Consider the following 116219-nt stretch of genomic DNA (forward strand, 5'->3'; position numbering starts at 1 on the left):
GTGAAAGTCTTCATACTCATAACTGTTAAAGAGTGACTTAACTAATGTGACTTAACTTTTTCTTCTCATCCAGTCTTTCTACTCTTCTTTACTTTCTCTCCTTGTGTCACTCTTTTCCCTTAATTTTGCCTTCTCTCTCTCTTCTCCTTCCTGTCTAATCTTGAATAATAAACAGCACAACATTAGATAGAACAGGTTCCCACTGCTTGGCTCATTTTTGCATCTTACTATTTAGAATAATAAATTGGCAGTAATCATTTCCTTACCTTTCCTCCTCCATCTCCTTCACTCGTCTTCATATCCAGTCTTCCTCCTCTCCTTCCTCTCCACAACAACATTTGTGCTGATGTTGTGGATTCACTTGATATATGCAAGGTTTTGGTTGAGTTTTACACAGCAGTTTTCTCTGTGACTAGGTGAGCATGTGGTTAGTAGTAGATGAGGAGTGGCATGAAGCTGCTAAAACCAGCAGCCAGCCCCCGTGTTGGAGAAAACAAACACAATGCAAGGTGTCTGTGTCTCTTTCTGTATGGTCTGTTTTCAACCTAGAGGCCACCAAAAACAGGGACTGAGGACAGGGATGGTCACCCTGCTACAAGTCTCTGGACTCTGGTGGAGGTTGAAGACTTTTCTTCCAAAAGATATCTCCTCATTCTGTGTTTTGATGATGGTGGTCTAGGTGTGTCATTTTATTGTGTCATTTACGATCACTCAGAACAAACTAAAGAAGAACCAAACTCTAATGATTTTTTTTTTTATGTAATCATTCACCTACATTTTCTGTGAACTTGATTGTGAACTATGAATTGATTTTTCAAAGGCTCTTCTACACTTTTACTTATTTTATTTGAAAAATAAAAAATTGTCTAATTAAACATCAGAACAGAAAATGTGTTTAATTGTGTTATTGTAGAACGTGAAGTCCTCTTCATGTCACTGAATACCCCAAGATATGTTACCAAGGACCTCGGTGTCATTAATTGCCCTGTTTTGACATAGATTTTGTTGAGAAATATTAACTGGATCTCTTACTACAGTGGCCCTGAGAGCTCAGTGCACTGCAACTTAAGAGGACACATGCAAATAGACAAAACACAAACAAATTCAGAAAATATCTTCATCAATTTGACAACATACATGCTGCAAATTCTCACAACACAACGCAAAGAACTCAAACCTGTGGCCAGTGTGGTTAGGACTACGCCTTTATGGTGCACACTCTACCAAATGAGTCACAGGGATGCTCTCCTTATCACTTTTTTGTTGTCCGTTGGAAACACTTCCATTGTGTTATGAATATCTACAGCACATGTTGTCAAATTGATGTGATGTTTACCAAACTTGCTTGTTTTTTGTCTATTTGCATGTGTTTCCTTCCACTGTAACGGTGCGCTGAGCCCTCAGGGCCACCGTATCCTACCACACAACGCTTACCACTGTTATTTGTAACATATACCATATATTTGTAATATTTTCTTATTAAAATCATGTTCAAGCCAAACAATGAAACCACATATTCATGCTAGAAAATACTGCATATTGAATTCAGCTTCCAAAACACTCACTGATTTCAAGCTCTTCACTTTCTAGTTTGCTCTTTACTTGTGATTCATCACTTAGATGGGAGGTCTGGCATCAGAAATGAAAAAAAAAAAAGCAGGATGGTGAATTTATAGCCTGTCATTGAGTGGTAATGGGTAACTCTTCTCTGTCGGAGCACCTCTTTGAGATGCAGGCTGATATTTTTACATGATAATCTTGCCTTGTCCAGCATTGTGGTTACAGGGTGTAATTTGTGTTAATTTGCATGGCGAAATGAAACAATGACATAAAAAGTAAATGTGTTACAACAATATTTAATACAACAGTAATACACCAGACCACTCAGTTTTGAGGAGACAATGGGTCAGGATGCAGACGACAGATGCTGGTCAATCAGCAACACTGTCAAGCTGTTTTAGTATGGAGCGCACACGGACTGCTCCAAGGGTGATTAGGATGTGTGATGAAGCATCTTGGTCATTTCAAGGTAGCCGTGATTATTTGTGCATGCTGTGATCACACATGAGTTTGAAGGGGTTTGCCGCTGATGGACACTCACCCACTGAGATCAATGCTGCACATGACCTGAATGAATTAGACCTCTCTGTTAGGCAATAGCTGCCATGACACTCGATATGCGCTAAAATAGACAGTGATGCACTGTTTAGACTGAGTTGTAAATGGTTCTTTGCGGAGAGTGGTCACATATAACACCAAACAATTTCAGTCTAAAACCAGCTAAGTGCTACATGTAGTGCAGTTTTTTCCTGGTGAAGTAGTTTTTGTTCTTATCTCACTGTGTTATGGTCTCTTTCAAAATAAAACATTTCAACATTAAACAATGCTGAAATGTACCTGAAACACTGCCAGTCTCTCCCCACAACCAGAGTTGAACTTTTATGCACTGACAGTCAGAAATGACAAGTACAATTCAAAAACCAACCAGGGAACATATTCATTTTGCAGCTCCAAGCTGTCAAAGCTGTAGACCTGCCTGTAAAATAAGTATGATCAGATCATGAAGATGTAACAGTTAGAGTGATCAGATGTTTAATGTTGCATTGAAAAGACATCGAACCATCACAAATTGCAGCATTTTACCAGGTAAAAATCTGGCAAAGCATTTGGAAAGAATAGATTATAGGAAGGTGGTAGGAAGTGGATCAGTTAGTTCTAACTGATGTGTTGATCTGTTTGTAGCTTTAACTGCTCAAGCACTGCTAGCTTTGCTTGTCCTGACAGCACGCTGCTGACTGCTGGCTATAGTGCACATGTAGCCTCCACTCTCTACTTTGATAACATGCAATTGCTAGAATAGTTTTAAAAAATTGTTCAATTTTTTTTCCCCTCGTTTGTGACATCTTCAGATTCAGTCGAGAGATTGAAACTACAGTGATAGGTGTCAGTTTTATGTAATGTTGCTGGTACGATGTCAGTGTGACTATCAAACAGATCTTGTCAGTGTTACTGAGACAAACAGGCTCCACGCTGAAACTCTAGATGACGTGCTGCTGCTGCTGCTGCTGCTGCGTCTCACAGGCGGCTCCAACCTGTTAACATGGGTGCCAGGTGAGGTAAGAAGTGTGGCATGGGTCCAACTGTATTTCAGATCCATATTTTCTATTTATCTAATTTTTCAGTTTTTTATTTTTACTTTTTACTGTGTTTTTAAAGCTTGTTTTAATATTTATTTATAATGTAAATGGCTTTCAACGGCTTCTGTGTTTGAAAGGTGTTATACAAATAAAGTTGCCTTACCTTTACTTGCCTTGCCTTTAATATCTTAAAATACTAGATTATCGCTTATTAACTTGCTGTAATGTAGCTAAAACATGATGTTTCAACCAAATAGCTTTTTGAAATACAGCTACATTCAGAGTTTTCTGTAAAAGTGTCCCATTAAGTCTGCATTATTCATGTTTTTGGCCGCTCGGGGGGAAACAAGCTGTGACTACGACACTGTTAACTAAAGTTGACATGTTAGTAAACACATGCTGCCGTTTTACATATTCATCACACAAAGACCAATATTAGCATTGACTTGAAGATGTGTTTCTGATCAGCTGATGACTGTAAGTCCCACATTCACTCTCCTTTCAGCTCTTTTTTGGTCTTCAGTAACACCTGAAAGAAATGCACAGCTGCTGAGCACCTAAATGCTCCACTGTGTTCACACTTAAACACCAGACACTAACTAACTGTGTCTGGTGTTTGGTGCTGAGCAGGTCACATACAGTGGGTTTATCACCTGTTTTGCTGAGAGTAGCTGCTGCTGCTGCTGCTGCTGCTGCTGGAAGAAAAAAATGCTGATGAGAGAAGTGAGAGAGAACAAAAACAATATACAAAAACAAAATAATGAGCTGAAAGATGCGTTTCATATTTCATATCACACTTTTTCCAGCTGTTAATAGAAATATTGATTAGTGCAGCTCTATGGAGCTTTGTAGTGTGTTTCAGCTCAATGTTGAACTTCACTGTTTTGGTTCACCCTCACTGCAGCTCAGTGTCATTTTCAGACACAAAAAAGATGATAAAAGCACTGTACACTACATGCTCAGCACCAGCTTTTACTGTATTTTTATCTGCTGCTCTTGTATTTTATCTGCTTTTACTTTGTGCAATAATTCATGTTATGACATGTTTCTGTTTGTATATTTATATTTATACTTTTTTTTTTAAATTTTTATGACTGCACATTGAGCTAGGAGAAACAATTTTGTCCTGCTGTGACCTTCTGTTGTATGGTCTGAATGACAATAAAGTTTGACTTTGACTTTGAACAACAGGCAGACGTAGTTAGAGGTCAGCTGGTGAACGCAGTGGAGCATTTAGCAGCTACAGAGCTGGATATTTCCTCAGGAGTTGGTAGAGACCAAAAACAGAGCTAAAAGAGAGCGAATAGACTGAAATGAATGTTGTAATGTTGCTCTAAACCTGCTGGATGTGTAAATGAGCAACTGCTACTCAACTTTAAAAATGATGACATGTTTCCGCTGCCCCCAAGTGGCCAAAAATCAGTCGCCACAGGTTTAAGTATTTGACATTCAGTTGAAATTACATGAATATTATGTTATTGTGTTGTTGTAATAATTATGACAGATGTGTGGTTCCTCATATCGCTGCGTCAGAGCAGCTGAAATCCCTTCATATGATATCTGAAAGAGGTGCAGACACGCAGGCAGCTGCTGTGTAATAGAGGACATCAGATCCCATTCTGCCGTGTCTGTCGGTTCTCACAGGGACAGGCAGAGCAGTCTCTGTCAAATTACTTTCTCAAGTCGGATTGGAACAAAAGCTCTTTGACTCAGACTTGAAGGTCATAACTGAGGAATTTATTCTGTGTTTCATCACCGCCTGGGACAGAACAGTTACTCCTGTATATTCTAATCTTGCTATGCATCCATGTACAATTTCGGCAAACTTCAAAGGGTTCCTTTGAAAAACAACCCCCCCCCCCCCCCCCCCCCCCCCCCCAACCCCCCCAACTCTACCCTCACCCCCACCTCCATAACAAATTACCATACAAAAGTCTCCCAGCACACTACACTACACTACACTGAATCTCTTCACAGACGGAGCTCCACTGGATGATTGAAGTTGAGCTCTCCTGAATTTCCTCAGCTCGCCTGCGTGATCAAAGTGGATGAAGGCAGGCGGTTAGCAAGACGGGCCCAGAAGTGAAGCTCTGCCTGGGGCTCACTCTGTTCTGTGCATGGGGAAAGACTTCTCTGCCTTGTACCCTTCACTCTGCAGAATATGCAATGTCTACAGTTCACACATCGCATGCCTCTCTCCATCTTACTTTTACTGGTTGCTGCGCTCAGTATGGCTGAACTTTTATTAGTGTTTTATTGTTGCCCACACAGGCAGATTATATAGTGTATGCTTCTATAATAAGAGTTTAAAATGCAGAAAGCGGCAGTAAGATGCCCCCTCCTGTCTCACTGTGGTTCAGCAGTGGCCCCTCTGAGACGATGTAATGTGACTGTAACATTTTATAGAGTCTGGTACATTCTGCAATGATGCAAAACATCGTGTTAGCCTCTTATTTGCAGTTACTTACTGGATGACCTTCACCAACTAAATTGGCCTAAGTCAAGTGTCTTTTTTCATGCTGCTTTACGCGAAAGTACGTGGACACAGAGATGAGGAGATGCAAAAAATGGCAATTGTTTGGGGGAAAAAGGGTCCCCCATGGAACCTAATATTGGCAAATTTGAAACCCCTGAAACCTCCTTTAAATACACTACACAGTGCATTGCTTTGCTGTGTTAGCAATAGGGACGGGCAAATATATATATATATATATATCCTTCTCCTGTAATTTTCTATATTAAAATACATTTCCCATATTCATCCCTTGATTCTCAAAGTAGAATTTTACATGTAGCATGCAGCAATAAACAAGCACTGTACAGCCACACACACACACACACACACACAGTTATTAACCATTAGAGAATAGGAAAGTTTTGAGTTTGCTTTTAAATGTGAAAACAGTTGTGTTGGAGCTCAGGTCATTAGGCAGCTTGTTCCAGCGAGCTGTACCACAGCAAGTGAAAGCACCCTCACCAGACTTGGATCTAATTCTGGGTACAGCTTGAAGACCACTGTCTGCTGACCTGAGAGGCCTGATCGCGTTATAATAAGTGAGCAAGTCAGAGATGTAATTAGGAGCCAAACCATTAAGTGCTTTATGGACTATTAGAAGGATTTTGAAGGTGAGCTGTATTGCACTGGGAGCCGTGTACATTTCCTGAACGTGTAAGGACTCTGGTTGTTGCATTTTGAATGAGCTGGAGCCGTTCCACTGAATGTTTGGATAATCCTGCAAATAGAGCGTTACAGCAGTCTAACCTGCTGGAAATGAATGCATGGACCATTTTCTGAGAGTCAATTTGAGAAATGAATGAACTAAGATTTGATTTTGAAGATTTGAATACTGGTAATGGCACTTTCAAAATTGAGATCCGTATCCAAAATAAGGCAAAAGTTTCTGTCACTTGGTCACTGTATTGCAGAGACAAGGATTCCAAGTGTGAACAAATTTTTTGTGTCTGACTTCTGGGACCAACTATGACTATCTCAGTCTTGTCCCTATTCAGCTGTAAAAGTACACCCAGCAATTAATATCATTGATACAATTTACTAATGTGTTAACAGAAGTGAGATCATCAGGAGAAAATTGAAATGTACAGTATTTACTGTTGGCATATGAATGGTAAGATATATTATTATTCCTTTTTGACGGTACCAGGCAGGGGCATGTGTAGGTTAAAGAGCAGTGTCCCAAGCACTGACCCTTGTGGAACCCCAGGGAAAAACATGAAAGCTCCTGTCCTGTAAGTAGGATGGGAACCAGACACAAACAGGACCTGTTAAGGCCACTGAATCACAGAGGCTTTGAATTAAAATGTCATGATCAACGGTGTCAAAGGCAGCAGTGAGTAATCATAAAACCAAACTTTTCTGAAAGTCACTGGTGATAAGGTCACTGAAATATTGTGAGTTGAGAGATAGCCTATGTACCTGGTTGTTTGTAGGCAATTTTTTTTTTTGCTTAGAAAAGGAAGATTGGAAATTGGGCTATAATTATTAATTACAGATGGATCTAGGTTGTTTTTCTTCAACAGAGGTGAGATTACAGCACGCTTGAGAGACGCAGGGTAATTGCCAGTCTGCAGGGAGCTATTAATAATAGTTTCTATGTCATTAATGAAGCAATGAAAGACAGAGTTGAGCAGTTTAGTAAGGATGGAATCTAGACGTTAGGTGGTGAATTACTTCCTTCACATCCAGGATGTAGAAATGTAGGACTGTCTGGTAAATTGCTGTTTTATAGATCTCAAAGTCAACTTGTAGTTGACTGCCTCTCCAGGTGCTTTTTGGTGGTCAATGATTTGAAATTAGAGAAATTGTTCACCATGGCATCACATGACGGCAAAGTGGGTTATATATTCTAATTCATTAATAAATGTAACAGCTCTATTAGCATTAATGTAACTTGTAAATGAATCAATGACACATTTTACATCCAAACATACAATAGTGATCTGAAACTGCACCATGTAGAATGGCTGTTATTGTAATACCAACCCACCAACAAAAATGTCCGACTCTTTGTGTGGCTGGACCCAGTGACATACAGTTTGAAATAAAATGATTCTAATAAACTGATGAATTGTCCTGTATCAGAGTTATTACTGTCATCAGCAGGATTACTGTTGAAACATGAAGAGGCCCTTCTGCCAAACTGATGGCACATAGTTGGAAGAACACCAGATGAAAAGTGCATCAGATGGAAAGTATGACATCTTAAGAAACAGGCTTCACTTTCATACTGAGTTATATGAGAAAATCAATACTATTCTCAATGGGGCAATTAACCTAGCTTAGCATAAAGACTGAAAGCAGGGGCAAGTTGCTGCACGCCAGGAAGGCACTGTCATTTATATGCTTTTGTATACATAACATACCAAGAATATATAACGTGTTTCTTCTTAAACTTTCCAATTGCTGGTAGAAATATTTTGAACCTTTGAACAGAGCAAAGCTAACAGTTTCCAAGACTGTTTCCAGTCTTTACGCTAAGCTAAGCTAATCATCTCCTGGTTTTAGTTCCACACTCAGACGGGACATTGATCTCCTCACCTAACTCCTGTACAGTCTAAAAAAGAGACAAACACAAACAACAGACAGATGAATCAATTAATAATATGTTAAAAATGTACAGATGTACAGTCTAAAGAAGAGACAACAACAGCAAACAATTCACAATACAATACAATTAGCTAGAAATGTTTAGCCAGCACGTGACCTTTAAATAGTTTGGTATTCTCAACCTTTTCTTTTGATGTGTGGTATTGTTTTTCTGTAACTTTTGAAATTGACTCGGTTATGAAAAAAACAGAATGAAGCATTGAAAAAGAAAGCTTATCTTTTATCATTTTCACCCTCTGCCATCACCGCAGGCAGCCACCGAACCATCAGCCAGACACACCAGTCGTAACATCGTAGCTGGTTTGATCCAGACAGTTTGTCTGGAGCCGAACGCCATATAGTGTTTGCTAATGTGTCGGCACTGGAGCCAGAGATTTGTCAGGGATAGATGAAAACTTTCTCTACAGATCTCATCATTTAAAAAATAAGTTGACCAATAAAGCACAGGCTCTAAAACTGAGTTTGGGGAATTGTTTTGCACCATCTGAAAAAAAACACAGTTGCCCCTTTACTGCTCCCAGTGAAAAACATGGTATAAAACAAACCCTGCAGTAACAGTTCCTGGAAAAACTCATATCTGCGCCAAGTACTACAAGATGTAAGTTTTGCCAAGTAAAAACTGCTGGCTGTAGACAGCTTGAGTCTCAGTTGAATTATAGATGTAGCAGTGGATTCCCCTTACCCAGGACTAGTGCTCTGCTCCAATCGAAACATCAGTGATGGAGAGTGACATGTCGACAGGCCAATTATGTGACTGGCTAGCTGTCATCAACAGCAATATCTCTGCGCTCATCTCAGAGTCGGAGACTTCAGAGAGCCAAACATGCAGTGACAGGAGACCACACAAATTCAAGGCTCTTAGAAAATAATAATGCAGTTGAAAAGGCATATTCAATGAGCTGTGAAGTACAGATGCTCATCGACAATGCAACGCCACAACTGTGTGTGGGGGGGTTTCTGTGTGTGTGTGTGTGTGTGTGTCCAGAACTAAAAGAGAGAGAATGATGGTGCTGTAATCAGGCTAGGTCCCTGGAGGGCAGAAAACAGTGCTGACAGCAAGTTGGTACCCATCTTCAGAGCTGGATTTCTGGGCCACATTCCCTCTGCCTGGCTTTTAAAAAAATAGCAGGGGGGGCAGAGGATGTGGAAGCACAGAGGGGAGACAAAAAAAATGACCCTGGCAGAGAAAATAAGGCACTGACAGTAGCACAAAAGGCTGGACTGTCTATCAGACAAAATCACACAGCCTAACTGACACAGTGCAGCTCCTGGTCTCGGATGATGTGTGTGGGGATGATAGTGGCCATTACTCACAGAGCAGTAATTACAGAAACAGTAAAGTTGAGGAAAAGGGTTTGAAGTTGGACAAGCTGTAAAAACTTAACTTTACTCCTTTTTAAGGTTGATTATTATTCATTGTCACCACTGTCACAAGCTAAACACTACGGGATCACACCAGCCGCGTACCCATACTGAGCAGTAACAATACATCATCACATGACAACAACACCCATGGGTCTGACCACACCCACCTTCAAACTCTTCATTTTGATCTCAATTGCACACCTGGGCAGTTTTGTTGTAAAGCTATTGGGCCGATGAAATCTGTCCACACACAGACAGACAAACACCACTTTGTGTGTCTGTGTGTGTGTGTGTGTGTGTGTTCTCAAACCACCTCTGTGGCTGTTCTTGCTGCAGCAGCTGTCTCCAGACCACAGTTTGCCATGATGACACTCACACTCACAAGGTGAAAACAATACTGGTCTCATGCTGACTGACATGGTGACTGATAATAATCCTCAATAGACATTTAGTTGCTGAACAATGAAAAAACTGCAGGGGAACAGTATCTACAAACAAAACAGGTCTCATTTCTTCTTCAGCTTTTTGGTTGAGCTAACAAGCTACTTTAATAAATCAATATGTAATTAAATACAGCTAGCTTCTCAATAGCTAATCTGAATCCAGAGTGCAGTCACTGCAGTTTGCTTTGTACTTCTATTTTCTAGTTCTTGCAAACTGCACATGCAAATGTGTGCAGTTCCCCCGCAAATTGCACGTTTCTATGGCACAATATATTTATATGTCAAAATTAATGTGCAAGTAATGTGGTCCTTGGTCATGGACTTGTAATGAAATGTGTTGACCTTGCACCTTCATTAATCCTTGCTCTTGTATCTCTAGTTAAGAAGACCTTTCATTGTGTGAGTCGTTACATGAGTCGTGTTGTGATTGGGTGTTAAGCTGCCTGGGGAGGGATCTCAAGACTGCACTGTAAATGGGCGGAAAACTCAGGAGGATCTTCAACAAAAACCACATCCCTGTGCACTTCAAGCCCAGTAACACTGAGGCAGAGGCTTGTCCACCCTGAGGACAAAACATCCAGACATAAGCAGAGCAATGTAGCGTACGCAGTTCAGTGGAGTGAGGAATGTACAGATATGTACACTGGGGAAACAAAACAACTGCTTTGCATTCGCATGGCACAACACAGGAGAGCCAACTCCTCAGGTCAGGACTCAGGAGTCCACCTACATCTGCAGGACAAGGGACACTCGTTTGAGTGAGTCCAGAGGACTGAAAGAGAACATCTACGTCAAACTGGAACCATCATGAAACAGAGGAGGTGGTCTACAACACCACTTATCAGCCTCTTGCATTACAGTCTTGAGATCCCTCCCCACCTGTCAGTCTGAACTGAAGAAGCCTTCTGGATGAGATGTGAAACAACTTTGAGAACATCAAGCAAGTCGTGTAACACTTAGAAACATTGCTTTTGTAATGTTGTAAATGAATTCTTAATGAAGACCTACTTTATCTTCCCTACTCTGGTTCAATGAAGAGTTCTTTATAAAGAACCTTGGATAGCTGTGAAAGAACAATTGACAGAGATATGTTGACTGCTTTTATATGCTGAATGTTTATATATGTATGTTAACCAGGAAGTCACAAGAAGTTGGAAATGAAAAGAAGGAATGTGAGACTCATTGGTGTCGAATGAACTTCCACTTCCAACCTGCTGGATGTTCCCAGGGAAATATACTGTTAACACTCGACTTGTATTTATTCTCTGAATAGATAAAAGGATACATTGCCATATAGTCAAAAATGGAACACGACAGTGAATTAAAAATTAACAGAGGATACATTTTTATTACTGGGAATTGGACGCCCTTGAGCAACACACAGTAAGGCCCAACTGCTCCAACAACAGCACTGAGGCTGCACTGGGTACAAGGCAGATCTAGGCATGGGCAGTTTACTAGTCTGCTTCATACTGATCAATAAACCCAGAGCTCACACTGGAGAACATACTGTACAGGAGGATTCTGCAGGCTGCCTCTGTAATGAGGACTTTTATTAAAGCCTGATGCTCATTGTCATATAAATGAAACAGCTGACTGTCACCTCTTTGTGATCCTGTGGTTCATTCGCTCACACAGCTGTGTACAAATCATAGAGAGATATGAGGGATCAGGTTTCTTATTTGACGTGTATTTTTTTGTCAATACGAATCAAACCAGGAGATGTCATAACAGGAAAAAACCCTGGAACTGGCTGCTTCTCCTGCTGTGAAAAAGCTCTATTGTGTTGTTCAGACCAAAAGTTGAGTGAAGTTGAATAAAAACAGTAATTAAATAAAAATACAGTATTATAATAATTATAAGATATTATAATAAGGAACAGTATCAGTGTATCAGTGTAGGCCCACATCCGGTTGAGGGCACCAAAATAATGTCAAGACTATAACAGTGTATTTATAAAGCTTCTTTTTCACCTAGGTTTAGGTTTAATCATGTCAATCCTCCTTTGGGATTTATGTAATTTGTTCAACTTCATTTTAGAAAGACCAACAATCACCTAATTTAATCCATAACATGTCTCTTTCAATTTAAATAAATGAAATGGTGGCAGTGGGCTCCCTTTTACTAAATATAGGTTTTCACAACACACAGGCTCTCTCCATCTCTCTCCGGATTGTACCATCGCAGGGATGAATTTTAACTTGTGCGATGAAAGCCGGAGATGAATACTTCATCTCTGACCCACATAATGGCGATATATCAGGCTCGGTAAGGCAGCGGAGCCCTGTCGTGCCACAAGCCCGCTCCTCCGCTGTGCGCTCCCGGTGAGGCGGGAGCTTTGTAGCAGCGGCGCGCCTCGCCTCCCCATCTTCCTCCGCCTGGATCCGATCCCCCTCCGCTCTCCATCGCTCCCTTCCAGAGAGAGGAGGAGAGGAAGGAGGAAGGAGAAGCGGCGAACACCGAGAGAGAGAGAGGGAGAGAGAGGGGCGACGGAAACGGGAAAAGTAAGTGAGCCCGAGAGGGGACATTACCGGGGGATGTACGGCTCTCTGTAGTCACTTGAGCGGTTCACACGACTCCTGGCTCAGCTGAAAAGTAATGGTAGTACTTCAGCCGGCGGTATTTCGTTACTCGTTACATGCGGCTACACGGTGACGAGGAAACGTCGAGAAAGTTGATGTTTTCTACTCTAACTTAAGCTAGTTGACGAGACGGACGGACAGTTAAGCTAGCTTTTCTAATGAGGTTACTGCAGGCTAATGTTTGAACTATTTTCAGAGAAGGTGGCACTTTGTTTTGCCTGATGGCTCAGCAGTGTCTTCACTAAAACATTACACTGAGCCCTGTCGCTGCTATGAGGCCAGAGGAGGTGTTACACAATGGAAATGTTGCTCCACTTCTTGGCTTTGTATTTTAACACAGATAATTCATGTGAAGATAAACAACAATATGGTGTTGTCTGAATGGGTCCTCCTGTTCCGAACTGCATGGTGGTAAATATTTCAGAGTGATGGAGTAAAATACTCCATATGAATATTAGCTATAATATATAGAGATTACCACAAAGTGCCAGTGAGTAACACACACCACAGCTACCCCTTTATTAGGTCCTCCTCTCTAAAACTAATGCAGCCCCCTCCTGAAGGATCTAATATTTAGTTTAAGCTTCGTCCTCAGCTGAGTTCAAGTCCCTGTTTGAGTATGACTGGCTTGTTTACAGCATTTTGTCAAAGTACAATAGGTTTTTTAAGTCCTTCTTCAGCCCATGGAACAGTGATTGATGATGATGGATCTATTGTTACAGTCCGCTTGACAGGGAATATAAAGACCATCCAGGCCTTATCTGAAAGGTCACTTACTCAATATTCACCACACTTGTCCGTCTTCAGTCTGTCTAGGTTCAGGCTGAGCACAGCTGTACAGGAGGAAGATTGACATTTCTTTCTCCTCCCTTCCCCCTCTGGGAGATTCTCTCTCACTTCTACATTTCACACTTTTCTCAAAAGTTGGAAGTTCTCAACCTTACCTTACAATAAAAGTACTTTAGTGATCCCCATCACTAACACCGGGAGAGAAACATGGACCCCAATCTTTGCTCAGTCAACTGTTTAAATGTAACAATGGTTGTATTACTGATATTTGGTAAAGTTAGCGAACAATTTATGCAGAATTTGGGCAGCAAAGTGCAGTTTTATATTTTAAAGTTGTATGAATCAGTTCTTGGTAGCAAGGCATGAACTGCAAAACAAGGTGACACAGTTGGTTGTTAATGGCTAATATGTTAGCCAAAGTTGCCTACTTATACATGCACCAGTCAAATAGCAGTTCTACATTTATTCAGAGTTGTGTTTCTGGACACCTGATGAATATAAGTCTGATGTTCACTCTGCTCTTCACTTACTAATGGCTGTTTAGCTTCTAGATGTTTGACCTACTTAAGTTAGCTAGTTGCTAACTTTGTTGTTTAGTGCTGTGTGCAGGTAGCAAACAATGGCTTAATATGTCTTTCATTATTTTATTTAGTTAACTATCTAACTTGCTGAAAACTGCTGCTAAAAACAAAAATGAGCACCAGTGCAATACCTTAGCTCCTGTGCCATTGCAAATGTATACTTCAATGTACACTTATACTTTATACTTAAATGTATACCTTATAAAACCATTTCTTTCAGTCTGATCCAAGAGAGTAAGTAAATAATAAAACATCTGAGGAAAGGCAGCTTTACTGTGCCAACCTAAATTGAGTCTGTGAGAGAACAACATTAAAATTGCAGACCACCGATCCAAAACAATGAGCTAAAAAAGCTCTGTAGAGCTGCTGCGTAGGGTGATAATTCTCTGCTGTCTTCTTGAATTCACAGGTAACTGAATCCCAGAGCAGGGTCTCCCACCCGGGACTCCAATCTGAAGGTACAGTAGTGTCATTAATTTTCTTCTAGACGACAGTCCTCATCTCCTCACCTCCTCTCCACATGCTTTCCTTTCCACTCCCCCCTCCTCATCTCTACTTCCTGCCCTCATCCTTTCTCATCCCAGCGAGCATTGATTACTTCCTTCCACACACACTGATAAATACCATTTTAGTCAAATGCTATGCACAGTTTGCAGCGGTCATGTTAAATCAGTGTGGTTCAATGCTGGCCTCAGTGTAATAGTGACCTGCTCATTTTCTTGCAAGACAAACGGGGGATGGAGCTCCTTCCTGTCAAAGTTTGGAGGAAGTTTGAAACTTATGCAGCGTGTGTCTGTCAGTCAGTGCTGCTGGGATGATGGGCCATCTCTCTCTCTGACAAGGCGACTGACATTTTAAGATTTTGAACTGACAGCAGTGCTGCAAAGTAACAGCTTGATTGACGACTGGTGGCACATGCTTTGTATTGTTTCGTCCTGGTACAAAACAGTGACTAACTAACTGAGGTGTACTGGTTACATAGCATCTTGTGGGCCTGCAATAACAATATACCAGATAAATAACATGGAAAAAATTACCATGTAAATTCAAGCACATTTTAATTCCACCTCTTCAACCTAGTTCACAATAACAGATTTGTTCTCACAAACACAAATACATGGCAGTCTACTTTCCTTCAACCATAAATGAAACAGATCACTGTTTGTTGTGCATGGATAAACTATAGATTACATCTTTAGTGTCATCTTATTGTCCAACACGAAGCATATATCCACGTATATGAATTAGGGCTGGGTGATATGACTTCGAGTTAACATCACAATTAATTCAAACTTTTACCTCCATTATGATTAATAAATGACTTCTTTGTTGCTCGTCTGTCTCTTGTTTTTTGAACCATGTGCTCGTCATATTCTGCAATGTGATTGTTTTTCAAGGCGTTAAACAGGAATGTGGTGTTACCTTTGGTCACTATACATGTTGCATTCACCACTGTCTGGTAGTCATCACTGATAAGAGATGAGGAGGCGAGGTGGGTGTCTACGTCATCGTTTCCAAGAGTTGCAACCCAAGAGTTCTCTATCTAAATCGGGTCCAGCAGCGTTTCCAGAAGTCTCTGTTTTATGGGCTCTGTGTAGTGTGGACAGCAGGTCTAAACATGGCAAAACTGATGTAGCCTGAGGCTCAGTATTTGTGGTTGCGTGATCCATATCTCTAGCTTCACTTTGAATGAACGCAGACTAACGTTAGTTGGACGGGGTGGAGGCATGTACCTGAACATGAGGTATCTTTTTTTTAAGGGGACAGTTCATGAACAAAAAACAAAGGTATTAATGAGCGAGATTAAGTTGGTGTCAGTTTTGATACTTTTTTGGTTAACTGAAAATTTATTTTTTTTGCCAAATGAGCCACTGACATAAGCTGCTCTCACTCTGCAGTGGGTTGTAAGCCTACTTAATTCTTCAGTAAATTGAGAGAAACAAACAAAATGTATTTAAAACATAAAGACCCACACACCTGCAAAATGTTGCCCCCCCTCCAAAATAATCAGTGCTGAAAAAACTGGCCCATGATTCAACGCAACTCCTGACCCCTGCTTCATAGTTAGCGGCTCTAAATAGTAGAGTAATTATTCTGCAACAATATGTGATGATAATTGGTTCAGATAATTCATTGTCAAGATTTCTAGTTTTTCTATCAGGGGCTGATTTTCTTGTTTGTACAGAGAGCTGAAGTGAAGGGTTGGAGCCTCTCCGCAGCTCATCATCACTGCATGGTTTAGAAATTTTTGGTTTGCTCAGCAGGTCCAAAATTAGGTCTGGCTAGATCAGCTATAACTAATAACAAAAAACAGAACAAACTTTAATTTCTAAATGCTTGTTAGCATGCAGTGCAGGAGCTAGTGATGTACTGGGGCCTGCAATGTTTGTGTTTATCCTGTCGCTTAACAATGCGAATGTTTTCATACCAGACTGAAGGGTACTGTGTCTGTCGGACGGGTAGATAAAAGCAGCCAGCCTGCTGCGTTAAAGGCCCAGAATATACTGTCCAGACCCCCTGCTGTCTTATGATCCACACACAGAGCAGGGAACCACACATTCTGTGTATTCTAAGGATTCCTACGCCCATATCCCCGTCTCCTAACCTTAAACTAACTCTTTTATAGACCAGAAGGCCGGGAGATAAATGCCCTCACTATGCGCAAATGCTTTCGCTCTGAAAGTCAACCACTCAAATCTTAAAAGGGTAGGAGTACAGGAAACACACACTCACACACATAAAAGCATGGTGCAATGAGGGAACCGTTAGGGAGTTAATTCCAATTCTGCTGACAGTAGATAGGTCGTACCATTTTCTCTCTCTATCACATAGTAATTACTTATAAGGCCACAGGGATTATGATGTCCCCAACTCCCCTCTGTAATAGAGCGCGTGCTCCATATAACCCTTCAGTTTTGTTACCCAGTCTCTATCACCCCCCTCATTAAGCTGTCCCTCCCTCTCATTATCCCCTCCATGTAATATCCTCCATCCATTAATGTAGCCCACTTCTCCCACTCCTCACCACCTCTCCTCCATCTTTCCTGCCTATCCTTACACTTCTTCCTCCTCTGCTCTTTTCTCCTCTCAAGCCTTCACAGCACTGCCACACTGGATCAGCTCACTCTAATTTGACTCCTACACAGCAGTCGGTGAAAGGGAGCAGAACCACTATGCCCTGAATATATAAGTATTCGAGCAGGGGAGGCAAGGGGGGTGTGCTCCAGGGATTCACTACAGTACATTGAAAATTGAATATACATTGTTCTTATGCAATCTGGCATGTTCAGTGGTGCAGGCATGTCATGTTCGTGCATACATCAAGCTTCATTTTCTCAGCTCTGCTAATGTTTGCTTTTTCCTAAGCGCCTGTATCTATTTCCGTCTCGTCTCCATGGCTCCTGGTGCAGCAACATGCAAAATGTAACCACGGCTTCTGATGAGCTTTTCTGTGGCTTCAACTGCTCCCAACTCTCAGATGAGAACTCAGATGAGACGTTTGTGCATCTGTGCATCAAAGAGCAAGTGTGTGTGTGTGTTGTGTAAATATGTGTAGGTGTAAGCGTTTTTCAGAAGGTGGTTAAACTTTAACCTTAATCCGGTGATCATCACGAGGGACTCCGAAAGAAAGAAAAACCTGTTCTTGATACATGTTGGTATCATACACACTGCAGCACAATCGGCACAATGAGATTCTCCACTGACCTTTGAGACTAAAGTCTGGAAAACAAAACAACAAACAGGAACTGCTGGTTTAGGTTAGTTGGGGAGTTCACTCAGATTTCACAAAAAATAAATAAATATTGTCAGTGTCCAATACTTGACTGCATATTTGCTGGAGCTTTCAATATCATCTCACGGTCTTCCTCAGTGTATTTTAACCAGTTGTCTGTGAGATCTGACTCGTCATTATATAAGCTAAGTATGAGATTTTTTCTTCTTATCTTTCTGCGGCCATCCATTGACTTCGGACCTCTTCTCAGTGGATGCTTTGAACTGTTTGTTTCCACTGTTCATTCAGGCTCTTGTGCAGGAACCTTGTTGTTTCACTGATGTAGAGCTCTCCTCAGTGCACATGATGTCATGATGATGTAATGCACAATGCCAGTCTTCCTCTCATGGGGGTCCTATCTTGAGGACGAACCTGCAGAAATCTTAAGATCTTGAATGGTTTGTGTTTAGTGTTGTGATTTGCAGATTCAGGCCAGTTGCTCTGACAGTGCAGTCATGTAAACATATGTCACTCAGATGTTTCTATAGGTGCCCATGTTTGTTCTGGTTCTAAACTGGGGCTGGATTATCATCATCCCTGTCTATTGGCCCACACTACAACACCCTCTCCCTGTCGTCATCCTCACTGACAACATTTTCTGCTCTGTGTGGGAGTGTCCTCCCAGCGGCTTTCCCATGAACACAGGCATCTGTGGCACCTCACTATCTTCTTCCTGTTTGTTGTGTTCTCAAGCGTCAACTATTTCTGCGGAGGGAACTAAACATAGTTCAACCAAACACATTTACACTGACAGTGGAAGCACAAGCTCCAAACATAACAAAATACTGTAAAAGTTGAATGTTGACCAGGAACCTTAAAAAAGTACCAGCTAACAGGATATGTGTGGGGTGGTGGCTGCACGTTGGCTCTGTCACATGGCTGATCCTCGGTCTTTAGAGGCCCCTGGTTGGTCTTCCATCAGTATTCTGCTGAGAATGTCATCAAATCATGAGGATTTAATGAAGATGAATAAAAAGTCAAATTAATGGGGCAGTTGCCTGTAGATATTACTTCAAATTTTTTTTTTTTAAACTACATTACAGAACAGAAACGTCCTCAATGAAAACTGGACTGAATGATTGAGAAGTTAATAACAGCCTTTATTTTAGTAGAATTTGGTGATTATGTCTCAGCTTTACAGGATCTCTTGGAAAAAAGTGGTTAAGAAGTGAAATCCTTGACACAGTCAACATAACTCATTACTCAAGTGAGATGACACAGCAGTAATGTGGCTTGTTTACTTAACATCACCCATTAATTCCTGAGGAGCTGCTGCTCTGCTGTCGCCATCTTGGCAGCATCTGACTTTGGCTACTCCCCAGTTAATCCAAAAATGCAGGGCAAGGACAAGGCAAGGTGTGTGTGGAGGTGAGACTTCGGGACATGCCAGTGTTTGGCAAGTCCACCTGTGACTGAAAGTGGCATGCTCTCAGTACATTTTTACATTTTTATATTATCGGGTTGTCCGTCCGTCCACTAATCCTTCTGTATGTACATACATCCATCTGTCCCATTCTTGTGAACGTGATTTAACACCTTGAGGGAATTTCTGACACATACACTTGGACTCAAGGATGAACTGATTAGAATTTGGTTGTCAAAGGTTAAAGGTTGAGGTAAAACCATAAATCTCAAATTCATACATTCATACACTAATTATGACACAATTGAACTGAAAATGAAGTGATGCCATTTTATATCCAAATGGTCAAAGGTCAACTTCACTATGGCATCATAATGTTCTGCTAAAACACTTCTGGCCATTATTTAGTGCTGTAAGGAAGCTGAGATTGTGACCATATTTCCTGCAGCTTGGCTGGTTGGCGGAGGCGTACAACTGCAAGGCAGCACTTCTAGTTCTGACAAAAATGTCCCCAACACTGACATTTTCCCTAACCATTAGTATAAAGATATTTATATCTTTTCTGACCTGTTTAAAGTTTAAATTGCATAACAATTTTACAATGTTGTGTTTTTTTTAGCATGTGATAATCCAAAAAGTACAAAAGCCTTTATTAATTAATGCTACTTTGAGTTCTACTAGGAGTATATCATTACATACGGCACAGTAGCTTCTTATGTTGTTGACTAGGAATTCACCTTAAATGGATTTGTGTTAGCTTTTAAAGTAAGTAAAAGTAAAGTAAAGATAAAAAAGATAAGGTGTATTTCCCAGTGGAACATCTTTTCACAGGCTGAGGAGATGGTCAGTGTGTTGATACAGTGGCATGAAAACCAGAGCATTAGAAAGAAACAGGCGCTCTATTCTTTTCCTCTTTGACACAAGTTGCTACGGTGACAATGTTGTCACTTTTACAGCATCTGTCAGCAGAGCACACAAATGAAAGACACACAAAAACACATAAGGACAAGCCAGAAGGGGGGAAGCGAGTGAGTTGTTTGCCTTTTAAAGGCAGATAAGAGAAACGCCAACTGCTCTGCAACAGCCTCAGCCAACAATCAGCCACAACTGATTTAGTCTCAGCTCTCTCATTATAGGACCTGGACCCTGTGCTGCCAGATTTAGCCTGCTAATTTACTTCATCAGTACCAACACAGACACGGGAACAGCTGGGCTGGAGCGTTTTGCCATTTCAATCTTGTGTAAAATATGTAAATGACAACATTTGTAGTGAGGTGGCCCGCAGCAGCAGCAGCAGAGCTAAAAGAGGCTCTGGTGACAGCAGCAGGTAAAACTGGGGCTTCAGAGTTGTGGCAACATTATTAGTCTGCATTGTTACTTCTCCCAATAGAGTCTTTTTGTCTGTTGTGCGTGATTTATTATAGATAGCACACGGTGTGTTTATGTGTGCACAGTAGAGATAACATTAGCAAAGAGAGCAGCCATTGGCTCCCTGTGCTCTCTGGAGGCTGAGGGATGCCGTCTCTCGCTCTAGCCTATTGATCCTGAGGTCAGCTGAGATCCAGAGGAGAGTCTTGGTTGAGCAACTTTGCACAGCCCACAAACCTTCAGACTTTAGCTTTCTGCCCTGCCCTATTAAGGCAGCACATTCACCTAATCCTGTCTGCACCGTTAGATCAGCTGGAGCTGGGCAGCCAGGTAACCCAGAGCTTCATTTAATCTTGAAACTGACCGGCGGCAGGATGTCTGCAGCCACAGCTGGGAACAAGGTGGTGATTCAGTCGGCTGAGAGGAGCCGAGCTGTAGCTCTGTCAGCCAGAGGCTGAAAGTGTTCACACTGGAATGTTCTGTATGTTCACATGGTGAAGAAGAGCTCCTGTGCTTCGGGCTGCTGCAGCTAAGAGGCTGTCTAAATGTCATGCACTGTGTATTGTAAAGCAGAGAAAACAAGGGCTACTGTCCTGTAAATCCTACCCAATAGCAATCCACAAGTTCCATCTTTAGCGCTCAAATCTCCTTGTTGTGGTGTTGCCGCTCTGCACTTTGCTGAGATCACCTGTCAATAGTACTGTGTGGGTAGTGCTTCTTTTTCTTTGCATTTTTCTTAGAAGTTGTTTGAGCTTCTGCGGGTTTCTTCACTTTGTTAAGCCATGGTAAACCTCACTCTCAGGTCTTCTTCTATTAATTTCAAAGAAGCCAGAAACAAAATGTACCAGTTTCTGAGCTTCAGAAAAGCCCAACCTGACTCTGTCTGTACAGCTGTGGTGCTGCAGCTGAATGACATGACTCCATAACACTGCTTACTTATGGCTTTATCCAGTCATGACGAGACATTTACACAAAGAGATGATGCTCATACAGCATTTGGCACCTTGTACGTTCGAGGGAGCAGAGGGAGAAAATAGTGTTGTGGAAACACTGCAAAGTAACATAAAGGAACAAAAGTGTTTCCTGCTCTGTCACAGGCTGTGTCAGTGATCGATTTGAAAAATCATTTTGCTGTTAAAGCATTAATTAATGAGTGTCTGACTTGAGCATGAGGGACGCTCCTGCTTTTCATAGTGAATTCCCTAATCTGTTCTCATCACTTATTAGGTAGAGTTCTGCTGCTTACGAGGGATGAACCGTATGCAAAAAGAAAATCATTGTGATTATTTTGACAGATATTGTGATGGTGGCCATGTTTTTTGTAGGAATGTTAATTTCTGCTTTTTATTTATACAGAAAAAAATACAATAATGGGATTTCCATTGGGTTGTGTTCCAAAGAAGCATGAGAATATGATTTGTAGGCCAGGGCGTCTCTGTGGCACCACTATGAAGTTGTAGGTATGTTGTGACATATTTGACCTTTTATCAAAAAAAATAGCAGCTTCTGTGTTTTGGTTATTTCACTTGGCCATATTGCAGTTTGGATAGTATTTTGATTCAGAATGAATAATGTCCTTATAGCGCACAAGTATTAGATGTTAAGTTGGGACCCTCATTTGATCATGTTCTGTATGTGAGGAGTTTTGTCAGATATTCATTCATTCATTCATTCATCCATGTCGCAGGCTCAATGAAGAATTGAAAATATAAGGTGGGAGAAAGCTGGTCTGATTATTACTGTGTTTGTAGGATGGTCTGATCTGACATTTTGTGCAAAGATGATATTTCAGTTATAGAGAGATCTTAGTAAGATGAACAAGACACATTAAATCTCTCTTGGTGCATCTTTTACCTCGTCCAGTTCCAGTCGTTGCATTAGTTTGAGGGCGTTCAAGTCAGAGCTGTGAGGTCTGGGGTGGTGTTTAGCTCAGTGGGTAGAGCACCCGCCCCATGTGTTGAAATAGACCTGTATAGAGGCTATAGTCCTCGCTGCAGGCGGCCCTGGTTCGAATCCCGCGCTGAGCGGCCCTATCCTGCGTGTCATCCCCCCCCCCCCCCCCCCCGCCCGCCATTTCCTGTCAGCATTTTAAATTATCATCAACATTTACATAAAGACATGCTTGTGTGAGAGCTGAAGTATACTTCAGGTCTATTTCATCCATCCATTAGCTGTCATTAGTATGCATCATGCTCCATGTAGATATGATATCTACCACCCTTGGTTTATTTCAACCTGGTGCATTTCCCATAAATGTGGCTACAGTGTCTCTCTGGGTCGTGCTAACTCTGACACACTCAACACCTCCATTGTAGAGATTCAGGGAAATAAGGACAGAAGCACAATCCACAGAGTGACAGTAAGGGAGCTAGGTTCACACAAGATACGACATGACATTTAAAAAAAAAGTTTTTAAAAACAAATGTTGACATCTGTGCTGATGTTTAATATAATTCGGTGTGCTCTTATGTTTACAGGTTGCTGTGGGTTGTGACACAAGAATTAGTTTGAGCTATCTGTTGGCGATAATCCTTAATGCACAACAATATTACTATATAATTAATTACTAAATTACAATGTAATTAATGTTTGTATTAAAATCACAGATATGTATAGATATCAGCAGTTCTGTGGTTAGACCTGGGACCCTCAGAGTTTACACGACTTTGCAGTGATTGTGTTATAATAAATTACTTTCATGTTTTTAAAAGTTAACATGTAGACATTGAGAAAAACAAAATTTGGAATTTATTAAAGAGCTACGTTGAGTTCTTTAATAAACAAAGTACTACTATGGTAACTATAATTCAATATTAACTAAGCAGAATCATTCATTGATTCATATTCATCCATACTGCTTATCTGTTTAGGGTTGTGAAGGGCTGGACACCCTGGGCAGGTTACCCGTCTATCGCTGACATATAGAGACAAACAACCATTAATGTGTACATTTGCATCTATGGGCAATTTACAGTCTCCAGTGTGCATTTGGATTGTGAGAGGAAGTACCTGAGGAAACCCATGCAGGCATGAGGGGAACATGCAAACTCCACACAGAAAGGCCCCAGCTGGAGGGCAGGTTCGAACCCTTCTTGCTACAAGGCGACAGTGCTAACCACTGCACCACCATAACCACCATGTAAACAGAACCAGTTTAAGTTTATTCATTTAGTTTAAAGTGAAGCTTTTTCTGGACCCAGAGGTAGAACTCAGAGACACAGAGGCAGAGGAGCAGTGTAACAAAGGCAGTTTATTGTAGACCTACAAGACTGAGACTGGGGCTGAGGTTGCTCTGAGAGCAGGATGGGCAGCAGAGAAGGGAACTGGACTGGTTGGTTGGTTGGTATACACGACGAGGAGCTGGGCGAGGTGGAGTTTCAGTATGTGGGCAAAAATGAACCTGGAGCAAACAGGCAAACAACAGTTAAACTGAAGTCAAAAGCAACACAAGGAGCCATGAACTCAAACTAGGAGGTTAGCTGTAGCATGTTACCACGAGTGAACAGACAGTCTGGCGAGGAGTAGAGTCGGCTGGGGCTTAAATACTGCAGGGGGCTTATTGAGTTGATGACAAGTGGCTGGATGAGCACACAGGCAGCCTCCCTGGTGAGAAAGGGACGTATCCTTGTGATGTTGTAAAAGAGGAATCGACTGCAGTGCTTGCTGAGAAGACAGTTCGCCGTCACTCCCACAGTCCCAGATGGCCCCACCACCAGGTCTCAGTGAGGGGACGCTTTCCCCCGGACGAACAGAAGCTCAGTTTTCTCAGCTTCTGTTAAGCATCCCAGCAAGTTCTCCCAGTGAGCCATCAAACATATTACCAGGACCTCCTGCTCCAAGTGGAATGCAGCCATCGTTCATGTTATTAAATACACCTGGTATTTTGTCAAAATGTCTGCTGTGAAAAAGGTCTAGAATTCGTCACATTAACTAATTAAGAAACAGATGGGGCCTGTGATGGTTGAACATGCCTTAAATCTATAGTCCAACCCAGGGGCTGCATCCTTCAGAGGTGCAACTAGGCTGGCCCATTTAGAACGCTCCTTCAAATGCACGTGAGAAATGCAGCCTTTCCCTCAGCAACGAATGGCTCCAATGGTGGATCCTTCATAGCCCAGCCTAAGATTCATTGCACGCTAGTAAGGAAAGCAAACAACACCAACAGAGAGCTGGAGAATTACAGTTTTTTTCAGCTCAGTTGAACAGCCAACGGCAAGTTTTTGAAAAAAAGCAACACTTTGCGACGCAGCAATAAGGGATGTTGACGTAAGGCAAAAAATCCATTTTGGTTCAGACTATGACGACTACGAATGCGTCCTCTGAAGGATACGGCCCCTGCTTACATAGCAAAGAGGTGAACATGTCAGCAGCTGTTAGTTATATTTACTGAATGGTATTTTCTTTTTTCACAGAGGAAAGTAATGCAACATGTACTGATATGAAAATGTCACAGAGGCCCGTGGTGATAAAAGAGAACTGCTGCGGCTTCACTTTCCTGCGTATCTTTACTCTGCAAAGAGTTTTTGCCACTCCTAAAGTTAAATGGATCGGTATCAATAGTAGGTTGTTGCCATGAATTAGCTGGCTTTTGCTGAACTTTAACCAGATAAGGCTTTTGTTTGAGCCAAAGCAGTAGTGATTGTATCAGACTCAGGGAGGTGGAACTGCTATTGAAGCTCTGGGGCACAAATTCAGCATTGTTAAAACCAGGCCAGTGTGAAAAGCTGTTAGTCTGATAAAGCTCAGACACCTTCTCCTGCATTCTTATACACTTCTACACACACATACACACACACGCATATAGATAAGTGCACACACACTTGCACACACACGTGCACGCACTAACAAATTTTGGCAACTTTGGTGGTGTACTGAAGTCAGCCACAGACTGCAGCACAGATGCGCAATTTGAATACTGCAGACTAATTAAATACAAGTCAATAAATGATCCCTTGCTGAACTGCCTTCACCAAGGGGGGAGGGGGGAGTACAGGAAGGGTCAGTTGTAGAACAGAATAAAGCACACAAGGCATTTTATCTGACCTCTAAATAATGAAAAATAGGTTACCACACTAAAAACAACCAGGTGTAGGAGGTTATTAAAGTATTTTCTCAAACCACAGCCAAACGTGTAACACAGACTTGAAAGGAGGATTAAAGGAGAGATACAGGGAAGGAGGATGGCTTTAAAGAATTCAAAACATACAGCAGGTTAAAGATGGCTGCTGTATATGTAATGCGGTGGTAAAAGCAGATTATGGTCCTTTTCATCCTCAATATTCAAACCTCAGTGTATTGTCGAACACCATAGTGTCCATGAATACTGTTTACTGGCCATTTTAAGGATTTCCACTTGCAGATAATCCTGTAAAAACAAGCTCAAACAAACATGTTAATGCAGATTGGGCACGGGAGCAGTGTAATTTTGGCACTAGTTTTGGCATCAATTTGGGTTTCCACGTACTCAGACCACCTCTTATCACAAACAAAAGTGCAACCAGCAGTTTTTTGTGATGGATTTTGTTGGCAGCATTGCTCTGACAGACCTTTCCACAACACCAAAAAAGCCTTTGATGTGCTGTGTATTTAGTTTTTTGCACCGTCTTTGACAAACATTTTGTATTTAAGTAGTTTATTTTGAAAGAGGTAGTCCAGTGTTTTTTGTGATGCACTTCCATAAAGTTACAGGAGAAGTTATAGAAGTTCACAAGAGACAAAAGAATGGTCAAAACTGAATCAGCAGGGGCCAAGATGTCCTGACTGTTAGTCCCCAAATTACTGGATCCTGCATTTCTCATAGTGCAACACAGTAGGGTCTTTCAGAAGACTTTCTTGTTGTGACAGGGTTGTAAAAATTCATTCATAATCTAATAATTCCTGTCAGTTTAATTTTCCTGTGTAATGATAATGAGACATAGTCTATTTAATAGAATTTAACTAAAAAAAGAAACAAAAAAAAAACAACTGGGATCATGCATTTATAAGGCCATAGAGGGGAAAGATGAACACAGACTGTGTGATCTCTTTTCATGTCAACACTCAACAAAGCAGATGAATGAATTTTTTTCCTAAATCTTTTTAGGATTTTTTTTTTTCTTGTACCTAAACAAGCAACTGTGAACACTGCCTTTTTACAGAATTAGACAGAATATTAACAAACCACTGACAAGAAATTAAACTGAACTCAACTGACTTGCTGTAGCCAAACCTAAACACCATGGACTTACTCTGGGTGCTCAAACACATCAAGGAAAACTGCTGCAGAGGTGATGGTCATTAGGTTTCGTGTCTTTGCCTCAGACAGACGACTTGTCATGGCCTTCATTTTGTTTGTTGTTCTGGTCGGCCCTTGAGTATAGTGTGTCAGGTATCCACAACTGTTTGTTTAGCCTTCCTGTGTACAGCACTGTCTGATATATTGCAAAGTTGTTGTCGTGACTTGCCAATCACCTTCCCTGGAATGGAAACTGTTTTGCAGAGGATGTTTTGCTCTTTACTGTCAAGTTGCTGTACCAAGTTGTTATGTTAAATGATAAGATGCCTTCAAGCAGGCTCCTGTTTGCCATTTCAAGGTAACTCACTGGGTAACACCAAAGCTCCTCATCTTCCTGATTCAGAACAATTGCTGGTTACCTTTCTTAAAGTTCTCATTAAAAGTTAGGGTCTGATCAGAGATTGAGCCCAAGTATTTCAAATGCTGTACTACTTGTTGTACTTGTTTATATCAGAAGCTCTTTTGTTTTGGCCACATTCATTTCCAATTGACTTTGCTGACACCAGTCATGCAGTACAGTGACCTGTCGAAGTAAGCCTCCTTGTGTGTGGCATTATCTTTCTGGAGAAAACCAACAAGAGCCACATCATCAGCCTGTTAGGACAGCGTGACATTAGGCTACTGTTGTCATTTCATTTGTGTAAATGGAAAACAGCACACAGCCTTGTGGTGCCCCAGTATTTAAAACAAGCTTGTCTGAGTAGACTCCATTCATCAAAACCCTCTGAGGGCGGTTAATTAAAAAACGTCTAATCCAGTGAATGAGACCACCATTCACATTCATCTTAAAGTCGTGCTAAAAATGAATCAATTTGTATAGTGTTAAAAATAGAACTAAAATCAATAAGGCTGAAGGCGGAACCCGTGCTCTGCTGCCACACTGGAGACCGGAATTTATTAAAACATTAAACATAATAAAAAAATAATCATTATGATATAAATTCAGTCAATATATAAAATATATATATGATATATAAAATATTCAGTAAATGTGAACCCTGGGGTCTAACCCTAACCCTAACCCCTTCTGTCTGGTAAATAAATGCCCCTGTCTTTCAACTCTACATACCCAGTTTTTTTACTTGCAAAAATGTGTTGATCACACCTACATGCTTTGTAAGTGTTCACCAGTGATTACAGTTGTGCACAGTTTGAGGAAAATACAGGCCCTAAACTGTGTTAAATGCTGCATCAAGTCTTACTTTTCGATTCCATAGTATACTGCAGGTATGGCTCTGAAGACTGGCTGTTCAGGCATCATGTAACTATCTGCACTGGCTGCTGTGGTAATGACCTAGATACATGTATGTATGCTAACTGGTTGTGTAATTTCCCATCAGAACAAAAACAACGAGCTGCTGTCTATGTGGAAAAGTGTCCTCTCAGTCTGTGTCACAGTGCAGGAGTGAGGGACTGAGGAGATTGACACACCGTATTCAGCCATGTTCGATCAGTGATTATCAGCTAACTGCAGTCTGGATGTTAACGTTGCTGTCTTTGTGTTACAGGTGAAGGCTGAGGCTGCTTTCTTGCTTGACCCTTTGGCTCAGTTGAGCATCGTCTGCCTGTTTAGTACGATTCGAGTCCACATGATAAAGTGGGTCTTGGTCTGGTTGGTAGCATGGTCCGTTCATGCTGTAAACGCAACAGACCAACCACAGGATTTTATGATATGTAGAAATATTCATTTAGCATGAATTCATAAGCTTAACTCGTCAGGTCGTGAACCTCTCAGAAATGATCGTATAATTGACCAATAAGCAAAGTATTGATTTATGGTAACCATTGTAACACGTGCTGTACATGCTCCATTTCAGTCAGTTAAAAAGTCTGTGTGAAATTGCACCAGGCTACAACTAAAATCCAACATGGTGTCATTTTTTTCCCTTAGTCCAGACCAAGTGAAGCACACTAACGTGGACACACCTCTTCATTCAACCACTTCATTCATGCTTCAGAACCACTTGTTCACTCATCAGCTGATAGGCTACCTCACCTGAAAAAAAATCGATTCACTAAAGTTTCGCAATTCACGTTTTTTAAAATTACATTTTATTCGCCACGCTGACTCCTGATTCTATATTTATTTTATTATTTACATTGAGTTAGTGTAAAAACAGATAGCAGCTAACAGTTAGCCTAGTAGCTAGCTGGTTAGCCTGATAGCATCAGTGTATGAACCAAAGAGCTGTTTGTTTGAATGGCAGCCAGAGGTCGGCAGTTTCCTGCAAACAGAGAATAAATGTGACCAGTAATGGTTTAACTGTCCATTACCTGCTCTCTGATGTTGTCCGACCGTCTGTGCACCGGAAGCTTCACAACAACTACATCAGCGCATCAGGCCTGAGACGAGCTTGGTGCTTCAGAATAAAAGCACCAGTGGTTCAGCTTTGTTTCATTTCTTTATAATGACATTTTATTTAACTTTATTGTAAAAATACTTTAACTTAAATATAAGAGTACTTTATCTTTATTTGACTTATACATGAGTACTTTATTTAACTTTAATATAAGAGTACTTTATCTAACTTTATAACAGTAATTATTTAATTTTAATACTAGTGCTTTATTTAACTTTATTATCACAGTACTTTACTAACCCTTTCAGATTCTTTCACTTTAGCTAATTCAATCAAATATTTACTAAAGAACATGCATTTGAAAAATGTTATTCATGATACATCTGAAAACAAGACCATGAGAAATTAATGATAGGAGACTATAAATGTGACACTTAATTCAATCTGATTCCATAATGTGAGTCTTTCCTCAGGAAGAGCAATGCTGGATTTCTTCCCTCCAGGTCTGATTAATAAGGGATTAACTCACATGGCAGTGCAGTTGGATCCAGTTAAGTCATCTCAAATATTCCAATTTGTTGTATCAAATGTTATTACTGGCTGGATTTGTGCCTTGGCTTCAGGTTAGCTTTTGCAATCTCGGTATTTGCATATTCATGTGTCTAAGGTCCATGAGCAGAAGAACCAACAGACTGAGTTCAGATTTTCCTCCTCCACTACAACCTGTTTATCATAAATCATTGTCATGCAGGTTGATAAGACATTAATCAGTGATAAGACATGATATGAAATTAACATTAGTTTCATTATCATTTAATGACTAAAGCTTTCTATAGCTATACATTGAAAGAGGGTCAGGCAGCGGCGGGGGGGGGGGGGGGGGGGGGGGTAACAACGCAGCCTAATTAAAAGTTTCAAGTTGGAGGCATGCTGATTGTAAATGACTTTAGATGATGCTGGTGGGCTTACTGTTGATGTCAAGCTGTTCATGCAGTTAATTAAAAAAAAAAACGATGTGGCGAACCAAATCGGTTACAGATTGCAATTAATGCACTCTGTGAGCCGGGCCGGGAGAGACCTATCCTGCCTCGTTAGCAAGTGCACGCCTGCCGGGGTCAGCCGATCGGAGAGCAACTGCTTTTATTTGTTTTTCATCCTTTTTCATAAGCCATTATTAACAGCAAACCAAGCGATAAGCAATCATGTGCAAAAGAAGGAAGAAAAACAAAAAAAAAACAAAAGCTGCGCCTCTTGGGAAGAGCTTAACTGTTGCCTGGCAACCTACCCGTGCACATGAGAATGGGGGAGATTTTATTTTGAAGGACAGTCCTCTCTTTATCTTCAACCTCTGTCCTTTATTCCTCCGTTTGTGAAATGATCAAAGGTATGACAGGTAGATAAAGCGTGGCGGTAAAATGGAGGGAGACTAGGAGAGATGGGGAGAAAAAAGGGGAAGGGGTGAAGGTTTGGAAGGTGGGAGGGCAAGTTCTAAAAAGAAATGAGAAGCTTTAAAGGATAAACCACTTTGTTAAATCACAGCTAGGTAATTTAACAGCAGTCAAATTTTTGCTTAAATCTACACCTTACTTTGGCAGTAATGACACATAAGGTTGTAGTACCGGGTGCGTTTTAGGTGATGTGGTGTGTGATGTAGTCAGAATTAGGTTTGCAGTGCATCGTGGGTTTATTCTGGGTGCTTCCTCCCCCGTACCTCGCTGGAAACTGTACGCAGAGCAGGAGAAGTGGGTTACACGCAGGAAACAGAAAGCTCCTGAGGGATGACATGGGAGAAGAAACAGTGGCGCCCGACATCACAACGACAAGGAAGGAAACTTAAACATGAGAGATGCTGCATCAGTTCAGTCACACTTCACCTGCTGCTCATCTGAGGGGAGCATGGAGGAGGAGGATGTATAGAATCAGTTACACATACACACAGGCTCAGTGAGGTAGTGTTGAAAGGAAAGGTGGGTAAACTGTAACTTGTAGTCAGTGATCGTCATACTGCAAAAGCATGCCACTGTGTGTCACTGCACTGACATGACAGAGCAATCCAGCATGTTCACCAGGCAGTCAGCATTATTCTCTAAGTGAGAGGATAAAAAGTTACATAGCTCTGAGGCTGGATGACTCATTTTAATGAGACACATGTGAACCTGTCAGATTTGTTAAAGGCTCCAGTTAAACGAATCTGGGCAAACAAACGACATTAGAAGTGAGCACTTACATGTAATTGGGTGTGTGTTACACAGAATATTAGCAGTGTCGGCTAAACTTTGTTTGACCCACTGATTCATATTGGACTTTAGTAATGATGATGATGATGATGATGATGGAGATTTACCTCCCACAGTTTATAAATTGTCAGACCTATGAATGAATAAAAACAATACTTTGCATGGGAGTTCAGTTGTATTCCTCTAGATAATCCTCATATTTTACTTGCACCAGATTGATATTTACTGTAATTTGAGTTCTAGTGTTGCTATATTTGTAGGTAGCATTAGTTCTGTAAATCAACTGAAATGTGTTTATGCTCTCATTTGCATTCCTGCCTATGCTATTATTCCATGATGAGAGGTTGCAGAGGAAATATTGAGAGTCTATATAGTATTTAGTGAACGTAGCTGTGTGAGAATCGAAACATTTCCATCCAAGCCTGAATTTTCTGTGGCCTAGTGGTCTAAGATGTGTACTATCCAGTCGCAGCATCTCTGGTTTGATTCTGGCCTTTTTTATTTGTCTTATTTATTGTAGTAGTTATGTAGTATAGAGTATTTTCAACAAAATAGTTGTAGAGAAGCCCCCTCCCTGCAGATCATCACACACATCTTTGTAACGTCACTGTTGTGGAAGGAGTGACGTCCCACTGATCCAGAAACATAAATAGCTCTATATTATAAATTCATGAGGTTATTAGATCAGATCTACATGTGACTAAAAAAGACCTGAGGAAAAGAACTGCTTGTTGACCGGTGGAGAAATGTGCTTCTGTTGTGAACAGCCAGGCGACTGCTCGTACAACACAGACTCAGACTGGTATTGAACCTCAAAATAAAATAAACAGGCGAGTAATCAATCAAAATTCCAATAGTTGGTAAGCAGTTAACTGTGAACAACACTCCTGTTCATCTTTTCAATCAGCAGAGCAACTAGTGACTGTAGTCGTCAGATAAGGCTGCAACTAATGATTATTTTCATTATCAAATAATCTGCCATTTATTTTCTTGATAAATAGGTTAATTGTTTTCGGTTGATTATTATTTCAAACAGAGGAGAGCAGGAGAAGCTGTAACTACATAATATTTGGCAGTTTTGAGTAAAGTCTTATGTAATGGATTCATTAATGACCAAAATATTTTTCTTTCAATTTTTCTTTTAATCAACAAATTTACTAATTTTAAGTTGAAATTTAAAGAGATACACAAGCGTTGTAAACTGTATTTATTTTCTTAGAGGCTACTGCAAATGTTCACCCTCAACAGGAAATGTACACACAGCTCTTCACAGAAGTTCTTAAAATTTGATTCACTTCTTCATGCTCTGCTCTGCTGCTAAATTCATTTTCACCTCATATCTTCTCCAGGGCCCAGCTTGAGGCAGCAAACCATCCCCTGGGAGGAAGAGTTCAGCTCGGTCTTTCACTGAGCTGACACTGGCGCCGCTCACCTCCGCTTTAACTTTCCAATGAAGAACTTCCTCTACACCCTGGGGCCCTGACTCCACATTCTTCCAGCTCCTTTACACCTCCATCGCCTCAGCTAACCTTGATCAATCCACCTCCAGCACTTGCCCAACTCTCTGCCCCCTCTTCCTCCCTCCTCGCTTCCCTCCCCGGTGTGTCTCTCCTGGGACGCTGAGGCCATGGCGGTGCCTTCAGCCCATGAGTTTCACTGGCAGAACCTGGCACGACTTCCCAGCGGCCGTGTCTACCACACTCTGGCTGAGGTGGGGGGGCAGATGTACATGTTGGGCGGCTGCGACACTGCGGGGAGGCCATGCCCCGGCATGGAGCTCTATTCTCCTGAGGTACCAAGCAAATCCAGCTTCATCAGAAACACAATGAAACATCAGATACAGCATGTGTCTGATGTTTCACTTTTTCCCAAGGAGCAGTAGACTGAGCAAGAATGACAGTGCTGTTACAACTGATGTCAGATAATTTGGTTAAAACATTAGTTTATGCAGCAGTTTAAAGACTGGCAAAAATCTGAGCAAGTGCACAGTCACATATACAGTCAAATACACATGATGTGTTCATTTTCCCACTGAAAAGCAGATATATAGCTAGAAGATGAAGCTTATAATTATCTTGGTAAACCAGTAAAAGCACTGTCCTGTAGCTGCTCTGCAATTTCCACCTTACAAGCATGTCATCATTTATTTAAATATAAATTACATTTAAGCCTCTTGAAGAAACTGTCACAAATCCATTTGTTTCCATCCAGTGGAAATAAACTTGCTCTATATGTAAAGTACATCCCAGCACTGAAGAGCTGCACAGAGTAGAAGAAGAAAATCCCCTAAAACATAGAAAAAAAATGTTTCCTGACATTGTTGTATGAAAATTCTAAAAGTTATTGCTAGTATGAAGTATTTACCCTCAATGAAACAACTGTTCTGTCCTGTATGTCATTAGTATTAAGTGTGGCACATGTGAGCGAGGGAATATAACCTTGGTAATATAACCTGACACAGTTTTCTTAACAAAGATGTAACCAGATGTTTTAACAGCTGACCTGTCCTCTGTGGGTTTGGATGTTCCTGCTCTGCCTGAACGCAGCTCCTTGTCCCTGTTTGCAGGGCGACCGGTGGATAAGTTTGACCCCGATGCCCACCCCACGTGCTGGGGCAGCTGTGGCCGTTCTTGGAAAGCAGATCCTGGTAGTGGGAGGAGTGGGAGAGGACCAGAGCCCCCTGAAGGTGGTGGAGATGTACAACACAGAAGAAGGGAGGTGGAGGAAGAGGAACTCTCTACGGGAGGCGCTGATGGGTATATCCATCACTGTGAAGGGTATGGATCACAACTTATTAACTGTCCACACTAAATAATAATAATAAGTTGGTGTGGTGTTGTGTGCAAAGCTGAGAAAAAGGTAGAGCTAATTAAAATGAATGAGCTGTGTGGGATAAATCTCATATTAGTACAAAAGAACTTATCTGTCAAATTAGTGAAAAACTGTTACAGCTACTGCAGCTCCAGACAAAACCTTCTCAGTCATCTTTAAGTAAGGAGATCAGTCTGCTACTCTGTCACAGTATCTCATTATGTGGCTTATTTATCAATTTTCAGTTTCATATGCATAAAAACATCAAACCTAAACATGAACTTTGTTTTGGTTATATCATTTTTCCATAAAGGCAGCAGGTAATGTGTTATATTATTCATCATCAAAGTATGAAATATCATGATATTTTTAGGCTACATTGCAATACAGAATATATATCAAGATATTTTGAAATATCCTCTATAGCACCTCATAAATGTGCGATTTAACCACACCTGCTGCTGCTCCGTGTGATCTACAGATTCCACATCTCGTCTGTTTTTCACTCGTGACGAGCGGCTCCCAGCAAAACTAGACAGGGAAACATCTGTTGATCATCATATTGACATGTTAATAGGAGCATTAAAATAGTCTCCTTTCACTGTAGTTGCTGTAAACATTACATGTTACTGAAATTACATTTAATACACTAATCAGATGAATCACAGAGATAAATAATCTAATCATCATGTAATACACTTCAAATTCAAGCTTTAATTCCTCAGCTTGATTTTGTCTCACAAACACAAACAGCTGTCAGTGACTGAATAAACAAGACAAAACATACTGAGGAAATACGGGTGTGTGTGGTCCCTCTGTGTCTGTACAATGCTGGACCCTTAATGACTGAGTTCAACTTTGAACATACTGTACAAGTACCTCTTGAAACAACACCTCAGTCAATTCATAGTAAACTCAGACGTCTTTGAGGCAGGTTTTCCAGTTTGATTTCAGTGGAGCAGAGTTTGGGCCCTGACACGCAGATTTATTCTCACATTTTGAAATTCATCCAGTGGTCTATATAAAGAAGCGCTCTTCTCTGCAGCCATGGATGAGTTTGTGTTCAGTCCACCGGTGCATTTGTCAGTGTCTGCAGGAACACAGATAGATGTGTATACACACAGACTCATTGGCTGCATATAGGCTTCATCGTGCGACTCTCTCCATCTCCCTGACCAATCTTCGATCCTTGGCCCTTTGCTCGCAGTTTCGTCCCCAAACTCATCCCCAGCAGCTGAGAAAGAGACAAATAGTCTGACAAATATATCGATAGGGCCAGATTAAAATAAATATGGTATTTTTAAATGGGTAGATATTGGATGGATATTGACTAAATTATGCCATTAATATTGACATTTGAAGGATCATTATTTTTCAGATATTAGATGATGAACTTTAGATAATGAGCTTTTCTTCTCCTGAAAATGAATATAACCTGTTGGGAAAACTTTTTTTTCCCCCTTTTGTTATTTATGTAACATCGATGCATCGAGGTAAAAATTTAAATTAAAAGGCTGTGTAATGAAACACATGAAAAATTGATAGAGTAAAAACATAATAAAAATGCAGATTGTTCCCCTGCAGCTCTTTTTCCTCTTCAGTCTGATGATAAATGCTGCGTTTTCTCACCCTCTCACCCACCTCCATTCTTATGCTAGAGGTGTTGTACTAAGGTGCCAGACATGGACTCTGCATTTTTATTCTGCTGCTGCGCCCGCCCTGTGCTCCTCGTGTCTGTCACAGTCTCTTGCCTCGTCACGAGCTAGCTTCTCAGCCAGCTCTGTAGCCTGGCAGATTTTTAGCACTTCATAAAGCGCCAGTGAGGTGTTTCCACCAGCTGGGGTTGAGCTTTCACAGGCTGATTGTTGTTATTGTTGGAGTATTGTTGTGATGATATTTCTCAGAATAAACTGAAATCCATAAGATGCATTTCATGAAAACAGTGGCCTTAGTATGCTGTAAATTGTAAATATGTAAAAGCCCTGTGACAGAAACTCTGTGTGTGTGTGTGTGTGTGTGTGTGTGTGTGTGTGTGTGTGTGTGCAGATGGCCGGGCGCTGGCTGTGGGGGGAATGGGTGCTGACCTGCTCCCTCGCAGCATCCTGCAGCAGTATGACCTTCGAAAGGACGTGTGGGCGCTACTTCCCTCCATGCCGACCCCACGCTACGATGCCAACATTAATCTGCTTGGGAACAAGCTCTACGTGGCAGGTACATTCGCACTAGTGCAGCTGTGTTCAAACTACAATACTTTAACTTTGTGTGTTAAACTATGCAGTTTGTTTTCCTGCAGCTTCAGCTCACACTCTACAAGCAGATTTATACTGTTTGATTTACCTCATCTTTAAGGTGGACGTCAGTGTAAGAGGCCAGTGAAGGCCTTTGAGGTGTATGATGCAGAGGCACGTTCTTGGACTACACTACCCATGATGCCCTGTAAACGGTCATATGGTGGTGTGCTGTGGGACACAGCTGGGAGGCTGTGTCTGCTTGGAGGGCTGCGTCAAGGAGGAGGACACCAGAGCTCCAAGTTCACCAAGAACGTCAACATTTTTGACACTAACCAAGGTACAGAAACATGCTACACACACATACACACACTGTTTAGACATTGTTTTTATAGCTTTCCATTTATTTTATCTCATGAAAATAGTTTTGATATGAAATCTTCTACCTTGTTCATGGAGTCAGAGCAGTGAGAAAATCTGCTTTAATCCATGAATTAGATTAGAATCACATGTACATATGAACACACAACACGTGTCAAAGAGTCGATCAGACCTTTATTTTAAATTAAATATTATATATATATTATTATAGAAAGTTTCTGAAGGAGTTTCCAAATATATCAGGATGAACTGCACAGAAATTTGTACAGAACAATCCAGTGTGAATATTTCACTTTGTGTGAGCAGGACGTAGCTTCAGTGAGGAGCTGGATGATGGACAAATGTCAAGACGACTTGAGGACTTCAAAGCATGTATACATAATGCTGCTGCTTATGTGCAGCTCTGTAAAGTCTGTTGTCTTGTTGTAAAGGAGTAGCTTTACTTGCTTTCTTTCCCAGGGGGAGATGAGAAGATCGATGTCAGTCTCATGGCTGTGCATTAAGTGCAGAGCTGGAGTCAGGACAGGGTTAGCTTAGCTTAGCATGAAGAGTGGAGGCAGGGGTAAATAACTAACCTGGCTTTGTCCAGAATTCAAAAATACTATGACTGAAGTTGCATCTATCTTATCTAGTCTTGTTTAACTCAGACATAAGCACAAATATTAGAAAAAAGAACAAGGTTTAGTAAGTTTTAGGGGGAGTCTCATGCTGGAACTATTTCTTGATGAACAGTTTTTTCATTGGGACATTATGTCTGTGAAGCACTGATTGCCAGATATGGTTGGAACAGAACAGAACAGGATTTGATTTTGGTCTCTGCACAAGCAGAAAGATATCAAATGTGGGAACTTCAACACTGTGACAAGAAGACTGTGGGTAGTATCACACAGTCAGTGGGCCTAGCTGTTGTTCACCAAGACATTTACAGAAAAAAGCTCCAGAATATTATCCCCCTTTATGCACATGCAGATTAAACTAGTGACATTCACAACACTAAATGTGCACTACATTACCCTAATACACATCAAAGTCTCAGGGAGCTCTACATACACATGAAAAGACTGTTGTATAAAGACTTTATGGCCCCTGAGGGGGCTGCATGAAGTCTCACTGCAAGTTTGAAAAGTAAAAAAATCTGGGGGTGTGGAGTTAGAAAGATGTAGCCTCCTCATCTCTGCTCAAAGAAGACAATATCTCCAAAGATACTCTCTAAAAGAAGATGACGCATTACAAGCAGCACCAATGATAGGAAATGGTCTACACTTCCTGTATCTTAAGTGGTTGTGGTTGTGATTGTTCGTTCATGTCAAAACATAACAACAATACAACACTAGATACAGTTTGAATTTGTGTCTGACTTTGCAGCTCGTTTTTATCTGCAGTTTAATATCTGATCAACCCAGAACAAGATCTATCAGTCCAATAATACCCTCTGTTTTCCCTCCAAAAACAGTTACTCGATAATAACAGTAATAGTGTTATTCAGGAAGAAACAAGTTTTATTCCAGTTTTAAGTCATGGTTTCATGTATAAGTTTAAACGTCTGTGATTGGAAAGCGACATCAGCAGCAGTAAAACCAGAAGAGATCTGTTGTGAGATCTCGCAGGAGTGTGTTGCTGAGGCAGAGACAGGTCTTAAAGTAAGTTAATTATCTTCCAATCTGTCCGTCTGAAAAACAGAAAAAATTTATCTCAGTGACTATGGAGAGAAAGAATCAGTCGTAGTCTGTGATCACGTTCACTTCTCCCATTGAAATGAACAGACTCAGACCTGCTGCTTATTGCCTCTCTAAAGGGGCGGGGAGGTGGCAAAACCCATGTGACACAGATACAGGAAATGATTCTGGTGTGTATCCTTTGTCAACCGTCTGATATCTGTGTGGTTCTGCTACACTTTTGATTTTGATTCTTCTCGTAACTGTTCATTGTGAGTCCTATAGCATGAAGTGCTAAGTCAGTACAGTTCTCTTTTAAGCTGTCAGATTCAGAGCTAGCAAGGCAAGCTGTTTCTCCTTTGCCTCCAGTCTTAATGCTAAGCTATGTTAAGTACTTCTCCATAAATGCACACAGACCTGAGATTGATATTGATCTTCTTATCCCACTCTGATCAATCATAAAATGCATATTTCCCTAAAGTCTGAACTATTCCTTCAACATCTTTTAAGTAGTAAAAGACCTGCCTATCAAGACTGAACTCAAAAATGAAAGTCATGATGTTAGAGTTGCTTAATTTGAATCTTGCTTAATTCCCTTGCTTAATTGTAAGAGATTATAATCAGACAACAGATTATGGATTTCCCACACAGACATTTTTGGTATCAGCAAATGTCTCATTGTCTCCTTTTCCACTGACAGCATCCATCTTCATTCTGACTTTACCCAAAGCAGCCGTTAGCATCAACCTCACCCTGAAGACAAATGATTTTTTCTACTCAAACAGGCTCCTGCCTTTTTTAATTCTGTGCACACTCTGTGTCCCACAACACAGCAAGATGACTTATCCTTTTATCCCACAAAGACACCCCGGAGTAACAGGTGAGCAAATTGAGGAGGGACCGGAAGGAGAAATGGGGGAGCAAAAAATCGATAAGTCATTTAAGACATGTGGATATATAGTCACACATCGGCGTCAGTCGGATGAAAGCCAAATAAAGCAGAACAGGGGAATGATAATGTTAATTTATGATAATGTGGGGAAAGTTTGCCTTGTGTGTGTGTATAAGAGAGATAAAGGAAGAAAGAGGGAAAGAAAACACAAACACAAGCATCCACGTGCATTTACTAATGCATGTCCACGTGCGCACGCACACACACACACACACACACACACACACACACACACACACACACACACATATAAATACGGCGAAGGCAGCCGTACGCAGCTTCTCCAATCTAATTTTGGTGGAGATGAGATGGGAGATGAGCTGTGGAGGGAGGGCTGGGGGAAGAGGAGCGCTTTAAATTACAAGATCCAGAAACAGATTGCTTTATTATCCATCTGCAGCAATATCTCTGCACACACACACACACACACGGTCATGCAATCTGCTGTCACAGAGTGATATTCTATTACTGTTCCATTCCATATCGCCAATATTGAGACGCATGACTGTCATGGGGAGTTTCAGTGTTGGTGACAAGCTGCAGCAAGTACAATGGAAAACACAAAGAGTGAAGTTGTGACAGAAAATTAACATGAAAAATGAAAAACCGCGGCTTTAGAAAATTGCTTAAGGGGTCAGTTCACCCAAATTACTGGAAGATATTTTCCTCTTGAGGTGTCGGTTTCTGAGATACCTGCCTCCACCACAATACAACAGAGGTTTCAATGTACTGGACAAACAAAACCAAAACCACTGCATGACTCAGCTCTGTTAGCAGAGTGAGTCCATTTCAACTGCAGCAAGAACCCAGACACTGCAGTGCATTCAGAAAGTGTTCTGAAAATGTTCACTTTGTACATTTTTTTATGTTGCAGCCTTATTCTTAAATCATTATTTGATAGTTTTTCCCTCATCAATCGACACACAGTCTCCCATAATAAGGAGGCAAATATTTTTTGCAAATTTATTAAAAAGCTAAAAAGTTAAAAGTTAAAAAGTACTCAGTACTTAGTCAAAGCACCTTTGGCAGTGATTACAGCCTCGAGTCTACTTGGATGTTAAGCGACAAACTTTCCACATCTGGATTTGGGGACTGCCATTCTTCTCTTCAGGTCCTCTCAAGTTCTGTCAGGGTGGATGGGGAATGTCACATGGTGAAGCTTCAGACCAGTTTGAGGTCCTGAGCTCTCTGGACCAGGTTTTCTCAGAAGATATCTCTGTAATTTGTCTGATCAGTTTTCCCTCAACCCTGACCAGTGTCCATGTCCCTGCACGAAGCTGCCACCACTATGCTTCACTGTTGGGATGATATTGAGCAGGTGATGAGCGGTGTCTGGTTTCCTTCAGACATGACACTTGAGGCCAAACAGTTCAATACTGTTTCCAGAGAGTCTCATTTGTCACAGTCTGAGAGTCCTTTAGGTGCATTTTTGTGAGGCTTCTGTCTGCCTATAAAGCCCAGATCAGTGGAGTGCTGCAGTGATGGTTGTCCTTCTGGAAGTTTCTCCACACTCAACCATTGCTTGCATTTTGACCTGAGGAACCAGGGTCTGAATTTAGTTCCATTGTTCTGGACCTAAAAAAAGGTCCCTGCTCTGGAGGTGGTACTTTTGAATGGCCCAGGAAGTGTTTGGGTTGAATAAAGTGGTTAGATGCAAGCCTCAGAGCTGCTACAATTTATATACAACTTCATTCATATATTATGGAAGCACTGGGTGCCAAAATATGTTTTTTAAATTGAGATTAAAAACTAAAAACATACAAGGTCTTAAAAGTAAGATAGAGAGAGAGAAAAGACAGAAACTTAGTTTTTTTATTTAATTAAGTTCAGTTATGTAGAAAGTTCGCACTAAGTGCACGCCTTTGGTTATTTGTGATCAAAATTCATAATGAAGACTTGCTAACCTTATAGTCACAGTCAGTTTTCTTGATAGAGACCTGATACTTTATGATCGGTAGTTTCCATCTTTACGTCTGATGTCTGCAGTCTTCTTCTCAGACTGCAGCAGCCTCCTCCAGTAAGACGGGACACACTTTGTATTACCTGTGAGACAAGAAGTGGGGCAAAAACGTCCACAGAGAACTCGCTGCAGCTCGGAAAGGTTAATTGCTGAGCACCTGATAATAATTGAAGGGGTGACGGTCGGATGAGTATAAATATTTAACAACTCCTAGATTCTCCTGTCTGGCTGATGTTGAGCTTCTCTGACACACCTGCATTGGGCTGCAAATTAGCTGGACCCATTATACACCACAGCTGAGCTAGTCAGATCCTAAGTGACAGAGCAACAGCCCTAACAACTGCGTTTGTGTTGTTACTCTGTTGTCAGACTAGTTTGCCATCTTCACAGTTTTTCCAGACGCTGTAGAAACAGATACACACAAAAGGGATTTTTTTTAGTTCCTGATTTTAGTTCCTGGGGCTGCTTAGTACCTGGAACAATTTTGTCGAAAAGGGGGCATGTGTTTTAGGTTGGTTTTTTGGGGTTTTTTTGGGGGGATTTGGGTGAACCAACACACAGTTTTAATTCAGTTGCTTTTCTCAACTAGAATAATGAATTCTCCTGCTGTTACTGCATCTAACAGAAACACTCTCGTCAGTCCCTCATGACTGAGCAAGTAGAACTCAGACAACAGTAACAATAACCACAAATGATGCAGTCCTCCTGGGGCCAACTAGTAACAAACATATCCCTGTGTTGTATATTTGGTTCATGTCATGGTTAAGATGATGAAAACTGTCCAAAAAACAAAAATGGACTGGAATGGAACAGAGCAGAATTGAGAATAAAGCAAATGTCGTCTTCTTTTGGCCGTTACTATGGATCAATTCGTAATTCTTACAACGTAATGGTGAGATTCTGTCCCCAGGGGATTGTCTGTGTAGTCAGCGGTGTCTGAGATTTCACACGTGACAGACAGACAGACAGACAGACAGAATCCATCAAAGATGAAGAACCAATCAACATCTTTTTCTAGTTTTAATCATAGGGACAATTACAGAGTAGAGCTGTGGACCAAATTACCAACACAGACTACAAAGCGTGGTCTTCAGAGGATCGTCTCATCTCTTTCATTCTATTGTCACTCCCTCTCTCTGTCTGTATTCCCGCTCTCTGTATTTTCTGCCTCTCCATCGCTTTATTCTCCTCTGCCATCTCCCACCAGAGTAGAATAATGCATGCTGGTGTTTTCCCTGCGTCCCACAAAGAAAATCTTGGCGCAAAGTCTTGTGTAATCCCTCCAAAGCAAATATGAATCAGTCCTGCAGTCACAGCTCAGTCTCAAAGGACTGAACCATAAGTCTGTAGTGTGATGTGTTGACACAACTGCAATTTAAAGAAGAAAATCCAGCCTGTAACACTGTAAGTGCTGTTTAAAAAAGAATGACTACTGTTGGAGCTTGCATTCTGCTTTTACTTTGAAGAAAAAAAACTAAACAGTTGACATCACAACATATTTCCTACGTCTAATATGAAGTAAAATAGAAGAAAGACGATAATGTCAGAATCAAACAGGAGGATTTTAAGTTTGTTTTTTTTTTAAAGATTTTTTTAAGATTCATCATTACTGTCCCAATGTCCAGCAATCATTCACAGACAAATCCATTGCAGTGAAGGAGTAGTTAATAAAAGAGCTTCAGTTGTCATTCTGAACACGTTTCTTTTCTTTGCTCGCTCGTTAAAACATGACTAACAGTCTACAGCCATGCTAGTGGCTCTGTGAGGCTATACAGGCACAGTGGTGCTTTAAGCTAAATGCTAACATCAGCATGTTAATATGCTGACAAGACCAATGCTAACATGGTGAGTTTCATCAGGTATAATGTTAACCATCCTAGCACGCTAACATTTGCTAATTAGCCTAAACGCCAAGGACAGCTAGGGCTGATGGGAATGTCGATGCTGCAAGTTTTTGGACATTTCTGACTGGATGCTGGTGGTAGATGAGAAATCAGAGATTCACCACAGTTATTACAATTTAATTTAAATCTGAACATTTACATAAACACTTACTCATTTGGCAGATACTTTTATCCAACGCAACATCACTAAAGCTTCAGCACAGTAGGAAACCTTAGTGTAGGTGGAAAGTATTACATCTATTTAATCAGTGTAAGGAGATCAGGTAAAGAAGTGCAACAACAAGTAAGTGTTAGTTTGACATGTTAGGGTACTAGAGCTGTTAGGAGAGGAGGCACTCTCTGAAGAGATGTGTTGTCAAGAGATTCTTGAAGATAGACATGAACACCCCTGCTCTGATAGAATTCAGTAGCTTGTTTCATCATCGGGGAATCACAGATGAGAACAGTCTGGACTGAGATTGCCTTGTTTGTTTGTTGCAGAGATGGCAATGCCAGATGACACAGTGGCCAAGAAGGAGCATAAGGCTGTATGACTGAGTTCAAGTTGATGGTTGCAGACCCAGAAGCCACTCTGAAGGCAGTGACTTGAATGTGATTCAGGCAGCCATAGGTAGGCCAGTGTAGATCTGTAAGCAGTGAAGTGACATGTGCCCTTTTGGACTGATCCAAGACCAGGTGGGTTCCCACATTCTGGATCACCTACAAGGGTTTCACTGTGCATGAAGGGGGGTCTGCCAGGTTCAGGTTCAGGTTTACTTTATTTGTACCTGTAGGTAAACTTGATGTGCAGTTAAAACGTGTGCAAGGCATCCATGACACACAGTTTCGGCCACCACAGAAAGCACAGTACAGTCTGATAAAACAAGTCAAACAGTTAAAGCAGTTAAAGTTCTCCTGTGCTGATCAAGATGCTAAAATGTTTCTATTAATTATCAATGAAACATTTAACATACAACATAAAATGTGTAAAATGCATAAAAGTAATAGCTCCAGAAAGTGTTTGTACAAATTGTACAGTTACAGCTTGTTCATTGTGTGATTGCAGCTGGAACAACGCTGTTTTTATCACACGTATTTCTTCAGCTTGGGACAAGGAATCTTTCAACACTACAAATATCATCCTCGTGCTGGCACTAGAGGAAAAATCGGGATCAGACTACTAACTGTCAGGTGGAACTGATGTTTAGCTAGTCAAGCCAACTGAAAAAAAACTAGCTTGCTAATTTATGTGACTCTGTGAGAGTAGAGTTGTAGACTATAGTCGACATATCTGACCTGAGTCTTCATCAAAATGAGTTTCGTAATCATGTAAACTGGGATCCTTTAAATCAGATTTTACAAAATGAAGACAACATATCTAAAATCAAAAATAGTTTAGGTCAGTAATGACAGAATAGATGATTATGCATTAACAAAAACTGGATACTGCGTTCACAGGTAGCACCCCATTCACTCATATGGAAGTTGCTGAGAATACTGAAATGTTGTTTCAGTCCTCTGTGTGTTTGGTGGGAAGGACTAACACAGAGCATGCACAGTGGAGCTGAGCCTGCTGACTTCCTGTTAGCTCCGTGCACACATGATGATTTGGATTATGTAATTTAATAACGCGGCTCCTCTGAACTAACCAAATTTTGTTGGACTGTATGAGTCAAATCAGGGTATTTGTGACACTGAGAAAAATGTAGTGATTGTTTTACAAATTCTCTTTTTGTAATGATTGTGTATGGGAAAAGGTTTCGGCCATTGTGCATTACATGGTCCAGCAATACCCAGTGGTGGGAGAGCTACTTAAACTACCAATTACTTTACACGAGAAGAAGTTGAACTACAGCAAAGCCACACAAGAGAGAAATCTAGTTTGCAAAGAGTGCCCACTTGCCACAGGTCAGACATAAACCAATAAAATAAAATACCCCACTTTTCATAGGCAGCTGCCGGAATGTCAGCTTTGGTTTTGTGTACAGTAACTGCTCAAGTATGGCCATAGAGATTCTTCCTCAGGCCAAGATTCAAGAGGTTTATCCATGATGACGTCGCTGTTTGAGCACTGGTTTTTACACATTCACTACACAAAGGGCAATTGTGTGGTGGTGACTTCCTGACGAATGCATTGCCTGAGCTACCTTCACAGTGGTCGGAGTTGGTCAAAGACGGTTCAGTTACAGAAGAGAAGCAACATTAGGAATAAAAAATAAAAAATCCAATTGATGGCCCAAAATCATTTGTACTTTCACTAGTTAACTACACAAAAGTGGCAGAAAAGTAATTTAGTAGCTTGATAGCCGATTGTTTTTCAATTGGATGGTACTATGGATATTTCCTAGTAATCCAGGTTCTTTACATAATGGTGTAACCCATTTTAGTAAATCATCAGTCTGAAACAACTAAAGGAGTTTACACACTAACTTAGTAATGGATTAAGGTCAGCTGGTGTGACTCAATCCAAGGGAGTGGATGACAGCTTCTTGAAAGGCATTTTAGGAAATACAGGGAAGTAGACACAGATTTGATGAAGTTAAATACCAATTCAGCTATCAGTTTAATTTTTTTTTATACTAGTATATGATACCTGAGATCTTACATAAAGAAAATATAAATATAAATATAAGATAATGAAATATTTATTTAACAAAAGAAGATAAACTTCTAAAGTGGCTGACCAAGAACTGTATCGAAAATGTTGACGTACAGTTTAAAACCTTTATTTAAATCAGTGACATCTGAACAAAGATGATAAAAAGAAGAATATGAATATGAGTAAGGATTTAATGCTTTCGATTAAATGACATTTCAGGTCTCCTTGGGTCTAAGGTTCTAAGTTCAATAATCTTTTCTTAACGACAAAATAACTACTGGAATTTATTGAACCTCACAGAGTGATGAAACACAACAGTGAAATACACAAAGAGGATTTTCCTCTGCAGAGAGAGCGGAGCAGAGTGGATGACCAGCTGTGATATCGACTGTGTTCTCCACACTGTAACTTATCCAGGCTGGGGAGGAAAACACACCACTCTTCATCACACACTGCTGCAGCATGCAGGAAGAATAAACGTCTGGCTACTTATCTTTCCCTCTGCCTCTATTTGTTTCTCTTAACCTCTGTGCCTCTGCCTCTTGTTTAATAAAAAGACTGAAAATAAATGAGGAAGAGGGAGAGAGAAAGAAAGGATGACCATGACAACCATGAGGAAGGTAGGAGGCAGGGAAAGGAAATGGAAAAACGAATATGAGAAATAATAAGAGAAACAGAGAGATCCAGAAAAGAAGGCAGACAAAGATAAAGAGCAAGACATTTTGTACTTTTTCTCTCCTGCTCTATGTTTTTTTTTCTCATTCTTTCACCCTCCCTTGCTCCCTAATGAAGTTATCTTTCTTCCTCTGTCACAACTCTCTCCAGTCTGGGTTTCCTTCAGATAAACAAGACTTGGCAGCAACAAAACCTAAAAGAAAAAAGAAAACTTAAGGAGAATCTGCTGGGGAAAGACAAACATTATTTTGATGGCTATGTTTTCATTTCCTCCACTCTCAAGTACACGTTCTGTCATCTGAAGTGCCTCAGCTTTAAGTGTGAAGGAAATGTCACCTCTGCACTGCTTAAGGTCTGCAGAAAACAGTCTTTATTGTCAGTGTTGTCAGCTAATTAGGGAGATTAAATTAAAACTGTAGCGTCTTCCACACCTGCGGCTCCACTGATTTGTCTTTTACGTTGTTTTGGGATTAAAGTTGCCGACGGCTGCTTCAGTGGTAGATAAGAAAAAAAGCACTTGCTCACCGCTGCACCTGCGTTTAATTCCCAGCTGTGGGTTTGCATCTTTGCAGTAGCAGTGTTCTGGGTGGGAAGCAGTTGAGGGATCATGTATGCATCACTGCAGTAGCAGGCCCTACAGGTTGGTTGGAATATCTGTACGGAGGGGTGAGAGCTATGGGAAGAGTATGAACAACTGTGTGTGTTGTACTTTGTAGGATATTGGTGCTTACACATTCCAACAACCCATCCTGTGGATCGAACAGACTGAACGCTCCAGCAGCACTGATGTGTCATATTGTGGACAAGGGCCACTCTTCCCAGAACTGTTAGCGCTTTAGTACAAGACACCAGACATGGCAACAACACAGCCTCTCTGCAAATTACAGAAACTGAGCATCCACAGAGTCTTCCTTGCCTGTGAACTATCACCAGCAGCTGCAGAATGATGCACATCCCCGTCACAGCAGTAGACCACAGCAATCAGCATGCCACCTAACTTCTCTCCTAATTAACAGATTCATGCATGAAAATAAATAAAACCCAATCTCAAAAAGGTAAAAATATATAATAAAGAAAATCTATAGCAGAAACAGAAAACTGTAAAAATACATTAACATAAGCAAGCAAAGGAAAAGTAGGAAATTTTCAAAATAAAAGTATTCACTAACTAAATACATAGGGTTTTACGGGCATTTATATTGGCCTCTTCTTCTTGATGTAGTGCAACAACCTACACTCCTCTACACATGCAGTCAGGTTCCCAGGTGAACTGTAGCTTGCAGGTACCAAGCTGAATTTTCATGCTTCTGTGCAAACTTCAGACTTCAGAGATCAGCTATCTTAGACCCAAGATGTCATCCTTTCCATGCTAAATAGGAATCGGTCCGAGACACAGAGCCATTAGAAGTGATCCTGTCATCATCAGCGTCAGCATTGGTCTCCCATTAGTCACCAGATCAAATTTTTCATTGAACATCAGTCACGAAAACGATGTACCAGCAGGCTAACGAAGGTATCCTCACTGTTTCTCCCCGGTAGTAGCCTGACTCTAGCCCTCCTGCCGCCTCCCTTTCTGTTTGTTGTCCGTGTTTGTTATAACCTTTGTGTGTCCTTGCCAGGTGTGTGTGTGTGTGTGTGTGTGTGTGTGTGTGTATTTGTCCTGAGTTCAGCTGCCTTACCAGTTTGTGCAGGTCACTCTCTCAAAACAAACTCAGAAGCATCCTGTCCAGCTGAAGTCCAGTGCCACTCAGTTACATTACAAGCTTATGTTCACACTTTTGCTCCGTGTTTCTTCTTCGTCTTCTTCTTCTCTGTAGGAGCCTGGTTGAAGTCGGAGGAGACGGTGGCACTGAAAACAAAGAGAGCTGACTTTGCTGCTGCTTTCCTGCGTGGCCGGATGGTTGTGGCAGGGGGACTTGGTAAGAGAGACGAGCAGTGAACTAAAACATCTGAGGCTCAAACATGTTTGTGCCACATTCGTCTGGTATGATTCAGCAGGTGTTGTGCATGAACATCATCATACTCAGCTGCTGGTAAACAAAACTTGGTAACTCTGTTTTTCATGCACTGCAGCCTTTACATTCTGAACATCCAGTTACTGACTCACCTCCATTGTGCAGCACACCTGCCTTTCCTGAGCACCGCCACACAATCGCCACACACACCACACTGAGCATTTCCAAAGAGGCTGCTCTGCTCTCTGCTGATTTCCAGCAGTAGTTCTGTTAAGCTTCATTTTGTCCGTCTTGTGTTGACTGAAGTCACAGTGAGCCCACGCCGACACGCCATCTTTTCCTCTTCCAGCTCTTTCTCATCTGCACTAGCTCCCAGCTGCATCTCTGCAACATTTTGTCTTTTCAAGTTACATTGGACACACATGGTTAATTACATCACTGAAAACTGCCAAGTGGAAAAATGTCCTCTAGACTCATGAGATGAAACTCTGTGGGTCCATTTCATGAGGCCTATAGAGTTGTAGTGTTGTTGTACTGTTAAGAAGCAGGTGACGGCCTCCATGAAGGAATGAATTCATCAAAAATACCAATGTGTGCAAGCAGAGTTTGGTCAGTTAATGAGTCGTAATGTTGGTTTTAGTAACTTTTCAATGAGTGAACCAGAAACCACACTAGAAAACAAAGAGGAAGTCCAGCAGCATTATCAGACACATGATCTTACAATGAAGGGAAAATTATGCACTTGTATTCAGTGTAGCCGACTGGAGCTGAGGGCTGAGTTCTGACCAGTTCAAGTCTAACCCTCTCTCACTCTTCTGGCTTCAGACGTCCACTGTCACACACACTGTCTCAGTGAATTTCTTTGCTGTATCACACAGCAGCAGGATCGATACGAGTCTCCAAACTGAGACGGGGCTGTGTGCAATTTACACATCAGAGCAACTGTAACCTCTTAGAAATATTTATACATAAAGATGTGGCATTGTGATCTTATCCTAGCTTTATTTATTAATATGCCTTTCACCGCAGCAAACAGGTGACGGTGAAAGCATCAGGAACAAAGTCCAGCACCATCAAAGCTGTGCATTTTTATTTTCAGCAAAACAAGTATCAGTTTCTCTGGAGAATCACAGCCTTTTTCTGGGATGTCAGGTGTGTTGATTTGCCGAGTTTGTTGCTTAAATGCAATCACATTTGCATCGGCATTACTGCAAACCAGTAACTTCAAAATAAGGCGACAGATAGTGAAACACAAATTCAACACAAAAAAAACTAAACTGTTTTTTGAGACTTCAAATGCTTCACAGAGTTTAGGCTTTCCCTCCACTAATTCATTTCACCCATTTCACCCAAATTACCAATAAATATATAATTCAGTGGAAGTGAATGAAATTTAGTTTGTGATACAACATTTAAAAAATGACATTTAACTCGACAGCAACATCTCTTTCCAGAAACAATCAAACTGTTACACTGGACAGTCAGCATCCTCGGAGCTGTTGACAGTGTGGTCTGTGGAAACCATCCCACCTATACCCGAACCACTACCCTCATTGGACAAATCCCAGTTTAACCCCTGGTTGTATTTATATGATTAACTGCACTGAATAACAAGTTTGATGGTTGCATTCATTCTGATGTAAATGTACATCTGAGAGAAATCATGTGAAATTTAAAGAAAAGATTTTCCCCCTGAGAAAACCTCTGCATGCCAGCCAGTACCGTGCCGGGCTGTCACTATTTATTCAAAACGCAAACATTTGCTCAAATATGGGGGAAAAAGTTGTTCAAATTAATAAACAGGTCCTGAGCAGACAATCACAACATCAAAGCATCTGAGAAGCAGTGTGTGGAAGTATTTTGGGTTCTGCACCATAGATGGCAAAGTAACTAACTAAAGATGAGGCTGTTGTGAACTTTATACAAAGCACAACAATTGACAATGAATCTCTGGACTCGCCTCGTAGCTTAACACCCCAGTGAGACAGCAGAGTAACGTCAAGTGTACGACCTTGTCTGACTGCCTGCTGTTCAGCACACTCAGCTTCAGCAGGCTCCTTGCCAGAAACTTGTAAAAATGCTGTCACCAGTAAGACAGCAAGATTTATATGTAAGGATATGCAGAGTGTCTGTGGAGGGGGAGCACATTCAAATTTAATTTAATGAATTGCGTGTTAATATAATATAATGTAATATAGTATTACTGTGTGTGTTTATATGTCCTCCTTCATTCTTCAGGTCATGAGCCCTCAGCTCTGGACACAGTGGAGGCCTTTCATCCTCAGAGGAAGAAGTGGGAGCGGTTGGCTCCCATGACCTTCCCCCGATGCTCCGCCTCCTCCATTGTCATCAGAGACCGCCTCCTGGTGGTGGGAGGGGTCAACCAGGTACAGCAGGGCTCAATTTAACTGCAAAGACTGGATACAATATTTACAGTAACTCAACAGATGAATGAACCAGTCTCCGTGGTGGCAGATGCTCACAGTTAAAACAGCCAGTTCACTTGTTTATTTATACCTTCACCCTGAATGTGCAGTGGCCTCTGCAGCTGCTGAGTGTGATTCCATGTGGAGCCACACACTGCAGTGAGCAGCTTGTGAGCAGGGACGTGTTAAGAGAAGGCTCTTAACAGTCTGTCAACTGACTCACTGCACATCTGTCTGTCAGGATCACACCTACGTTACTCACTGCACATGACAGTGATGGGCAGTTATGTCCTACTTTTCCCAGTAATGAGCAGCATCATGAAATACTGTAACAGTAAATTACATGTGGAATGACTAATAGTAACCTCTGTACTACTCACTTCGTTCACATCAAAGTTAATAGGTATTATACTGTACATACATCCATAGTATTCAAATGTGAGGATGTGTGAGAGAGCGAGAGAAAAACAGAGAGAGAGATGGTCATGGAGGAATAAGCGCACTGTTCACAGCTCTACACTGAAATAAGATTTTATCTGTAAGAAATAGTTAAATATTTTCAGTTGGTTACGAAGCTGTGACGGGACTAATCAGACTGTGGCAGAGCACGTCAGTGGAGGGGGGCGGTCCTTCAGTGTGGCCCAGGACTCATTTGTGTTCACACTGCTAGAAGAACGTGGCCACATGTGGCTCAGACCTCCTCTGAATGTGGTCTGAGCGATCGGATCTCAAATGTGTCATCAATGCATCTTGGGTGCGATCACACTTTAACTTAGAGCAGTCCACTTGTGATCAGATCACCAGGGACAGATGTTAATACCAGGTCTGAACAGGGCCAGTGGGTGAAATGTGTATTTAATATCACATCAAATCCTTCTCCAGCTTTAACTTTGTCTTTTTGTCTTAAATCTCTGAGTTTACATATCGACTCTCCAACTTGTAAATCACTCACAATCAGGCCTCCCCTCTATTGCCTGATGTGCAGGGCTGAGTGTTCGAAAACAATTCTCACTGGAATCAAAACAAATCTGCCTTTTATATCACCATGAATCACAAACAATCTACTGAAAGTATTCAAAAGAAATGTACTGCTGAGTTTTATCCTGTTTATTGCCATCACGTCTGAAGGAACCTGAAAGACCAGAGCAGCTGAACCAGAGACAGCTATGTTAGCTATGTATTAGCTGCTGTAGATTTAGAGATTTAGAGACGCAGTGGGAGCACCAGTACAGATGCTGAGTGATGTGCTGCTGTGGAAGAAGCCATCTGCAAAAGTGTGTTTTAACCACTTAAAAAAAATGACCACAGAAAAAAAGCTCATGTCAATTTAAGTGTACGCTTCATTTTGAATGTTTTCACAGCTTTATCTTGGTGTCAAACAGCTCTTTCCTTAGGAACTACATTTTTTAAGCGCTGAACTACGATATTCCTATGCACAAGTGCAACTACGCTTAAGTTTGTCTGACTCAAACAGCTGTTCTGAGGAGTGTGTGCCATAGTTGTGCTTGTGGGTAGGAATACAGTAGTGCAACAGTTCATAGGCTGTAGTTCCAAAGGAGAGAGCTGTTTGATGGGAAGATAAAGCAGTGAAAATATTCAAAACAAAGCCTACACTTCAACTGATATTAGTTCGGCTCCGTCCACAGCAGCACATCCCTCAGCTTCTGTACCAGTGCTCCTGCTGCTTCTCTAAACTGGGAGCACGCTGATCTGAATCTACTGCAGGTAACACACTGACTATACATAAGTATCTCACATAACCCCACGTCCAGTAACCCAAACTATCACTTTAAGTGAGGGACACTGTACAATATGGTGACCCAACGTAAGATAAGAAGGACACAGTGTCATTGATCCAAAGCACCTGAAAAAAGGCTCAAACACTCTCTGAGCGACAGCATCAGACCAACCTGCTCCACCTGTCGACAGGACACAACACAGCAGCAGCAGAAAGAAGGTTTGTGTCATCAACAGGAAAAACATTCAGGAAATTTAGTTTAGTTTAATGACTACGTTCCCATCAGGAGACCAGGAGTTTGCTTAGTTGCCAAGGAACTGCAGATGTGGTGCTCAGAATAATGAATCAATCTCCTGAGGGAGACTGTGCAATACCGTTGAAATTTCCAGAACAATGAGTAAGTGGACCTTTATTCGAGGTTAGTTTTGTCAGTTGTTTCTGAGGTCAACAATGAACTGTCAAGCTCAACATATGGAAGAAAAGTAGTAGTAGTACTAGTCTCATGGTCGAGTACCTGAAATCCACAAATGTTAAGCCCAGGTCATACATTTTCATTTATTTATGGATGTGGTTTGTTAACATCAGACTTACAGTGATCTCACAACAGCAATCACATGTTGATCTAGTTAATTAGGATGAAGAAAATGTCTTTTCAGGGGCCTTTAATATTCACTGATCATGTGATACAGGGATGTTAAACCTTGAAACATGAGCACAAAGAGAGAAAAAACAAAAATGAACCTGCAACATTAAACATGCAGCACCTCACTTCCCTCACCCACTGGTACTAACATGACTGAACAGCTCCCCCTTGTGGAGATTTGTCAGCCCAGTGAAAGTGATTGAATTTTGAATGAAGTCCTCAGTATCTATTAGACAGTATTTAAAGGTTCCATATTTTACTCTTCTCCAGTGTTTTATTTCTGAAGGGTTGATATCCATAAGATTTCTTTGTGGTTTTGAGAACCAAAAGCATCTCAGTGTAGTTTTGCATTTCCTCTCTCAGGCTTCTCTCTGCAGCTCTAGTAACAACAGGTCCGTGAGCCAAAGCCTCTCTTCTGAGGACTGTGCCTCTCTTCTGATTGGCTGTTCTATTCTTTTATTTGATTGACTGCACAAAACTGACTGAGGCTTTGATACTTTCACAGTATTAATATAGAACCTAGACTTGCTTTATAATCACAAACACATGGAAATTAACCTCATATGGGACCTTTAATATTACTGAGTCATTTATAAAAGGAAAGAAAATGACAGTGTCTAAAAAGATTTTACTTAGTTAATCCTTTGGTTAGGTAAGTTTCTCTGTAAGTTAAGTGGTTATGTTATGTAAAGTGCAGTTATTTACACTGATTTGAATGTGGTCAAATTGTTGACAGGGACCATGTTAAGTATTTCCATATGGTGACTGTCCATCTTTTCTCTCTGTCTCGCCCAGGTTCCCAGCTCAGCCCATGAGATCCTCTATGTAAAAGAAGAGGAGTATCTGTAGCCTGCAGCGACCGACCCAAGATGAACGCAGCAGATCAGAGTCCCCTTCCTCTTCTCTCTACAACCCTAATCAGTCTGTAGTGCAATACGTAGGAAGCAGCAAGAACACTGAGAGAGATGGAGTCCGAGTCCCTGACTTTGTAATGCCATGTAACAGATGACACTGCCCCCTGCTGGGCTGTACTGACACGTAGACCCTCATGGAAGCACACACCTGCACAACGGAGGAGCTGGCTCTTTCTTTATACCAACTTCTGTCTCTTGATACTTTTAGTATGTGACACTTCTGTACGTTGTAGTGCATACTTGGAGAAGAGCATATTTTGTAGCTATTATGTTCAGTAAATGTAAACAGAAAATATACAGAAGACCTATTTTATGGCATATTTGCATTTCATGTTTTGTGTCTTTGTTGTGTGCAGCTTGCTAACAACTGAGCATAGATAGTTTGATTTCCTCATAAGATTTTAATTTAGTTTGATGACATGAAATGCAATATAACATAGCAAAAAAAATCATGAAAAGTTTGCTGGTAAACTGCATTTACACTAAAGCAGTTAACACAGATTTTACCATCAATAATTTCTAATGTAATGCATTGTAGTAATTACACTAAGAATGCTGTACTGTCACTCTTCTGTGCTGTAAAAGTGCACATTTGTGATTATTGTCATAGATCTGTTTTAATACATTGCATATATGAAAAGAAAAGATGCATTAAATGACAGTATGTTTGTTTCAGTGATTACCAGAGTGCTGGTGGGGGCAAAGACGAGGATTGATTGTACTCATTTTTATTCCTGAAGCAATACAGATTTCATTCTTTTTTCGGTGTTTGATTTGTGCAACATATGCTGTGTAGTAAAAACCATCACTTAACATTTCTCTCAGGTTGTGATGTTACAGATCTGTTTTTGTGACTTCCTGTTTGCTGTCATTATAGCCAACTCTTGTCTCTTTGGCTCAGAGGAAGAAGCTGTGGAATATTTTCCTTGCGATTTTATTGTATTCTACGACACAACCAATCTGTGTTCTGCCCTACACCCCATCAGGACATGTAACACTAAGGATATGAGTCGTCATATTCAGTGGAATAAATGGGATCTGTAGTTTGTATTGCGCTTCTTTTGCACTAGATGGCAGTGATTACACACTGAACGGATTCTCTGCAGTCTGAGGTTCTCCACAGTGAAGTACAAACTGACAGCAGGTTATTACATTAGTGGGTATGTGGTCGAATTTACTTTAATTATGTTCGAACAGAAATGACACACTTTCTTAAATGTAGTATGTACATTATGACAAGCGATGCCAAGGCAGGGAAGGAGAAGAAAATAAATTCTGACAATTGAATTTTTGTACTTAAATAAGTAGCTGTAATGCTAACATGAGATCACAACTATCTGTTATCTTAACACCATCACATACAACAGGTGTGATCATGAGGTGAAGAAAACATACCAGACATACGCAAAGCTTATGAGGAGATCATCATGAACAGTAATTTTTTGTGCCTTAAACTGCCTGGAAAATATTCAGTATCCCATTATTGGATCCCAGTATCCAGTATCCCCGTCCAGTTATGTAACCTGAGCTCACAGTACTAAATTAGCCATTAGCATGTAGCTATCTGGTCTGAACGCTGGATTTTCATAAGGTGGTGAGTAACTTTGCACAGAAACAGGTGGAGGAAACACCTGTAAGAGGAGACCGAGTGTTGTTGGTCATTGATCAGTTTTAGATGCGTTTAGAGATTCAGCAGGTAGACTGATGGCAGTGGATGGAAAATGCATCATTTTTATTTAAGAGGGGGAAAAAAAAATCAGGTGTCCAGAGTTTGTTTTCCTGAGCCTCTGCAGCAGGTAATAGATATTAAATCATGTGTTAACACCGTTTGTCATGAGTGAAGCTAACTGCCTGGGTAGTGTCTGCGCTAATATAAGGCATATAGGCTATTTAGTGTCTTCTGTATTTTGATGGTGAACAGCGGGAAGTTTATACATACTAACACAAATAACATTCAGAATGAATGTCCTGCAGACTAACAGCAGGAATTTCATACATGCCAGCCGGTTTTTCTGTATGCTAAGGTTACGTGTGTGAGGGTGAGATCTGTTCTGGATGCACTCAGTTAATTTCTTACCACCTGCAAGATCCAGCTGTGTGTATCTTGGTTAGCAGCTGTCACTTCCTACTAGAATCTCACCTGTCACATACAAATTTACCTCTAAACAGTCATTTTACTGCTTCACATTAAATTACACCATTTACAAGAAGTCTGCAGTACATGTACAAATAAATGTTTGCCACGGAACCTTCGAACTGAACTAGTTGCACAGTCAGTGTCTACAAATCTTTGAAGTGAACAGAAGGCGTGATCATGAAAGCGACATGGAAATCTCTCCCATGTCCACATGTAAGCTATGATGACATGGTAGCAGCAGTTTTTCTACCCAGCTGGACAAGGACAAGCATTTTATTTTGAAACCCCAGAGTTGCAATTTGCTGTGCCATATCAGAGGTCGATATCTGACACTGCCCTCAAATGCTACGTTAATAGGCACTAGAGGGTCCTTGACCATCTTAAGTGATTCATGCTCAGTTAATGTGAATTTAGCAATGATGGCTGCACTCAGATTGTTGCAGCAGGTTTACTAATGGTTGGTAAGGCTCTTTAGGTGATACTCATTCCCTGCTTACTCTACATCTACACTGATTTCCTGTTTGAGGCTTTTTCTGCTGCCAGCTAAGGGTCGAATTCTGCTCTATAAATGACTCATGCCCACACACACACACACACACACACACACACGCACACACACCTATTTTAGACATCATCCAATCTAAAATGGGCTGATTGCATTCAAGTGAGGCCAGCTGCGTGTTTGTGACCGCTCTCCATGGCTGCTGTATTCCTCTCTGTGTTTTTTCCACATTAACTCAGTCAAACTAATTTCCCTGACAAAGCAGCAGAGAGACACAGAGGGGGGCGGGCATTTGCTTAAACTAGTGAAACTTGCCTAACCTTAAGGTAACAAGAAGATTAATGGCAAGACAGAGTTAAATAAATCTGTCTTTGTTATTTTATCTCTATTTTAAAAAATAGAGTCTGAAAAAGTAAAGATGAGGTTTGTTTCAGTAAGGAGGCCTACATTCATATAATCACACCACACTGCTTTTTGCACGACACCTGATAGACAGGGAATGATACACTGACGTAACTGAGGTGATCAAAGTATCAATGATTAGATTGATGCTCACTGTTCATTTTCGATTTTGTTTTATATTTAAAGTGGGAGAGGATCAAAAGGATGTTGCATTAAATGAGCTATATGTAAGTTTTGCTAGCTAACATTAGCATTAACAGCAACAACTTACCAGTCTCGAAGAAACATTGTCAGCACCAAAATTCATTCCTTTACTCATCAACAGCTGGTCCACAGGTGGAAAACAACACCAATATTAACTCTTGTCTCTATTACGTCTTTTCTTCTCCTGAAGTTAGCGCGCTAACCAGCCCGTCTTGACCCTTTCCGATAGCGACTCACTGTAGCCTCCAATTTGCTCTGAAGACTTGGCGCTGCTCAGAGGGCGTATTATAACCTCCTGTCTCGTAACCGCAACAATGGCCGAAGCGCTTGTTGAGCGACAATCAGCACCACCTGCTCCCAATAAAAAAACATGTTCAGCAGCAGAGAAAACGTATAAATCGCCCTTTAAAGGTTAACACTTCGGTGAATAACAACCAGTCAACATTGTCACTGGGTCGCTGGCAGAATGCTTTTGTCACTTCCGAGTATCTTTTACTCAGCAGTGTGTGCTGCTGTGACAGTGGCAAAGCTCCTAGAAACAAATTTAAAAAAGAAATGAACCTGCACAGTGTCATGAACCAACTGTTTGCTGAGGGGTTATTTGATCTGAGCACAAGGTTTCCAAACCTGTTGCATAATTTATGGGAACAATTGTATTTGCACAGTCAAATGCTACAACTTCAGAATTAAATTCCCACCATGTGTGTGTTTGAAATATGTGTGAAGTTTAAAACAAACAAACAAAAAAAAAGATTAATGAAAGCTGTCTTTGAGTAAACTGTAAAACTCTATATGAAGTTAGTTCATCATTATCATTGGCCTACTTTTTATTATGTAATGGTGCAGGTACTTCTTCTGCCAGAGAGAACGGATGAGTCTGAGGGACGTCACACACGTTCAATAAAATAAACAAAGTATAGTCACATGGATGCACAAACCAACAGCAGCGAAGGTTCCACTGTTGAATCAGCCTCCGGTTATTGAACTCATTTAAACATTGTTCTAATATTTTTGCATAATTACATTTCCCACAGACATTTTCACCCACTGTTTCAGGCTGTTTTCTTTTTTCATTGCTGCAGGTATCTAAAATAAAAGTATGTATGTAAAATAGCCATGTGTATGTATGTATATGTATGTATGCATTTACATTGTAGACATATGTAAATATGTATCCATCCCTCTGCCACTCAGACTAGTTTCAGGTTATATCCCTGTTTATCCAGAGTCATATAAAATATGAACCATTTGTGTGAAATTTTGTCATAATTGCTGTGTTAAGTCTTGAATAATGGCTAAAAAGTGTTTTGTGAGGTCACACTGATTTTGACCTTAAATCCAAGTGAATGTTTGTGCGAAATTTTATGAAGTTCTGTGAAGGCATGACTGAGATATCACATACATGAGAATGGGACAGATGGACGGACCACCCGAAAACAATATGCCTCCAGCTCTCACTGTCGCCGGTGTGGAGTCATAATAAACTGCATCACATTTTGGCAAATCAGTTGCAAACTATACCAGATATGTAGTATGGGGACAATGGGTTAAAACTTGGAAAAACACAGTTGTGCCCTTTAACACAGGGCAGGTCTGCTCCACACTCCTCTGACCTCAAAGTATTTTTGTCTCCGCTCTCCAGTTTCCATCTCTCCATGATGTGATGATCATGATGTCTGTTTTGTTTAATGGGTGAACCATATGCTGCCTGCAGGAGGTTACTCTTCACCCACCCATGCACACAGACACAGATACACATAACTGCACACATGCAATGTGAGGACAAGCGAGTTAATTGGTGAGGCTGTCCGTTACTCCCTAACACCTTCCTTGTCTTGTACTTGCCATTTGAACGGTCGCAGCTCATTCATTACGGGAGGCTCACAGGTCAGGACATCCACTTTCCATCTGAACTCTGTGACCCCAAATTAGTTTTTATTAGTAGTAGCAGCAAATAATGTGGTACAGTTTACTGTATGTGGTGGAAAGTTCAGATGTGTATGAGATCACACATGTGACTGTGATGTATAGAAGCATGTTCCAAGTTGAAGGATGAGAGTGAATATACATAATAAATGAGCATGAGGTCAGCTGTATGAGGCTGTGGTAGTTTTAAAGGATAATTCCAATTTATTCTAAATTGGGTTGTTCATCATAAATGATGATTGTACTCAGCAAAGTAACTGTAAAGATCCCGTGACATGGCCACTTTACTCAAAATTTTGCTAATAATCCGACATTGCACAGGTGGGTCATGGCCAGATTTGGCTTATCTGTTAGCATGTTTACTGCTGGTTGAGCGATATTGGCTGTGCAGGCTACCAGAGATCTTCTAGAAGAGTTATCTAAGAGAAGAGATGATTTCTCTGGTGTTGACGGTAGTTTATTTCATGTCACCATGAACAGATTAGTAGTGGCATTAGTCTAATAGTGGGTATAATGTTATATTTGGTGGTAGGCTGGCTTGTCTGAACTAAATAGAAGTGAAAGACTGAAGAAACAGCAGATTGAAGTTTTACCACAGTTTTCCCGTCACTGTAGAGAGCTTTATGCATTTGTCAAGGGCAGTGGTGCTCTGCACTTCTTCACTGTTTATTTTCTCCTACAGTACAAAGAACTGAACTTAGCCTGCTGATGGAGCCTTCTGTCTCCATCAGTCACATGGCACTCGCCTCGCAAGTCTGTAGAGGTCTGCTGAGGTTCGGGTTGCACAGAGGTGTAGTAACCATCGTTCCCAAGATGGCAAGTCTACATACATCAACTATGAACACATGATCAAATGTTTAGCTGACTGAACAGCTTCTTCATGTTGAGAATATAACACAGCAGCCAGCCAAACATCCAGCTCAGTGATAGCAGACGAGAACATGAATGTAGCAGGTTGTACTTAGCGTGATGTTAAGCTGCAGGTGAACAAACACAAGTAGTTTGTGTTTTGTATGGTTTCATTGACTTACTTGCTCCAAGCAACACCTTAAATGTCAATATGACACCTTTGATCATTTCATGTGTTTTTTTTTTAGCTCTCTTGCATGACGCTTCAGTGATGATTGGATCTTCAAACACTTGAAATGTGTATACTGCAGATATTTTATGTCATTACTTGAAGAAGAAAAGTGGCAGAGCATCATCCCTGTGCGCTACAGCAGAACTACACCTATGGTGTCACATGACAGAAAGATGAAGGCATCAGCAGGCTATTTTTTCGGTACCCTTGCTAGCTAGCTAGGCTGTTTGTACTGGAGGAAGGTATACAGTGGGGATGTGGTAACACAACAAAAATGTAAAACTCTACAACAAAGTCACTAAGCTTTAAGTTACTTTTTACATCTGTTTAGTTTTGTCAAATGCAGGCAAAGGCTTCAAATGTTGCAATCAACACAAAGTGGATTTCAGAGACGGCACAGATGCTTAAAATGTTTGCTTTAAATGTACTGAGGTGAGAGGAAAAAGACCCTGAAGGGAAACAACAGAGAGAACTAGAGTTTCTGGTGAATTCAGTGAGCTGAGAAAACACACACACTACCACAGTGTGTCCACTGCCAGCTAGCTCACAGCTAATGTCTGTTACAGCTCACATTCTCCACCTGACTTCGTTGGAATGATTGTGCTGTGTGTCCTGATGTCAACATGTTGCGTGCAGAGGAATGTTGATCAAACTTGCATGTCTCTAAATGTCCTTTAAGCTAAAGAATCAGATGGGATGGAGCGTGTGCATGACGGTAGTGACAGCACTCTCACCAAAGTTTGTAATGACTCACAGAAGTGGAAACTCAAACTCAGGCCTGTCGCAGTTTTCTGCTGCTGCTCTGTGTGTAGAGGAGGAAGGCTGGATGGGAGAGAGAGAGAGAGAGGGGGGGTGTGTTCCCTCGACAGCCATTCATCCTGAGCTAAGGGAAGGTTTCCAAATCTCCCCCCTGACATTCTTCTGGGCTCAAAGAAGCCCCGGCACAGAAGTGGCCCAAAACTGGCACAGACCGCCTCGGCGTTGCCAGGGACAGCCACTCTGCCGAGGTGTTGCTGGGGCCCTGTGCTGTTTTGTCTTCCATTCTCACCTCACTTCCTGGTTTGGAAAAGGAGGCTGGAGGATCATTAACCAGCAGAAGGACCTCATGCTGCACCGTACTGTATGTAGGCACGTCTCCATTCAGTTAGCTATTTCTGCCTTTGCTGGCATGATCTTCTTTTTTCTTTTTTTCTCTAAAGCAAACATCCATCCAGTGTAGTTGTCAGGTAGACTTCTTAACCTGACGGAAAGATTACTCATATCTCACGTATTTACACGGACCAGTTGCCAAATTAGTGTCATTTTGTTCCATGTCCTGTATTTGACTCTGCAGCAGACAGTGTAACTTAAATGTTACATCACTGGACGAAAACCGTCTTATCGACCTTATACAGTTCATTAACAAAGACGCTCAGCTCACTGACTCTTATTTTATCTTTCAACTTCCAGTCTATACCAGAAGTTAGGAATATGTCAGCTTAATATCTGCTGCTTAACCTTAATATCTCTCTAAGTTTCACAAAATTGCACACAGCATTTATGACTGTTAGCACTGCATGTAGCTTTGCTGCAAAGATGGTCTTTTAAATCTGCTATCTGATGTATGTTACTAACTTTGATAAATAAAGTAGACTGTGTGAATCAATCAGGGTTGCAACTTTTGACTTGTTTTTGCTGTGGCTAACACTAGCAACTGGAAATTAAGCGACAAAAAAATGGGTGGGCTGCATGAGGTCAGTAGGTGGCGATGACCTTCTGATGTGATGGCAGATTTTCTGGTATCAAGTCTCAAAACAATTATAAAATTTCCCAAAATACAGTTAAACTAAATCATAGTTTAGCAAAAAGTCTTAATATCTCCATTATTTTAAAATCTACACTCAGACAAAGTATTAAAATACAACCAGTAGATTAAATTGTGTTCTTTTGCAGCCCTTTGTCCTTGAGGTGGAAATCTGTGAAAAACACAAACTGCCCAGTCGTTGGCTTTGCTCTGATCTGGAAATGACCACTGTTCATTTCCACAAAGCCCAAGCCGCAGTAAAATGTGTTAGACGTGATCGATGTGTATATGCAAGCACAAGAACTTTGTCTTGGTATGAGGCTGAAAATTCCTATCACAGTGTAACATATTTCAGTACACAGTTTTTACACTTACCAGTATCCAATTCTGATTAGTTTATAGACATACAAAGGATATCCTGTTGGTGATAAATATAATAAGACTCACAGTTAGTCTATTAAATACTGTATCATGTGTACTGAATCTGCGAATGAATCCTCTTAAGGACAACCCGTGAGTTTCCATTCTCCAGTCATCTGCATTCCTACACTGTGCAGCACCAAGCCAGTGTCGCATCTGGAAACACATGTACACAGAAGACCCTGTGCAAATACACTGGTAAATGCACCAACTCCTTGAAAATCATTATGAAGCCTTGTAAAAAATTACATACAGGAGAAGTTAAGGAAGTTAGCCAGGCCAGAGAAATAGCATATTACAGCTCCAGGAGGCACCTTGAAACTAAAAAAATTTTAAAGGACATTTTTCCCAAAAAACGTGCAATGACATCAGCATGAGGGCATTTTGAAATATCAGATTTAATATCGTTAATGTTATTTGTAAAACCTGTGCTTTTTCTACTGTGACTAGATAAATCTGCTGTGAAAATGTCTTTAACGCACTGTGAGGTGTCCAGACGTACATAAGAAAACTGCTGGAAATTAAAAGAATAGAATATCAAGTAGTTTGCTGTAGTCCGCTTGGATTCACAACAGTTTCAGTGGATATTTTCAAAGTTTTCATCAACAGACAGCTTTTGTTTCACACTAGTGTTTGGCAGCAAAACAAAGCTCTAAATTTTGTCACATTTTAGCAAAATTTAGCTAGAATATAGATGTTAAAGCTTTTTTTGGCCAATTATTTGAAGCGTAACAAGCTTTAAACACGTTAGCAGACATGTTAGTCAACAGTTGCCTCCTCACACTGAGCAGACACGGCGCAACATTAACATTTGAAGTTGTGTTTCTTGCCAGTGGACCAACTTACTGTAACTTCAACATTCACTCACTTTTATTTAGCTCTGTTTCAGTTTCCAGAAACTGCTGTGAAAAATATGTCTCTTAAGCTGTGAAATGCTGTGCTAGGCTCACCTGCTAGTCTCCAATGTAATCTAGACAAAAAGCGTCAGGACAATCAGCCTGAGGAAAACTGTGTAGCTGTGGTAATTCCCTGTGGGGTGGGCGGCAATACAAATAATTGATTCATGCAGCTTTGAATATTTTTTCGCGTCCTCTCATATTAAGAGATAGTACATGTAAGAGTACCGCTCTGTTTGACAGTAATTCTGTGGTAGTTATAGATTCATTCAGCACCTTGCTACTGCTGTCTGACAGGAAATGAAAAACTCAAACTGCACTTAGACTCTGAATCACTACCAGTGAATGCATGTTGTAACAGATTTGGTAAACCCTGCCAAAAAGATTTCCTGTCCAATCAATGAATGTCAGAGATGTTCAGCTCAATGTGGCTGAGGCTTTATATTTACAAATGATTGTGTGTCATTGAGTTGTGATGGTTAAGGTCAGGGTAACGGGCTGGGGAATGCATTATGTATTGCATTATGATTTTCTCATTGCACAGTGCAAGCAGTTCTTTATATTTACAAGGATGTTTGTGTGTTTGTGTGTGTGTGTGTGTGTGTGCAAGACACCTTGTGTTAATATGTTAACTAAACTTAGCTTCATCATCAACAAAACTGTCAGATGTTTGAAACATTTAGAGATGTCTTTGCTATTTTTAGATCTTCGTCTGTATTATAATCAGATTTTTACTTGGATGTTGTATTATTGTATTTTCAATTTGGTTTTCAACCATGTAAAATGAAGAAATGCACTTTTTTTAAGCCTAAATGAATGAGTCAGAGTAATTATTTGCTATTTTTAGCTAGATGCAAGATGTTCTGCAAAGTAAATATCTGTAAATAAATGCTGTTCAAGTATTACAAGAGCAGGGGCCAAATTAATCCATTATTGAGTAAATAAGTTGACTAACTGTCTTTTGAATGTACAGAAGCATCCTGAATTGGTTTGTGTGTGATGATTTACAGAAGATCTCTGGTCTGACTGGTCTGTAATCATACACAGCCTTTGTCTGTGTCCATAAAATATTTACCTATTGGTGGAAAATTTGATTTTAATATATCAAGTGATCAGTGAAGAAGAAGGAAACAAAGACAGCACATTGTGTCTCCACAGAAATGCATGACTTAAAAAAAAAAAAAAAAAAGTTCAAGTCAGGGCAATTTTATTAATGTAGCCCAAACATAAAAAAATCAGCCTGAAAGGGTTTCACAATCTGTAGAATATACAACAACATGTCAGAGCAGAAGAGAAATTATTCTATTAAACCTTTAACGGGGAAATATGATGAATTCTTAATGAATTCTCAATGCATGTGTGTGTGTGTGTGTGTGTGTGTGTGTGTGTGCGTGTGTGTTTGTGTGTGTATATTTATATAATAGAGAAAGAGAATGACACTACTCAAAACGGTTATTTTACTTTACAAGAAACAATTGATAAATCTTACTTCATTACTTCATTTTCATTTTGAATTGAATCGAAGTCAGTGAGCCAACTACTACTCTGCTACTACTACGACTCTACTCACTACACTACTACTACTAGTACTACGACTACTACTACACCCAACTTATTTCAAATTTCTCTAATTGTGTAGCTTGCATATAAAATGCCACAATTAAGATTAAATGGTTTGAAATAAGAAATTAAAAATCACACGTAAGATGCCATAAATGTACCTTATACAGTGGGATCCAAAAATCTGAGACCACTTTCCCATTCACTATCTGTCGCGTAACTGTTTGATTGACAACAACAGAATGAATTTGTAATTTGACTCTGTTGCAAAGTTGTTATTTTCCTGTTACACTGACCACTAACAGATATCTGTTCCAGGAAGCAACCTCTCAGACTTCTCTGGAAATCTTTACTGATTAAAACCCAGAAGAATCACTTCACATGCGAAACTGGTTCTTAAGTAAAAAAGAGCTGCTCACAGCAAAATATTCTAGATAGCGGAGTAAACCTGCTTCTCGCAACAGGCCACTGCAGGTACACATCTGTGGTAAATTCACAGGAAGACACAGGAATAGTGAATATTCACTCATGTAAAAAAATTGGGGCATAAAAAAATAAATGAATAACAAGCCTAAGTTCAGCTACCTGTCTGTAAAAGATGATTTATCACACGGAATAATCTAACACATATCCCACGCTTTCATACCAAAGTTTGAGAGTTGCAGTTTGATTATGTCCTTCAGCTTCACGAGAGAAAAGTCTACGTGCAAAACACAGTTTTCATTTTTGCTTTCTTGGCAAGTAGCTATTAGTTGAATAGATTGGTACCACTCTCATGTTTTCACTTCAAGTATGAAGCTGCTGAGGTTAACTTACGTAGTTTCGCATAAACACGAAGAAAGAGGAGGAAACAGCTAACCTGAATTAGATGTTCTGGTAGGTGGATTTTGTTACCTCTGGACAGGGTCAGGCTAGCTGCCCCCCCCCCCCCCCCCCCCCCCCGTTTACAGTCTCTGTGCTAAGCTAAGCTAGCCAGACACTGGCTGTAGCTTCATATTTACTGTACAGAGAGGAGAGTGGTATAAATCTTCTTATCTAACTGTTGGCAAGAAAGCAAATACATTTGCAAACAAACATATTTCCAAAAAATGCCAAAGCATTCCTTTAAATTTAATTTCAGATCAACCATTTAATCCTTAGATACACAGAATATTCACAGACAGGACTAACATGTGCTCCTTTCCCTGCACATTTAGCAGGACACATTCACCAGTGTCTAAATGTTCTTGAGTAAAGCACTGCACTGCAACCTGTTCCAGCAGCTTCTCTTCTTCTTCTACCAGACCTTTTACTCCCACTCCTCTTCTACATATTTCCATGTGAAAGTTAGGGAAATGTGCAAAATAATAAACACTTTGCAGTATAAGTAATATGACCACAGAGTGAAAGCAAGTCACAAGTTTCTGTTCACCTACATGTCTGGGTCAAAAGCACCTAAAAGCACCACAGAGTGCCGCAGTGTGGCTGACTCTCATTCCCCTGTCATTACTGGCTGTTTACGCTGTGTGCAAACTGGCTCAGCTCACCACTTTGCCAGCATGGGGGGGATGTGAGCGGATTGTAGCCTCTGCTCTCTGGGCGATGGCGGGGCTGCCGATGCTGAGCCGAGCAGCTGTATAGCAACAGGCAAACAGCTCAACAAAGTGGCAGGTCCTCTGGGGACATTGTTAGAACTGCTGCTCTCTTAGGAACAGCGTCAGGGGGCTGAGGCAGCGAGCAATTTATGTGTCAGATGACAGAGTAAAAAGAGCCGTGGTAGTATGTTCTATTATATGAATATCACAAGAACCAGAAAATCATTTTTTAAAAATGGCATAAAGCTGTAAACCCATGCAATGACAACAAAAAACCCACCACGTTGGTAAGACAATGTGCAGATTTCACACAAAAATACACATAGAAATGCTTTCATAAAGCATTAAGATCATTTAAAAGGCTATAACCACAGAGAAATAATACAAAATAGGTCAAGATGAGCTCTTAAAGCTACTACAATCATTTTTTAGCTATTTTCAGCATTAAAAAAAATGAAGCTCTGCAAACTGTCGACCACAGCACCCCAGGGCACGCAGACAAAATCAACGACTATCTGGTAAACTGAGTGTAGCACTCAGCCGCTAAATAATCTGTTAGTTTTCTCAGGAATTGGTGGAGACCAAGCTGGAGCTCAAAGGAGAGAGAATATTGGACTTTTTGCCTTTATGGCTTTTTTTTAGGAAACATCCACAGTTAGATCTATAAACCTGTTTTAACCACAGAGACACAACAAAAAGCTCCTGATGTTGTCATTATAGATAATGTTGTAGGAGACCCACAGGAACCCCCCCTTAAGGAACCTCAGGGGTCCAAAGCCAAAAGGAGAATAACTTATTTTCCCTATAATTCCATCCATAAGTAACACAGCGACATGTATGATTATTTTGGTCATGGGTTTCAAACACTCTGTAATAAAAAATCTAAACACAAAGATTTTATCTCATGGGAGAGCACCCTGGGGCCAAATCTTATCAAATGGGGGTCCATAATGCGACAGTTTGAGAATCACTGTTGTGTGAGATCAAGAACACAATACGTGGTGTTAAAGGCAGGTAAAGTCATGGGTCTCATTGTTGAATACATTATGGATCCAAATACAAATGATTTTTTATGAAAAATCTTATAAGGGGTAATAAGAGGTTTCCTGTCTTTCTTTCTCAATGAATATTGTTTTTATCGATTTTTTTCAACACCCCTCGTTCTGTCTTGTATTCTCAGGTCACTTTGGTGTAATTTCAACACTTCCACTTATGTAACACTTTCATTTATTTATTCTGTGTTGGTGGATGAGTGACTAAAATCCGCCCCAGTGCAGTTAGACAGTGCTGATATGCGTGTGTGCCCATTCATTCAGAAGTCTGGGCCCATTGTTAAATTAAAACCTCTATCTCGGGCCCCTGGTAGTAAATTAGCAGGTTTGCGGAGGAGACTGGAGCCGAACGGGCACACATTTCCACACACATGGGGCAGAGGGAGGGGACATGCCTGTGCGCAATGGAGACAAGGGGTAGCGGTGGTGATAGGGGGGAGGGGGGTGCAGGGGGGGCTGTATCGTCATCTCAGAGTGTGGCGAGAGGGCCCGCCTTGTGGCTTCCTGGCCCCCTGCACCGGACGGGTGTATTATAGATGCGCATCCAAGCAGCCGGGCGGCGGGGGCCACTGGACGGGTGCAATGTGACGGGGTCGGGAGAGACTGGGACACAGCCTCAAACCGCGTGGGAGGGAGGGTTTAACCATTAACCAGCACTAACCGTCCCGGCAGCGGAGCAGAGCCGGTGCCGTACATAAGGCGTGCACACCGGCGTCCACGCCTCAGCCTGAGCGCACCCCCCGGAGGTGGAGGATACATGCAGCCGGCCGCACCGAGCCCCTGCGCTCTCACCGATCATCACTCCGGTTGGTCCTGCTCTCTGGACCGCTGACACTGAAAGGTAACCGCCGCCGAGGAGCCTCTTTATCTGACTACCTGCTGGACATTTCAGCTCTCGTTTCATGTCATAAGAGAACGAGACACCGGCTGCGGGAGTCGCCTCACGCCTTTATCTGACGGAATGTGTCACTCGGCGTCTCCGACTGCAAAACCCCAGCTGCTTCCTCAGCCATTAATGTGTGATGATGCTGAAGAATGGGGAATTATTATGCGTGTGCATTCATTTTCCTGAGTTACATACTCGTGGTGACAGTGGCAGTGACATGGGCTCCAGCCCGGTGCTGGAACAGAGAGCCCTCTGCCCTCGTTTAAATGAGCAGCAGAATAGAATAGGAGGGCTCGTCTATTCAGCCCTGACCAGGGGAGCACTAATTTACGCCTTTGCCATGTTGGGTTCGGGTGGTATTGGTCCTGACTACTAAGCAGAGGATTGTTTCAGCGGGGAAAGCCAGTCTGTGTGCGGATGTCGCAACATGCAGGCTGAAGAAAGCTGCGTCGAGTCAGCAGCAATGAGGCTGGAAGCTTGCAGATTTCCCTTCAAAATAAAAGTGTTTGTCTGTATTCATATACAGGTTTTTTTGGGGGGGGGGGGGGGGGGGGGGGGGGGGGGAATAGATTACTTGCTTCATATCATCTGTGTCAGGTGTGTGTCGTCAGGTCAGGTGCATGGCATATTTAGCATCATGTGGCCGAAGTAAGCCGAAATCTGACCTGTCAGCTGTGATCACAATCGAGGTCACAGCAGGCTTACTGTTATCTCCCAACAATATTTTGCTTCCTTCATCACAATTTAAGACATTATCATCTTTCTATTACTTATTGCTTAGTAAGTGGAAACAAGGAAGGAAGGGGTAATCTTTAGTTCTTGGAATGAATAAATGAAATTCATGGTTAGTTGACAGTGTGTGTCTCAAACATATGGTCTAACGTAAGTTTTTATTAATTCACTTCTGTTGAGTTTATTTAAATGAACTCTTTGCGTGTCCAGTTGTCACCTACAATTTGAGAGTGAATTTTTTTTATCCTGACTGCAGTTTATGCTTGCATAAGGAAGGGGTTGTTTATTTTGAAAGGCCTGACAGGAATTTTTGTCTTTGCAATGCTGCAGCTTTGAAGGTGGTGAGATAGTCCGTTTCCAGAGGATGTAAGCAGCACCACCTCTGTTAATGGTAGAATATTTTTAGACGCCGGGAGGAAATTTGGCGTGGGATGAACCTGGTTTTAAACTCACTGTTGGTCTCTCTTCACTTCTGCCATAATGTCAGTGGAGAGTATTGTGCTTTATCCGGGGTTTGAATACTGTAATAGTCTATTACAGGGACTTACATAGCATTTGAGGCGCTCAGGAAAGTTAAGGTACTTAAGAAGCTTTTATCATCCATAGTAAATATTTGTCTTCAAGATTGTAGCAGTTTTATTCTGGTATTTGTGTTATTGTGTTATCTTTGGTTAGCTGTTATGAGCTTTTAACACTCAGAACATTCCTGTTTACTGTGAAATGTGGATATTAGCCCATATTTATGTCTGTTTTTTATTTTATAAAAGGGGAAATAAACATTTATGACTGAATAATCAATGAGTTTGTTCTTTTCACAGGTGACTGCCCACCCTGGTTGGGAAGGTACTTTTTTCTGCAGCTGGTAATTCAATCCTTGGACAGCAGACCTTTAAATATCTCTCTTGAAAACCTTCCAGCAGCCACGTGGTGTAAGGTGAGACATTCCCAGCCTGGTACACTGACCAGTCTGACACGATCAGTGGACTGAGAGCGTGACCAGTCTGCGCTGCAATCTTTCCACTCCAGACCTGTGATTTGAGCTTTTTACTGAACTTTGAAGGACTGTTTTACAAGTGACTGGAGGGGATTTCTGTGGTGAGTCCCCAAGCACATTGTTTTCCTTCCTCGTCTGTGTTGAACCCGTTATGCTTTCTTCTTTTTTTTGTCGGCCCACCGTGAGCACCTTGCAGTGAATGGAGAACATACTGGTTCTGCTCCCGAAGCACCGACAGGAACACGGGCTCTGCAGACACACGGCTGCATGTGCCTTGCTGCAGGTTTTTTCTTACAGAGCAGTTTTCTCCTGGTCTTTAATAGCAACACCCACTCCCTGTAAACCTCTTTAATGGGATAAATCAATTCGACTGATCAGGTTCAAAACCAGATCAGGTAACAAATTCCATTCTGACTTCCCCAAAACTGTTAGGCTGAGGCAAGCTGACCTGTCTTTGTCAAGCCCACTGTCTTCCAAAGGCTTCCGCATGGTACTTTGGTTGAAAGACCAAGACAAACTCCCCGACATCGACATGTCCTCCGGGGCCATTGAGATGAAGAAGGAGGGAGGCCCTCTGACACCAGCCTTCCTCAACTCCAACTGCACAGTCCCCCCGGTAATCCTCACCAAAGGCCCTGAAGAGGTGAGCCCAGGGACCGGTGACGAGTTGGAGCTCACAGAAGTCACATCTTTCGCAGAGAGGGCTGGTGAGACCGGGGAGGATGAGGAGAGGTCGGAGATTGTGGTGGCGATGGACTGCCGGGCCAACGCCAAAGGTCAACGGGAAGAGGACGCTCTCCTGGAGAATGCAAGCCAGAGCAACGAGAGCGACGACACCAGCACTGACCAGAGCCCTGAACCACCGGCACCACTCAAGGAGACCTCCTTTTCCATTGGTCTGCAGGTGGTGTTCCCCTTCCTGCTGGCTGGGTTTGGGACAGTGGCAGCAGGAATGGTGCTGGACATTGTCCAGGTGAGTGATCAAGACATTTTGATAGTGTACATAGTGAGTATACAGCATATATTTCTGAAGAAATGTTCTGGGTTCTGTGAGAGTCTAATTAGAAACTGCCGAATAAAGGATTCAGTGCGATTACAGCATATTAACAAAAAGGTTCCTGCTCTTGTAGGAAGAACATGCATGGAAAAAGTTATGGAAAAGATGACTTGAATGTTTTGGATACTTAAGTGGGTGGTGAAGAACAGTTTTGCACCAACTTAATTTAGGCTTTATTTGGAGTATCACAGGATTGTTTGGATTCAAATGTCCTGAAGCACTCACACCTTAACTTAGTTTGTTGAGTCACCTATGAAGAACAACAAGACTTCCATCTTATGTAATCCCTCAGTAATGTTCATCTGAAGTTGTGTTTCTGAGCGAGCCGGTGCTCCAGGCAGACCATGTGTACTGAGTCAACATGTGGGATGGGCTCGTTCCTGAAGCATTTGAGTGAACTGGTTTAGTGAGCCCTGTTGGCCTTGGCATGTGTCTGCTGCTGGCCTTATCTGGTGGCATGCCTTTGGGAATCAGTGGATGGGGCAGTTGTCACACACCATAGAGGTATTTACATAACCCTTTTCTCCTCCACAGCCTGCCTCCCTGTCCCCAGGGCTGTCACACACTGGTACATAGCATGTCTTTTAATGACCCATCACACACCCTTCTGATGTACTTTGATACAATAGAAAAAAGAAGAGTAGGTGTTCATTACGATGCAGTGTAGAGTCAGAAAGCTGCTTGGATCTTCCAAGAAAAGAATATAACTCAACTTATAATTTCTGCCCTTCCTTTTTTTTCCTGTTGACTCACTGTAGTTGCAGTCGTGCTCTGTGTGCAATGTAGAAATGCAGGCCAAGGCATGCTGACAGGTCATATATTCCTTTAAAGTCAGCTTGTGATGCAGATAAAGCTGGAGGAGTCTGGCTGCCAGGAGACCAGTCCAGGCACATTGTGTACACTCAGACTGATGCCAACATGGTGGACCCCAGGAACTCGGCACACGGAGGAGGGGGATAGGCAGGGGAGTAAATCTGGTTTCTTTGAGCACCTGAAATGGCAGTACGCTACAGTTGAGCTAGTGAGTACAAAAAAAAAAAAAAAAAAAAAAAAAATACAGTGTGGTGTCAAAGCCTCCATTACCATGTGGTTAGGTATCCTCACTAAACCAGGAATGCAGAGGTTTGAGGTCAAAATTTTTTCATGCTGCCTCAACTTAGGCACCATGCTGCTGCAGTTTCTCCAATTTCCAAAACACTCAGTGCACCATTCCTTCAGAGGTGAGGCAGGAAAACAGGAGATACAGATGGTACAGGGTCTTATCTTTCCCCTCTAGTCTGTGGGCAAACCTTCAAGAAGTGCTTGCAGTGAGATGCAAAGTGAGGCTTGTCTGGAGCGGCTGTTCTAGTGGGTTCGGCTGAGCATCGAGCAGGTTGTCTTACTGCCTAATTCCCCCTCCATGACACCGTGAAACGCTAACTCAGCTAATCCTCCCTGTCCTTGCAGGAAGGTAATTGTCTAAATCGCTCTCAGTCTCTCTCACTCTCTCTCTCTCTGGTTTGGTCAGACTGCGCCAGTTCCTTTGCTAAAAGTAAGTTAGAAAACTGTAATGTTCGAAAGTCTTTACTTAAAGTGTCTTCTTGGCCTGAGTTTAGAAGTTGTGGCTTGGCCCAGCGCATGACTTGACGTATTTGAAATATGACCGCTTTAACGTTGGCCACTTTGACTATATGCATCACACACACACACACACACACACAGACACACACACACAAACACACACACACATAGACCTTCTGGCCTCATTCCCACTCGAGGTTGGCCCAGAAAGGACTGTCCAGGCTGGTATAGGGGAGTGAGACGTCTGCATAGTTCTGCTCAGTGACATGGTAGCAGCAGCAGCAGAACGACCTAAAACTGTCAGTCTTTCACTGCCAGGGCCAGAAACAGAGTTTGAGGGTGACCTGCTAAGTTGGATTAAAGGTTGCACATGATTTGTAAAGATCATGTAGAGCTAAGTTTTCCAAGGAATGTCAGTGTCAAAGGCCAAATGGGTGATTTTTTTTCAATCAGTCCCAAGACCCAGTTTGAGTTTCTATCGTCTATGATTCCTTCTTCTGTGCAAACAAACCAAGGATGCAAACAAAATTGTTAGTACAGTGCACTGTAATAATCATCTCTGTGTGTATGTCTGTCTCAGAGTCTAGCCGTCTGTCCTGTGCTGAAACTCCAAAATAAAGCAAATAAGTGGGACACAGCTTCAGCCTAAAAAACAAACAGTCTAAAAATACAGGCTCCAGTAAACAGGAAGTCGTAGTCGACACAAAGGTTTAACACCAGCCAAGCCCTCGCTGCCCACCAGCCACCATTTCGGTTCAACCACATCCACTTGCCTGGTTTTCACTCAGGAACAACTGTGAAACCAGAGCGTGGGCTTATTCCCTCAAACTGAATCATCTTTCCAGTCACTGGCTTCCATCCCTGGCTCTGCTGGGTGACGTTGAATCAGCTCTCAAATGGGTGCAACTGCATCCTGTTTCTTACAGGATTTATGATTATTATATTAACATATATGATGCAAACAATTGTTTTATTCACACATCCACTGACTATTTCCTCCTGTTCATATTGGCCAGTTATTTCTAGCAGCTAATGACAGAAGATGTCATGTCCTGACAATCATTAACAACATATCAGCTTGCAGCTATTAGCACCTGACAATATCTCAGTCTGCCTCTTGGTTGGGATGTGAGTGATAGAGATTGAAAGGATTAGTGGGTTAGAATGCTTTTGTGTTGCACCAAGCCCTGGCTAATCTTTCACTCCGTCTAGGGTCCTTAGGAATCCTCTGAGGTTTCCAGGCTGCTTGTCTGGACTCACTTTGGTCAGAGAGGTCAGGCTTGACCCTTGCGTCCACCTTCACCTGGTCCTTGGATGCCAACAGCCCATATCTCAGGCTTCTTTAGTTCTTAGCTTAGAGCTTCATCACGCTTTTTTGTGTACATATGGGGAAAACTCTTCTCTCTATCCTCCTACACAAAATCCCAAATAACCCAACTGAAATTCAGTGGATGAACACCTGGTTCCTCTGTGTCCATCCATTTACTGCCAGTGAGGTCTTCATTACTGATGTTCATAATCTGGGTTCATCTCTTGTACACCCATTAATTTTGGCCATGGCTATGTTCATTTGACCCTCCATTGCGTATGTTACCACATGAGGCTGGACTTGGACTCTACCATTCATGCTGCAGCACCAGGAAAGTGAAACGGACACCACCTGATGTAGTTTCTGTGACGCTGCCTGAGTTGCGTTGACATTGCATGCCATCAGGTTCAGCTTCCTACTCAGTACAGCAAGTACAGTGATCACAAATAAAATGGGGCCATGTTACTCAACTGGGCAACCCAACCCTTGTGGGGCTTGCATACCAGAGCTCCTATAGGTCTGTACACAGAGGTACTGGGGTTGTCCTGTAGAGTTCTTAGAACCGAGGAGGGGGGACTTGTTTGGCTCGGAGCCAGTGTTCCATGGAGACAACAACATATATCACCATGGGGAGGCAAAGAGGGAGATAGGGGAGTGAGACAGAAGTAGAGAGAGAGAGAGAGAGAGAGAGAGAGAGGGAGACAGCTTGAAAGCATGCGGCTGTGAAAGAAGAGAGGGGTGCTCACAGAGGTGCTCACAAGGCTGCTGGGTTGGCAGACGGCAATGAGCCAAGCTGAGGGGCTGGCTGTTGGAAAGGAGCTGTGCTTGGCCTGTTGACAGCAAGGGGATAGGCAGAGGGAGTTTAACCCAAACTGGAGTTTTGGTGCCACACCTACTGATACAACACATACTCAAGTGTAGACGACACCCCTTATCAGCACCGTACATCTGGATGCACAGTGAGAGCAACATAGTGAAACTGTGCTGTGAGAAATACTGGCCAGCAGAGTTTGTATGTAGCTTCAATGTCAGCTACTCTTCTATTTTCTTCACCTCATCTATTTTCTCCTCTCCCTCTCTTTTCTTTCCCACGTCAGCCCCAGTGAATATTGATTCAGCTCGGGGCGGCTGGACTGTAAGTGCTGGGGGCCTGTGGGACCAGCTCCAAAGATAAGCACTTTTGCTGGAGAAAGATCGATGGCCTCGGCCTCGGCCTCAGCAATAGCTTTGTTTCTGACCACAGCAGACCACAAACCTGCTATCACTGCATGATCTCTAATGGAGGCACAGCATAGAGAGGCACTTCACCACAGTGGGACTCACAGGGAACCCAGCTCTCAAGGACTGGCTATCAGCGAGGGAGGAGGTTATCGAGGGCCAGGGCTAATAATATAGACTATAAATACCCCATTAAAGGCCATCTGCTTGGCTGAGCGGACATGTTTTCTTGCACATGACAAATATGATTTGCGATTGTCTCCTGCACAAGTTGTCCTTTAGATTTATCTGGTCTAGCTCCTGGCTGACTTTATTTCACACTATGACTTTGGCAAAGTTGATCTTTATGCTGAGGTAAGGATGGAGCAGCAGGGATGGGCAATGTAATGGAAGTAATTACACTGAAGCACTCTGGTGTATAGAGTCTTTAAATGACTTACCTTGGTACATGGCATACTGGGCTCTCTGTCATCATGGTGCCTTCTTGCCATTTTGTTTCACTTCATTCATTCAGGCTGAAATTCTGTTAATATCAGCTGCTTTTTCTTTATGATGCGGGGTCACTTTAACTCCTGTTGGTTGTTGGGAATGTTTTTTATGATGTTCAAAGAAATGTGCTAATTTAACAGTTTATACTTCTGAAAGAGGACTTACAACAATAAAATGCTGCCCCATCTCCTGCATCCACACTTAATTTCATGGGAGTCGCAAGGTAGCTAGCTAGCTAGGTTCCCATTCTGAAACCAGCCTACAAAGATCCAGTCGGCTGACTGTTCCCCAACTGCAAGAGAAGCCATCAATGACCACAGAACTAGACCTGTTTGAACAGTGAAGGTCTTCAGAGGTCTGGAACCAGGCCAGAAACTCTACACAACTCTTAAAGAATACATGAAATTGCATTTATACAGACAGTCTGATTTGATTTTATAAGACTCTGCTGTATAAATTTCAATACTAACGATTAATATTCAGAGTTCATATTTGTGCCACCTGTGTGTATTGACCAAAATTTTAATATTTCCTTAAGTAATACATTATTATCATAACAAGTGATGTATACCGTGATTAGATATGAGGTGTTAAGCAGTAGTAGATGAAGATCGGCGAGTAAAGGTGGAAGAATCACAAGGGAAAGGGGAGAGTGAAATCCAAAAGAGAGCGATACTAAATCATTTCACCATGAAGTCCCGGTGACCTTGTTCTTGTTAAAGGAGAGCCGACATGATACATAGCATGGAGGGTCTGTAGAGACAGACTGCCGGGTCCATCGCACAGGTCTGGTTTCACCACTGAATCAATATGAAAGAACAAGGTCACAGAGACCCAGAGACATTCTGCTCCCAACTAAGGATTCACTCTATCGACGTAGGTGACAGTGCAGTGTGTCTCTGTGAATCTGATATCAATATGGCAGTGTATTTATGATGTTGATGTTGTGTTATTGATATCCCATGTGATTGTTGCAGCACTGGACAGTGTTTACGGAGGTGTCGGAGGTGTTCATCCTGGTTCCAGCGCTGCTAGGCCTCAAAGGCAACCTAGAGATGACGCTGGCCTCCAGACTTTCCACAGCGGTAAGAAACTTGTGTGTGTGTGTGTGTGTGTGTGTGTGTTTGTGTGAGTGTGTTTGTGTGAGTGTGTCCCTGTGTGTTGTTGGGTCTCACAGATACATTCTAACTATACTGGATTAACAAACGTACAGTATGTCCTGCCAGCAGTGCCATAGTTTGTATTCTATTCCAATAATCTGTTGAAAAATCATTTGTGCAGTAGTTACATTATTTTTTGATTCATTTCCTGTGTGTACAACAGGAAAAATCCTTGTTTCAATTCATCAAAAAATCTTTCCCCTTAAACTAAAGACTGTCAGACCCATTAAAGCTGATTGTTCTTGGGGTCAGAGGTCATATTGCCAAACGTGACTTGGGTTTCAGGCAAACTGATAGCAACATTCCTGCCTTCTTCTTTGTCTTTTGACATTTTCGCTGACCCTGCTCACCCTGTTCACCTGACTGCACAGGTTGGTTTGCTGTTTGAAGCGGAACTAAAAGCAGGTGTCTCAAGTTTTTTATCTCTAAAACTTCTCTCTGAGTATGTTAATTATATCAAACGTCTGCTGAGTAGCAAGAAATAATTTTTTTGCAGCCGACAGAAAATATAAGACAGTATGTAAAGTAGAGAAGAAAATAACAATATGCTAACTTGGATGCTGTTTGAGTCTCACATTAATGATAACTGTTTATTAACTTTTATTTAACCAGATATTGGTTCTTAGTAGTCCTGTAGTTAAACCTATCTCTCCTGCTGGCTATCCATATTCACATTTAAGGCAGTTAACTGCTGTTTTGGTTGAGGTACAGTTTTTCCACAAGTGGAATCTGATGCTATAGGTACTGTATTTTCCGCACTATAGGGCGCACTGGATTATAAGGCGCACTGTCAATGAATGGTCTATTTTTGAACTTTTTTCATATTTAAGGCGCACCGGACTATAAGGCGCATTAAGCGAAACAAAACAGTCAGATAAGTCAGTCAAACTGTATTAAACGCGTTCACAATAACTCTCAACATTGTTCAAACGTTAATGAGCGTGTTCACAATAACTCCCAACCTTGTTCAGTTGTAACGCGTAAAAAAAACACAGTCTGATACCACTAAATCAAACGTTAGCGTATTCACAATAACTCCTTATAGGTCCTTATACACACACACTGTAATATTATGGTGAAGCGCAGCATGTATTACTCCGCGACGCTCCTGACTACGATAGCCGTAATGCTGCAAGCGGTGCGGCTTTGTAGTTTACCAAAGTCGTACTAAAACATTTTGACAGAGCGCCGTGAGCGCCGTGTACCACACTAAATCGCTTCGAGGTCAGTCAGCACAACCAGAATTTATCCATATATAAGGCGCTCCGGATTATAAGGCGCACTGTCGTCTTTTGAGATAACTTCCATTGAGCTCATACCTATAATGCAGCTTTCTGAGCTAACAGTATTGTCCTTTGTATAGTCTGAGGGGTCAATGACCCTGCAGCATATCTAACCAGAGGGTAGCAGCACACCCCTTACTTATGAAGGCATAAGAGAATTAGCCCAGTATTGCTCTTAAGTGCACCAATCCTCACATTCTTTCCACTGGCCTGTAGGAAACAGGTGACGAAGCTGATTAGCATCGCTAGCAGTGGCCCACCCAGCATGGACAGCTCAGCTCATTCATACTCTCAAAAAATCTGTTGAAACGAGATATTAAGAATTAGTCTGACAGGTTTTCAAGTCTTGAGGCAAGTGAACACAGGGATCACATACTCCACATTCATGTGTTCCTGATGCTGTATGTCTCAGAAAAGATCATTTTTCATTTGATCCATTGTTTTCACACTACAAGCATTCGCCACCAAATTTCTAAATCCTTATTGTATCAACTAAATTGATGAGTCGTGACCTACTTTATATTATTTTAATTTATGCACATTTACGCTTGACAACTGTGATATATAGTAACATCATCAGAATCACACCGATTAATATCTTGAGGTAAATCAATAACATACAAGTCATGAAAATAAACTGATTTCATATGGAACTGTTTAAGCACATGCACAAACTTGGATTTGAACAGAATAAATATATATACAGTGCATTGATCACAAAAGCATTTGTGAATCTGCGCAGTTTTCAGTGGAGTACAAAAGGATTCTCAAATCCATCATCACAAAGTAGGCCAGAGTCTGGTGTTTGTCCTGAGACATAGCTGTTAGCTCTCTGCTGGCTGGCCCCAGCAGGACCACGTTTCTTTCCATGCCGCCGCTAATTATGAGCAGATTAAGACCACTGTAAGTTTCCTAATGCGCTTATTACTGAAAAAAATCATGTAATCCCTAGTACTGGCTGGCTGTAGGAGTTTGTATTTCACATGACCGTGTTTTCTTTTTTTTTTTTTTTTTCTTTTTACACTTTTTGTCTTGAATGAAGCCTCCCCTTTTTTTTCATCATTTTTTTCTCTAATTAAAGGAAATAGTTCCAGTTCTGTTTCATTCCCTCTCATGTCATTGAGCTTAATTGTTTGTAGGTATTTGGATTTTTTTTGTGAATTACTGGAACTTGGCAGCACCTGTGTCACAACTGTTGCCAAAAACACAGCGTAATCAGAGATTACAACAGCTACTAAAAGTCCACTTTGTCCTCATTTTATGTGTATTAAAAGTTTCAACACATACTCCATTCATGTATGTTCAACCTCGTAAACAACAGATTTTCTCCTCGGTTAACCGGTTGAAAATGAATGGCATTATTATTTAACTGAGAAACCTACTGGTGCTTTTGAATCGCAGGGTATTTTAGCCTCTCATTCATCTAATGTAATCCCTGAATCACTTTCACAACATTCACAGTGCTCCATCTCCATGATGATCCACTAATCCAGCCGCCCACACACAAACCAAAAGCGGAGGACTTGGCATCACATTCACGCGTCGTCACATAACACCCGGCGATACTTCTGTCAATTCCTGAGCTTTATCTGTGTGCCGAATTGGTTTTCACGTTGTTGTTCTGAAAGCTAATTTTGATAGAAGTTGCAAAAGCTTTAAACCCTTTTTGTACAAAATTCTTATCTGAACTCCTGAAGGATTTTGGAGATAAAAGTGCTGTCTGAAAGCAGCTATGTAGAGTTCACTGTGAGTCTATGATGCCCCCGGTGCTCAGCACAGATGTTTGGTTTTCTCTTATCTCTCCGCCTGAAACCTTCTTATCAGTATTTTGTGGCAGTCTGCCCCCTCTGAGTGACGGCATGGCTGTCGTCGCAGGAGGCATCCATGTGCACGTTGACATGGTGCTGATGGGCGAGGAGAATGTTTGCGTGGTTGTAAAAGCTGTGTATTTGGCAGATACACAAGTTATATTGACGCACAGTCCAGGCATGTCAGTCACTTGTGAGTTTTCCCTGTCGCGCTGCCAGATATAATCATCAAGTAGGGACGGTGCTTGTTGGGAGAGATTCAAGAGGGAGAGAGAATGCGCGCACACACACACACACACACACACACACACACACACACATTTAAAATAATAATAATATAAGAAATAATAATTAACACCCAGTCACTGAGACTGTCACTCTGTGGGAAACATGGGGCTCTTTAGCCGCCAGATGTTTGATGTTCTACTGGCAACCTTGTCTGGAGCTGAGCAGGTAGGTGCAGTGGGAAAGGACAGCCAGCAGGGGTTGCTGGGACCTGTGAGAACCAAACTGTAGATTTGTTTGAAAACTACAAAGGTTAAAAAATAAAAGGGTAAAAGCTTTTGTTAAATGGCTAATGATCATAATGATAATGGTGATAACATGAATGAGCTAAAACAGCTTTAAATGCTCAGTAGAGTTGGTAATAATTCTTGCGATACCAGCACTATGCAACTCTTGGGCAAGCCATGATTCACAGTTCATATCCACAATATTGAGCAACTCAGATTTAACAGACACTTATAGGATAATTCCAGTTGATCTACACTGAGGTCTCATGTTTTTTAACCCTTGATTATACTGGTTATAATAAGATTATTCACAAGCGTAAAAAGCAAAACAAACCCCCAGTGCAGGGTATTCAGAAGAGAAAGAAAATGGTAAAACTAACCTTATCTGTCTGACTCAAACATCTAATGACAAAACAGCATTCAGTTTACTGGGCCGCCTGGCGCCCTGGGGGTTAAGGCCCCAAAATGTCCGAAATGGACTTTTAATCCTAGCATTTCTCATCTCACTGTGCCTTCACTGCTCCACTTGGCTCCTCAATAAAGAAATTCAATTTAAAATAAACATCCAGCTTATTGGTTCAACTTTGATCTCACCATACATACCAGTGTAGTGTATAGTGTGTAGTTGTGCGCACACACAGCTCTCCTGTGAAATGAGGGCTTCACAGTTCAAGTGTCTTACCTCCAAATAAAGTGGTTTACATCATCTGAACCGTGTGATCGTCTGACTGCTCATGATTCATGTCACCGTATTCCCAGATCTCAGCATTGGTTTCACACTGTGGTAAACATGAAACTCATAAATATAAAACTCATTTATACTCAATAAATACAACTTTAATATGTGTTTGTTTGTATAAACATTTGTAGCCTTCACCTTTATCTTTTTTTTTTGTATCACTTCTTACACTGTGGTTTATTAAACCCGAGCAAGGAGCAGATCCGTGTTTTCATGGCTCCAGATGTTTCCCTTCCCTCTGCATATGTAAATGTTGGTGGACAGGGAGGAAGAGGAGATCCTCTGTTTGTGTCCTCTCACTGTGGATGAGCATTAGGATCATTGCTCTGGACACACAGTAGCCCACTGTAGCCACAGCCACTTGACGCTTGAGACCATCAGTGTGTGTGTGTGTATGTGTCTGTGTGTATGTGTGTGTGTGCTAGAGAGAGGAGATGAGATAAGTGGAGTCGGCCGCAGGGTGGGGGATCAGATCAGAGTGTCTTTGTCCAGAGAACTGACACCTTATTGTTCTGATGGGACCAAGAGGCAACAGCATGTACACACGCTGCACACACACACACACACACACACACACACACACACACACACACACCCCCACACACACACACACACACTCATAAAGAGATGATAATATGCTGACCTCGTGTGTTCTTTGCCTCTTTCAGGCTAATATTGGTCAGATGGACACATCCAAGGACATGTGGAAGATGATCATGGGGAACTTGGCCCTCATCCAGGTAAATGAGACACAACAATACACTCGAGTGCAGTGTCAGGGAGCATCTCTGACCAAGCTAACATGCACTTAACAAACCAGATTACTGGGAAAAATCAAGTTAAGGCATGAAATCAGATAATGAGTTTACACACACTTCGATCCAACGGTCAGATTGCTCTAAAACTCAGTTTTCTTGCCGTTAGTGAGTGATCACGTATCTCACCAATTTCAGCGCGAGTTCAGCATTTAATTATTTTGGATATCAGGATGACAGCTACTAGTAATGATGTTTTCATTTTATTTGGCTGCCTGTTTGTCACAGCAACATGGTCCTTATTCAGGATATTTCTCCACAAAAAAACTAATTTTAGTCTCAAGAAAAGAAATAATCAAGTTCTTTCACAGAAACTGATCCAGTTTTCCAGTTTTTTCGTTTACATGGCATTTAAGGAATCAAGTTACTGCCAGACTGGGAACAATCAGGTTTTGTAAGTGCGCTGTGTTTACAGTAAACGCAATGATTGATCATGACTGGGCACAGAAATAACACTTATGTAATGTATGACAGCTCCTGAGCATTAGCTCTCATTAGAAATGAGACAGGGCATAATTAGTTCAGATATACCTCCCACTCACTGTCTGATCTGACTGCGTCCTCAGAATAATAAAGGTATAATTTGATCCACGCTAATAGGAGAGTTCTGGAAACGTCAGTCAAGCTCTGTCACAATAAGAAGGCTTGATGGGAAATAGTGTGGGCGGCAAATTGTAAGAGCTAGCATTGCTAACAAGTTAATGTCAGCATTTTGTGAATTGCACTTACACAGCCTCTTCATCAAACACTTTATTGTAATGACTTTCTAATAATGTCCCTTCACGAACTCTGGCCTCTTCTTCTCTGCTGCTTATATTAATCCACACAAACAAACTTTCCATATTTCCAGAATGAGAGGTCAAACCAGCTGGACATTCACATTTCATCAGTTCAGTCGGATTAAAGATTAAATTCCCATGTTGTATAAAATTAGATTTCCTTGTCTTTTTTGATTATAAATCAGGCCTAGTTTCTGTATTAATACTGTGAAAGTATCAAAGTCTCAGTCCACAGAGAAGTGCACACAGCCTGTATTCAGAAACTGAGCCTTAAAATGAGCCGTGAGGACTTCTGTATTTTTGTGATGTCACAACGAATCACTCACCACACTCAGCTATTCCCCAAGCCCAGCCCACCCCAACCCATCGTCCACTTTGCAGGATTTGGTTTCGCTTGCAGGATCTGAAATAATCTCTCAGAGAGTCAGCCAATCAGAAGAGAGGCTTGGAGTCTCTCATCTGATTGGCTGACTGACCTGTTGTTACTAGAGCTCCAGAGAGAAGCCTGAGAGAGGAGATGTAAAACTACACTGAGATAGTTTTTGGTTCTTAAAACCACAAATATATCTTCTGATGGAGATCAACACTTCAAATAAAACACAGGAAAGGTGTAAAATATGGGACATTTAACTCAAAAGCTAAATAAACAGAGGCCGTGGCTTGTTACGAATGGGGAGTAATATGTTTTGTGACCACAGTGTAATGATGTAACGTGAACCTGAGCCGAGCTCTAATCAGCAAGAATAACTGAAAACATCTCTTCTTCCTGTTGGTATCTGTATATATACATGTAAATGTATCAAATAGCAATATTGGATCAGTATTTCAGTTCTCAAAGTGAGCTCTTCATTTGGCCTCAGTGAATCAGTCACCTCTCTGCCATTTGAAGTGGCCTTGTTGTTATGTAATGTTTGGTAAGTCCATAGTTCTTGGAACACTTTAAACCAGAGCTGGCCGGGTGCTGACACAACCTCCCATTTAGGGTCAGCCTGCACTTACACTGGTTCACACTGGTGCCCCATGAAGACAGTTGTAGTGGAGAGTCCAGATCTGTACATCTGTTAGTTGTTTTGTTGGTTTGGTAGTTTGTTACACTGTGACACTGTGTGTAGAGATGGGGTTTCCCCAGGTTAAAAAGTTAATATCTATGAGAGGCTGACTGACAGAGGTGTTTTCTTGGGTTCATGATGTTAAATAAGACTATTTTTCATATGAATATGAAGATGTAACAGCACAGGCTCACATACAGTACATGTGGAGTTTACATGTTGACTGCATTCAATACCGACATGAATCATTTTAATGTGTGCACGTGTGTGTGTGTTCAGGTCCAGGCCACAGTGGTGGGGTTCCTGGCCTCCATAGCTGCTGTGATCTTCGGCTGGATCCCAGAGGGACACTTCAGGCTGGGCCACGCCGTGCTGCTGTGCGCCTCCAGCGTGGCCACTGCCTTCATAGCCTCTCTGCTGCTAGGTAGGATTTGACTTCACTTTATCGGTTTTCTGAAATTTGTCCTGTATCTCGAGGAGAACGCTGTTTCACACACGTAACATAAAGACATATGTCGCTAAAAACCACAAATGTCAACCTGATGGTGCGATTAGATGATCACCAAAGTCAGTAAGATAAATCCTCTGAGGACCATGAATATCTGTACAAAATTTCACAGCAATCAATTAGATGACTGTTGAGATATTCTTTGTCTGGACCAACAGTCGTGCTAGCAAAGCTAAAAAATGGTCCTGCAAAGTTTAAGGCCAAAGTCTGATTATAAAAAAACACCATCTGTAGGTTTGAAAGTATGTTTATTAATGGCTTTGATTACCTCATCAACTTACTTCTTATTCTGCAGTGTTGACTGTGTTGTAAACTGTCTTTGCCATGGGAGGAGCCCGTTCACATTCAGCTCCTCTGGTCAACAGCTTCAGATCTTCTTACTTTATGTTTTTAACCTTCAGGTTTTGTTTTTTTTCCAGTTGGAAATTTCCTGATGAAAAACAAAATAATCTTTTTGGGGGAAAAATGATTACACCAACATTTTCAACTCTCTCTGAAGTCAAATCATGAGCCCTCTGGTCCCTAACGATACAGAACCTTTACCACAGAGAAAATCACATATTATCATGAGCAGCTGCATGTTAATGCTGTGACGTCTCTGGCCTGAAACCCCACAGGGCTCATCATGATTGGTGTGATCGTCGCATCCAGGAAGGTCGGCATCAACCCCGACAATGTGGCCACACCCATCGCTGCCAGCCTGGGAGACCTAATCACCCTGTCCCTGCTGGCAGGCATCTCAACCGGACTGTACAAGGAACTCGGTAATATACTCACACATGGAGACATTTTTATTGTTTAACGGTGTAGTTTTCATCCATTTGCCACTTCCATACTGTGCAGGCCTTACTGAGCTGTGAAGAAGTTTATTGAGGAGATGGGATGTAAAACTTAATTTCATTAATTTAAAGCAAATTAGTGTGAAAACGTTGCTGCTCCATGCTTCAGCTTTATTCGGACGTGAGATACAAATAGTCTGTTTCCTTCTTGTCAAGAGAAGGAGAAAATAGATGTCACATACACAACTTCCTCAAATGACGCCTCTAATTAGTTGCCAGCAGTTTCTCCTAAATGCAACCTGCCAACATTTAGGTTTCAAAGTACGGGAGATTATTCTGGGCAGTGGTTGGGCAGCAGTTTTTTTTATTTCTGGACAGTTTAAAGTAAATAGATACACAACATATATACATAATAAACACATACGTTTTTTTTTTATTTAAATTCCCTCACGTGTCAGTTAATATTAACATTTATCATAACAAGTTTTGTTAAACTTGTTAATTTAACAACATTTGATTAATTCTGTGGTCAAACTGCCTGCGAGGAGGGCAGCTGCACACACCACTTGAGTCGGGTTGTGGGTTGCCAGGTCAGATGGGTTGAAATAGTCTGTGCAGAATGTGTGTGGATTGTGTGTCTAGCTTGTGTTTCATACAAAATCAGGCTACTTGGTTAACGTCAGACAAACATACAAGACTTAAGAACCCATGTATGAGGGACATGCAAATTACAGGGGTTTCATGGGAGAAACAACAGAACAAGAGAGCGCCGGGAGATTAGCTTGAAATACGAGAGAGTTGTGGGAAAAACAGGAGTATTGGCAGGTATGCAAATGAGCCATTTATAGAGAATCAATATTTCAGTGAAAGCATCATCACAGTTGCTGCATTTATGATACAACATCAAAAGCCTCTGTTGCCTTTGAAGCTGTTATCATAAAAAAGCAGCAGCATGTGTGTACAAGTGTGTGAAATGTGTCCGGCTGTGCGCGGTAAACAAGGATGAAAGCTGCCCACACCTCGACCTCGCTGTGTTTCAGGGCGAGAAACTTCAGTGTCAGCTCTGTGATAGTATCTTCACCACCGACACACCCAGTTTCACCAGACTCCCCACTGCTGCAGCGTTTCCACACCACAGGCAGACAGACAGACAAACACACACTGACACACAAACAAGTGATGAAACCGTCCTGACCAGAGTATGGAGTCATCTGTCTGAGACCTTATTCTCTTTAACTGCCTCAGTCAGGAAATACACTGAGCTCATTTTGGTTATTTTGCCTCAAACACACAAAAACACAGCAGGTGTTTGGGTCTTGTGTGCGTACGCTGTTTGTCTGCTTGTGTTTTCGATGGTTTGCAGTCTCAGTAGCCTGCAGTGTCAAGTTAGTAGTAACACTGCCTCCTAGAGACAAGACTAGGTATGTATTGTCAGTCCAAATCCAGCTCAGTTCACTAATAAGTTAAAAGTCAAATTCTAAAAGGAGCAGCTTTACCTTTATCAAGTCAAGATTAAATAAGTTTTACCTGCTGCATCAATATTTGTTTTATGTGATTTGGATTTTGTCTTCAACATCAGCAGCGATGATAATAGTTACTAAATGCTTCACACAAAATAAAAATCAATTTAAATATGTACAGTCCAGACCACTATTTGGGCAATTACATATTTTTGGCTTCATCATCTTCAATTAGAAATAAAATGATAGAAAGTACAGTAAAGTACAAGTCTCAGATTTAATTTCAGGAGGTTTACATCAATATGAAAAGAACTGTGTGGGAGATATAGACCTTTTAACACATAGTGCCCAATGTTTAGAGATTTAAAAGTAATTGGACAGATACTCAAGTAGTCAAACAAAATCATCGTATGTAATATTATCTAGAAAATCCTTTGTTGTGAATGAGCCTGAAGTCTTTGATGCACAGACATCAGCAGACACTGTGTATCTCTCCTGGTGATGCTCCCTCAGGCCTTCACTGCAGCCTCCTTCAGCTCCTGCTTGTTGTGGGGTCTCTCTGTCTTTAGTCTGGTCTTCAGGAAGCTGAACACAGCTCAGTCTGACTGAGATCACGTGACTGACTCCGCCAGTCCAGGATCTTCCTCCTCTTCACCATGACCGGCTCTGTGGTTGTTGTGGCCGTATGTTCAGGGCCGTTGTCCTGCTGAATGATGAACTGTCGTTCAGCTCCTGTAGCTCTGCGTTCATCCTGTTGCTGTTGATCGTTGACAAGGAAACATGTCCGCCTACATCTTTTTTCTTCCCCATGCAAATGATTCCCACAAGATGCTCCTTGGCCGATCAGCTCATTTGACATTTTCTAGTTTATCTGTGAGCACCTGCTTTTTTTGGAAAGTACCCAACTGTAGATTTTAACAAACCAACTACCTTTGATACCTCTGGTAGAGTTCTGCTTTTCTGAGCGTCAGTATTATCTTTTCCCACTTGCATGGCCACCTCTTCACTCCTCATATTGACAGACAACTCCACCTGCAAAAAGGAAACTCTCCATCAACTCTGAGCCACATGTGAGCTGCTTTATGCATGAACGACACACAGCTGCCCAAGAAATATTCAGTAGCCAAATGTCCAATTAACCAACCTCTACACTTTTCTTAGAAGGTCTCTATCTCACTCAAAGTTGTTTCTACATTCATGTAAAGCTTCTCAAATTAAAGCTGAGACTTGACACTTTGTGCAAATGATAAACATATATACTCTTCAGTATAGCAACAATTATTACTACACAGCCTTCAGAAATGTGTGCAGTTAGTACAACAATACTGTATTTACACAGTTGGTCTGCGTCATTTTCCTTTTTGTGACACCTGGCACCAGGAATTATGGGAAATTAATTGTGAAGAATACTAATACTGTTGCTGTAAGGCTCAGTGGTTGTTGTTATACACCACCATGACTTTACTTGTTGCTGCTCTATTATATCCAGCAAACCCAGGTTTTAGACAACGATGAAGTGGATGATAAATAAAGGATAACATTTTGTTTACCAGATAAACACAGATAAAATATCATTATACTTCAGGATACATTACATTTTGTGTGTAACTCCGCCTCCTCTTCTTCCTCTACAGAGTACAATGACTATGCCAACCCGCTGGTGTGTGCAGTGTTTGTGGCCTTGTGCCCCCTATGGGTGCTGATAGCCAGGAAGATCCCGTCCACCAGAGAGGTCCTGTACTCCGGCTGGGAGCCAGTCATCATCGCCATGGCGATCAGCAGGTACGGCAGGCAGGGACCAGTGTCTTTATTTAACCTTTATCAAATGAAGTAAGAATGCAGCTTACACTTTATATACAGTGTTGGTCATATACTGTAAACATGCACTAATTTACAGACTGTTCCAGATTCTTCAGTGTGTGATGGATCATTTTTTCAATATGATGATGATCATGGACCGAAAGCAATGATTTCAGTTATTCCCTCTTGTCTGTTAGTGTTGGTGGTCTGATCCTCGACAAGACCGTCACCAACCCAAACTTTGCTGGCATGGCTGTCTTCACCCCGGTCATCAACGGTAAGCAGCTTTTCAGCAGAAGAGAATAAGTTACAGGAAATGGAAAATAACAAGTGAGTGGTGTGGATAACAACAGCCAATATGCTAATTAGTAAAATAACAACTTGTCTATAATAAATATAAAGATGGAGGTTGACATGGATGCATCATTCCTGGAGATGGAGAACAAATATAGAAACGTCTGTTTTAGTGTTAAATGTGTTGAAATGTGTTTATGTTACCACATCCATCTGTTGTAATAACGTGTGGATGAGTCAGACGTCACAGGAAGCATATGTACACTTAGTGATCTCCAACTGACAGATGGAGGCAGCATACTGCTCTAACTGTATCTAAGTTTTTAGACATTTCATTTTCAAAACATGTCGAACACCATCAGTGGAACTGATGGAACTGCTTTTATTTCAGGCTCATCACTCCAGTAATGAGGGTGTTTTGCTTTGTTTCCATGGTTATATGCTATGTGTGTGTGTGTGTGTGTGTGTGTGTGTGTGTGTGTGTGTGTGTATCAGGTGTGGGAGGTAACTTGGTTGCGGTTCAGGCCAGTCGGATCTCCACCTATCTGCACATGAATGGTCTGCCCATGGGGGATCCCAACCCCACCCCCAGGAAGTGCCCCACACCCTGCACCTCCTTCTTCGGCTCCAGTAAGTGTCTGGGCGGCGGTGGAACGTTCCACTATTCCTCTCCTCTCTAAAAACAGATCTTTCCATGTTGGCTTTTCATTCCAGCTTCTGTCCTAAAAAATGAAAAGCAGAAGGAGCTTAGTTACATCCCATCATCCTCCTTTTTGATATTAACCAGTGACCTCTCTCGCTCCTCCAGCTGTGAACTCTCGTTCGGCCCGTGTGCTCTTCCTGCTGGTTGCCCCGGGTCACCTCGTCTTCCTCTACACCATCAACTCCCTGAGGGGGGGGCACACCACCCTGACAACCGTCTTCATCACCTTCTACCTGGCTGCTGCACTACTCCAGGTACACACACCCTCCCGTTTGTTTCTATATCCCCTTTTATCAGTTTTATTTCATCTTTCAAGAGTAGAAGTTACAGTACTGCTCTAAACGCAGCACAAAGTGCACCAGGTGCCTCACATGAACGCACATAAAATGAGATGGAATAATAATAATATAATAACCTAGAAGTAAAAAAATTAAAAAAGACATAAATAATTAAAATAAGTTAAAAGTGGATTACATGGAAGGCATAAAAACAAAAATACTAAGCTTTCATTTAGCTGTTTATTGAGAAGTGCTGAGCCTGAGCGGTTCCAGTGAATAGCATTTGCTTGTGCTTCGTCTTCCTCCAGGTGATGATCCTCCTCTACCTGGCAGACTGGATGGTCCACTGGATGTGGGGCCGAGGCATGGACCCCGACAACTTCTCCATCCCCTACCTGACCGCGCTGGGTGACTTGCTGGGAACCGGCTTCCTCGCCCTCTGCTTCCACATGCGCTGGTTCATCGGGGACAGAGACTCGAATGTGGGCAACTGAATGCACGCACAGACACACATACAAAAAAAACAAAAAAAAAAAACAAAAACCTTCTCATACTGTACGCTTGCACGCACGGACAACAGCGATGGACATGACCCATTATCTGAACCTGGAAGATGTCTACATTAAAAGGGCTAATCTCCTGTAGGGCTCTGATTGATGACATAGTGCACTTAGAGGACTGTAGCGTTTCGTCTTCAGGATACCGGGACGCTGATGCACCACAGCGGCAGCAGCCCAGAGTCCAGACACTACCTGTGTTTCACCATAGAAACAATGGAAACACACATATCTCCACCTCAACCACCCAACAAAACTCCACCTGATGGATCCAGCCCCATAGACTCCACTGATCCACCTTTATTTTACTTAATAACTGAGTCCTACTACTTTTGTTATTATTATACTATTGACAATGATTATTGTTGGTAAATAATGCATTTGATATGAATCGATATCTGTTCTATGTGAAGGGCCAGCCCTCATTATTTTCAATGGGGACTTAAGCCCTCCCATTTTATAAAGATCAACTTTTAACACTTGAAACCAAGACGACAAAAGAGCAAAAAATATATCCAAACAAGCCTAGAATGCTTAATCACCAAGTGCTATGTCATAGAAACAGAATATTGTATGAAATCTAATGTGTTTCACTTTTGATTTAGTAGAGTACATAAGGCTAGCTGTTCTCTCTGTTTAACTTTGGCCTTGAAACAGGCTTGGGGTGGGTTTACTACAAGGGACTGGACCACAAACATAACAAGCTAAGCTCTTTTGGCTCCCATCAACGGATAGCTTAATTTGAGTAGAAACAGGGTCAGGAAATCAAGGTTGTAATTTCTGCGTTTACTCCCTCACAATCCAGGGCTTGAGAAATGGGAACCAGATCTGGGGTCAGATCACAGTCCAGCAAACGCTTACGTCAGACACTACAAGAACAGACTTACCTCTGATTCTGTTAGAGGCTGAGTATTGTCTAATTAATCCCTCTTTAAAAGTTTGTGTTCATGAGGATTGTGTGTTCAATCCTCTACTAGACTTCACAGGTTACGTTTTTTTTTTAATGATTCTACTAAATGCTGCAGTTGAGAAATGTCCTGATACTTTAATCAAAATATGAGCAAACACACAGAAACAGTGGTAAATAGTATGTGGAAAATGGCCAGACAGCTGTGGGTTAGGAGGGGAAACGCACAAACCTCACTGTTTGTTGCATCTCACTATATTTTTTTTTTTTTTTTTTTTTTTTTTGTGGAGGCCAAGAGAGGTCATATGTTGCCGCTAAATGTTCCAGGTGAGAATAGCACCAGTCCCCCTCTCTGAAACCATCTGCCAACTCTCTACTGGAGTTGTTGTTGTAGTTGTTGTAGTTGTTGTGTTGCCCAAGCTGGGCTTACAGTAAGTCACAAGAGGCTCAACATGCTGCAAACGGACTGGAACAAACTTGCAGAGCTTACCCAACTGAACAGCATTGTGTCCACACGTGGCACAGGGTGTGAAAGTGTGTTAAGTTGCCTTAGCATGCTCACGGGTTGAGCTCACTCGGGTTCAGCTGGCACAGTCTGATTTCAGAGAGAAGCTACTGAGTGTCACACTGATATTTTGTGTGGATGTTTTAATTTTGATTCCCACAAAGCATTTAGACCATGTTGGACCACTGAATCTTTCCCACGAAAGACAAGCTTATGACCACGTTCTTTGCAGTTGCGTAACAGCGAGGTCACATTATCAGACTACCACAGGAAGATGTGACAAACCTTTTAGTCTTTTAGTGTCTGTATTGGTTTTCATTTTGTAACCTTTACATTGAGATTCACCAAAATATGAGCACAGTTCTCAAAGCTGTCCAAAAAAAAACTGCAAAATATAGCCACTAAATCCGTTCACGCCAGTGAAACCACGGGGGTGAAGTAAATCTCAACTCATGTGAGCAAAATGTTATGAGAGCGCTGACAGCTGAGGGACCAGAGGGGAGAGGTAGCTATTGTAGCTATTAGCTATATTGCACCATCCGCTTTTATCTGTCCCTCCTGTGCTAGAATAAAAACTGCTCCACAAAAGAGAAAAAGGTCTGTAGACAGTTATGAAACAGGATCGTAGAAAGACAACAGTGTAAACTTATTGTCCCATTAGCGACCAAACGTTCTCTAGGCTAACAAGGCTCCTGTCAGTTAGCTAGTTTCGTTAACCTCTATCCCTCCTCAGTATCTGAATATAAAGAAATGTTGACAACAACAAAATACTTGGGGGGAGTAAAAACACACACAGTGCAGAGAAAATAGAAACTGTGAGAGCGACTGTGACACAGTAGCACAGATCTTTGCTGACAGTTCGTTGACCATCTTAGCTAACATATTAGCTGCGCTACTCAAATAAACGTTATACTTTCTGCTCTTTAGGTGTAAGCAGTAGTGAGTTGTTAGACAGAAGTCAATGGTACAAATACGTTTTCCTTTTAACTGCGTCACGAATTAATTTTGCTGTGGTAGTTTCTGGTGTGACCAGGCTCTGAGGATGGTTTCATCACAGGTTACTGGAAAAATCTGGAAAAAATTGTTTTTCTTCTTTTATTATACATAAAACACACACACAGACACACACACACTCACACACACACACACACACACACACAAACTATCTTCCACCAGACTCAGCTGATCCAGGCTGACTCACTCTTTGAGAGCCTAAGGTGAGGAGGAGAATGAAAAAGGAAGTCGTGAGCCATCTTGACAGACGTTGACCCAGAGGCGAAGCCCAGTGTCTTATAGGAGAAACCTGCATGTGATGCTTGACTTATCCGGCGCTTGTCAGACTTCTGTGCTGTTTCGAGGGGCCAGCAGAATGCATGTGCAGGGCACATAGTGTGAATGTGCAAAACTTGATTGTTTTATCTGTCAAAATTATTTTGTTTTGGTCTGACTGTCATTTATGTTAAAATTGTGATTTTTTTTCTGTCCCTTTCTTCCTTTCCCTAATCTTTTTAACTCTTGATGATTATTGTTTTGTGTCATGAATTTCATCAAGCAAACAACCACTGTAAAGATGAAACAACTTCTGTGACGCTGGTCAAATGCACAAGTACTGTAATCTGCAAAACAGACAGCAGAGGGCACCACAGGGATTCTCTTAACTGTACAACTTCTCTGTGTATCTCTGTGTCCCCTGGATTCAAACCCACTCATATCCACCCTCTGTGGCATTTCTCTTGTCTTCTTTTCTACAGCGTTTACCGTGTTGTAAAAGTTACATCCTTCCATCTGTATCCTCCACTCTCTCTTACTGACCAGGTGCCAGCGTTCCGCCTCTATGTCAATGGAAAGTTGTGAATACTTCTATAAGGGGGCAAGTGAGTTTGTCTATTTATTTTTAGAAGCACACAAAGCAAATTGTACATACTATATTTATTCTATATATAAGGTTGTTTATTTTATCATTTCATTTTGGCTCAGTTTCTTTATCACCATGTTCCTGTCATTTTTCTCTTCCCTTTAATGTGTTTTTTTTTCTTTGCAAAAAGCCAGTAGAGCTTTTTGTTGCTTGCCGAATTAGAACGGCGGCGAGGCTAATGAATAGCACAGTGCCTAATACCAGTCTTTATACACCTCACACATATGCACATACACCCTGTCTCGTGCAGGGAAAGCATACTTATAAGACATAGAAAGGCCTTAACCTATCAGAGCCAGGCTCAACTCAGAGTAACAATCAGGAGCTAGGTTTTGCCACAGAGTAGCGTCTCTTTAATTATCTTTGATTAATAAAAGATGTACAGTAAGTTGATTATGATGTGTAATGTAATAATAACTTTATATGATGTAGCGGTGGAGAGGAGGGCTGGTAGCATCAGTTACAAGCTTTTGTTCATGTGAATCTGCAAAAATGAGGAAGAGGGGAGTGAATGAAAAACCAGCAGGTTGGATTAACGGGGCACCTGAAAGGTCTGGAATCAAGTCAAGCACCAGTAGAAGTGAGATATCAACCGGCAAACACAACAGAAAACCTGAGAAAACAAGTGCAAAATGACAAAAAACTGTGTTGCACCCCCTTATGATTCCAGATGTCCCCCCCTAGTATATAACATACCCAGCCTTTAAAACCCTTCACCCACCTACTGCCTTGTTAACCTCAGTGCTTCAAACCCCTGAACCCCTGAACTCACAGGGAACCACGCTGACCCTCAGGCTGCCGACATCCACATCAAGATCGAGGCTTTGATCCAGACTCTAAATATCTACCTGTCCCAGTCAGTTATGTTGCCTATGAGGAAAAACTGATGTAAAAACATGTACAGTCTTAACTGGGGCCGAGGTCTTTGAGTTCTCTGTGTGTTCTTCTTGTAAAAAAGACCTCCCTCTGTGAAGCTGCAGGAAGGCTTTCTCCCTGCAGGACTTTGTAAATTGCTGGAAATAAAGGACTATATTATTTCATACCATTCCCCTGTCTTTGGGTCTGTTTTTGTCAACCTTAACTGTAAATTTATTTAGCTCTGTTATTGGTTTCAGCCATATCTGTCTCTTCGGGTGCTAATACATCCACTGTGTTCACTGGCTAGCTGCTAATATCTAGAAACCAAACCCCTCTGCTCACTACCTGCTCAGCAGAGAGACACAGTCGGACATATTTCCCTCAGGAGCTGGTAGAGACCAAAAACAGCTAAAAACAAGAGCTATCACAGAATTTGGGGCTAAATCAAAAACAAAAATCAATCTGAAAATCAAAATCATGGTGGCACATACAGATGAAAAGTAATAAAAGGGAAGGTAATATTCCACAAGCATCGCAAAAATGTCATAAAAGGGGGGACATTCATAAAAAAAGATACTGGCTGTCTTGTTGTTAATTGTCTATCTGTCTTTGCCAAGAAGTTCCTTGTCATTTCAGACCCTCAGGCCACTCAGACAAAAAGTTTTAAACACTTCATTGAACCCACCAGCTGGAAGAAGACCTCCACTGGGAGGCGCCAAGGAGGCATTTTAATCTGATCCCTCAACCACCTCAACTGGCTCCTTTCGATGTGAAGGAGCAGCGGCTCAACACCCTGTCGCTAATATCTCTATCCTGAGAGGTTTTCCATCTAAACCTTAAATATCATTTACAATGTGTTTATCAATTTCAAAATAAATGAGTGGCCTTGCAAACATGAGTTACTGTTTGGGGATAATGTAGCAGAAAAAGCAGAGAGTGAACTTTGACCTCCTTAGGCTGAGCACAAGATTTGGTTTCATCTTGTCAAGGCTCTGTGTATCAACTCTTACAGCGAAGGGTTTGGATAAAAATGTTTAATCATTTATATTAAATAGATGTAAAATACAACACTATGAGATTGAATAAAGTAAATAAAATTCATCTTTTAAATACATTGAACTATTTTCAACATCTGGAATACACAACTGGGAAACTTACACGGTGCAAACAGGCCAAATGTAAAATAAAATAAAATAAAATAAAACAGAGGGATAACCATAAAATAACACAGTCGTAGCTTATTTAACAGGAGATGAGCAGAGGGTTGGCACTGCTGGTTTGACGACCAGAAGATGTAACCAGGAGCTTCTCTCTGCTCTCTCCTCCTCCTTCATCATCCCCTCCGTCTCCAAGGAGATCACAAGAGGACAGCCGGAGGCAGAGAGCCTCGGCGACCTGTAGGACTCTGGAAGGACCTGGATGGAGAAATTAAAAAGTACCATTAAAAGTTTAAGCAACACTAAAATGAGAATATCTGGACAATGTGGAAGATGTAGAACTGACTTACCATCTCCACTCCTGCTGCAGACATCCAGAGTGTCCATCACAATCTTCCCCAGTGCCCTGCGGGACATGTTCTAGAGGAAAGAAGAGGGACAGGCTTTTCACTTTCTGCTGTCTTATGATGAGACACTTTGCAGCAGATAAGAGGGAAAACTGAGTTGAAACTGCATCAGGAGAGTGAAGTTTTTTGTCTGTCTGCAAATCAGCCCTAAGATTCACCTTCCAAAGCATAATGGGATATGCTCTCTGAACCCTACCTACCCCATCTCTGAACAGGATAAGACAGTATATAAAACCTGTCTTGCACACAAGTACACATACAATCTGAAGTAAATATATTGTAAAGTCAGTATCTCTAAAAATGAGTTGATTTTTAATGAAAAATGCGTCTTCAACAGCACCACAGGATCTATAGGACTCAGTACCTGTGACCTGGATACACAACAGAAAATGGATTCACCGGATAAACTGTTGATGCCAGTGAAGAGGTGTGTATGTGTGAGTGAATGGTGTGAGTGTGTGTACTCTGTTTGTGCCGTGCCTTGTTGCGTAGCTGCAGCAGCAGTGTGAGAGCATCTGTGAGTTTCTCCTCCAACAAAAACAGTCGAGTCTTTTCTTTCTCCCCCAGCTGTGCCTTGTCCTCCTCTTCCTCAGGCCTCTGGGAGACGAAAGGAGGAATGAATGAAGGTTAAAACCTAAAGCAGTGGTGGAAACAGTATTCAGCTTCACTGCTTACATAAAAGTGTCAACACCACAATGTAGAAATTGCAGAGGCCCTGAAAGGCAAGTGAATATTTTTTGTCTGTCTGTAAGGGTTTTTTTTTTTTTAACTGTGCAAACACATTTTCCTTGAGGGGCAAGTTTGGGGGTTTTTTTTGTGTCTTTTTTGTACTACTCATTTTGGCCACAAGAGGCTGAGGTGCACAACTACCACAGTCTGAATAGGACTAAAACCATGCATGTTTCCCTCTAGGTGATTTTTAACTTCTCCATGCACTCTAAACACAACATGTACAGTATGTTTTGGGAAAAAAACATTTAAGGCAAGTGAATTTAATAATCTTAAAAAAAAAATTATCCTGGCATAAAATGAAATAAAATAAAATAAAATAAAATAAAATAAAATAAAATAAAATAAAATAAAATAAAATAAAATGAATAAATAATTTTGCCTTTCAGGGCTTCTATGAAAAATACTCCATTACAAGTGAAAGTTAATGTAAGCAAGTAAATGTTGTGAAAATAAAGTAAAAGTAGGCCTACTGGCTCTGCATAAAAATGGAGAATAATATATTACTATGCATTATATACATGACATTATATAATATATTGTTATACATGACAATATTAGATTGTTACAGTGTGAGGCAGCAGTTCACTGTTGTAGCAGCTTGAGGTTGGGTTGTCCTGTCGTTGTTGCGTGGTTTAGTCCAGTGGTTCTCAATGAGGGGGTTGTGCCCCTTCACAGGGTCACAAGATACATCTGAGAGGTCATGAGATAGAGTTCTGAAATACAATTTTTTTTAAAGCTTTTTTTTAATGTTCCCTTTTTTGTAAAAAGGTTGGATAATTTTACCTTAAGAGGTTTCGAGGAGAATTTTGTGATTAATTTTTTTGTGAGGAGCAACATGTCAAGAAAATTGGGAACCAATGATTTAGTTCTTAACAATGTTTTATATTTTATAAGAATCTCATATGTTTTTTCATGTAAAATCTTAATTGGAAAAGTAACCCGTAACCATAGCTGTCAGATAAATGTAATGGAGTGGAAATATAAAATATCAGTTGTTCTTGAGTGTAAATGTACTTAGTTACTTTCAATCACTGCCTCATACAAGGGAATACAATCAAGATGTCAGCATGTTCTCTGTGCATCGGCAGATCTGTTTTCTTTCACTTTTTTGAGTTTGTCCAGATAGAAATAAAAAGGAATTACAGAGTTTCCATTCAACAGACATGTCTCTTTGTCAGAGTTACTCTGGATGCAGAAACATTATGATGATTAAATTAAACCTCAGTAGAAACAGACTCGAGTTATTGACATGGACTTGAGAATGCATCATCCTCTTCTTTGACCTTTCTTGACTTTTTACTGGGCAACTTGAAGTTATCCAGCTGAATGACCCAAAGCACTGTTATGTAAAACAGTCATGTTCTTCTCTGGTGATATACGGTGTAATCTAACAAGCATTGTTCAGCTTATCCTTATTCAGCGTGTTCCTATGGAAAGATACTATTAACTTTGCTGCTACACAGATTTGATGTCAGTTAATTCTCTTCCATGGAAGTTTTTTTTTCTTATTTAAGTTGACATTAGGCCTCCAGAGCTGTAAACATCTGTAACTTTGTCTCAAAGTTCAACTTGACATCTTTACCTTCATCACTCTCTCTCACCTTTTCTTTGTCAAAGCCTCTGCCTCCCTCTTGCTGCTCTTGATTTGGTCCCCTCCGGTCACAGCGTCCCCTCCTGTCTTTAGAAGTGCTGCTGAGGTTTTTATCATGTAGGTGACTCTGAGACAGAAGATGATGGACCTTATGGTTCCGACACCTGGAGGAAGACAGAGGGGAGTTAATTCTTTGGCAGGGGGAGGCAGTCGGGGGCAGTCAGGGGCTTGTACCACAGTTGTTGTGAGGACTAGTTTCAGTTTTAAACAGTCACAGTGAGGACATTTCTGCATTGTGAGGAGATATTGGCCTTTCCTTACTACTTAAAAGTGTGAAGGTTAAGGTTGGAATTAGGTTTAGGTTAGGGTTAGACTAAGACTTGGTGTTAGTCTAACCCTTTGGTGGTTAGGGTTAGGGTTAGGGCTTAGGGAATACATTACGTCAATGAGGGTCTAAGTTTAGACTTAGACAATTACACAGTGGTTCATTAATGAATAAACCACTTAAGAAATTACGATTGGTGGAAGTTTGCATTTTCTCTCCTTTAGCATAATGGTGGCTAGTTAGCAGCTATGGTAGCCTATGCTAAAATATACTGCAAAACTACCAAAAAGTAGAGAAGAATTATCATTGAAGGTTAGATGTTGATGTACGCAGGAGTGAGATAAAAGGTGCAGGTGTGTGTGTGTGTGTGTGTGTGTGTGTGTTAGATGTTCGCTAACCCTTTGCCACAGCTGGGCAGTTGGCTGATATGCTTCTTCACCTCTAACAGGCAGCACTGTCCTTCCTCCTTCGGCCCCCTGTCCTCCTCCTCTTCATCGGAGGCAGCTCTCCCCTCCACTGCCCTCTGCAGACACTCTGCATCTGCAGACAGTAGAAGTATTTACCCAAAGACAATCCACATGTGCACTTCATACCTGTGTGGACTGATATTGGACTGTGGCTTTGGCGGATGAATAATGAGCGTTAAAAATACAACAAACAAGTCAAAGGGATCAAAAGCTGGATGAAAAACTCTAGTTCATTATAAACACATGATCTCTGAACCTCTCTGTTCAATGATTCATCAGTCTTCCAGTCTCTCACCTGTCTGTCTACAGGTGTCCTCTGCTCCAAATGGATACGTTTGTTGACGGGACGAGTCAAAGAGGCAGGTGCAGCTGGATCTGAGGGTGGTAAAGGTTGAGAACATCACTAATACTGTGGACCTGGTGTGTATCTTATTCACTGGCTGTGAGTGGTCCTCTCTCCAGTCTGCTAGCACAGGATGAAGTTTTTACGTAACACAGTCCAGCTTCATCTCTTCTGCTGGTTGCCACTGACAACACACACATACAAAGTCACACAGGAAACCGCAGGTGAAGTTTTAAATGATTTCTATGTCAGATATACATTTACATTTTACATTTACTCATTTGGCAGACACTTTTATCCAATGCAGCTCACAAATTTCATAAAAAAGTGGTAATTAGACATATTGGGGGCTGGTCTCCGATGGGATGAGTTTTGAAGAGATTCATGAAGATAGACACGAGCACCCCTGCTCTGATAGCATTCAGTAGCTATCAGAGAGGAGAACAGTCTGGACTGAGATTGCCTTGTTTGTTTGTTGCAGAGATGGCAATGCCAGATGACATTCCTTGGAGGAACACAGTGGCCAAGAAGGAGCATAAGGCTGTATGACTGAGTTCAAGTTGATGGTTGCAGACCCAGAAGCCACTCTGAAGGCAGCATTTGTGACTTGAATTTGATGTGGGCAGCCATGGGTAGCCAGTGTAGGTCAATGAGTAGTGGAGTGACATGGGCCCTTTTGGGCTGCTGCATTCTGGACCATAGCCATGGCCTGGACAATGAGGTAGGTGGCATGCTGATTAAGATAAGGCCTGATTTTACTGATGTTGTACAGAGCAAAGCAGCACGACCAAGACATGGATGCAACATGGTTAGAGAAGGATAACTGGTCATCAAACATGACATCCAGGTTTCTTGTGACCTTGGTCGGGGTAAGGGATGAAGAGGCGACTTAGATTATTATGGTACAACACGACTGCATAACAGCTTTCAGGAGTTCATGGTTTGCACGAATTATGAAGTACATCAGACAGCTGAGGCATAAAACAAATCTGAAATCAGGTATGTCAACAAGTGTGGTGCCTGAAGTGTCACGGAGAATGTTGTCACCATTTTTTAAAACAGGATATGACATCATGTCCTAGACATAGAATTGGTTTTCTGTCACATGGCACATTACGAGGAATGAAACAACAAATTGTCGAGCTTGACACTTCAGTTGCATTGGCCCATTTTCCGGCTGATATGGCCAAGAGACAAAGTGTGAACTAAGGCTGTAATGGTATCAGGTTTTTAGTACACAATTACTATGGCCAAAAGAATTCACAATAATGATATTATCACAATATCTATAGAAACATCTGCCATCATGATACGTCTGTTACTAACATGATATCAGTATTTTGTTTTTTAAATATCACAGCTATTGTCGATACTGGTGTATCACAACTCTGAACTGTTATTTGCTGTTGTTAATAAGAGCAGTCTGGTATATTATCTTTGGCATATTAACATGTACCATCCATCCTCATCATGTCTTCATCTGAAATACATAGATTGAATTTAAACCAGGCATTAAAACTTATAGCCAGTGTACACACTGAGGCCATGCACCAATATGTGGCATTTGTGGAAAATTAACCCAATCTACTTTTACCCAACAATGGAATTCAGATTGAATGTGACATGTGTGTAACTTGACCTGCGGAGCTTGAATGCGTTGAATTTCAAATCAGCTGAGCACAGAGGCAAATTATGTGTAAATAGATGTGCAAACACACCCATGCTCACAAACTCGTTCACTCAAGAACACACACAGGGTTTGTACCTGTACTGGTGCAGTTCAGTCTCCAGCTGGCTGATCCTGGACTGGAGCTGTGGCACAGACTGAGCCTGCTCCTGGATCAGCCGAACCCTCTGGAGCCCCTTGCTCAGAGCCTCCCTGGCCTCCTCTGCCCGCCTCCTGATGGAGACCATATCTGTTTATACATTCTCCTATTCAAACGTCCGTTACTTCTTCAAGTTATGAAAACTAACCTGATCTGCATGTTCTCCTTCCTCAGCGCAGACTCCACCCCCTGCAGCTTGCGCACCTCCTGGTACGTCCATTGCAGCTCCTTCTCCAGTCGCTGATTGAATTTGATGGCCTCCTCCAGCTGCCCATCACGTGAGGAGCGGATCAGCTTCAGCTCTCTCAGAAGGGGGTCCCTGGTGTCCTGTCTCCTCAACACCCTCCTCGCCCCGTCTCCTCCAGCTCCCCTGCATTGTCCTTTAATTCTTTGTGTTGGGACCAGCTTTCCCTGTACAAAGGTGATGGAGGTGGTAGGAGCAGAAACAGTGGAGTTAAAAGTGGAGGGAGAAGGAAGGGTGCGGCCCCTCTCCCGTTGGAGTGCCACCTCCAGGGCCAGGCAGCGAGCATCGCTCCCCTGCAGCGCTGAGCGGAGGTCCTCCACCAGCTCCCTCAGAGCCGATACTTCATCTAAAGAAGAAGATCAAAGGGAAGAGGAGTTACTAGTTATTTGCACATTAAAGGTCACACATTTTACAATTTTTCACTGTTTGAAGATGAAGATGAATATACTGTACACTGAATAAAAAATGTAGCAGATTTCAATCAGATTTCTAAATCCTACAAGGTTGGATGGTGGGCTGGACATGGCTGAGGGCAGTGACTGTATAGTAGGTGACATCATAAAGATGCAGAAATCCTCATGGCTCGTTTTAAGGCTCAGTTTCTGAATACAGGCTGTCATTTCTCTGTGGACTGAAGATTTGATACAAATATATGGGACCTTTGATATTACATAAAAGTAATCATATGCTTATGTTACATAAGCATATGATAAGCTTAAAAATACGTGTGATTGAAGTTTCCCCAAGTGTCCCCTATAAACTTCACACATGGTTGCATTTAAATAATTAAGGCAAAAAAAAAAAAAAAAACTAAGAATGAAAAAAGAAAAAAATCATGTTTAAAATCAATACAGACTGGCTGTTAGAACTTTGTTTTTCCTCTTTTCCTTCCCCATAAGTCATCTCATGACAATCAGATCTGTATCGAGACATTTTGGAGGGACCTGGCCTCTAACCTGAACCACTACACAAAGTGTATATGACATAGTTAAAACTAGTTCCAGCTTGAACAGTTAAATTGGCTTACAGATGATTTATCAGTATTACAGTAATGTCATATAGTAATGCACTTTGCTCCTGTCATATAACAAGGGCAAAGTACCTTTATCTTTGATACTTAAGGTGCATTTACCCGATGATGTTTCTGTACTTTTACTTAAGCAGGAATGCTTGATAATGAAAAGCGTGATAATGGAGTATTTTCACATGTTGTACTGTTAAGTAAATGATCTGAGTTCTGCTGTAGGGGAATATGAAAATGGTAGAACAGAATGTGCATGAGATGGAAGAGGTGGAGAATAAATCAGGAGTGAATATTAGATGTTGCTAAACAAAAGAGACAGAAAAGGAAATGAGTTCAAGTAATTGGTTGCTTCCGCCCCCTCTATTACCACACACTTTCTCCAGATAACTGCTCTGTGTATCTGCAGGCAGCACTATTATAAAGGCTGTAGTTTCACGGTAACAACAGGGTCATTAAATAATTTCCTGTACACTTTAATAAGCTAAAGTAAGTGCGACAATAGTGAAAGACGGTCTTTAAATGCTCTAGAGCCAGGAGGCATTTCAGTGCAACAACACGCGTGTCCAGACACAGTACCTGTCTCTCGGTCTTCTCTGGTTCGACCTTTGACAGAAATGTGTGCAGGTCCACTCTGGTCCCTCGTCAGATCAAAACTGACACACTTTCTGCGCCTGACGCGCGGCCACCGGAGCCGGATCTGTCTCTCGACCAGCTCCGTGTCCTCAGTAAGGGGCAAGCGCCAGGCACACTCCCCGGTGCCTCTGCGCGCACTGCGCACACGGAAATACCCACAGAGCCGCGAGTGGAAGTCTTTAAATGACAGTTGGTAGGGCAGCTCAGAACACACATCCTTAAACTCTTCATCCTCTTCATCTTTCTCTTCACCTCCACTTTTTTCCTTCCATTTTCCTTCCGTCCTCTTTCCCGCCCCGGGGAGTCCTAACACGGCGCACAGCGCGGTGAAATCTTCCGCGGTCACTGTATCGTCCCGGTTTGGGTAGGCCAGGTGGTGGAAGACCTCCTGCAGGTATTGGTCTATTCCAGTGGCTAGGACGACGATTTCGTTCTCCGCGCCGGGATCGGGGCAGTGGTGATGGGCCAGGGCGCTCCGGAGCCACTCGCTTTTACGCGCTGCTCTCGGCGACGGCTCGACGCGCGACAGGGCCATTGCGCTGCGCTCCATGACTGCACATAAAGTAAGTTTCCCCTCTAGGTGTGTAAATAATAATCAGATTATGCGAATTAGCAGCGGATATGATTTCAAACGTAAGACACTTTCCCGGTGTGGTTTGACGATGCGTAATTCCCTGGAAACCTCACATTGGATTCCTTCCCTGCGCATCAAGTCGAGATCTGATGCCCTCGGGTGGGAAAAAAATCCCAGGGCACCGACTCCACCCTTTTGTGTGCTCACTCTGACCGCATGTGTGTGTGTGTGTCTGTGTGTGACTGTGCCGCTTCCAGTTAGGTATGCGAGAAAGTGAGGACAATGTCTGTGGTTGTTTGATCTCCGTTACAACAGTGGATCACATATCAAGTTTTGCCACAAACAGTTAACAACCCACATCTGTCATGGTGTTCCTGCACAGGACGCAGTGAGCAGCTCCCTTTGTCTGATATCTGGTCAGATGTGTGGACTCCTGAGTCATAAGTGGGTTTCCACGTTTCTGAGGTAAATGATATAGTTTGCAGGGAGTCAGGGCAAAAAACAGTCCACAGCAGTCCAGAGTGAGTCATGTTGGGTTTTAGTTCGCACCTTTACCAGAGTGGATCTTAAGTGGATCTGACTCATGGCTTGTGTGGCAGCAACAACAAAAAAAAAGGTAAAATGACTCCTGATATCTGCATCTTTGGACTGAAGTCATAGCTTGGCCTGGAAGTCAAACATAAGCTTGTTTTCAGGAAACTGAGTGATGTTCAAGGGAAATACCTTTCCCCACCTTGAGCTCACAACTTATTACACACCTGGCAGCCATAACAAAGGGAGCATCTTAATTATACTCAGCCAGGCTTGACTAGACCATACCACATAGATTACACAGGAATTACAATCCACTGCTGCACTTAACTACAGCATTACACAATGAAAGGATCCAGTCCATCACAACTAGAGCCAAAATGATTTATCACTTGGCAGAAAATCAATCAGTAAAAAATTTAAATCAATTATCAAGTAAAGACTTTTGCTGCTTTTACAAATTATTATTATACAATAATTACAATACAATATAAACAATAATTATACATTTGGGTTTTGGATTGTTGCTCAAACAGAATAATCTAAAGACTTGAGTTTGGCATTTTTCATTATTTTATGTTTTTTATAAACAAACACAGTATTAAACCAAAGATAAAGGCATAACTGAGATGCATTTGACTATAGTCAAAATCCAGCAAGTCTAAAAAGGAAACTATTAGAATTAGTGAACAAGGCACCCAGGCAAACTGACTGTCAGGGGTCCCAACAGCCGGAGGTTCACGCCTCTATTTCTGTCAACATCATTTGATTGATTGCAGATTTATTAGAAACTGAAGTAGAATATTAACTATGACAGGTCCTCCAGCCTCTATCTTGTGTTTTGTGACTTTTTATACGTTTTAGTTTATGATGAGCTCATTTATTGCAAAGCAAATCAATATCAATACATCCGACATGACAATTATCTTCTTTGATAATCAATTCATTTCTCGGTGTAGAAAATGGTGACATACGTCATCATTATTCATTGAATCTCAAGTAAACTTGTTCAAAATGGTTTGTTTAATCTGACCGACAGACAAAATCCCCAAAATGTTGAGTTTACTATCACAGAAGTCAACTCTCCTCAAGCAGCTTCATGTTCACTGTTGAGATGTGAGATTGATATCAATCTTCTCATCTGACTCTCAGCAAGAAAGAGCAGTATACTTATACTAAGTATACTTCCCAAAATGTCAAACTATATACATCATTCGAAAATGATATTAAAATCCTGCAGATGTTTTCTGGGGGCTAATACCAGATATTTCAGGGACTTGGGAACCAGGGCTCTTGATCTCAGTGTTTCTAAAATCTTGCGTTCCACGACACATAACCAAACATACAAAGTGAAACTCAGACGCTTTGTTTTGTCTGTGAATGGAAATGTGTTTTGTGCAGACCAGTGAAGAAGAAAACTCACCTCTCTCAACAAACAGCTTTAAAATAAATCAAAATGAATCACCAATACTACTGAAGATTAGAGTCAAACCATATTGTTCACCTCACTAATGTTCTGGCAGGTAGATGAATCATCTGAACTCCCAGAGGAAAACCTCACACATTGTTTAGTCTTTGTTTTGGTTTTCAGAACTAATCTGACTGTGGTTGAAATGCAGCGCTTGTAGTGACTCATCCAGGGCTTTTACCTTTGGAAAGGTGTGTAGTGTTTCAGTCTTTGATACCTAAGGCTACAAATGTCGTACTGCTTCAAGTCAAGCAAATGTAGTCTCTCACAGAGTCAGAAAGTGTCCTGGAGATACAGAACGACATTTATCACCTGTTTCACAGACGTGTGGAGGCAGGCAGAGCTGATCGGTTCATGTCCTCTGGCTCTGGGTTGGAAACTGTGTTTTTCCTTTCAGGCCTGTGGACAGGAATCTGTGATAAGACAGTCAAGCTCAAGGTGCAAACTACAGCCACAGAAACACACACATATCTTTTTAATGAAACACACCAAAGAATGTGCAGGTAAATACACTAAAGACTCCCCTGTAGTGCTCAGTTAATCACACAGCAAACAATGGGTATTGGAAAATAATTTATTTATTTATCTTATTTCCTAACAGATGCTTTTTAAATGTAATTATATTATATTTCTGCAATGAAAGGTATAAGTTTACTTGACTTTATTTTCTTTGTTTTATTTGAAGTGTTGATAAACATATATTTGTGGTGTTAAGAACCAAAAACCATCTCAGTGTAGTTTTACATCTCCTCTCTCTGGAGCTCTAGTAACAACAGGTCAGTCAGCCAATCAGAACAGAGGCTCTGACTCTGTCTTCTGATTGTCTGACTGTTTTCTGAGTGATTAAATAAAGCTGTAACAGATTTCAGGCAAACACTTAGAGGAACCAAATCCTGCAATGTTGGATGGTGGGTCCAGGTGGGCGGGGCTTGGGGCATTTGCTGAGAGCAGGTGACTGCTTTGCTATGACATCACAAAGTTACAGAAGCCGTGATGGCTCGTTTTAAGGCTCAGTTTCGGAATATAGGCTGTGTGCATTTCTCTGTGGACTGAAGCGTTGATACTTTCACAGTATTAATATAGGACCTAGACCTGCTATATGATAAAAAAAAAAACCAAAAAACATGGAGCAGACAAAAGACATTTCTCTTTATACAATATGGGACCTTTAAGTAAAAGTACATTACAACTATCACACTATAAAATTACTTTATTACAAGTGAAAGTCCTGTATTGACATTGTTACTCAAGGAGAGTACTTAAGTATAATCAGGAAAATGTACTTAAATTATTAAAATTAAAGTGCAGAAAACTGACTCATATACTATTATATATATTAATTAGATTATTAATACTCGAGCATTAATGCAAAAACAGCAGTTTTGTGCTGATTTTTTTTTTACAACAATCATTTTCATTATAGAGTAATCTGCCACCACTACCACGCACCTACAGAGACACCTTCACAATGCTTGTTTGGTCCAATCAATAGTGCTAATTTTAAACATGTCCATCTTCCCATTCAAGGAAAGTGGTCTCAGACCTTTGGAACCTAAATATTGACAGGTTTGGGGATGGATATATATTTATGTAACATATATCTACAATATAAGCATACATACATAAACATCCATATTTGTATGGGCCGGACATATATGTCAATATATGAAATAGTTTCAGCTTCTAATAGATTTCATTAACAATTTTTGCACATTTTTATTTTATATGCACATATTGCCTATTTCATATATTGAAATTCAGTATATGTACATCGTAGTTCCATTCCATCACTGCCACCCATAAGGAGTGAGTCAATGCCCTGTGGTGCTGTTATTACAGTTAACTGTGAGCTGCAGAGTCAGTCAAAACCTGCAGCCACACACCCATTCCCAGCAAAAAAACAAACGTGGGTTGTGAAGATCAGTTTTCAGTTAGGGGTTTTCATAACGATAATTGAAGTTGCAGTGAGTGAGACCATCCCTCTGTCCTTAAATCAGATTTCATCCATAAAGATTAGTCCAAAAAGAGCGCAGGCTTACAGAAATCATGTAATAGGTGTTTTGGTGGTACATAAATTCTCACGTTATCTGTTCGCCCTGTACACATATGTTTGTGTGCATGTGTGTGTTTGTGTGGGGTAATTAGTAGTTAATGTGCAGCTCAGAGCTGGTCCCTTCTGTCCTTCTGCTGTCGTCCTGCCTCCCTCTGAGAATCAGTCCTCCAGCTGCCGCCCGCTCTGGGTTAAAGGACCTGATCTGTAAATGAAAGGATGGGAAGCAAGAAGAAGGGGCTGTAAATAAGGGGGGTGAGGGTCTGAAACTGTGTGTGTGTGTGTGTGTGTGTGTGTGTGTGTGTGTGTGTGTGTGAGTGTGTCCTGTTGTTCACCTTTGAGAGGAGGAGTGGGGCAGTATCAGTATTGATAGGGGTTGGGTTAGGGCTTTGTGTTGGCTGCCATATGCTCCTCTGAGGGTCAACAAGAAGACAAATACAGCCACACACTTCTGACACACACACACACACACACACACGCAACACCTCTTTGAAGTGGTGACACTGACCACTATACTGTGTCCAGTTCACTGAGGGCTCCTCCTGGTTTAACCCTACTGGAATATGAAGGTCTCTAAGTGTGAGGTCACACATGTTAACCAGTTTGCCAGCTTATTGTTGTCCACTCACTTCTTTATTGATCTGTGACCATTTCCTGTCAGGTCATCGTGTTTCAGGAGTGAGCCACATGTAAAGGAGGATTGCACACTTCTACATAGTGTCTGTGTTGTCATATTTAGCTGGACAAAGACACAGTGCGACAGTTGCAGATGGTGCTGTGTAAAAATTATCTCTGTATAAGTATATCTTTTTCTTTTCTTTGTGTTTGTTTTTTACAGCATCAAGGCTGAAACAATTTTATTTTTGGAAAATCTGAAGGACAAATAACTGAAATTACTGCTTTTCCTTTTGTTGTCATAAGTCCAGTATATTGCCACCGTCTAAATTAAAGGTAATCAAATCTAACTTCAGAATACACACTTTCCACTAAAGGCAAATATCCAGCATTTAATATTTCAAGTATAAAACAGTAAAATGTACACAAGGTAGTATTTGCAAAGGATAGACACAAGGAAAAACTAATATCTATAGCCATCAGATTAACATTTCAGAAAAATATAGTCTCCTTAAAAGAGTACTCCACTAGTTTAGCATTGCAGTCCTGTAGCACTGTCAGACTCATAATGGACAGTTAAAAAAAGGAAAAAAAGAAAAAAGAGAGAGTTTTTCTAGTTAATGCATTCTTCTTCCCTGTTAAAAGCTGGTGACTATATTATCCACAATGCAATTCAACCACTGTGAGTGTTGATTAAGATGTGTTATGCTAGTAGTTGACAACACACCTCATGCTGCTGGCCCCCAGGCAGAGATGAGGAGCAGGCTGCAGAGGCCTTTCTGACTCCACAAACCCACATGTTGTTTACTTTTCAAACCTGAAGTCTTCAGCCCCATCTGACTCAGGTGACATCACTTGAGGCAATTCTTCAGAAAATCCTGCAGATTTTTCTGGCATCACAAAAAGCTTTTTTTTTTTAACTTTTCTGTCGTAAAGACTAGAGTATCTCCCAAAGACTGTGATGTGTAAAACTGGAAGAAGTTCCCATCAAAATGGAAATACCTGCAATAACTGACTTTTTGGCTAATTAGCTGAAAAAAGCTGTGAACACAGCACTGATATATCACCTTTTAGTTGCCATGGCAAACCCTAACTCATCTAAACCCTTCAGGAGGATTCAGCAAAGCATTAGCATTCATTTGGAGTCATGTTTCTGCCCACTTTCCTTTTAGCTCTGTGTTGCTCCCCACCGACGCCTGAAGAAATGGCCTGCCTCCTTTAGTTGCTCAGTGCTCCACATGTTCACCAGCTAGTTGCTAAATACGTCAGCATGCTGTCTGGTGCTGGGCAGGTGGTGCACTGTGGGTTTTTAGAGGGTTTTTTTTTTTTGGCTAGGAACAGCTGCCTGCTGCAGCTTAAAACAACACTAATGAGAGCTAGCCTGAAAATCCAAACAATTAGCTAAAAGACTGGAATGCCAGGAACACACTGCCTGCGTTGCGTGTGCATCACAGCTGCGGTCGCTGCTCTGCTGCAGAGAAGCACGCCTGTGTTCACGCTCGCTGCTACTGCCCGCTACATCTCCACAGAATGTTACTGGAATGTCGGATTTCTTCGCATATTTCTTATTTATTTTTAAAAGAAAATCAGAGTAAAATGTCACTGTCTCCACATGCAGCTGCTAAAATGGTTAAAAAATATATTTATACTTTTCATGTCTGTAGCATGTATGATGTCAATAGGACAATCAGCAGGTCTTTTCACTATCTCTACTATAGGCGTGATGCAGGCGAGATTCAGAATCTCTACATCATGCAATGCAGCCGTGAAGCGTGAGATGTGCGTCTCACGCAGGCACCAAAATGAAAACCAAGACGTTCCATCGTTAATATAAATACTGCTTAGAGCTGCTTTAAGTAGCAGTTCTTCAACATGGTGCAGCCATAGTGCGTGAATACATTTTAAATCTGTCTTAGAGGCTGCCTTGTTTTTATCTAAGCCATCTTATGTGTTGTATGTAAAGTATGCATGACCAATGATGATTTACATCTTCACTGTATTTCAGGGGTTGCTTTGTAATTGTGCAGAAAAGTAAACAGCCACTTTTCAGAGCCACTGTATGTGACTGAATGTGTAGTCTGGCTTTTATTCTGTGATAGAACAAATAAGCTTTTGTCAGCAGTGCATTAACTTTGAGAGCTTTGGTGATCTCACTACTTTGTGTGCTCAGGTGTGGCTATCTAAAGTATCTAGAGTGGGACAATCACTGACCTAAATCTCAGACAGCAGTGCGGCTCTGAAAGGTCACAGAGACTTTAAATGAGGCTGCCAACATGGGGAGAACTGTTTTCATAGTGGAGAGAAAGAGAAAGGAGAAAGTTAAGACGGAAAGAATGACGAAAAATGTGAAAAAGAGGAAAGTACAGAGATCCCCTAGTGTCAGCAAAGAAAAAGAGTCATGTTTTACAAATATATCAATTCAATTCAATTCAATTCAATTCAATTTTATTTGTATAGCACCAAATCATAATATACATTATCTCAAGGCACTTTACAGGGTAATGTCAAGACCTTACTTTGTTACAGAGAAAAACCCAACAGTTCCCACAACGAGCAAGCGCTTGGCGACAGGGGGGAGGAAAAACTCCCTTTTAACAGGAAGAAACCTCCAACAGAACCGGGCTCAGGGTGGGCGGCCATCTGCCTCGACCGGTTTGGTTTAGGAGAAGATAAAAAGAGGGGGTGGGGGGAGGAGAGAGGAGAGAAGAGAGAGAGAGAGAGAGACCAGGAACAGCTGTGTAGGTAATGGTGTTATCAATAATAATGACAGGTATCAGTCATGCTCCATAATCCACGTGCACGGTGCTCATGTAAATTCTTGTAAATTTAGAGTACAACTTTTTTCAGAGGTGCTCTGTAGGACAGGGAGACACTGTATAACAAAACACATAATGACAGCAAAAGCTACACACAAAACAGAAAGCTATGACTACAAAGTTTACAAGATAGAAAGTTTGAAGGATGACAACTGTCTCTCTGGACAGTGTTAAAAGATGACAGTAAGAAACCATTCAGGACATAAGGACAGTAAAGTCTATCAAAGTCCCTCAGCCCAGTGAGCTCTAAACTGTCCAGATGGTCAGACATCCTTCAGTGACCTTCTTTTAACTGATTTTGTTGTAGATCATAAACTGCACATTGTTCAGTCACTCAAAGAACATCTGTCAACATCTGTCAACTCTGAGACCAACCCACGTCCTCTCTGTGGGTGTGAGTAAATGTTATGAAGTTGTGTGTGAAAGTAAATAGTTCTCACGTGGAGTGGTCACCTCTTCCCAAACACCCCACTCTGTTCTAATCCTGCAATCTGTGATAGATGAGGAGGGAGTCAACATGAACCTTGACATGAGAAATTAGGTCGGACAAGAAGCAGCCTCGAAGCTCACTCTTTCAATGGAGATGTGATTTATTACCCATGTGTGTGTCTGTGTGTGTGTGTGTGTGTGTGTGTGTGTCACATTGTAAACAGCACTCCAGTGTGTGACAATGTAAACATTTCCTCATTCCTGAGATATGGAAGGAGCACCAGTCTACCTTTGAGCTGTCCCACCTGTGTACAAGGTCATGGCTGAGATGCACACACATCCAGTCATCTATCCACTCACAAATCTGCACCTACCCACACACCCACACACACACTGACACACACTGACACACACGCTGACACACACGCTCACCGGATTTATCAACTGCATTCCTGGGAGCCAGTGAAGAGCCTGGATGAAGTTTAGGGAGAGCAGAGGAGGCATGTGGCTACAGGTAGAGCTGCTGCTCTGAGCTCAAACATTCACACAGTCTGGGTGTGTCTGCACACACCAACACATCCCACCATGTCCTGTAAACTAAAAGTAGCCGTTAGTCATTTGCAATCATTAGTGAAGTTCGATTTCTCGCAGTTTTGGGAGGTTAACATGTTGTGCTTTCCCTGCTGTTTGAACATCTTCACGTCCACAATATTCTTCCACTGCTCCCTCAGAAAAACATCGGTGACCTCCATCTCACAGACGCACACACTTGACACATACACACAACACATACACATTTAGAGTTCCCCTTAATAAAGCTCCAGTTGTTTCAAACCTAGCTTGAGGATATAAGAAGTAGACTTTGAAACAGGAAGCTTCTTATTCTAGTTGGAGCACTGGAGACATGAGTCTCAACTGCAACTACTGTCTGACAAAAACACTTGTAACCAAATCTGTTTGGCTCAGTATGTTCTCTGTAAACCTACAGTAAGTGCTTTGCACCACTTACATGCAGTGGAAACAAGTTGTGAACACACGTGATATGAAAACTTCTTTGCACAACTTAATTGTTCATTTGGAGTCAAGTTTTTGGCCACCTGCTTATTGTAAGTCCTTCATTCCTCCTCCTTTAGCTCTGTTTATGGTTTCACTGATCTGGCTCTTCAGTTGTTCCACTGTGTTCACCAGCTGGATGCTTACTGTGTGTGTCTGCTGTTGGTGATGGGCAGGTAGTGTTCAGTGCTTTTTTTGGAGCTTTTCCACTGAAAACAGCTGAAAACTGACAAAATATCATGCTAATTATATTAACAATCATAATAAATGTAATCATAATACACACTTCAATCCAATAAACATTATGTGAATATTAGAAGACGGTGGAGATGAACAGCTGGTGGCACCAGTCTGGTAGGGCAGCAAAAGAAGATGCAATGGGATGTTTATAATTAAAGAGCACCAGTTACACTTCAAATGAACTAAGACCAGAAAACTGTAAAATGTGATGCAAATATGACATGTTTTTCATGTTTATTCAATGAATTAATTCAAGGAAAGTGACAGTCTCCTCATGTTTTCATCTGATGCCATTTTTGTCTCTTTTTTGTCATTTTTTGTCCCAGCCCCACTCACCCCCATCACCCTGTGCGACTCCCCCGTGGCCACCGTGGAGCATTTCTGCTTCTTGGGAACCACCATCACACAGGATCTCAAGTGGGAGCTGAACATCAGCTCCCTCATCAAGAAAGCCCAGCAGAGGATGTACTTCTTGAGGCAGCTGAAGAAGTGCAACCTGCCAAGGACAATGATGGTGAACTTCTACACCTCCATCATTGAGTCCATCCTCACCTCCTCCATCACCATCTGGTACGCTGCTGCCACGGAGAGGGACAATAACAGACTGCAGCGTATCATCCACTCTGCTGAGAAGGTGATTGGCTGCAATCTTCCATCCCTCCAGGACCTGTACACCTCAAGGACTCTGAGGCGTGCAGGGAAGATTGTAGCTGACCCCTCCCACCCTGGACACAAACTCTTTGTGACACTCCCCTCTGGCAGGAGGCTGCGGTCCTTCAGGACCAAAACCTCTCGCCACAAAAATAGCTTCTTCCCATCTGCTATTAGCCTCATCAACAAGGCTAGAGAGCCCCACTGTTGCTGATCCCCTTGATCCTCAATTGCACCAATCACCAGAAAAAATTCCTTGTATGTGGAACATACTTGGTAATAAAACTGATTCTGATTCTGATTCTGATTTAGTGGAGTATTTAAGTCACAAGCTTCATGTATGTTGCGATTCTTTTGCTACGTCTGTCTCCATTGCACACTGTGGCATTTTGTTTTTATCAATACACTAGCTTCTCCACCTCAGCTAAGGGTAAAAAGATTTTTGCCATCTTTGGTCCGTTTTTTTTTTTTTTTTTCCATTTCTGTTTTTTCCATTCAGGTTTTTTATATTTCTTAATGAAAAACAGGTGGATTGAAATGGTTCTAAAACACCCCACAAAGCTTTATAATACTGAGAGGAACAGCAGAGTTGGATGTTAATTCTCTAATGATCTACGAGCGACCCCTTTCACATTGTTTTCTTGTTGTCACTTGATACATTGTCATTATAAAAATATAGATTAGATTACAGCCACTTTAATAAAATACTGTAGGTTTACTGTCTTAAGGTCTGTGTGAGGTGGCTGCTGAACCCAGTGTACAGGTATATTTAGTGTTACTATGGTGTAATAATTTGCTTATTTTTCATTGTTTTCTATGACATAGTGTGCACAGATGCACTGCATGTTTTATGCTATTTACCGATTTTCATTTTGACTCAGAGAAACGTGTGTTGGGTCTCCTTATTACTCCAACAATTTCCCCCTCAAATACATGAATGTGTCATCATGAAACAATACCATTCAGAGGAATACAACAAATAGAGCAACCATGTGCTACTCTGTGATAACAGTAGATAATAGTATCAATATCCTAAGGTTATCTCCTCTTTACTTATATGCCAGTGTCACTGTAAAAATACTTATTTGAATATGACAAAGATATAAAATTAAGACAGAAAATAAAGATTTTGTAGTTAGAAATATTATATGATAAAGGGGGTGGGGTGAAGTTCAGCACTGGAGTAATACGTTTGGCATTGCATGAATGCATCAGGACCTTGGCTGCTGTGATACAGTAATGGGAAGAAGGTCCATTACTGGAGCTCTCTGCTCCTAAATCTAAACAAAGCGACAGAAATCCTCCAAACTTCCTGTGGACTTGTTTACATATTCTACACACACACACACACACACACACACTGATGATCTGTGTGGATTGCCTCTAGCAATACAGGCAACAAGTCAGAGTATATTGACTGAGTCCGGACATCCGTGATTGTTTATCTCATTGTTCACTGGCTGTTTGGCTCTTATGAGACTTGAGTGAACAGCAGCAGGGTCATGATGGAGGCCAGGAGGAGTCAGAGGAGCCACCTCTCACGGGCTTGAAGGTGGGTATGTTCTGCCTGCATGGAGTGAGGTGCTGAAAAATTGAATGGTAAAGACTAGACATACCAACTTAATGGTTATTTTAATCGAATGTTTTCACCCAAAATTTTATACAAAGAAGACGAAACAACACAATCCCAAGATCACACACAATACAATATATTACATTTTTTTTTCAATTTTCTGCAAAGGGTTTATTTATATTCAGCACTAATACACTGAGACAACAAAAGTGTCAAAAGAGGGAGCACCTGAGATGCACTCTGCCACCTTTAAAGTGAATTTTTTTTAGACATGAAAAAGTTAGGAAACCTCTCAAGCAACGGTCACCGTATGTAAAACAAACCCTAATTATAATGTCAGCAAATAGTACAGCACAGCTATATCAATATATATATATAATCAATTGAATGTATTGATATTAATTCTTCAGCCTACCTGGAAATCATCCATTAGGTAACATTTCCACCAGTTTGCACCATACATTTCTATTACTATACTGCCACCATTTGGCTGAGAGTTGGTACTGCCATAGTGGCAGCTGCTGTTAACCATGTCCTCGTCATTCTAACTGTGACTGCTTTAAAGTGGTGACTGCTTTAAAGTGGTGGTGCATGAAAACTGATAATGGGTGAACTGATTTTTGTGCTGCTTCCTAGGAAATATTTCTTTTGTAAAATCTGCGAGAGAGCTGCAATGATAACTCAATGAATTGATTAGCAGATGGACAGAACGTTAAATGGCAGCTGTTTTGACAATCAATTCAATCAGTTCAGTTGAAAAAGCCAAAATACCTCAGTTCCATCTTCTTCAATGTGAATATTTCCTTGGTCTTCTGTGGTTGTT

General features: G+C 41.4%; 3 protein-coding genes and 1 long non-coding RNA gene across 6 annotated transcripts; 2 read left to right on the forward strand and 2 right to left on the reverse strand.

The window, feature by feature from the left end:
• Positions 1-11989: 11989 nt before the first annotated feature.
• Positions 11990-55206, forward strand: klhdc8a (kelch domain containing 8A). The gene is made up of 9 exons (XM_071494248.1): positions 11990-12574; positions 14432-14480; positions 32686-33128; positions 33903-34113; positions 36194-36358; positions 36497-36715; positions 48298-48399; positions 50674-50822; positions 54038-55206. Exons 3-9 carry the CDS (start codon positions 32964-32966, stop codon positions 54089-54091), a joined length of 1065 nt encoding a protein of 354 aa, XP_071350349.1. The 5' UTR covers positions 11990-12574; positions 14432-14480; positions 32686-32963; the 3' UTR covers positions 54092-55206.
• LOC139630627 (uncharacterized) lies at positions 47631-57925 on the reverse strand. The gene is made up of 3 exons (XR_011693194.1): positions 57469-57925; positions 50640-50852; positions 47631-50515 (listed from the first exon to the last, which is right to left on the reverse strand). It is a non-coding gene; the product is annotated as an uncharacterized lncRNA (long non-coding RNA).
• A 10244-nt stretch (positions 57926-68169) lies between these two features.
• Positions 68170-90448, forward strand: slc41a1 (solute carrier family 41 member 1). 2 transcript variants are annotated; one of them, XM_071493920.1, is made up of 11 exons: positions 68170-68534; positions 70130-71278; positions 76916-77023; positions 82109-82180; positions 84363-84507; positions 85209-85355; positions 88465-88612; positions 88828-88907; positions 89420-89554; positions 89733-89881; positions 90214-90448. In XM_071493920.1, exons 2-11 carry the CDS (start codon positions 70793-70795, stop codon positions 90397-90399), a joined length of 1656 nt encoding a protein of 551 aa, XP_071350021.1. In that variant the 5' UTR covers positions 68170-68534; positions 70130-70792; the 3' UTR covers positions 90400-90448. The 2 variants fall into 2 exon arrangements, with proteins under 2 accessions (XP_071350021.1, XP_071350022.1); XM_071493921.1 differs by lacking the exon at positions 68170-68534 and adding an exon at positions 69624-69889.
• A 4931-nt stretch (positions 90449-95379) lies between these two features.
• Positions 95380-103946, reverse strand: LOC139630625 (EF-hand and coiled-coil domain-containing protein 1). Of its 2 annotated transcripts, XM_071494245.1 has the most exons (9): positions 103340-103946; positions 101644-102085; positions 101435-101569; positions 99622-99701; positions 99258-99399; positions 98545-98698; positions 96692-96808; positions 96155-96224; positions 95382-96062 (listed from the first exon to the last, which is right to left on the reverse strand). In XM_071494245.1, the coding sequence occupies exons 1-9, from the start codon at positions 103944-103946 to the stop codon at positions 95890-95892; spliced, it is 1920 nt and encodes a 639-aa protein (XP_071350346.1). In that variant the 3' UTR covers positions 95382-95889. The 2 variants fall into 2 exon arrangements, with proteins under 2 accessions (XP_071350348.1, XP_071350346.1); XM_071494247.1 differs by lacking the exon at positions 101435-101569 and having other exon boundaries at positions 95380-96062.
• Between the last annotated feature and the right edge of the window lie 12273 nt (positions 103947-116219).

The sequence above is a fragment of the Trachinotus anak genome, unplaced genomic scaffold (assembly GCF_046630095.1).
Source record: "Trachinotus anak isolate AG129_WGS33_773 ecotype Australia unplaced genomic scaffold, CSIRO_AGI_Tana_v1 ptg000013l, whole genome shotgun sequence".
NCBI lineage: Eukaryota > Metazoa > Chordata > Actinopteri > Carangiformes > Carangidae > Trachinotus > Trachinotus anak.

Excerpts from the sequence above, each read along its gene's own strand:
- LOC139630625 (XM_071494245.1), bottom strand. The coding sequence starts at position 103,946 with ATGGAGCGCAGCGCAATGGCCCTGTCGCGCGTCGAGCCGTCGCCGAGA. Across the intron at positions 101,570-101,643 it reads AAGGAGAACATGCAGATCAG|GAGGCGGGCAGAGGAGGCCA; the intron begins GTTAGTTTTCAT and ends GGTCTCCATCAG. Across the intron at positions 96,063-96,154 it reads CTGCAGCAGGAGTGGAGATG|GTCCTTCCAGAGTCCTACAG; the intron begins GTAAGTCAGTTC and ends TTCTCCATCCAG.
- slc41a1 (XM_071493920.1), top strand. The coding sequence starts at position 70,793 with ATGGTACTTTGGTTGAAAGACCAAGACAAACTCCCCGACATCGACATG. Across the intron at positions 89,555-89,732 it reads CACCTCCTTCTTCGGCTCCA|CTGTGAACTCTCGTTCGGCC; the intron begins GTAAGTGTCTGG and ends TCGCTCCTCCAG. Across the intron at positions 89,882-90,213 it reads TGGCTGCTGCACTACTCCAG|GTGATGATCCTCCTCTACCT; the intron begins GTACACACACCC and ends GTCTTCCTCCAG.
- klhdc8a (XM_071494248.1), top strand. The coding sequence starts at position 32,964 with ATGGCGGTGCCTTCAGCCCATGAGTTTCACTGGCAGAACCTGGCACGA. Across the intron at positions 36,359-36,496 it reads GAACAAGCTCTACGTGGCAG|GTGGACGTCAGTGTAAGAGG; the intron begins GTACATTCGCAC and ends CTCATCTTTAAG. Across the intron at positions 50,823-54,037 it reads TGGTGGGAGGGGTCAACCAG|GTTCCCAGCTCAGCCCATGA; the intron begins GTACAGCAGGGC and ends TGTCTCGCCCAG.